The sequence below is a fragment of the Pan troglodytes genome, chromosome 1, assembly GCF_028858775.2.
Source record: "Pan troglodytes isolate AG18354 chromosome 1, NHGRI_mPanTro3-v2.0_pri, whole genome shotgun sequence".
NCBI lineage: Eukaryota > Metazoa > Chordata > Mammalia > Primates > Hominidae > Pan > Pan troglodytes.
Window position 1 is genome coordinate 174,402,357 of NC_072398.2, and position 123,748 is coordinate 174,526,104.

The 123,748-nt window shown below is 43.0% G+C and overlaps 1 protein-coding gene across 1 annotated transcript; it reads left to right on the forward strand.

The window, feature by feature from the left end:
* Positions 1 to 399: 399 nt before the first annotated feature.
* Positions 400 to 85,152, forward strand: PLPP3 (phospholipid phosphatase 3). Its single transcript, XM_016919260.3, has 6 exons — positions 400 to 1,245; positions 42,884 to 43,041; positions 55,425 to 55,702; positions 56,099 to 56,156; positions 67,775 to 67,951; positions 83,233 to 85,152. Exons 1-6 carry the CDS (start codon positions 1,107 to 1,109, stop codon positions 83,356 to 83,358), a joined length of 936 nt encoding a protein of 311 aa, XP_016774749.1. The 5' UTR covers positions 400 to 1,106; the 3' UTR covers positions 83,359 to 85,152.
* Positions 85,153 to 123,748: the final 38,596 nt, after the last annotated feature.

A 123,748-nucleotide genomic window follows, 5' to 3' on the forward strand; every position in this document is an offset into this window, starting at 1 on the left:
AGTCACAGGATTGAAATCCAGGAGATGTGGTTCCACAGTCGTGCAGTCTTTTTCATTTTAGTATTCTCAAAATCTAGCGTAGTACCCGGTGTTGGATGTTAAGATCTTAAACAAACAAACAACTCGTTTTCCTTAAAAATTATATTTTCAGGGTAATACAATTCAAGTCACAATAAAGACCTGAAAGCCTCAGGTTTGTAGGTGAGGAAAAATGCATTTTAGCTGTACAGCCCTAACTTTTACTTGACCCAAGGCCAGCAAGAAAACGTTTCTTTTTATTTATATATATTTTTTCTTTGGTGACAATTTGGTGTTTCTGAACGCTAGGGGCTCCCGGTTTCTCTGGTTTGAGAGTAACTTTTCCTTTTAGGACTTTTTTTTTTTTTTTTTTTGAAGGGGGTGGGGGAAAATGTGGCCTTAATTATCCTACGTCTTAGGCAGCTTAAGGAAGGGGCTGTGCTTTCGGAATCCCATCCGAGCCAAGTAAGGAGGTCCCTCTCTCTCTCTCCCCCCACGTCTTCTCTTTTTAAAGGACCTCGTGAAATAAAAGTGCAGAAAACAAACCCAGGCGATCACAGCAGCAGCCGCCGCGGCAGCAGCACCAACAGCAGGAGGAGCAGGAGGAGCCGGAGGAGGAGGAGGAGGAGGAGGAGGAGGCAAAGTTAGAGTTGGGGCTGGCGCTCCGGAGTTGCTGGGCTCAGCGCAGCTCCCATTCATTAAGGAACCAGCTGCGGAGGAAGGTGGCCGAGCGCCCGCGCTGCCCACTCGCTCGCTCGCGCACTCAGACGCGCGCCAGAACAGCGCGCCCCAAGCTGCGCAGCTCTGCAAAAGTTTCTGCTCGGGATCTGGCTCTCTTCCCCTTGGACTTTCGAACGATTTAGGGTTGAGAGAGGAAAGCAGAGGCGCGCAGGAGGAGCAGAAAACACCACCTTCTGCAGTTGGAGGCAGGCAGCCCCGGCTACACTCTAGCCGCCGCGCCCGGAGCCGGGGCCGACCCGCCACTATCCGCAGCAGCCTCGGCCAGGAGGCGACCCGGGCGCCTGGGTGTGTGGCTGCTGTTGCGGGACGTCTTCGCGGGGCGGGAGGCTCGCGCCGCAGCCAGCGCCATGCAAAACTACAAGTACGACAAAGCGATCGTCCCGGAGAGCAAGAACGGCGGCAGCCCGGCGCTCAACAACAACCCGAGGAGGAGCGGCAGCAAGCGGGTGCTGCTCATCTGCCTCGACCTCTTCTGCCTCTTCATGGGTGAGCCCAGCCCCGCTGTCCCTCGGCCCCTCGGCCCCTCGTCCCTCGGCGCGCGTCCCAGCCCAGTCCGGGGCCGCGCAGCGCCGCGCCGCGCCGTCAGCTCCGGGGGGCCCCCGCAGCCTTCCTGGGGAGCCTTCGCGCCGCCCAGGCCCGAAGCCCCCGCCCTCCCCGATCCCACCGACTTCTTGGCCTGTACTTGAGGGGGTCTGGGCGTGCTTAAGCGTTCGTGGGCAACTGTTAAACCAGCTCAGTAAAAGTCGTCTCCACGTTGGAAGCCCGGGCGGAATCCCGCGGAAGGTGTGGGTTCGTCCTTTTAGCGTAGGGGAAGTTGGTTGAGCCGTGCTCTAGAGCCAGCGTATAGCTAGCTGGTCGCCCTCCATCCGAGTGAAATGGATCGCCCCGAGAGTCGGGCTCCTGCCTGGAGCCAAGCTGCCTTCCCGGCGGCTGTATGTAAACATCCAGCCCTTCCGCCTTTGCTGCCCAGGCTCGCCAGACTGGCTAGCCGGCCTTTTCACTTGCTTCTCTCCTGTAGGTGCTTTCCCCGGGCTTGGTGCTGGGCACGGCTTCAGCAATCACTTGAGTGCCTACTGTGTGCCAGGTGGTAGGCGGCTTCACGGGCATCAGTTTTAGCTCGCCCACTCTCTGACTCGGTGCAGCAGGGGTGATGAGCCCCATTTCCCTGATGGGCACATTGAGGCACTGGGAAAGCCAGCTGCGATCTTGTTTGGGGACCACAAATTTAATTGCGCCCCCAGAAAGTTGAGGCGATGGTCCACTTCTGTTTTCCAAAGTCGTTGGAAGCCACAGCTGGAAGAGCGGTGGGAGTTAAAGGAATTGGAGTGGGAGGGTGAGGAGGATTTATGAACTCGGTAGGGGAGGGAGAAAGCGCTTCACACGAATGAACAGGACTTCCAAGGTTGAAGTCAGCCTAGGATTGTTTTTTTTAAAGCGAATCATGGTGTAATGGAAAACGCACAGTACTTGTCATCAGAACACTGCCACTCTTGCCACTTGCTGGGTGTGCCACTTAACTGCCTCATGGGCCTCAGTTTCCTCAGCAGTTGAATGAGTGGGTTGAAGTAGATGCTCTCCAAGGCCCCTTCCCGCATTAAGAACTCGGATTTGGTCCAGAAGCTGTTCTGCCAACTCTGCTAACTGAAGAAACATCTGTGTTCCCAATTCAGTTCCCTTAAAATACAGCTCCTGCACAGACTTAAGTCCCCTTTGAAATGGATTTGTCCATGCAGATTTTGCAGATCAGAGACTTCTTAGGCTAGAGTTATACCTCCCTGGTATTCATGACTCTTTCTGTAGCACTGTCCTTACTGTGCAGTGTCCTCTTGATGGTCCATAGTAAAGAAAGATAGGATTCTTAGAGTTTAAAAATAAGAACGGCCCCCTTCAGGTAAGAAGAGACAGCTGAAGGTATAATTGTGCTCTGTGGAAGGGTGGAGGGGTGGAAAGGAAGAAAAGTCACTGTAGTTCAGGTGGCACATCCCATTTCCACATCTCTCAACATTAATTCAACATTAAGATGCTATGTAAAGGAATTGTCACTGGGGGGCCTACCTTCCTGAAGGCAGCTGGCTTATTATCATGCACAGTGGGACAGATTACTACTTAAAGTCTTATAATCAAGCTGTTGAATTTTTAAAAGACCCTCCCTGGTCCCAGGGGAGTACAAGGAAGCACTAAACACATGGAAGCTGTTTGCTGTAAACTTGCCTGGAACTCCCTGTGTTTACTCAGTGTGTTTTGTTGGTGGCAGAGTAAGCTCTTTCTTAGAGTGCCTGTGCAGGATACCCTCCTACCTCCTACCTTGTGATTAAGAAAGCAGAGCTGGAACATGCTTGACAGCCTTTGTACAATTTCCTTTGCACCCTTGTGATTTTAGAAGGCAGTCCCAAGAGATGGTGTCTTATGAAAGTGAAAAGGAAAGAGATGTAAAGGAATTTGCAAAAAGACACAACCATCAGCTATAGTTTAGCCAGGGATGTAAAAACCCAAGCTACTCTGTTGTACATTGGAGGTGTAAAAAAGGTGTGTGCACATGCACGTTTCAGTTCTTCATTTGCCCCACTATCCCCCGTCCCCCCAAAGCTAATATTCTAACCTGTTTATTATATTTATTCACTGTTGGTCTTATGTTTGAACAAAATGATTTTGTTTATCTCCAAAAAGCAATAAGGTGTCAGGACCATGTATTTTGTTATAGAGGCACATAGCTACTTGTTTTAAGGGGTGCTTTGCCATTAAAACCATGGCAACATTTTCAAAGTGACTTATTGATCAATGTTTCCCATGAGCACAGGCCAATTACAATATCACTAATTAAATGTCTCTCAAACACCTTTAACAGGAAAAATTCTTTGTAAGAGAAATATTTAGGTGAGATATTTATGCAGGAGAACTCTATTTGGCTTCCAAAAGAAAAATTAATAGCACAACATGTGATTTTAATATTCCGCACACCACAGTCCTAAAAAAAATTGTTTCCACTTTTTGCCTAAGACCGTCAGTATAATTTAATTTTTATATAGTTTATTGATCATATGGTCTGGATTACAGGGCACTAATATATTAAGAAGAGAGACAGTTTTCTGTTTATTCTCTCACAGGAATATGTACGAAACTTCATCTAGTATCTGGAAAAAATAAAAGCTGATGTGCCATGTCAGTGTTATGTAAGTGGAAATATGCAAGTAGTTTAACTTGTTTCACATACCTTTTTAGAACGTTAAATTCTTGGTGAAAAAGCAGAAGTCTACTCTTGTTTGAAAGCCAAGACAATCTGGTGTCAAATAACACCAGTGGGAGTTTACCTTTCATTGGACAGCTATCTTTACCGATTAATTGCTTTTAAATACAGTTATGAATCTTTGCGTGATAGTTTTCCTGAAATTGATTTTGTTTTCCTTTTAATTAAGTAATATTTATCACCTCCTGGTTTTTGTACATTGATTGTGGTGTATGGGGTTACAGAAGAGTGACAGACGATTCCCAGGTAAGAAGGGAGGAACAATTATTGTCTTTTTAAGCTCTGTTAGTCTCTTTTTTATATAAATTCATATATGCACGCTTTAATGCAACCCCTATGAATAAATTATCTCCATTTTATAAACCAGAAACCATGTCTCAGAAAAGGGAAGGATAGACTAACACTGAAGTCGATTTGAATTGATCCCCAATTCTCAGTTTAGCATGAGTGGAGTCCTTTCCCCACCTGAAGAATCTTGAAATTCAGGTTCTTATCAGAAAATTCTGAAGCTCGGTTTGCAGAAAGTTCTGCCTGTCCCGATTTCCCAGTTACCCATTTGCACCAAAGCAGAAAAATAAAGTTGGTCCCAGTCTTCCAGTCAGTGATACAGAATTTGGGTGGTCAGCAACCGTGCTATTTAATTTGGTTGCTCCACCACGTTTTTGGATGTTTTTTGATTTCCAACTAAATGGTTGAGCTAAAATTCTAGAACTGGTTCTATATATGGGATACATAGAGTCATCATTTATTATTATTTACTTTAAATAGTGAGAGAGGGGCAGCATGGTATAGTGAAAAAAAGACACTTAGAGTCAGAAGCTTCAGGTTCCAGGTTGGCCAGTGCCACTATCGAGTTGCATTGTGTGGATGAGTTGGTTTTCTGTGTGTCTCAGTTTTTTTCCACCTGCAAAATGACTGTGTGGGATTATGTCTATTATTGCCATTAAACATGCGGTGACCGATTTCTAGTAGAGGCTTGACATTAGAGACTTGACATATGCTGAATGTCTACCCTATGCATCTACTCTGCTGAGCTCTTCATTATATATTAGCTCTGTGAATCATCACAAACTAGAGATAGTCATTATAGTCTTGTACTGCCACTGTACTGTACAGCTTTGGAAAAATTCATTTAAATTTTCTGAGTCTCAGTTTCTTTACCATTGCGAAAAAGGGAAGGAACTAGACCATCTTTCAGTGTCCTTCTAGCTGTAACAATTTTATAAGTCTAGGCTGGTAGATATTGTGATGTAGAAACCTACCCACTGCCCCTCTTAGACCATTTGTCATTAATTGAATTGTTATATATGTATGACCAAAGAATTAATGTTGAAAATTAGCTTAAGTTGGTGTTAATTCTGGAGGGGAGGTAAGCACTGCTTTTACTAAGGTTAAGGCAATACGTTGAGAAACTGACTAGATTTTTCCTACGCCAGATGTGTCCTTTCACCTGCTTCCTGAAATTTACATATTTTCATTAATCAACCGGTAAATTGCCTAGCCAACCATCCTTCGTAGATTAAAATAAAGAAAAGAGCCTCGTTGGGTGCAGTGGCTTACTCCTGTAATCCCAGCACTTTGGGAGGCAGAGGCAGGAGGATTACTTGAGCTAAGGAGTTCGAGATCAGCTTGGGCAATATAGTGAGACCTTGTCTCTACAAAAAAATCAAAAATTAACCGGGCGCGGTGGTGCAAGCCTGTAGCTGTAGCCCAGCTTCTTGGGAGGCTGAGGCAGGAGGATACCTTGAGACTAGGAGTTGGAGGCTGCAGTGAGCCATGATTGTGTCACTGCACTCCAGCCTAGGATCATTTAGTAGGTAAGCCCTGTTGACTTTTCTAATATGGTTAAAAGCTTTTATTCACTGTCCATAATGGTTAGGGTTTTTTTTTTTTTTTTGAGACAGAGTCTTCTCTGTCACCCAGGCTGGAGTGCAATGGCGTGATCTTGGCTCGCTGCAACCTCTGCCTCCCAGATTCAAGCGATTCTCCTGCCTCAGCCTCCTGAGTAGCTGGGACTACAGGCACGTGCCACCATGCTTAGCTAATTTTTTGTATTTTAGTAGAGACAGGGTTTCACTATGTTAGCCAAGATGGTCTCGATCTCCAGACTTTGTGATCTGCCCGCTTCAGCCTCCCAAAGTGCTGGGATTACAGGTGTGAGCCACCATGCCAGGCCCCTTTTCTGCTTTTAACCCTTTTGATTACCTGTCAATTTTAGATTCTTCCTTTACCCTTTCCTGTGCAGTTGTTTGGGCTAGAAAGCCCAGTTGGTCACAGCGTGATGCTAATGAGACCATAGTCAAGGGCTTCTTCCCTGTGTAGGCAGTTATATTTATGGAGAAACCCTGTCCTGTGTGTCAGTTCAATCCACTACACGTTATGTGAGGAGTAATACTTTGTTTTGGGGTTGCCTATTACACCAGTATTTCATAAACTCACCTAACATGGGGCCTATCTGGTATGAAATACAGATTCTTGGACTCTTCTCCAGGATATTCAGATTCAGCTGGCTTTGAGCCAGGACCTGGGATTCTGTGTTTTATAAACGCTGCCGGTGATTCTTATCAGGCCAATTTTAGAATCACTATGTTGTTTAACAGCTGATATCTTAAGGGCAATTTAATTATGTAGTGGGCTTTTTGTCCCTGCACTGAATGTTCTGGCATTTTCTGCATTGTTAGGTTGTCTGTACTTTTTTTGTTTGTTTGTTTGTGACCAGTGCACCTGTCTTTTTCAGTAAAGATAATCAAGTTTGCAAGAATTCTTCCGAATGGAAAATTACCCCGGATGCAGACCTGAAGGTGTCCTGTGTCTTTCAGTGCAAAGACTTGGTGTTGTTTCTAATGCCAAGAGGCTAAAATCTTTATGTATTTTCTGGTTGTAAACCGAACTCTATGTAATTGAAGTTGCCAGCCATGTGACCCCTTTGGATAAATGAGGTGTTAATTTTAAATATTTTCTTTTGAGATATTGAAGTTTGTGCATGAGTGCAAGGTGAAGCAGGAATAAATTAGATTCCTAAATAGAGCCTTTAGAAGATAAAATAAGCTTGGCAAAGTAGTGTAGAAACAATACAAGCTTTGAATTTCCCCAAATCTGTGTTTGAATCCTGACATAAAGCTAACAGCCACCTTTTGCCAGCATGTAATTTTGGGCAAAAATTATTTAACCTCCTCCAGGCTTCAGTTTCCTCATCTGTAAAATAAGCAAACCTGGTAATACTTGTTTGTTGTGAAACCCAGGTGAGATAATGAAACTGAAAGCATTTTGAAAAGTTCAAAATCACGTTATCATTATCAGGTAGGAATGAAGTTGCTATTGTTCTTCATAGAGTCGAATTTTCATTTTCCTCCCAGTTTTCTTACTCCTCAATGGTTCTATAAAATCCTCTTATTTCTTGGCAGCAAAGTTGCCTCAACTGTATTAAGGAAAAAGATTCTGAGAAGAATCCCAAGAAAACACCAAGCAGAGTGGACACAAATGTTTTCCATTAGCTGAAGAAAAGCAGTGGCAGGTTTCCTGACCCTTTCTGGGAAAGTCAAAGTGCAGGAACCTCAATAGGCTTTGGTGGTTGCATTCTTCCCCTTTGAAAGGGAGAAGGCCATATTATCTTGAGAGAAAGACAGATATGCCTTAGGAAGGGTGGGAGAGAATTTAGACACGTGGTCTGTTTTAGGGTCAACTCTCACTTGGGTCATTCGTGTCATTCAACAGCCCAGAGGAAAACCAAACTAAAAGAACAGCAAGGCCAGGCGTGGTGGCTCACGCCTGTAATCCTAGCACTTTGGGAGGCTGAGGCAGGTGGATCACCTGAGGTCAGAATTTCGAGACTAGCCTGGTCAACATGGTGAAACCCCGTCTCTACTAAAAATACAAAAATTAGCCGGGCATGGTGGTGTGTGCCTGTAATCCCAGCTACTCTGGAGGCTGAGGCAGGAGAATTGCTGGAACCCAGTTGGCAGAGGCTGCAGTGAGCCAAGATCACGCCACTGCACTCCAGGCTGGGTGATAGAGCGAGACGCTGTCTCAAAAAAAAAAAAGAACAGAAATGATTGGAAATGATCGAAATGCTGGTCATCTAGGGGACCCTCTGTATTTGCTGAGGAAGGAAGGTACTGAGCTAGGCTACCATATTTATTATACAGGCCAATCATGTGGTATAGAGACGATCCCTTTTATAGAAGAGGGAACTGTAGCTCAGAGATGTTAAGTAACTTGCACAAGGGTACCCAGCTAGAAAGCAGTCACCAACTTTTCCAGAGCTCTTGTCAGGTTACCTTGCTGCCCCACTTTTTAATTTGCAATTAATTGATTGCAATTAATGCAATCAAAGCAGTCTTTTTCATTTCTTTCCATTTTATTTATTTTGGTCTTAAGGATATTATTGGGCAGTGGAGTAGACAGAGTAATATGTAAATAATTGCAAAACAGCTTAAAGCTTGATGAATAAGCTTCTCTGTAGACATAATAAAGAGAATACCATTGGAGCAATTCCTCATTGCCTAGATTCATGGAATCTTTAGAATTTGGAAGTACCTTGGAGATTTCATTATCAACGATACCAAGGTCATTTTTTAATGTCAGTTAGAAAAATAGGCCTTTTTGAGCTGGGGAAGGGAGAGAGGTGTGAGGGGAATAGCACGGGCTTTGGAGTCAGACTGGAGTTTGCTCACTATTATTGGCCATAGAAGCTTAAGCAAGTTTACTTGATCTCTGTGATGCCTCATAAATCCTCATTTACGAAATGAGATTCTGTGTGCACTGTGACGTGGTGGGGACATGCCTAGTACAGTGCCTGGTGCATAGAGACACTCAAGAGGTAGTTGCTGCAGTCATTATCATCACCACATCCTAGTCAATGCCCTTGGTTCACAAATGGGAACTAGAGGTCTTGGTTGGTTAGTAATTGTCCAGTGATAGTGAAAGAGGAGGACCTAGAACCAAGGTCTTGCCTTTCTACCATTCTGCTTTTCGGATGTGGACTTGTTGGTTTGAAATTTGATATTATTCATGAGGAGAGTTCCCTGGAGAGCTCTCTCTTGCATGCGTCAGTAGAAAAAGGAACAAGACAAACAGGTTTAACTTTTAATCCATATCAGTGGATGTTAGCTGAGTGAAGCCAAAGATACGTGGGACAAATGTGAAGGACTAGGCAGTGTTTTGAAATATTACTTTTCTTCAAACTGGTATTTTTTCAGGAAAGTACTTATTACCAAGATCACTGCTGAATGATTTGAGCTGGAACAGGTGCCACCTTTTTCAAATGATGTATCTCAGGGGAGAAAAAAGAGACTCCATGTTTTCAAAGTTTTTGCTTTTTATTATTTATTTATTTATTTTTGCTTTTTAAAAACCTCTCAACAAACTCTCCTTATTCCCATGTGACTGAGGATGAAACAGTCTCAGATTAAACAGACTTCTCAAGGTCACGCATTGTCAGTGCCAACATTCAAAAGAAGGCTAGGTCAGGTTCTTGAACATCCTTGTGAAACTATTCTTACCTTAAGTCTGGGTTAAATTATAAATTATGATCTGCATTTAAATTCCCAAATTTAAAACAAACCAAACAAAACAACGCACTTCAGACTCTTTTGGAAACCTTTGAAAGGAACTTGATTTCTGTGTGCTTTGAAAGTATATATTGCAATCAAGGTATTGGTGGTAAGTGTGTTTTTGAGGTTTGTCACAAATTAACAAAATTATATGCCTAAAGAGTTTTGCAGAGAAATGCAAATCATTGTAAGCGCCTTGTCATAATAAGTAGTGTGCTTTGGTTCCTGTTTATGTATCCCTAAAACACATAATACACTATTACATTGACACGAAGGAAGCCATTCTCATTGATGGTTTCTTTATATCTGGCCCCCAAATTAGTTTGTGGTATCAATCAGTATAATTTCTAGAGAGCCTATTAAGCCTATGTTTGTACCTGTCTTTCAGGTATAAGCCTTGTCTTCTGCAGATGATTCTTGAGCACCTACTATATGCCAGGCCCCAGGGTTTCCATGGCCTTAAGGAATTCCCAGGCTGGTGAAAGTGGAACAGGCTTTTGCCTAATGATGAACACTATATAAGTGATGACTTTGGAGCCTTGAGGGAGGGCCTACTCTAGCAGCACAGTGAAGAGTGATGAAGCTTGCCTGAGGGTGTGGAGCTGGGTCTTGCAAGATAAATAATAGCTCACAAGCCAGGAAGGGGGAGAAGGTATTGCAGCAGAGTGAAGCACAGGTGCTGAGACTTGGAAGCAGGGACCTATTTGGGAAGAGTGAGTAGCTGGTGGCTGGAATGTCAATATTGTGTGTTTGCACTGTGCGGGGGAGGAAAGGAGGACATTGGAGATGAGGCTGGAGAGATAGGTTAGAGCTAGATTATGAAAGGGGACTGGGTATGGCAGGCAGCTAAGGAATTTGAGTTTTATTTTGGTGAACCAGGAGAGCAAATGAAGTTTTCTTTTTGTTTTTCTTTTTATTTTTATCTTGGAAGATTTCATAGAGAAACCTACTACCTAGGAGTGAAATTGCTGGGTCCTATGGTAACTCCACATTTACCTTTTTGAGGAACTGCCAAACTGTTTTTCATAGTGGCTGCACCATTTTAGAAATATCTAAAGGCGGCTGGGTGCAGTGGCTCACACCTGTAATCCCAGCACTTTGGGAGGACGAGGCGGGCAGATCACGAGGTCAGGAGTTTGAGACCAGCCTGGCCAACATAGTGAAACCCCGTCTCTAACAAAAATACAAAAAATTAGCCAGGTGTGGTGGCAGGCGCCTGTAATCCCAGCTAATCAGGAGGCTGAGGCAGGAGAATCACTTGAACCTGGGAGGCAGAGGTTGCAGTGAGCTGAGAGAGCCATTGCACTCCAGCCCGGGTGACAGTGCGAGACTACATCTCAAAAAAACAAAAATAAAAACAAAAAACTAAAGGCTAGTTACAGTATGTAAGAAAAATACAATAGTTTTATAAAAGACCTTTGGAATGAACATATTCATGAGAAGATTGGAGGAGGGAATTAATTTAATCTTATTTGGGTTTGGGAGAGATGACTGGATTTGAGGGTAGGCAAATGAGAGGCAGAGGAGCTAAAGACCAGTGGGGTGGCAAGTGCAAGCTGAACCGAGGGTATTGTGGTGGGAGCAGAGAGGGCTGGATAAGAAAGACATGACAGGGCCGGGTGCGGTGGCTCACGCCTGTAATCCCAGCACTTTGGGAGGCCGAGTCGGGTGGATCACAAGGTCAGGAGTTCAAGACCAGCCTGGCCAAGATGGTGAAACCCCATCTCTACTAAAAATACAAAAAAATTAGCCAGGCATGGTGGTGGGCACCTGTAGTCCCAGCCACTCGGGAGGCTGAGGCAGAGAATTGCTTGAACCCGGGAGGTGGAGGTTGCAGTAAGCCGAGATCACGCCACTGCACTCCAGCCTGGGCGACAGAGCGAGACTCGTCTCAAAAAGAAAAAAAAAGAAAGACATGACAGGTACTTCCTGAACTCCAGGTTGGGAGCCTCTGAACTATGGTGAGGCCACTCCTTCCAGAAACACTTTAAATGCAGGATTTATAGGAGATTTATGAAATCTATTAGTAAATGCTTTTTTATGTGCATAGCCTTATTATGAAGACGAGGCTGTGAGTTATATTCTTTTGTTGTTGTTCTGGACTTTTTAAGTTTCTCAAATGCCCCTTAAAATAAGTGGGCTATAAATCCTCTTGGCTTAGAGAAAGGGTTTTTCCTGGGTTGCAATGGTATTTTTTTCAAAGAGCTTTATTGAGATATTCACATACTATGCAATTCCTTTCTTTAAAGCACACGATTCATTGGTTTTTAGTATCTTTTCTTTTTTTTTGGTTTTTAGTATCTTCACGGTTAGGTAACTATCGCCACAACCAATTTTAGAACATTTCATCACTGCAAAAAGAAACGATACCCACTACCAGTCACTCCCTATTTTTCCTCCACCTTCCCACATCTTATGGCAACCACGAATCCAATTTCTTTCTCCATAGATTTGCCTGTTCTGAATATTTCATGTAAGTATAATCATATAATATGTAGTCTTTCATGACTGGCTTCTTCCGCTTGGCGTACTGTTTTTAAGGTTCATTCATATTGCAGCCTGTATCCTTCATTTCTTTTTATTGTCAAATAATATTCCATTATGTAGATATAACACATTTCATTTTTACCTTCACCACTTGATGAACATTTGGGTGATTTCCACTTTTTGGCCATTATGAATAGTGCTGCTATGAATATCCATATAAATGCTTTCAGTTCTCTTGGGTCTGTATACCTAGGAGTGGAATTCCTGGATCACATAGTAACTCCATGTTTACCTTTTTGAGGAACTGCCAAACTGTTTTCCGTTGAGGCTGCATCATTTTAGAAATACCTTAAGATTGGGCTGGGTGCTGTGGCTCACGCCTGTAATCCCAGCACTTTGGGAGGCCGAGGCGGGTGGATCACGAGGTCAGGACATTGAGACCATCCTGGCTAACACAGTGAAACCCCGTCTCTACTAAAAATACAAAAAATTAGCCAGGCTTGGTGGCGTGTGCCTGTAGTCCCAGCTACGTGGGAGGCTGAGGCAGGAGAATGGCGTGAACCCGGGAGGCAGAGCTTGCAGTGAGCCGAGATCGCGCCACTGCACTCCAGCCTGGGTGACAGAGCGAGACTCCGTCTCAAAAAAAAAAAAAAAAAAAAAAAGAAATACCTTAAGATTAATGCAAACATGTAAGGGAAACAATGCCAGAATTTTCCTGAAGATTTGGAATTAACATATTCATAAAACCACTAAAGCGTCACTTTGTTTTTAGAGGGATTTTTCACAAAGAAACACGTTTTGAATCAGTTTAGTGGTGCCACTGGGTTTAAGATGAGTGAACAGAGAACAATAAGCTGACTGGGAAATCGATGCTGGGTGGTCAGCTAGACCCGCTCACCCACTGAGTAGCACTTCCACAAAGCAGGCTGTGACTGTGACGTACAGACTCTTGTCTCAGCAGAACAAAGAATGGATCTTCAGAGTACTTTGAAAACAGTTAAACATGCAAATAGTAAAACCTATATATCCCTGGGATCTGCTTTACAATATTTTAAAGGCATGAAATAGAAACCCATCTATTTTCAGTTCCTGATGAGGCTGATTTTTCACCCTTTTCCCCACCTCTGGATATATGGCTGCGTATCTGTAGTTGTCATCTTAGGAACTAAAATTACCATGTATCTTTTAGACTCATGTGCTGGATGCCAAGAAATATTAAAGAATATAAGACACAAATACAAATCCTGAATAATGAGTTGAGCTATAAATGCACTAAAAAATCAAGTTGTAAGTATGTGAAAATTGAACCTCAAATATTACAAAAGGGTGAGGAAAAGGGATCCCCATTTATTGTTAGGTGCTTCACATGATCTCTCACTTAACCTTTTTAATAACAGAATAAGGGAAATGTGTAAAACCTGGTTTTGCAGCTCAGAGAGGGCAAATGATTTGCCCAAGTTCTTACAGCTGATATGTATCGGGGCTGGAATTTGGACTCAAGCTTGACTAAATAATGACGATTGCTGACATTTATTGAGTGCTAGCTAGGTACCTCTCACCAGGTTAAGCAGCGTGTGTACATTCTCTTATTTAATCCTCCCAATGAGCCTATAAAGTACTTGTTACTATTGTCTCCATTTTACAGAACGGAAGTAAGAGAGGTTAAAAATAACTTACCAAAGGTGGTGCAGTGAGTGAGTTTGAGAGGTGGGGTCAGACGTCTGCCTGGTGAGGTCATTCTTAACTACTAGGCCCTACTGCCTATATTCTCCACGTGTTTCTGAATCCCACGCTTTTCTCCACTACTCCATGCTGGCTTTCGCATTGGCAACCCCTGAAGCGTCGTCCAAAATGAGTTGGACTAGTGGTTCTCTGGAACTGTGAAGGTCTGTTAGGTCAATCATGGGGCATCCTCTGCTATTTTCAGTACTTCAGAAATATCTAGGCATACTGAACTTTAACCAGTGATTAACTTGTCAAGCCTAACTCACAGCATCAGCCTCTGCCTAGACTAGTCAAAGTATCAGCATGCTGTGTTTGTGATGTGAATGACTGCTGTCAGTTCACTCTGGTCTTATTTATTTCTGCTAATCATGAGATGAGACACTTTTTGTGCTTGGATTAGCAAAAATAAACGATGTGAAATATAGTTTACTTGGTAAGTACAGATGTCTTCTAGATGTGTCATAGAGGGGCAAGAATTAACTATGAGGGATTTTTGTTGCTGAAAAGGCTGGACACCCTAGAATGGACCATCAGCTCTAAATTTTGAGGTAAGGAAGACCACTGGGTCCTGGATCCTATAGAAGGCTTTCTAAAGAAAGGAGGGGCTTTAGGCCAGGCGCAGTGGCTCACACCTGTAATCCCAGCACTTTGGGAGGCTGAGGCGGGCAGATCACCTGAGGTCAGGAGTTCGAGACCAACCTGGCCAACATGGTGAAACCCTGTCTCTAATAAAAATACAAAAATTAGCCGGGTGCGGTTGCGGGTGCCTGTAATCCCAGCTACTCGGGAGGCTGAGGCAGGAGAATCGCTTGAGCCTGGGAGGCAGAGGTTGCAGTGAGCCGAGACTGTGCCACTGCACTCCAGTCTGGGCAACAGAGGGAGACTCTGTATCATTTAAAAAAAAAAAGAAGGGACTTTAGGCCTTTTATCATTCACATCAGGCAGTGGTAATGGGTCACTCTGTTTGTGACCCTTTTTGTGCCTTAGGCTCGAGCTACTGTCCTTGTGGTTTGGTGTAACCTTTAAGTCACATTGAAAGATTTTGAGCTTCTCTGGTTAGTGGCTGCGGATGCAGCTCCTTCATTAAATGCAGTACATGGAACTTCTACCAGTAGCCTCTTCCCCACAAATGACCCACATTGTTGTAAAGTTAGCAACCACTGACAGGAAGTGGCAGAATGCGTCTCAGCCACACAGCAGATTTCATTAGACACTCTCCCAGAGTAGCTGTTTGGGTCAATTTGGCCTCAGTAGGTTTATAGAGAAGAATGGCCTAATCCATTATTTCTCATTGTTACATTTGTCTTGCTGTCATCTTAGCCTTAATGGATGTTTTGATTAGAAGCACAGTGTCTTCCTTGGAAGCAAGTGCACATATGATCAGAGAGAGGAACTTCCAGCAAGCTGAGATTTTAAAAATATTTCCAAAGTTGAATACCAACTTACTGGAGAATCTTTTGTTTATTGGGTTTGTCATTTAAATCTGTCTGGAGAGTAGTAGCAGCTCCAGTGACACCGCAGGAGGGATTTTGGGCTGCACTCACCTTTGTGACTGATTGCTTTGAAAGGTCAGCTCTATAGATGTTATATGAAAGCAGAATTCCTAGGGACTGGCTGGGAAATTAAAATATACTTCTTGAGTCAAAGCATTCAAAATACAGGGCTTTCAATTCGAGGGGAATAATAAGCTGTCTTGATTTTAGGTTTAATTTTCCTAAGGCTATTAATGGAGTTGAGGGACCTTTACTTATGATTTTGCCATAAATTTGTTGTTGCAGTTGTGCTTGCCCTAGCTGTGAAATCCAAGGATTTATTATTAATTAATAATCCCTTTTACTGAACAATTCTACCAAATGATAACGTTTGCATCTGAGAGTTTGAATTTATATATTCTTTCTTGCCTCAATTAATTTTTCTCATTGTAGATCTCCAGTTACCTAGCCCCTCAAAGCAAACAAAACATCAGTACCACCACATGCAAAATGTCATTGTTCACATGTCAGTTGGAACAAAGCTGGGAAACTAACCTTTTTGAGCATTGACAGTATAGTCAGACACATCCACGAATCTCATCAAATCATACAAGCCTGAAGGGGAGGTATTCCTCTAACTGGTTTTATAGATGAGACAGTCGTTGTGCAGAGAGATTGAGGGGCTTGCTCAGGGTCTTGGGACTAGAAAATGGTGGAGCTTGTAGGCTATGACCCAACCAACACCTATGCTCTTTCCTCCAAGAATTAAGATTGCAATTTGAATTTTCACTATTAGTTTCAATAATGAGCATATGAAGAAAGCAAGCAAGTCAGAAAATTTAAAAATGAAATTATCACACCTTGTAAAGTGTTCAGATTTGACTTGAAGTTTAAAGTCTTTTGTCCATTTCAGTATGTCCTGTTTCTTTGTAAATCCGTAGAGGATAGACGTGAACTCCAAACCTTTACACTGGAAGGGAGAGGCATGAACTTTACTGAATACTTAATATGTGGCAGGCAGTGAGCTAGGGGCTTTTCATACGTTATTAACTCACTTGGATTTCACAACAACACTATGAAGGTGGAGGTTGAAGTTCATTCTGTTTTTCTCAGAACTTGGTCAGCAATGTCTATAGCAATCCTCATTGATGGGTTGGTGACACACTGTTAATAATTCAGCTAATCAGTAGCAGAGGTCATTTACTAACATTTCAGGGAAAATGCTCTGCTAGAATCTGCTTTGAGCTGGTCACTTGGGCCATCTATCCACTTTTACTGAAAATATATCAGAGAGAATCTCAGTTCCAGTTCTGTAGAGCCTTAGAAGAAAAGGTCAGGAGCCATGGTAGGAGAATACTTGGCCAATTTTCTATAGAAATGGAATATCTTTTCTGCAGAGAGACAGCAATATCAGATTGTATTGTTAATTCTTCTTATCAGTCTTCTCCAAAGGTGTTAAAAAGCCAGGGAAATGAAACATTTTGAGTGAAGGGGCCTGCACTTTGGAAAACGCTCCGTGTATTTCCCAGGCTATTGTAGGGCCCCTATTCAGTTGGGATTTGAATGGTGGTGTGATTAGCATGAAAGCAAGTGTATAAAGTAGGTCTTTTCTCCCTTTCCTAAGAGAAGTTTTGTGGCATTTCTTTTTCTGACAGAGTTGGCATGAAGCTTTGACAAACACAGACCCATGGAAAAGTTAAATAGGAATTAGAGTAGGTCCATTTTGTACAGATCCTACACACTTAGAATGCAGAGCAGGAAAGCAGCTGGCAAGAGGCCCCTCAAACCATAGGAATCATAGCAAGGGCTCTTCCTCCACTGTGGACCAAGGATGAATAGGAAACACCCACAAGACCAATGGGAAAGTATATCCTGGGCTGTTGATCATTTTCTGTATTACCAGAAAATGACAGATAAGCACATGCCTGTGAGTCCACTGCCTATCTTATCTCTCTCCCAGTATTTGTGGAGATAAATACAAAGTGCTGAGGGAAAGTCTAAGAAATATAAGAGGTGGAACCTGCCCTAAGGAAGAAGGTGACAAGATGAGAAGATGGACACACAGATGGAAAAACCATGGCCAGGTGTCGTGAGCTGATAATTAAATGAAATTTTAAAAATATAGAGTCTAAGAGATAGCTTGATGCTGATCTTGCCTCCAGTCTCAGCTTTGCTGTATTAGCTGAGTGACCTTGGGCAAATGTTTTCTATTTTGTGAATGATAAAATGGGGATGATGATTTGTTCCCTGCCTACCTCACAGAGCTTTTGAGACCAAATGGTATAGTATCCCACAGGTATAGAAAAATATTTTGCAACTGCAAGCTCTTGTTTGTACAATGAATATTTTTTGTTGTTGTTTCTGAATTTGCTCTCTCTTCTCCATTCTTCCTTTTTCGACTGCATTTTAGGCAAATGCTATCATTTACCCAGATCTGAAAAAATGTCTTTACAGATTTTATTTCTAGGTTGATAGTCTCTCCTCCCCCATGTATTCTTTATGCAGTGAGTCTACAGGGTCATTTGTTACTACTACAATCCCGATCACATAGGCCTGTCTCTTCAGAACAGGACTTTCTGACCCCTTGTTGACTACAGAATCCATTTCTCAGCATATTTGAGACTCTTCAGAATCTAACCCTAACCAAACCTTTCAATTTCTTGCTTCTCATCCCCATTACCCCACTCTCTCCCAACCCCTTCACACCCTTCTCCCAGACATCTCCACTCTGGGGCTTTTCCAGGTCCTTTTCTACCATGCCATTCTTTCTCTTTGCTTGGTATGTGCTACTTACTTCCTTTTTTTTTTTTTTTTTTTTTTTTTTTTGTGAAACGGAGTCTTGCTTTGTCACTTAGGCTGGAGTACAATGGTACGATCTTGGCTCACTGCAACCTCCACCTCCCAGGTTCAAGTGATTCTCCTGCCTCAGCCTTCCGAGTAGCTGGGATTACAGGCATGTGCTACCATGCCCGGCTAATTTTTTTATTTTTAGTAAGGGCAGGGTTTCACCATGTTGCCCAGGCTGGTCTTGAACTCCTGACCTCAGGTGATTCACCCGCCTTGGCCTCCCAGAGTGCTGGGATTGCCGGCGTGAGCCACCGTGCTCAGCCAAAAAAGAAGCTACTTACCTCTTGATAGTCACTTCAAATCCTGCCTGCCTCCTCTCTGAAATCTCTTCTAAATAGATTTTGAACTCCTTGTACATAATAGGTGCTGAAAAATTTTCATTGAAAAAAAGTATATAAAGATATTTTAGAAAATATAAACAAGAAGTAAAAAGAAAAATAAAAATTTTGTTGCCTATAATACCACAATCCTGAGGTAGCCACTGGTACAGTTTATCTTTTCTATAAATAGCTGAATTATTATTAAGTATAATTATAAAGCTAAACACTGGGTGCTTAAGGCCTGCTTCCTGTAAGTCAGTGTGATGAAATGGAAAAATCCTTTACTTGCTAGAGTTTGCAGCGGTCAATAATAAAGTATTAACTAACCTGAGAGAATTGAGAATATGTAACTAACCTAAGAACAGCTAGGTATTTTACATTCAGTTTTGCATTCATGTAGTATTTTGAACTTGTTTAACAAACAAAATTTGTGCTAACCATGATAGCTTCTATTAAAAAAAAAAAATTCTAACCTACCCTAAAAGCTAGGGCTGTATTTAGAAGGCATTACTTTTTTCATCCTCCTCTCTTGCCTTAAAGAGGGCTCTGGGCCGGGTGCAGTGGCTCACGCCTGTAATCCCAGCACTTTGGGAGGCTGAGGCGGGCGGATCACAAGGTCAGGAGATCAAGACCATCCTGACTAACACGGTGAAACCCCATCTCTACTAAAAATACAAAAAAAAAAAAAAAATTACCCGGGCATGGTGGCAGGCGCCTGTAATCCCAGCTACTTGGGAGGCTGAGGCAGGAGAATGGTGTGAACCCTGGAGGTGGAGCTTGCAGTGGGCCGAGATCAGGCCACTGCACTCCAGCCTGGGCGACAGAGGAGGACTCTGTCTCAAAAAAAAAAAAAAAAAAAAAAAAAAAAGGACTCTGAATGGGGAGAGGAAAACCCCCTGAAGGGAAAACATAGGCAAGGTGGGAGACAAGGAATCTGAGTTTACATCTTAACTTTGTTACTAACTGCTATGGTCTGAATGTCTGTGTTCCGCCAAAATTCATATCCTGAAACCTAATCACCAAGGTGATGGAAGGTGGGGGGGCTTTAAGAGGTAATTAGGTCATGAGGGCAGAGTGCTCGTGAATGGGATTAGTGCCCTTATAAAACAGGCCTGAGGGAGCTTTTTAGCCCCTCTGCCCTTCCATCACATGAGAACACAGCTAGAAGGGGCCATCTTTGAAATAGAAAGCAAGTCCTCACCAGACACTGAATCTACCAGCACATACTTTCAGTGATGCTGAGTTTATTCCATGGAGGCAGTTCTAATTGTTCAAAAGGTTATGTTGATATAAAATCAACCTTCCCATAATTTTAACCCAGCATCAGCTATGTTTGGTACAGTTTTGGTAATTAGTAGCATTAATAATAGTATCTATCAATTTTATAATTAAAAGCACCTGAACAATTTTATAATTAAAAGCACCTGAATAAATGATGGTGATGAGTCATTTCCACAAATATGCATTGAGCACCTTTAATGCACCAGGTTCTGTGCTGGGTGTCAAGGTCTAATGATGAATGGGGAGAGGTTTCAGTCCTTGAATCTTCTGGAGTAGATGTTGGGCAGGTGCAGTTGTAGAAATACAATGTATACTCTGTATAGAGGTAGCCGAGTTGAAGGGATTATTAACACTATGTTTGAGGGGCTCTGGGGGAAGGCTTCTGAAAGTGGTTACATCACGGTTGTTTGGACAGGCAAAGTAGCAGAATGCTTTTAGGCACCATTGTCAAGGAAGGGACTGCACTGAAGCATTCCCTTTAGCAGAATGGTTTATTTGCTTCAGCTCTGCCCGGTACCAGTGACCATCCTTTAGAATAATCTTAGAATACAGGAGATGAAGGGGACAAGCATCAAAAGTTCTTCCTTCCTCATCCCCATTTTCCAGATGGGAAAACCAGGCTCAGAGAAATTAACTGTCTTGGAAAATGAGTAAAATATAGAGAAAACAAAACTCTTACCTTGTGCAGGTTCAAGTTCAAATCCAGTAAATACCATAGTTTAAAGCATCCCTTTACACAATGGATTTGGTTATTTTGCAAAACAGATATTAGCCCCATGTGTCAGTAATCTACAGTCATTTGTACCTTAACATAAAATGCCAAAGCACAGTAATATATTCTTAGTGTAAAAAAAAAAAAAAAAATTCAAGGCTGGGGGTGGTGGCTCACACCTGTAATCCCAGCATTTTGGGAGGCCGAGGTGGGAGGATCACTTGAGCTCAGGAGTTCAAGACCAGCCTGGGCAACATAGTGAGACCTAGTCTCTTAAAAAAAAAATTAACCATATGATTATGTTTAAAAGGAATAGCCCCTTGCTTACTGTTCCTCTAAATTCCACTCCCCAGAGGCATCTATTGTTAACAGTTTTTGGTTCTGCTATCCTTATTTTGAATGCACAGGTATTCTCATTGATAACTACCTTTATCCATATTAGTCTCCTTGCTTCCTGGAAGCAACACACAGAAATCTGTATTCCAGCCTTTGTTTATGCTCTTTCCTCTGCTAATGCACCCGCTCCTTCTTCTCTGCCTATACGAAGAGTTTCCATTCTTTAAGCTGGGTTCTGCTCACCCTACCCCCTCACTACTCCAACCTGAGGTAATTTCACCTCCTAATCTCAAGCCATTCCAGCTCTGGCACTAGTTAGTGACCTTAAACAAGTCACTTGAACTCTGTTGGTTTAAATTTTCTTCCCTAAATAATGAGGCAGTTGAATTAAATGGTCTTTCAGAACTGCAGAGGTCATCAAGTATAAAAGACTCTAGGACAGTGCCTGACAGTTGGAGGTCTTGACTGTGTTGAATTAAACCTGTCACAAGGTACAAATAGGAGGAGAGGTGAAGAGATTCACCACCACGAGTTACCACAATTTTAACCCAGAATCAAAGTTTTGAAGTTTAGGAGACATTGGAACACAGTGGAAAGAGGATATGTCTTAGGGCCAGACAGTTCTGGGTTCTGATCCTGGCCCCATCACTTGGTAGCTTATAACCTGGATCAAGTGTTGTAGTAAACTTCAGATTCCTCACCTGTAAAATGGAGACAATGATTTCTACTTTACAGGTGTCCGGAGAGAAAAAAATACCTCACAGACAGTGGGCTCTTTGACATGAATATACCCTGACCCTTAAGTGTTTAGAAACTGTTATCTGTCATAAATAATTGGCAAGCTTTGGAACAAATAAATGCATAAGAGAGTGCTACCTGGGTTTATAAAATGTGTAAGTACAAAGTATGGATTAGACATAGTTTATCTGATCTTTGAAAAGTTACCTTGGAGTCCTGCCAGAGAATCATATGGCAGCTGCACAGATGGAGCTACCTTTCCATTTGTGCTTACTAAAGCGTGTGTTTTCCAGTTGGGAAGGAAGATGCTGGAAATTTGTCTTTAATGCATTCCAGTGTTGGGAGATGAAACCTACCTGAGAGATTGAGCAGAGCTTATTAACCAATATCATTTCAAGTTGATTAAAACTATCATCTTAATTAAATACCAGAGAACAAGAAGTTCTCAGTCTTCTGGTAGCAATGAAAGACCAAAGAGTCAATCTGAAGTTGTTTTTGCAACTCTTAAAATAATACTCCCTCTCCTCCCTCCCGTGAAAAGAGTTTCTTAGCTATAGACATGCCCTCACATTGAGGTTTCTGAAAGCTGTTAAGGACCACAAACCTGCTGGCAAAGCCTTGTGCTGCCAAGGCATCAGAGTTCTCAAAAGCAAGGGGGTTCAAGCTCAGGATACGCTGATTTGGAAAGAGAGCCCAAACAAAGGGCCTTTTGAGGCAAGAAACTGGGCTTTGGCTGCAGCGCAGAGCAATATGGGGTTGGAAAAGCACCCCGGGGACTTGCAGAGAAGAAGGACTATGAGATCGATGGAGGAAGTATAAGGTTTCTCCATACAGTGAGGGTTTAGATTTCAAAACCCTCGAAAGTTGGTTTCAGAAGCTATCTTTCCTCTGTCAGCTTCACCAGCATGTCTATAAAATGTGGACTTGACAACGTTATATGTCTTTGAGCAGAAAAGGGAAATGATCCATGGAGGTACATACACATAACCATTCTAGTAAAGATGTCCGACCTGAAAGCCAGTGGTTTTCTTACAAGACCCAAAGCAACTGCATTCATTAGTGCATTCATTCACCCACTTAATTATACGTGTATCAACTGCCTACTGTATGCCAGGTTGCTATAGCTATGAAGTTAAAAGATACGATTCTATCAATTCTGATTCAGCTCAAAGAACTCAAAATCTAGTTGATCAAAACTGGAGGATTGAAGTAAAGGAGACAATCTTTCTTTCTCTTCCTTTCCTTTCCTTTTTCTTTTTCTTTTGAGAAGGAGTCTCGCTTTGTCACCAGGCTGGAGTGCAGTGGTGCGTCCTTGGCTCACTGCAACCTCTGCCTCCCAGGTTCAAGCGATTCTCCTGCCTCAACCTCCCGAGTAGCTGAGGTTACAGGTGCCTACCACCATGCCCAGCTAATTTTTGTATTTTTAGTAGAGATGGGGTTTCACCATGTTGGCCAGGATTGTCTTGATCTCTTGACCTCATGATCCACCCGCCTCGGCCTCCCAAAGTGTTGGGATCACAGGCATGAGCCACTGCGCCCAGCCTCTTTCTCTCTCTCTCATTTTTTCTTTCTTTCTTTCTCTCTCTCTTTCTTTCTTTCTCTCTGTCTCTCTCTCTCTCTTTCTTTCTCCCTCCCCTCCCCTCCCCTCTTTTTCTTTCTTCTCTCACTATGTTGGCCAGTCTGGCCTCAAACTCTTGACCTCAAGCAATCTATCCACCTCAGCCTCCCAAAGTGCTGGGATTACAAGCGTGAGCTACTGTACCTGCCTGCCCAGGGACAGTCCTTCTTGATAAATACTTCACACTACATTCACCTATACTGTCCCTCCCTGAACCACCCAGACTAGTTTTTAAATTTGGCCTTTCCTTAAGTGAAACTTTTTTTTTTCTTTTGAGACGGGGTCTCAAAAACCCAAGTCATTTTTGACACTAGCATAAAAATGTTGCTTTTTTTCTAAAGGTAAATTAATTTATCATTATTGATGCTTTAAACTATACCACCTAAGATTTGGAAAAGACAGGGAACATCACTCATAATCTACCATAAATACTATTGCCATTTTGGCATATTTCTTTTTACTCATGTTGATTTTCTTTCAGTTATTAGGTATATATACATATGATCTTCTATGTTCTAATAGTCTTCATAATTAAAATTATTTTATCATTACTTGATCAATGACCCTTTAACATCATTCATAATTAAGTATTCCTGTATCTTTGTGTAATCTCACCTCTCTATATATCTCTGTGACCAAATTCCCCCATTTTATAGGGACACCAGTCATATGGGGTTACAGCCTGCCCTAATGCCCTCACTTTAACCTCTATGAAGACCCTATCTCCAAATAACTTCATACTGTAAGGTGCTGGGGGTGACCACTTCAACATGAATTTGGTGGGAGAGGGCACAATTTACCTTTAAACCTCTTCTCTCTACCCCTCAAATTATGTGTGAGGAAATTGAGGCCCAAGCCAAGTAGTTTGATTTGAATTTAGGCCTGACTCTAAAATGGTACATTTTCATCACATCCTGTTTCCTACTCATGAATAGAAAATACTGTGAACCAGGGGGAAAAAAAATGTCTTCCTCGATCTGAATTTGATTAGTGTGAGACTGTTTGATGGTTATTAACTGCTAAATTTAACTAAGTTTGGCCAGTTGAAGCCTGCATCATCATGTTATTTAAAAAGCAGGTTAAGCACACACACTAGACTTACCTAAAACTTTTTATTGAATTTAAAATATGTGGCTCACACCTGTAATCCCCAGCGATGTGGGAGGCTGAAGCAGGAGGATTGCTTGAGCTTAGGAGTTCAAGATCAGCCTTGGCAACATAGCAAGACCTTGTTTCTACAAAAAATTAAGAAATTAGCCAAGCATGATGGCCCCTGTTAAGCATGTTTCACAAATTGTTCCATTCAGGGACACAGTGACCTAGAGGCTAACTGGCATGCCAATAATTCCCTGGTAATTGGACCACATTCCATAGTAAAAGTAGGCAGTGTTGGATACTTATCATCGATTTTTCTCTTGTTTCTTCATCTTGGGTTTTTGGGTGTTTTTGTTTGTTTGTTTGTTTGTTTGTTTTTTAGTGTTTGGCCTTCCTTCTCCTGCATAAGTGATTATGGCAAATTGCACACACACACCCCAACAGGCACTAGGGAAGGCCAGAACCAGTATAACAATAACGAGCTAATGTAACCAGCCAGCCCATGGTCCTTATGGTGTCCATGTGCAGGGGACGGACAAAAGTCCCCGGGGAAGTCACCAAGCAGGAGGGATTGGATGGGGCCGGTTCAGCTGCTTCCATGATGGAGGAGTGGAAATGGCAACAGCATTGGTTTCAGCCCTAACTGAGATTGAAGCCTGTGAGTGGTGGTCCTTGGAGTTGTGCAGGGCATGGCCACCTCTGTCCCTTTCCACTAAGTATCATTTGGCAAATTACAACTCCTTTTCTTAATTTCCTCACATGAATACAAAATAACATTTGAACTGTGATCACCACATATACCCCATTGCTCCTAAGTCTGTGCTCTGTTCATCATAGATGCTTCATAAATATTTATTGGGAAAAAAAAAATGAATGAAGGGAGAGTGAAAAATACTGTGAAACAGAGATAGGGATTGACTATGAGTGTGAAGTGAACTTGGGAAGTTCCAAGACACATTTTATTTAAACCAATGTGGAGTGCTAAGAAAATCCCCAGTTATTTTCCTTTAGCTGGAAATAATGGAACATTGAAAAGACATTGGTATCTTTAAAACTCTACATAGGCTGTTTCCCTTGCCTGCTTTAAAGGGAGGGAAATACTCTCACACAGAGACAAAGAGCTACCCTAGTCATCTTTCTTTATTCTAATGTATTTTGAGAGAAGACCATGAATAATAACAATACTTTCCATGGATTGAGTATACTTTATATATGACACTGTATTTCTTTTTTATTTTTTTTTGAGATGGAGTCTTGCTCTGTCGCCCAGGCTGGAGTGCAGAGGCGTGATCTTGGCTCACTGCAAGCTCCGCCTCCCGGGTTCACGCCATTCTCCTGCCTCAGCCTCCCGAGTAGCTGGGATTACAGGTGCCCGCCACCATGCCCGGCTCATTTTTTGTATTTTTAGTAGAGTCAGGGTTTCACCATGTTAGCCAGGATGGTCTCTATCTCCTAAACTCATAATCCACCCGCCTCGGCCTCCCAAAGCACTGGGATTACAGGCGTCAGCCACCGCACCCGGCCATGGCACTGTATTTCTAAACTTCATAGTAACCCGTCAAGATTGATTCTAGCCTGTTTTACAGATGCCCTACAGAGGTTAGCAGCCTGCTTAATGTCACAGGACTAAAAAAAAAGGTAGATCTAAGCTTTAAGCTTTAAACACAAATCTATTTGACCCCAAAACCTGTGCTTTTTCTGCTATCCATATTCTCAATCACCCACTCAAGTCTCATAAAAAAAAAAAAGCCAAAGGAGGGGGAAAGCCAAAGGCTTGATGACTTTCATAATACGTGGTCAGTATGTGAAATAAATAATGGATCTCTTTATGGGCCAAGACAACACTTGTCTCTTTCCTTCTTACAGAAGGCACATCATTCCATATTCATAAGAGTAACATTTACTGAGCATTTTCTGTGTGCCAGGCATTGTATGAACCTTCTTCGCACACTCGGTTTTATTCCTCCCACATCACTGTGAGAGGTTAGTCGGCTTGTTTTAGGTTAAAATTAGGACCCAAGTGTATCTGACTCCAAAATCCACATACACAGCTGTATACATGCTACTGTTTGCCATTGTACGTCAGTTGCCAGTGGATAGATTGCCCTTCTCTTGCTATTTAGTTCGAATTTAGTCTTAGGTATGGTCCTGAATATATGTGTTAAGATAACCTGAGGGAATCTATGTAGGGAAACTCCAGCAATGAGTTTCAGAGAGGTGTTTGAAGGAAAGAGGCAACCAGCCCCAGATGCTCTTGGAGAGCAGGCAGTGTTTATTTGAGCTGTGCTGTCCAGGACCTGGTGTGGTGTCATGGCTGTAAGAGGCCTTAATGCACCTCATTCAGGGTGGATGGGATGTGTCTCCAAGTGCAGAAGGCTTTTCCTTGGGAAGGTGGTTGGTCACACCTGGGTTAGCAGGAGCCAGCTAACTAAAGCTCCCATACCCCAGTTTATCTTCCACATGTCTGGCTGGCAGGGTGTACTTTCTAAAACACAGCCTTGCCGTGCCACTCCCTTCCCCAGACATAGTCATATTTTGAGTCCCTGCTGGGATATCCAGGACTGTGGAGAGGATAAATATTAAACATTGGCCCTGCAGCTAGGAAATCAGTCTTGTTTGAAAGCCACACACATGAATCATATTTTTAGGACTGATTAGAGGTTATTTAGGCCAGCATTTCTTAGAGAATGCTCTGAGGAAACCAAGTTCTTCTGGGTTGCACATCTCCCAGGTAAAACTTAACAATAAACTCTGATGAAGGCCCTAGGATGAAATGTCCATGTTGAATTTGCTTTGGGACATGACCAGCTAGTCTAGCCTCTTCTCTTTAATACAGGTTCAGCGAAGAAAAGGGACTTTCTTCATTCGCAGAAGAATCCAACCTTGAGCTCCTGAGACCCCCAGCCCAGGACTTTTTCTGCTGCACAGAGGGCCTCTGCATTTTACTCCCCTCTTTCAGTTTTTGTCTTTAGGCAGTCCTGAGGCACATATTTTCTCCTGTATCTTGAAGCCATATGTTTCTCAGGCTTTTCTCCTCTTCTAAGATAGGCTGCTAATGTTTAGCATCTGAAATCATCCTGTTTCTTTCTTAAAGTTGTCCTGGGAAAGATACTGGAAAGCTAAGTTCCCAAGTAGGCTGATGAGAAAGGGAGAGGAGAACTGCAGGTTTGAGTCCTCACAGGGTCCCTGTAGGGGAAAGATCAATTTTTCTGTGAGAACCAGGAGCTCTCTGAGGGCAGAAACCCTGTTTTACTCATCTCAGTATTTCTCACTCCTGGCACACAATAAGGTTCTCAGTAAATATTGTATATTCAGTGTGGTTTAAAATTGTGTTGACCTGGTATATGCATATGTAAATTGCATGCTATGTAAATTATATATCAATTTTTTTAAGCCCTTTTATTTAAAAATGAAATTTTTAAGTTTTAGAGTAGTGATTCTCAAATCACCTTGGGATAAAATCACTTGGAAGTCTTATTAAAAATCAGAATTCTCATGCCCTTCCCCTGAAATTCGGGTCACGTAGATCTGGGCAGGGCCCGGAATCAGTCTATCTATCTATCTCTCCTTCTTTCTTTCTTTTTTTTTTTTTTATAAGTGCCTCTGATGGTGAATGGCTAAATCTGAAAATCACTGTCCAGAGGATAATCCCCAATTTTACATTTAGGAGGCAGACATGAAAATATGCCTTAGCCTTCAGGTCTGAAACCTTAAAACAAACAAACAAAAACCAATGTGCATAGGAATATAGAAAGAACATATCCGGAACAGTCAGCCAGTAATAGCTTGTGTCAGATGCAAGGGGCTATGGAGAGAAATGATTTGCAAGCCTAATTAGACCTGCTCCCCAGTTCTCAAACCTGCAGCTCTAAGCCTTCTGCTAATTGGCAGTCCCTTAATAGATTAGGACTTGGCATCAGGTTTGCATGTTATTATAAACCACACACAGAAAAACCCAGTGGCTGAGGAACTCCTGCCAAACCCCGGCCTGGGTTTTGTGAGGCTTTTGAAGTGCACTGGTCTTTTCAGTATTTTGTATAGTCAGTGCACTGAAAGGCATCAAACCATTTCTTTGGATGGGATTTGCGAAGGGCAAGTTTGTTGAATAATTAATTCGCCAAGACCCATTCTATCATCTTGATGGACAAGTAGGAGCTCACATATGCCGTTTGCTCTCAGAAGTACTTGGGGTATGATAGGAGAGATTGTTTCTCACAGATCCTGTCCCATTCCCAGGCATCTTCTCCTTCCCCTTCATGCTTTGAGTGGGGAGGGGAGGAGGAAACGTGTGTGTGCACCTGTTCGAGGCAGGCTGCTTACCACGCCATCTCTTCTGCCATCCTCATGTCAGCCCTTCTAGACTGCAGGACCTGTCTTGAAGATGAGCAAATGAAGGTCCTGAGAATTCACTAATCAAGTGTCACACTGCCACAACTTGGCAGAGGTGGAAGGGGAGGGACTTGTATCTAGGTCTGCTAATTGCACACCACCACCAAACCAAACCAAACCAAACCAAACCCAGAAAGCCATTTTTGATTTCTCTGGTGTTCGCTTGATTAACATGGGCTGTGAAATGGTTTTCTGCAGTTCACATTGTGCGCAAGGATACCTGTGTACATCTGTGGATAATATGTATATACTGTAAGTGCTTCCCTCCCCCTCACATTATATTGTAGAGTTTCCATTCTGAGGTGAGGCTACCCACAACAGAGTACAACATTGTGCAGTAGGACAGGGAGGGAGGGTGGAGAGTGGGGCTTTGCCAGAGTTCGCAAAGGCCTATGGGTTCCCAAAGCCACAGTCAAGTATTCCTCAGGCCTTTGAACAATTCCGGGGGCCTTGCTCTCCCCTCTTGTCCTTCCAATTAGATTCCAGTTGGGGATTCTTCCACTTCTTTTCAAGGCCACTTCCACAAAGGGGGAGCTGTCGTGGAAGCTGATATTTCCATGAAAACCTTCCATTTCTCAGGCAAACATACCAGGCAGCTCTCATGGCAATACCATGGTGAAGGGGAATAATGTTATTTGGCATTTCGCCCTTTAAAAAAGTGTATGTGTGGGGGTGGGTGGGAGGAGGAGGATGGGCAGAGAGAACAGTGGGGGCTTTGTAATTTACTGCAATAGAGGGGTCAGGTGGGCTGGGTTACAAGGGGAGGAGGGGCATAGAGAAGGCCTGAACCCCCCTTGGGCTTCGCAACCCTCTTCCTCCCCTCTGCCTGATTCACACGTTTTGAGAGGTTGTAAAGGGGAAGCTGGGGAGTTTTTATGTTTTGATTTGGAAGAGGGACTCTAGACATTCTGTCCCTCTGAGAGAAGCTGGCTCCTTGCTGCTTTGCAAGGATTAAGGGCCTGGCTTCCAGAACCATTGAAGAAACATCCCAGGAACTACCCTTTTCTCTCAACAGCTGAAAAATGCATTACCCAGCAGTGGCTTCCTGGAGAGTTCTGGCAAAAGAGCCTCCCTCTGGAACAATAGGGTTCCTATAGCAAACCACCTAGGAGTTGTTTACTGTAGCCAGTTCTCCCAGTGTATCCGAATGCCTTACATTTTGTTATTCCCATTCTGGTGGGGGAAGGGGCAGCGCTGCAGGAGCAACTGAGGATGGTCCCAGAGTACCTGGATTTCTGACTACAGGAAGCAGCTGCCCAGTTTGTGAGTGGCTCCCCTCCTTAGCTCCAGTTAAAAGCACCTAAAGATAGAATATCTGGTGGCTTCACAGTTCCATGGAAAGTCAGCCGGACCCAGCGTCCCTTTCTGGCCTACTTCTCTGTGGCCATATCACTATTCTTCATTTCCAGTCTTTGTAAAATCAGGCTCATACTCCTTACCCAGAAAGGATTATTGGGCAGAATAAGGGAGGTGCAGCAATAAAGTGACCAGGAAAGTGTCTAGCGGTAGCTAATGTTAATTCTCACCTCCCTCCAACCCACCGCCCATTTTTGCTGATGCCTACTACTTCAGCAGAGCCAAGAGCTGCCAAACATTCGTTCAATTTTTATCTGAAGGTCTGCAGATTTTGGGGTGTTTTCTGGAGCTGTTCTTTATAAATGAGCATTTTTGAAGTCCAGAGGTCTCTACTCAGCCAGTCTGCCTTCACAAACCTAAAAGAAAGTTGAGTGCTCCTCAGTTACCCGAGCTGGGACAAAGGTAGGTGGTGAAGCCCCTCTATCATGTAAAGATGCTATGGAAATGAAACCTTGCTTACAAAATACTCTGCAGTCCTTGGATAAAGATGAAAACTCTTAAAATAAGAAAGGTCCACAACACACCTGGGAAAACCAGCCCTTTCATTTTGCACATGGAGAAAATTAACCCCAGAGAGCAGATGAGGAAGTGTGATCCTGTGATCACACTGGTAGTTGGTGGCAGAGCTAAGACTGATGGTAATAATAACATAAAGTTATTACTTAACTCCCAGACTTGCTTGTGCAGTCTTACTGATATCAGACATTTCTTCATTGAACCAATGACTAGTGTTGACTTACTTTCCCTGCCAGGATATTGACGGAGCTGATCCACCTTGGACCACTTGAGGCTTCCATTACCCAGTAGGCAAAAAGAACGGCCACACAGAATAGAACGCCTCCAGTGGATTTCAATTTATTTCATTTTACAATAATCCTAGTGATGACTAAAGTAGAAACCTTTTTTCCCAAGTAAGAAAATTCTTCTGGATTTAACAACATTAACATCTTTCACTGCCAGTTTGCTTCCTTTTTAGCAAGCATCTTTTCAGCATCTATTGTTTTAGGAACTAGACGGGCTCCCTCAAAGTACTTTTCTAATTTTTTTCCTTAGCATTAAAGGTTGGGAGATAATAAGAACTGAACAAAGCAGCAGTTTTGTTAACTTCTTGGGAAGAAAACCTTTTCAGTTCTGGATCTTTTTTTTTTTTTTTTTGGTATAGCCTTAAATTGGCTATACCAATTGGCATTCAAATGACATGGCATTCAAATGACAGCAAGGAGTATTTCAAATTCATTTACTGGATTAGTCAGTAAATAGGTATTGCATGCCAGCTGGCTGCCAGGTCGTGTGCTGAGGGCATCCTCAGTGCTCTCACTTTAGTAATGCCCCTGTGGAAGTTCTTGTCACATTGTTGATGGGTGGTTATTCCCAGAGTATACATTTTTAGGGGGGCAGAGACCACATCTTATTAACTTCTGTAGCTCATAATTCTCCCAGTGAGGAGTTTCCCCTTCAAAGGAGGAATTTTCTCCCTCATTTTCTTGCCACCCATTGCCATTTGGAAAACTCAGTGGGCCGTGGAGAAGCCTTAGATCTCTGGGAAAAGAAGTTTGCGTTGTACTTCAATTGGGTATTTTGTAATGCCATTTACTCCCTGGATACTTCTAAAATGAAAATGTAGCCCGTAAGGACAGCACAGAGAGAGGAAATCAACTACGAATTAAAAAGTGATTAGTGAGTGTTTAGGCAGAAGGTCAAAGGGATTAGTTTGGACTTCAAACTTTTCAGCTTTCAAGGTTTGTATTCAGTTACAAAATTACATCCCTGAATTATTTGTGCAGGTGGCAGCTGTCAGATTTGAAGAAAGTTTCTGTGTTTTACAAAAGGAACATTGACAGGACTGGGAATGGGGAGTGTGCTCCCAGGGTGAGGGTTGTCCTATCCACAGCACCCTGGAACGGCTCCAGTCTTGCTCAATGCAAGTGACAGTCCTTGTCTGAGCTGACACAGCCCTGTCCAGGTTACTCCAACCACCTTAGTGAGGAAATCAGTCAAGCCAGTTGATTGGCATCATGTAAACAGCTTGATAGTAGATTTTCAGGACTGGGAAGGAAGAGAACTAATCTTTGTTAAATACCTGCCTTCTGATATTTCATCCTCACAGCTTTTCAAAGTGGATATTGGCATCCTCTTTTTAGAGTTGAGGCTCAGAGAAATTAGGCAACTTGCTGAAGATCACATAGAGTGTCAGTGGCAAAACTGGTTTTCAAACCCAGGTCTGAGTTGCTTTCTTGAGATCTGTGCTCTTCCTCTTACTTGGAGCTGTCTTTAGGGCAGAAATTCCCAAGAGGATCCCAGCAAATGGGTTAGGGGTGTGCTGAAATGGATCCCTTAGCCCTTGGGCAGCTGGGCAGGGTGGGGCATGGCAGCTGAATCACTGAGCAGCAGTCTCCTCAGCTTGCCTAGGAGTGCCCTATAGAGTATTTTCTAATAGTATCACTATGTGGAAAAGGCTGGAAACTGAAGATAAGTGTCTTATTCTTAGCCATCCGGCCTAACCACCCATCTGAGACTTGAAGCTGGTTAGGATCCCTGTAAACAATTCCTGATGGAATTGTCTACTCTTTATTAGGGTATGGGATGTTGTGCTGTTTTGGGGGATTGCATTAAAAAACAGGATTTGGGATGTGGGAGAGATTAGGTTAAAATTTAGAAAGTGGGGAGAAAACGATCCACAAGTCCTAGAGTGTATTTGGTAGGGGGCCAGGTCTTCCAGATTTTGGTTTGTTTCCTATGCATTTATTCAGTACACATTTGTTGAACTCCCACTATGTGCCAGGAATCCTTCCTTGTATCAGGGACACAGAGATAAATAACATGAACCCTTTTCTGAGGATCTTAGCTAGTGCAGGAGATTTATGGGAAAGGAATAATTACGATGTTAGACAGTGGGGGCCCTCAACCTTCCCATCTATTAAATGAAAACAAATGACGTTAAGATCTCTTACAGTTCTAAACTTTCATCAGGATGTTACTGATATGCACCTAACTCCATTCTGAGTAAGATTTATGATGCCAACAAATATCTGATGGACTTTAATTTTTAACTCCCTTCTCACCTTGCTTTTATTTTTTATTCTTTAGAATTAGTGGGCTTCTATCAGAAGATTGTTTTTGTTTTGATTTTAGATAGCTATTGCTTTTAAAAATAAAACTCTCTGATATTCCCATTTAGTATCACATAGAGAGCTATAAGTTGGGTCCACTGTATCTTCTGAAGCATAACCATGCAATTTATTAAGATAAGCTGTTTACCTGGCCAGTCAGGTAGATGTTCATTTTGACCTAACCACCAGCCTCATGGAGTCAATTTGGTAAGGGCTATTTCAGCAAGGCTTTGTTTCACATCCCTGTTCATTTTACTGTGTGACCTTTGGCAAGTTACTTAGCTTCTAAGCCTCAGTTTCCCCATAACTACAATGCAGAAATGAACTACCTTGCCCTGGTGACTTGACATGATCTTTGGGTTTATAATTGAAAACATAGATAGGAGGCTCAGTCTTGGGTTAAGATTAAGACATACGCATAAATCCATACACACACATAACCATATACACATATATATACATGTCTAATGTGGCCATTACTTACTATGGGAGACATTACGGCATCAAGAGTTATTTCTATTTTCATAGGTTTACCCAAGAGTCATTAACCAAGGACTCTTACTCTCTACAGCAAGGATAAAGTCAAATGTTTACAAAGCCAGGCAATTAACATAAATGACTACAGTGGACCAAGTATAAGAAAATTGACAGTGCAAGCTCAATGAGAATGGCAACCCACAGACAGCCTTCACGTCAGGGAGATAGTGGGGAGTAGGTGGCTCCTGGAGAATGTATATATGCTCCCTGCAGGAAGGCAGCCGCTGTTATTACTGCCTGCATTGCCACACACTTTAGAGCTGGTTTAAGAAGCTGGGAATCTGGATGTTATCTGCCTGTTATTAAATGTTAACAACTAATTTAAAACATTTTAAACCCTGGGTGGGCCAAACGGAACGTCTCTACAGGCCAGATTTGGCCATGGGCTGCCAGCTTGTGACCTTTGACCTAGATCGCGGGCCATGTAGCTCAGTGGCATACCTGGAGTGCCCTTGGATTGCTCACCAGGGTGATTTTGTTCTTGCAGGGCCTCCCATAATGCTCACCTCTTCGCTTTTGGCACTGCATCTGGCTCCAGTCTTGCCTTTTGACTGTCTCGAACTTTGGCTGTCCCTGGTGTCTGATGTCCTGCCAGTCCACGTGTTGTTTATTCTGCCACGTAGACGGGGTGTTTTGTGTACACCTTGGTAGCATGGCTTGGATGGGAGTGCACATGCTGACGAATGAATTTTTAACTGCTGGAAAAATAAAAATAAATGTATTTTTCTCAACCTTATTATAGACTTGCCTCCGATACAGCATCATGTGATCTTTTGAGAATATATGGCAGGGTTCCCACTGTGATGTTTCTTCCCTATGTCAGGGTTCCGGGTCTTGCTAACCACTGTCAAAGCCCCATTTGTCTACCCAATCCCAAGAAGTTCCTGGAATTATAGGACTTTATGAGCATGCTTTTCCCTGCAGATTAGATTGTGTATGGGAAGTGGCTGGTGGGCCCATGGCTACTTGCATGAGCTTTGGACAGAAATCTGGTCACATCTTACCCCCACATAAAAGCTTTTGGTGGCTCCCTGTCACATATAAGAGCAAGAAATAACTTATTTTATCAACTACATCTTAGTCCTCCTAATCAACTCTGTACATTGGGAATTAATGTGCCAACTCTTATTGTACAGTGATAAAAATAAAGTTCAGAGAGTTAAGGTCATACAGCAAGAATGACAGTTGATAGGAGTGGAATATGAAATCTTGTCTGCCTGACTCCAAAGATCATGATTAAATTGGAAAAAATAAAGAAGCAATTAATCCTGTTAGAGTGGGTTACATGGCTAAGTAAATCCTTTGTTGGAGATATTTAAGTCTTGAAGGATATTTAAGTCTTGAAAGATAAATAGGAGTTGTTTTAATTCAGATGTTAAAGACATTACTTCATGGAGTTGTTAGGAAGATCAAATGTGATGATTTATGTAAGAGCTCAGAAATACTTTGCATGGATGGGACTATTGCTGTGTCTTAACTCTGGGCAGCCGTGTTGCAAATGAATGCCTTTGGGTCATAAGGGAGACTTATGAGGCAGAGAGAGAGTGGCTGGATCTGTATGGTTCCATCTTAACATCTAAAGAGGAGCCTTGGTTTCTGCCCTTGTCCATTTTCGAGAGTTTCGTAGCTGACTTTCTAGGTTGCTAATATGTGAATAGACATAGTTCATGTATCCTTAGCAATAAAGGCTAACTGGTCCCATCTCTGAATGAATTCTAGAGTCAGACAGTTCTATTACGTATCTTGTTTATGCCTCTTATCCTCAGAGTGGATACTGAAACAAATTACAACCTCTCTGACCCTTGGTCTTTTGTCTATATCCTAATAATTAATTTAGAAAATTGTTTTGAGAATTAAATCAATTGATGTATCCAAAGCTCCTAGCACATAGTGGGTGCCCAATAAATGTATACTTACTCTCCCTTATTTAAAGAGGATTCAAAAGGAAGGAGGTCTTGGGAAGTGACTCAGCTTTACCTGGGATGGAAGGATTATGAGTCCTGTTGGCTGTGGTAGTTGTGTTTCACTAGAAATAAAACACCTCATTTGTGAAATATATAATGATGACAAAAGAGGTTTGGAGTTCTTTCAATTAAAGATATGAACCATGAGTTGCTGGTCAGTTTGTTTTATTTGCAGATGAATGTGGCAACCCTTTAAAAATCCAACAGAAAGGGCTGAAACAGCTAGAGCTGGGGATTTTAAGGAGGCTGATGTTAATTATTTTAAAAATAAAATGTTTTCACTGTAAGCACTTTCAAATAAGAAAGGACATCCAAAGTTCTTTTTAACGCCCATGGTGAAACTAAAACAGGTTTCTCTTTGTCATGGAAACTGAGACTTTCAGAAGGCAGGGAACTCAAAAGCACTGCAGTATTTTACTCATCTTTGTTTTCCCCAGCACCTAACATGGTACTCAGTACTTAGGAAAGAGCCATACTTGTTTGTTGAGTTGGCCTAAAGACCTTGATTTGGGGTCAGGAAACCCAAGTACTAGGACTAGATCTGCCACTGGTTTCTCCATTTCTACCACGTAGTTGCTTTTGGTTCCAACAGTCTTCTTTTTGTGGAGAAAGGGCCTGAACTTTCCAGTACTGAAGAATGAGCAATTGCCAAGGAAGACCTCTAGACCCAGAATATTGCGTGTTCACACCAGCCAACAGCAAGTGTTTTTCATGGCAGCCTGTTTCAAAGGTAGAAAAATGCCTTCATAGTAAACTTAGTTTTGTCTCATCTGGATTGTGTCCAGTCTAAAAATCTGGACAAATATCGTAAACCAAAGAAAGTTTGCACACTTCTAAGACCAGTAGCAATTAATTACTTTAAATAGAAGCCCTGTCACTTACAAGCAACATAAATATTTGTATTTTGAACCTCTAAGTAATAGTTGTGTTGACCATTCTGGCCTTAAGTGATTTAAAAAAATCAGTGAGTGATATTTTAACAGGGAATATGTTTATAAAGAAAGGGAGGGTCAGGTCATAGAGTAAGAAAATATAAGCCAAAAGACAGACAGATGTGGGTTCAAAACCCAGTGACCAATTTACTCACTTGGGGACCTTGTACCAGTTATAAAACTTCTGGCCTCAGTTTTCTGTTGGGTGTACATGAAAATAATAACCCACAACGTTTCATAGCTATCGTGGAGATTAAATTAATTAATTCCTAAAGTCTAAACTCCTTCAAGGTCCAGGGTCTTCAGTCTATATTTTGAATAGGTGGTCCAAATTGGGACCATTGCTAGCTCTGCATTTTAGGTGAACTGATGAACATTTCTAATCCTCAGTTTTTCCATTTGTAAGATGGGTAGAACAGTACCTACTCATAACTCTGTACTGTAGGTAAGATGTATAAACTTTTTATCACAGAGTTCTTTTTTTTTTTGAAACAAGATCTGGCTCTATCACCCAGACTGGAGTGCAGTGGTGCAATCTTGGCTTACTGCAACCTCCGCCTTCTGGGCTCAAGTTATCCTCTTACCTCCTGAGTAGCTGGGACTACAGGCATGCACCACCACACTCAGCTAATTTTTGTTTTTTTGGTAGAGACGGAGTTTCATCATGTTGCCAAGGCTGGTCTCGGACTTATGAGCTCAAGCAATGCAACTGCCTCAGCCTCCCAAAGGGCTAGGATTACAGAAATGAGCCACCGCAGCTGGCCTTGTCACAGAGTTCTAATAGCTGCCCAATTTGAGTAATTATGCTATACCAGATGCCTATTTTTGTGCAACCAGTATTATTTTGTGGATAGATGTGTAGGCTTTCTGCAGATGTTAGTTTAATTATTATTCTTGCAGATCCTGGACTTCACGTATTTTATAATGACTATGGATTGTTTTGAGTGGAAAATTGAACAACTCTGGAAAAGGACATGAGGGACCTGGTATGTAGAAGACATAAAAGTCCCCTCCTGGTGCTCTGATTTTGGTCAAAAAATGCAAAGATTCCTTCTTCACCCTTCCCATCATTCTCTTCTTAGCCTCACCAAGGGCTTTCTAAAAAGCACTTTGTGAGAAAGAGGCTGTGTTTAATTTTGTGCAAAGGTGAACTGTGGCTGCAGGGAGCAGGGCTTTGGGGCCAGGTCACTTGGGTAACACTTCCCACATGAGTTTATCAATGGGCGGGCCACAAAAACTTAGTCTGTGTTTTTTTACACTCCATCCCCAAACCACCCAACCTGCCCCAGTGTTAGTTTTTCAAAGCCAGAGAAGTTTCAAAGGCCTGAACCCAACACAGGGGCCTTTCTTCATGCTTTGATTTTATGCCCATTAAGTGTTTGTCAGTGAGTTCGTATTTCACCTCCTCTGCAACCTACACATCCCAAGAAATCCCCAGAGGTATAGGAAGTTAATTGATCCTTGATTAAAGGAAGGAGAAATGCTTGGGTCTGGGTCTCGGTCTGCACTCACTAGATTCTTTTTTTTTTTTTTTTTGGTCATGCTTTGCAAAAATTTTGTAATGCACCTTTTATTATGAATACATTTAAACTCCAGGCTATTGCCTTCAAGAGTTTGATGAAATTAGTTACCTAGCACATGTGTGATACACAGTGAAAGTTCAGTGAACTTGAGCCAGTGCCATTCCCTTGATTGTTCTGAACAGTGCCTTTTTCATCAGAGGCCATGAGATTTGCTGAGCTTCAGTTAATTTACTAATACTTATAGGTGCTTCCTTCTCTGAAGAGTGACTCACTTACTTTATAGAAAGCACCCAAAATCAGAGTCAGATCATTTGAAACCTGTTCAGCTCCATAACTTACTTGCAGAGTGACTGGTAAGTCACTTTAATCTCTTTGAACCTTAAGGTGGCTTAATGTATTAGTTTTTATGACTGTTTATCCTATTAGCCTTTGGGCCACTTGAAGGTTGGAACGTAGCCTCTTTCATTTCAGTGGCCCAGTCAATGCCTAGACCGTGGTAGGCAGCCAGGTTTGTCAGTCTACAATAGTTTATATGGGGACCCTCAAGACAGTTTGGGCACATACTAACTTACTAACTGTTTAGTAAATGTTACCTATTATTTATGCTTTGTGCTATTTTCGCCTTTCTTTCCTTCATTCCCTTCATCTCCTCTAGCTCTATAGCAAACTTTAAAATTGTATTCGTTTAATAGCCGTCAGTTTTGTGACTGACAATATTGAAATCCCTAAACTGCACTGATTTTTTTATGGTTGTACTTAGCCCGTGGACTCTAGAAACCCCTCCTACTTATATAAGGGTTAACTGAAGTCTCCCACCCTCTGTTGGACACCTTGAAAGACTCTAGTAGAATAGTCTTTGTGTCCTTGGTGTACTCTATGCATATGTCAGTCATCACACTAGAAATAATTCAGGGTTCTTGCTTTTTTGACTATCTTACAACACTGTGAACTCCTCCGGGGCAGGTACTATGATGTATTCACTTCCAGAATTCCAATGTCTAGCACTGGGAAATTTCTCCAAATGAAGTGATAAGGGACTATAGTAATTGGTAATAAAGATGGTGATGGTATTGGAACTAAAGGTTGTTGGAGAAGAACAGCCTCTTCTCTGTGTCCTGGAAGGGCAAGGCACAGTGTTATATCTCTGCCTAGTTGCCTAGTTGGACTAGCTGCCTAGTTGGGGGGATGTTTATGCTTTTCCCATCAACTGAAGGAAATCTGTGGTTACTCTTCCTGGATCAAAATCAAGATTTGACTGGCATCACCCTCAATAATACCACAAGTTTATAGGGGAGACAAAAAAAAGCCATCGGGTTTTGTAAATGCCATCTGCATGCCTTTCAAGAAAATAAACAGAACATATTCAGCTCCAATTTCTTGTCTGTTTGTGGTCTTCATCCACATAATCAGAACCGGAAACCCTCCCCAAGCCATAGGCAAAGAAAGAGGAAAAAGGATTTGGACTGTTCTCAGTTTAAAAGTGGGCAAAGGACTGACCAGATTTTTTTCCCTTGCCTTCTCTGTGAGGCTTTTTTCCCTTCTCTTTTTAACATTCATTGAGTGTCCACAGTGTGTCCCGGACTCTATGCTGGCATTACTCAGTGCTATTGCCTTGACTTTCTTCTCAACTGATTTTGATGATATGTGTCTTCCCCTGCTGGATTGTAAGCTTCTTGAGGGCAGGGTCTGGGTCATCTTTGTGTTCCTTGTAACTTAATATATATAGTTAAGCCTCAATAAATATTTTTTGAATGAATGCTTTAATTTTTATATAATCCCAACCACCCTAAAGTTAGATTTCATTCTTCCCATTAAACAGATGAGAAAGGGAGTTTTGGAGATGTGAAATAACTTACTCAAGTAGTAGGGAGCAGAGTCAAGATCATTAACCCAGTTCTGTCTAACTCCAAAACTCTTTTATATGTGTTTTATTGTCCATAGAAACATATGTTTTACAGGCCTATCATGTGAGCACTATTAAAAATAGAAGCTGGAGGTCTGAGAGTGGAGTGCAAATGTAAGGAACTTGGGGTCTGTTCCCTTCCTGAGTTTATTAGCAACACTTTGGCTCCTAGGCACCAGAGCAACTGCAGCTCAACTTTTAAATCTCAATATGTGGAACTTTAAAAGCAGACTATTAATAATATCATACTGCTGGCTTCTCAGCTACTTTTCATAGCCAACTTGGTTGCATTTCAAAATGTTTAGGCAGTGGCATGAAGATGGTTCGGGACCATATGATTTCTCTCCCAGGCTCCTAACCCCTAAAGATCATTTCTAAGCCAGAACGTTTATCCACTGCCTTTCCCTGCCCCCCTCTCCTCCATTGCAGAGACAAAGTTTTAAAACCTAATGGTTATTGCCTGTCACGGCCCCTCTGTGTTTACTTTGAGAAGGTCAGGCACAATACTGTGGTGTGTTGCTGTTCTTTCTTTTCAAAGCACCAGTATGAATTTGATAAAGTAAATTGTTGTTCTAGCAGGAAGCAGTTAGGGGTCACAAAATAAATAGCCATAGAATTCAAATAAATCCAAAGAATAAAACCAAATAAATCCATGTGTGTATGCACAGTGATACATAAATACACTTTTTAGAAAGTGAGCATTTTTATCACTGCCGGTCTGGACCAAAGTAATTGAAAAATTGTGGAGTTCATGGTACTTTTTTTTAGAGGTGGTCTGGGACTTCAAGCAACATGACGTGAATTTAATTCTTTTTGAAAAACATGAAAAAATGGGATTTTATCTTTTAAACAACTGTTTATCTTGGGATTTTTCAGCTAATGAAATTCACATTTGAATGAAATCAATTTGCAAAGTTAAATTAGGGATTTAAGCATTTGGAGGTAGACTAAGAGACCCTGAATGAGCTCAGTATTCTCTCTGAGTCTCTGTTCCCTCCACTTGAAGATGGGTGGTAGTGCTTAAATAATACTTCAATGCAAAAATGGATATAAAGAACCCAACACATTGTGAGTGTGCATTCAATAGTGGCTGTATTATCCACTGTGTGTTTTTTTTTTTTTTTTTTTTTTTTGCAGTCCAGAAGTCTTGTATTTATTTTATTATTTTTTTTTTTAACATCTACTATGCCATGAGTTCATACGTTCCAGCAGCAGGCTCCTTCCCCTTGGTTCTCACAAAGTTGCACTTCTCTCGGTAGAGCAGGCTGGCACTTCAGTTGAACTCTTTGGCTTTCTTTTTCTGATCATTTTCCTTCATGTTTTTTAGGAAGTTATCTCAGCTCTTGGAGTGCTTAATGTGCTCAATATGCACATTAATTCTCTTGGCAAGAATCTTCCCCTTAACTTTTTTGTTTACAACAGTACCAACAGCATGCTGGGGAACACTGCAGACTCTTCCAGCTTAGCCATGGTAACACTTGTGGGGCATTCTTTTTAGAGCGGTACCCATTCCCTTAGATGTCTACAGCATCACCTTTCTCATAGATTCTCATATACGTGGCCAAATAAACAACTCCATGTTTTCTAAAAGGCCTAGAGAACATCTATCGGGTGCCTCTTCTCTTTCCCTTTGTGTTCGTCATTTTGGTGAATTACTGGAAGATGGCAGTTCCAGCTGAAAGGCCACTGTGTTTTTGGTGGTCTTCCCTAGTTCCAAGATTTGTAAAAGAGCTGGTCCTTTTACTTTGCGAAGTGTCATTGGAGCTTGGTATTGCAGTTGGGTAGTTGGGGAGGAAGGGGTATTTTGGTCTAAGAGAATAGCATGAATCCACAGTCTCTGTGTACTGGTTTCTTGGAGGCTTACTGAAGAGGAGCAGCAGAGCATGAAGCTGGAGAGATGTCCAGGTCATGGGAACTCCTAAAGTCATACTTAGGGACTTTATTTCACCCTGTGTCGTGGGAAGCCATTGAAGAGGCTTTAGCAAGGCTTTGACATGCTCATGGTCCAAGCCCTTCAGGAAGCAAACTGGTGGCTATCTGTAGAAGGGAATGGGGGCCATGAGCCTGATTAGGAGGCTCTTGTAGCATCCAGACAAGAGTTATCATGGGCCTTTGCTTTTTAAGTCAAGGTTGTGAGGGACTTTTCTTGGCAGGTGATGGAATCCATTTGCCATGACCTTTGAGAGAATAGTATCTGAGCTGGCCACTGATAACCAGCAGCAACTGCAAGAGCCACTTGGTTCTCCTGGGTGCCCTGGGCCCTCTATCCAGGTCTGCAGGCAGCAGGGCCAAGCTCAGCTCTGCTCACTCTTATTGGTAGTTCTTTGAACAGCGAAAGAAAAGCCTGGAAAATGGCATTCATGAAGCAGCTACTATGTGCCAGGCACTGTGCTAGAGGTTGTGTGTGCGTTGATCTCCTTTAGTCATCACCACAACTCATTTTACTGTGGGAAAAAACTGGGACTCAGGGAAATGGAGTGGGAACCAGAGGAAGTGCTGGATCTGGGGTTCACATCCAGATTTTTTTACTCCAAGGCCTTCACTACCCCGGGCAGCACAGCCTTAGTGAACTTCTCAAAGGGGAAATGGTTAAGAGCTAAGAAATGAATGCCCTTGGAAGCATAAATCATGAGATTTGGGGCTATATTAGTAAATGTTGCGATTCGGGCTTTAATTTTTAGCAGGGTATTGTAGAACAGTGGGAAAACCCCTGCTCTGGCTCTTTCACTGCCTACCTCCGAGCTCTTGGGGAAGAGAAGAGGATAATGCCTCTCTCCACATGGGGATGTGGAAAGGAGGAATGGGGTTGTGCATAGCGAAAGCTCTCTCTAGGCAGTAGATCTCTACAAATGGAAGGAATGATTATCACTCTCAGTGATACTTGGGATGGTCTTTTCTTGAAGTTCCTCTTTGGCACTGATGTTTTCCCCTTCCTTTTTTTCTTTTTTTTTTCTGGTATATGCCATGGTTCCACCTGGACCAGCGGGCCTCCCCTTCCTCATCATCGAGACAAGCACCATCAAGCCTTACCACCGAGGGTTTTACTGCAATGATGAGAGCATCAAGTACCCACTGAAAACTGGTGAGACAATAAATGACGCTGTGCTCTGTGCCGTGGGGATCGTCATTGCCATCCTCGCGGTAAGTGTCCAGACTCTGCTATGGTGGATCCTGTCTGACTTCTTCCTGTATTGTCATATTATAGAATGTCTGAGCCAACAGAGACTTATACCAAGTAGAAGCCAACTTTCTCTGGCCTATATTTAGCCAAGAAGGAAGGTAGTTAATCCTGAGAACACTAAATGTGAAGTAAGTGCTATCACCCCCATTATACAGATGGGAGAGTTAAATGACATACTCAAAGACTACAGCTACAAAAAATTCAGGTTCAGCCTGTGCCTGGCTGATTTCAAAGCCCCCTTTCCATCTCGCAGACTTACAGTTCGGGAAGGTTAACCTGTCCAAATGAATTGCTCAAGGGGATAGGCAGTTAGCTTATCTTGCCTACTCTGGATCAAATGTAAGCTGCTGATGTTACATGTACCACATTTCATGTAGTTTTCTTTTGACTTGCCCACTCTGGAGGTTGGTTGTAAACTTTGAGACCCCTCTTTGTTTTTTAATAGCATCGTAAACCAGGCACACAATCAACAGCTTGAATTTGGGGAGGGGGAAGGGAGGCTAGTAGAATTCTTTCCAACCTTTAAAAGAAAAACAGTCCATTTGGCAGTAGTTTCTTAAAGGTGGACTAAGGATCTTTGTGTTTGAAAACTGAAAAATGAAAGGTCTAGTTTTCCTGTGTGCTCCAAATTGACAGTTGTGGGTTTGAGTTTCTAGGAAGAATGGCTTTCCCTGAAAAAGGTGTTTGTCGTGGAAAGCAAATAATTGCACAGTATCATGTATTGAGGTTTGAACAGGTGTTTTTGAAAGTTGGAGGATCAGTTAATTGAACGCTTCAAAGGAGCCCGCTATACCCAAGAGTGTGGTGAGATAAGAAAAGCACAGGGACAGGAATGTCACATGCTCGTCACTCTCTGTGGCATTATTCCCAGCTTGCCTAGTGGGCTGCTCCCAGACACAGGGCAGTGGAAAGAGACACTCTTCAGAGCCTCTCGTAGCTATGTGAATTAGGTGGATCATTGATTTCTTTAACCTTCAGTTTCCTCATCTGTAAAATGAGATTGCTGTTTGGATTCCCTCAAGGGGATCGCTGTAAGAATCAAATGAATGCCATAATGCCTGGAATTGCACTCTGCAGCAGTGGGCTCACTGGAACGTTCAGAGTCTTTTAGTTGGGAATGGTTCTGGTTTTCTGACCTGGCCCCAGGATGGGCAAAGGAAAATGCTAAAGTAGCTTCTTTAGAGTTCATGTGTCTCCTCCCATCCTTCCTTCCCCAAGCAGAGCTTCAGGTCAGCAGCTCTTCGCTTGCTGCTTGCCAAGGCCAATCCCTTTCTCCTTAAGGGATGTCAGCATTTCTTAGAAAAAAATGTGCTATTGAGAGCTTCTTTGTGGCTTGCCCCTTTCCTTGTGCTATGTTGATATTTTAATTACAATGCTTCCTGACCTCCCAGGTTTTCTTGAAGCAGTCATGTGCTGTGGCCTCATTATACAATGAGCAACAGCATTGCTTCCCCAACCCATACAATGGCAGCAAAATGGATTAGATAGTGCTTTCCTATAGTTCCGGAGAAACACAAGCCAAGAAATTACTGCAATAATTGTTATCTCTTGTCCAGTGCTACTGTGTATGGGAGATACACTTGAAAAATGTGGATGCATTTCACCCTTGAAACCCCAAGAGCTAGATATTCTTAGGGTTTTCAGTTTAGCACAGGGTTAAAAGCACATGCCCTGGTTCAGACCTGAACCCCTCTGCTGTGGACCATGTGGCAAATTAACCTTATGGCGCCTCCGGAAATACATCTGTTACATAGAGATACTATGTCTACTTACTAAGGTTTTGAGAATTAAATGAGCTAATGTATATAAAGTAACTCAGTGCTTGGCACATATGGTATGCCCAGTAAATGTTAACTATTTTTATTCTAAATGAGTAAACAGAGTCAAAAAATGGTGAAGTGACAGCCAGATGTTATATCTGGCAAAAATACAGTAAGGAAAGGAACCCCAGCCTTAGCTACACCCCACACTCTTATCTTATAGTTATTTAATTAGAACCCAGGTCTCTTGATTCTCACTCCGCTTTGCAGTAGGACTTTCTTACCTCTTGGTCCAACTGCTGTTGCATTTCAGCTGGAGACAGGTGAATTGGGGGCTCCTACTGAAGCCTCCTAGCCTGCTTACCTGTCATAACTATCAAGGGTACTCACAGAAAAAGGTAAAAGCAAAGACCTCAGAGGTGGAGGGGATAATTCACTTTTGCATTCTCAGTTCTGGAAAAGCTATAGAGTTTAAATTTAACAACAACAACAACGATGACGGCGACACATTTCCCACTTTCCCAGCTGGCCCCATCCAGAACCCGGTTCTGATTAGAGGGCAGGAGTGACAATCGTGGAGGGTGGAGGGGCCCAGAGCTGGAAATTGAACCATCATCCTGCTGCTTGCTGTCCTGAGCCTTCTCCTGCTGAATGTCAGGTTTGTTTAAAACAGCAAGAGAGGCCTTGACTGAGTTGGATGCCCCTGCTCCCATTCGGATGGTCCCCACAACAAAGGAACGGAATGGCAGTGGAGGAGACCAGTGTGGTTTAGAGATGCAAATCATCAGGCGTTATGGAGAAAGCAGACACCTTTCAATGGCAGGAGATATGGAAAAACCTAGTCATGTTGACCTCTTTTTCAGATGTATCTCAGATTCTGGAATTATAGCATAATAGGAATTCCTTCCAAATCCACAAAGCAATGGTTCCTATCCCTGCCTTGCAAAGGCTTAATGACTCTAGCAGCAGTAAGACTAGGAGCAAACAGTAAAATATCATCTCCTATCTCTCAGTTTTGTCTTGCACTGTATTACAAAGAGTATCATGAGCAAAGATTTAAAATGGGAAGACATGCTAAGTATTCATTTTAAATATACATGGGCTCCGTGCTTGCCTCGCTCAGAACCTAAAAGGGGTTTATACAGATTCTTAATATCTAGGAATTGATGCATGGTTGAGTCACGGATGAATCCCCTTCTCTCCCTAGCCATAAAAATGCTACCTAACTTGACTCTGACTTCTGTAATAATATTCCTAAGTAGAGAAAAAGTCAAACTTAGGCATCATCTGACTTAGGTACATGTCCCAACTTGCGTGCTTACTCATTCTGTGACTTGTCCTTCAACCTCAGAAGAGCCATTGGACCCCTTGGAGCTATACTTTGCTTTTCTATAAATTGGTCACAATGGTTCACCAATGCCATAGGCTTGTTTTGGTTGTCAAATCATGTGATATTATGTGTGTGATAAGTGAGAATCATCCTTCATATTTCTGTAGTGTTGTACAGTTTATAGCGTGGCTTTTATGTGCACGCTCTTCTTTGCACCTGGTAGTAATCCTGGGAGGTTGATTCTTAGAGCTAACTCAACCGGAGCTCAAGGATATTAAGTGACTCTCTCATAACTAAGTAGTGGCATGGCCAGACCAGGAGTCCTCTGATTCCTACTGCTGTCTTCTGCAGCCTACCCTCCTTCCACAATTACTTATCAAGTGCCTATGATGTGTCAGGTGTTCACCACACAGTAGTGAACCTCAGCACAACCAGCTGCATGCTGTCTCTTGTCATGAAACTTAGCAGCTACCCCATCTCGAGGAGGCAAATAACACCTTAATACAAACTGTCATAGGCCAAGGCAGGTGGATCACTTGAGGTCAGGAGTCCGAGACCAGCCTGGTCAACATGGTGAAAACCTGTCACTACTAAAAGTATAAAAATAAGCTGGGCTTGGTGGCACGTGCCTGTAATTCCAGCTACTTGGGAGACTGAGGCAGGAGAATCGCTTGAATCCAGGGGGTGGATGTTGCAGTGAGCCAAGATCATGCCACTGCACTCCAGCCTGGGCGACAGGACGAGACAACGTATCAAAAAGAAAAAAAAAAAGCTACATAATAGGTTGCTGGAAGACAGGGGCCAGGTCTTTTTCTCTGGGCACATGGTAGGTACTTAAACACCAGGCGGACATTTCTCCAGGAAGCATTCCGTAGCTGTCTCCTCCCCCACCTTCCAAAGGTCACAGAGAACCCTGGGCCCACCTCTGTGGCTGCAGTCACTGTGCTGATTGTCATGTCTGTTTACTTGTATATTTCTTGGCTACCCTGTTAGCTGCACAGGGGAGAGACAGATCTGATTTGATTTGGTATTGCTAGTGTGAGACATAGACCTTGGTGCTCAATATATGTTTGTGAAAAATCACAGAAGAGGCCATAAACTGGGGGCAGAAAATCAAAAGCATTAGGTCAAAAGATATCAGAGGATTCACAGAGCAGGGGAAAATGTCCTGTTTTCTTCCTTAAAATCTCAACTATGCTCCAGGAGGCACATGGGAACACACTCTGTACCACATGCAAATTTCTTGCTGGAGAGACAAGAAGAAGAGCTTAGTACCTGCAAGACTTGTTTATTCAGTATCATGCTTCACTTTGCCCACATCTGGACTTCATTAGTTCCTCCCCACCCCTCCATCTCCCTTTATCTACAAGAGCCCTGCCAAGAAAACAAGGTTCCCCAACATTGCCTCCTCATTAAAGGCTAGTCGAGTTTTCAACTCTGAAAAATGTGCAGTTGTGCTGGCCCAGTGGTGCATTAGTGGGAGACCCAGTCCCCCAGTTTACAATCCACTACATCTGTGCAATTACCAAGACCACCAACAGAGAGAGGCCACATTAATCCTTCAACTGTGTTGTCCCCTGATCAGATGGCTACAGAGTTCTTCTGAGACCTTCTTATCCCTAGGGGAACAGTGGGAGGGGGCATCTATTTGTGATTTAACAACACAGGCATGGAGATTGCACTAAATTTTCATCTGTTCCCTTTCTCCACCACCCGCACTCACTCTCATGTCCTGGAAGAAGTGAGAACAGCAGCAATTCTTCCTTAGTTAGGTACAGCTCTTAGGGATTCATGACTATTTGAAAAACATATCAATACGGAGGTGATGATATGCTCCATTTGAAGTCATAATGCTTAGGAGGCCAAGAAATACTTTCTGTGAGGGGCAGTGTGTGTTGGGGATGGGGTGGAGAGTCAGATAACATTTATGAGCTATTTAATGGACCAGAAACTCATATCTTATCTTAAATCCTCTTCAACAGCTATGTGAGGTTGCTATTATTTACCACATTTGACAAATGAGGGAGGACACTGAGGCTTATAAGGGTGAAGTGACTAGCCCGAGGTTACTCTGCTTAGTGAATGGGGGAACACGAATTAAAACCTAGGTCTGTTTGGCTTTCAAGCCTAAGTGCTTTAACAGATGCTAATGAAGGCCCACTCTGGTCGGTGCTATGTAGAGTGCTCTTTATTTAGTTAGCTATAAAAGCTTTTAGTTACTGGGCTTGGAGAGTTAAATGTATGGAGGAAGATAAAACATCTAGACCACTGGGCAGATGACTGCCCAAGATTGACAGTGTGCATCAATGGTTTGTAGAGATGGTGATCACCTGCTGTGTGTAGGTAGGTGCAGGGTGATACCTCCCTTATAGCAAGCAGGCTTTGTGGTAGGCACCTTGGCCTATAAGCTGATGTGTAAAATACAAATCTTGCCTTTGGATCTTATGGTTTAAAGGGAATTCAAGACAAGTACAAGTCTGACTATAGGATTAGACCCTCAAGGAAAGGAAATAATTAGTCTGAGAATAAGAGGAGAGTCAGGGCAGTGCATGGTGGTGGCTGCTAGGGAGGGGAGAGCTTCAAGGACGAAACATATCAAATGCTGCAGATTGTCTGAGGTCTAAATAAAGTGCTATGGGAGTTCAGAGGAAGAGCACTTAAGGCTAAGGCTTATGCCAAGGCTTCATCATCATCATCATTCACTGAGCACTCGTCCCATATAATTTTCACCACAACCTTGCTTTCGATACTGTCATCATCTTCATTTTCAGAGATGAGGAAACGGAGACTTAGAGAGCTCAGTTGTACAAGACTCATAAGTCAAAAAGCCAAACTCTAACCCAGAACACTAGTTGGCACTTGAGCTCTACTTTAAGGCATAAGTAGGATTTTCGTCAGAGAACCTGACCTAGGCAGAAGGAGTTGCTTCAGCCATTTTAGAGACTTCAAAACAATGAAGTGTTTTCAGGGAATGTAGAGCAGACCTGTTTGGCTGAATGAATGGAATATAAGGGAGTAGACAAGGTTACAGTAGGAAAAGAAGATTGTGGCAAGATCGTGAAGACCCTTGAATGCTGAGGAATTTTTACTCCAGCTAATTGGCTAGAGGTTGATGAGAGTATTTTAAGTGAGCTTGGTCAATTTTCTAATCAAGGTAAAGATGAGGCCTGAACCACAGTGGTGGCAATGCAAGGGAAATAGAAAAAGATGGATGCAAAAGACCTTGCAAAAGCCGGATGGACAATGGGATGAGGGAGAGGAAGGAGTCTAAGATTGCACATCTTCGTCAGTCATATGCTTGGTGGCATCTTGAGCAGAAATAAAGGGAAGAGAAGTGAAGTTTGGGACAGGAGTGGGAATGGGTGTGACCTTAGACTTGGTTAATTTGAAACGCTAATAACATCTCCAGTTGGGAGAGTTAGCAGAAGATTGGAATTAGGCCAATTAGGGGAAAGGGGTAGGCTGAAGCTAGAGAGAGACAGAGAGATGCCCTTTTGAAGGTCATCTTCACAGAGGTAACAATTGAAGCTATTGAAGCAGCTGAGATCACAGCAGAAAGCCAGGAACACAATCCTAGGGAAGACCCACATTTATTGGGTAGAAGTCAGATGTGGAACCACTAGAAGAAGCAGACATACATTTAGAAATAGTAACAAAAGCATAGTGGTGTGATATTAAGGAAGCCTAGGAAATTCAAGGTAAAAAAAAAAAAAGAGTAAGAGGTTGCAGTAGGCAATGCTGCAGAAAGAACAGCCAGGAGATTCTTGCATGGACTGGCAGAGTTGGGCATTCAGGAGGCCCATGACTCTGAGTCCCTGACTTTTGGGAAAACAATGATGCTTTATGCCTCAGACTCTCTTCTTCATGAGACTTGTGGCCACAGGGCAGCCACTGCTAATTTCAACCATAAATAACTTCTGTAGCCCCTCTCTGGCCTCTTTGCTGTCTTTATTCTAGATATTGGAGTTCTGACTTACCCATAAAGCCCAGAAATTATACTGGTGTCTTTGGACAGATCTGTCTTCATTACCTTTCCCAGACGGTGAGGCACTGATCTCCTGAAAAAGGCTGAAGATGATAACCAAGTGACAGAAGAATCAGAGAATAAATTTCCAATCAACTCTTTCTAGTTACTAAAGATGCTGCACTTTATTGCAGTAGATGGAGCAATCAGTGCCAGAGAAAATACAGCCATACATCTGTCTCCATCCTTAGAAACAGGACCCAGTACATTATATTTTTCCTTTCCCTTGGGACTGAGAACTAAAGTGAGAAATGTGATTCTCCCTTCACGATTCTCCATCATCAACAGTTTGTTGAATTAATCTTTTCTGGGCAAAAGAAGTTCATCAATTCATGTAACCGAGATGTAAAAGAACAACTTGACCCTCTGTGTCTAGCAGGAACTTAGAGGTGCAGGTGCCTTTCAAGATGGCAGGCCCTTACTGGGTGTTCTGTGAACATCTGTCTCTCTGGAGACATACATACTACTGCCTAGTAGGACTTCTAAGAGAAAGCCAGCTCGATGCCATTGGGAACAGCACAGGAATTAGAACGAGGAAGCCCCAGCTTCAGTGATGGTCTTCTTGCTGTCTCATTTTTGTCAGAGTGATTCACTGCCCTCTCTGGCCTTCATCATACTCATTTATATAAGTGTTGGTAATAATTTAGTAATTCATATGGTGTTGTGAGAAGCAAACAGTATAGTGGATGTGAAAGTGCTTTGAAAGCTGTAAAGTACTAAGCCAATATTATTAAAGCAGATCAGAGTATAGGAAAGTTTGTCCTTCAGACTCAGCAGTGGAAGATGAGTTCTCAGTCTCTGAAAGAGAGATTGTTAGGCTGCTGTGCAAAAATATTACTTTTCTTGGGATAATTTACAAATAGAGTGGAATGTTAAAAATAACACAAAACGGTAGAGTAGGGTTGTCCCTTCTGCTTTGGGTTTAGACTTTGCTTCTGTCTTGTTCTGCTGAAAAATACATACTAGATAAAATGATCAAAAGCAATGTCATCCATACATACATTTTCTGGTCCTACCCTGGAGGGGTGGTATTTCCAAACTCTTCATTTAGGTGTAGTATCGTCCAAGGAGCTCTTGGAAGAGATATTCTCTACAAAACATGTTTTTTATTTGTTTGTTTGCTTTCCTCTTCTCCAATGGAGGGAAGAAAAAAGTTAACTTTTGGAGGGCTCTCCTGCTAGGTGCCAGGCGATTGACATATCACCTTATCTAATTCCCTGGCAATCCTGCCACATAAATATTATTAACCTTATTTTATAGATGAGGACATCTAAGCCCAGAGAGGTAAAGTCACATGCCTAAGGTAATAGACAAGATTCAGACAGGTTTTTCTGGCTACAACGTTGTTGCTTCTTTCACCACCTCTTGCTCTATCTTTTCCCAAAAATCTTTCCTAATTTTTCTTCATATTTCCTCTCCATAACAGTTAAATATTTGTAAATATGTGGGCAGTTGAGCTCTTTTTCACCAGAAAAGACAGGAAGAGGAGCTGTCTTGCAGTTGGAGCCAACCTCTCTCCAAACTGCAGCCCTTCTCAGCAAGGAGTGATCCCTTTCTGTCCCCTTGTAGCTTAATTGCAATGCTTTCCCATTTTATTAGTTTCCAGATTCTGTGCCAAGTGCTTTAAAAGGCAGGTAGGGGAGAATTCTCTGCTTGCCTGGCAGCCTGCCATCACCCCCAGAATCTGTTGCTTGCTGTTTCAGAAAGGGATCAACATTGAAGGCATTTTTCTCAGCAGTGAAATTTACATATCAGAACCTTGCTGACTGAGGCAGAAATGAGGGCTCTAGGGGCAGGAGTCTGGAAGTGGGGACAGAGTCTTTGTAGGAGGAGGGGGAGGGAAGAGCTTATTTTCTTACCCAGGAATAAAAACATTGTGAGTAATGAATAAAGTCCGAAAGCAGTAAATCTGGGACTCGAGAGTTAGGTGTGTAACGTGTCGGAGAACAATTTAAGCCTTCGCCTCGTCTGTAGAGGTGAGGTATTCAGGCTGCCTCTCACAACCCAAATTTCATTAAATAGACTTTTAAGGGTTAGGATTACAAGAAGCCAAGTCCGGCTGGTTCATAATGATGATTTATGGCTGTGTTGTCGACTCCCCGACCCTTCTGTACAAGGGGATAGAGAAAATACATAATTTGTTGCTCATTCACTCTAAAATCTGTCAAGGCTGCCCCAGAAGCCATGTGGTCCTGGAGTCATGTGTCTGCTAAATGGCTTCAGCCTGGCCCTCTCCTTAAAAATCTGCAATTGCTCTTCTGCAGTGGAAATTGGTTTTAATAACAATAGAAATGATAAAATTATCTCAATGTAGTCTGCTGTGGGTCTTTGAGCTTAAGAGTCAGAATACCTGGGCTCTACTCTTAACTCTGTCACTTACTGGCCTCAAATCCTTCAGAAAAGTCACTGTCTCCCAGAGCCTTAGTATCTCCATCTGTAGAATGGAATATCTTCTTCACAGAGAAGATTCAATGAAACTACAGTACAAAATAAATGTAAGAGATGGCTGCTGTTAACATTATTATTAGGAATTTGAGGTACTGCAAAATGTTCTTTTCATCTCCTTGTTTTCCCTTGAGTGAGGGAAACATTTTACTTTGCAATTTACTATCTTAAGACTGTGGCACTAAAAATGGAAGTTTTAGAGATGGGACATTAGAGCTGAAAAGAATCCCTGAATTGTAATCAAACCCCGTCTCCCTAAAGTAACTGGAGCAGAAAGGTGACTCATCTGAGATTAATCAGTAAATTCATAAAAGAGATGCTAATTTGCATTGGAAACTCACATGTTCTTTCTCAGCATCAAACAGGAAATCGTGTTGACTGATCCTCAGGCCACACCTGCTTAGAAACAGTTCCTTAATCTGTAGCAGTGGCTGGTTCAGGGAACCAGAGAGCAATCTGAGGTCAGGGATTTTATCTGGGGCCTTGGTTCTGCTCCCTGCTTCTGGTGTCATCTCTGAGCAAGTAACTTTCCTCTGCCATTGCTTATTACCTGTGCTTGGTTGGCAGGCTAGTGGTGGATGGTGGACGTAGCCCAGGAGAGTTGAGAATAAATGTCATTGCAGTTATGAAGTCATAAATCAGAGTGTAGCACCCTCGTTTTGCAAATGCAGAAACCAATTTATCCCAAATTCACTAAACAAGTAGGGACTTGAACCTCGGCTACTTGACTCCTAGTTCAGTGCTCTTCCTCCTGCATAAAAAATCTTGTATGACTTATAGATAAGGAAGAATAAAAAAGATTAAGAGAACATGATTGTGGTAATAAACATCTGGAACTTGTTTGCCTGTGAGGTTACATAGGGTAAATGTATAAACAGGTTCAAAAGGGGAATTAGATCATGAATGGTAGGAAAGAATGCTGGACAGGGAGTCAGTGCACCTGGGTTTAATCTTTAGATGGGAGCTAATTTGGACCTAAGTTTCTTCTAAATATAATGGTCCCTTTCATTAATGACTTGCCATGCTTCCTGGAGTTTAATCTCTGCAACGTGTTATCAAAGCATTCTTGGTAATGTTGAGGGGATACTTCCAATTTTGTAATAAGGCAACTCTGAGGACTACCGTGCTGCTCTCTTTCATTCATTTGTTCCTTCAACTGATAGTCTTTGAGCATCTATGCAGGGTCCCATACTAGTTTTGCTCTCTCAGGAAACGGCTATGCCAAGATGCTGGCTAGAGTGGCCTTTGCCTATGTTCCTCTAATACAGAATTGTACTCAATATGTTCTGGGAAAACAAAATGTAGCTCTTATATATAAAGCACTTATGAACACAGAGTCACTGTGTCAATGTTGGCAGTGATAGTAGCTGTTCTCACTGCTGCACCTGTTTGTCCCTGGGCCCAGCTGGTGTTTCCTTCCTACGTGGTCGTCCTCCCCCAGGCTTTGGAGCCCTTGAGGACCTTGATCAGACCTCATGCCTTGATGCTTTCCTCCACTGTAAAAGAATATTGGGAGCCTTTGCAAAGGAGTGTCCGGATATGCCAGACTATTGCTTCCCTTGTGGCTGTGCACATGCTCTCTTCCCTCTGAAAGGGCAAGTGTAACTCATCATCCTGCCCTGGGAGGAAGTGTGAAGGGACTTTTGTGGTGAGTGATGAGTTGACCATCACTGTCTCTGGGCTGTGGTTACAAGCAGGAAGTGGCCATGGCTGGGCTGTGGAGTTAAGACAAAGGCAGCAGGGTGTGTGGTTGTGCACATCATAGGCATTTACCTTACAGAACATCAGCTGTCCCCCATCCTTAATGTAGATGATGTCACTATATCTATCTTGAGCATCAGGATTTCGTGACATAAAGAATATAAAAGCAATGTCTGGTATATAATAGGTAATCAGTAATTGGTGGATTGTTTTCAGTAGTGATAAATCTCCTCTAAGCATCATATCATAGATACAGTATGAAAATCAAGAAAGATTTGAGAAGGATCTTCAGGCTCAGAGAAGACAGCACAGGCTGACTGGAGGAAATTCACAAACACTGAAGGGCATCGTACTACAAGTTTCTTAGTTGTTAGACTGGTATTCTATTCATCACACTCTGCTTCTAAAAAGTAAAAGCATCACTTTCTGTGATCCAGGTCATTTCCCATTCATGTTATCCTATTTGAACCAACAACTGCAAAGGTGAGCAGCCTCCTTTTATGGAGCGGGAGGCCAAAGCTTGGAGGATGTAGATTATTGCTGAAGGATACCAGATTGGTGGCAGAGTCTGAATTCCCCAGGACTTAACCATGGTGTGTCCAGCTCTTCTTACAGAAACTCTCACCATGGCCAATGTCAGCACAAGGCTGAGGCCCTTACTAGAGTCAGGTCATTGTTGGTGATCCTTTACCCCAAATCTCAGAATCTCGAGATTTGCTCAGACCCTGTGACATCATAGCTACCCTTTACCTTGTCCTTGATTCTTCATTTAGTATTTCTTTTCTATAGTTAAGTTCTTGTCTCTCCCTTAAAAAAAAAGATACACACACCCACACATATATACATATAAATATATTTGATTGTATATTTTTGTTGTTACAAAGGGGCTTAAAACACCCAACTATATTAGCGCTTTGATCTTTTCTTCTGTGCATATTTGTGTCTGTATATTTCATAAATAAAAAATTAGGACACTCCTTTGCAAATACTGAATATTCTCCTGTGTTGTTGAATATCCTTTACGGCATCAGTGTTGATGATGAATCTTGATACTGCCTAATTCCCCTGTTGGATTCCTTTTAGATCATCACGGGGGAATTCTACCGGATCTATTACCTGAAGAAGTCGCGGTCGACGATTCAGAACCCCTACGTGGCAGCACTCTATAAGCAAGTGGGCTGCTTCCTCTTTGGCTGTGCCATCAGCCAGTCTTTCACAGACATTGCCAAAGTGTCCATAGGGCGCCTGCGTCCTCACTTCTTGAGCGTCTGCAACCCTGATTTCAGCCAGATCAACTGCTCTGAAGGCTACATTCAGAACTACAGATGCAGAGGTGATGACAGCAAAGTCCAGGAAGCCAGGTGAGACACCACCTCCCCATGGCCAGAGCCTGGACCCCTTTGATACAGTGCAGTTCAGTGAGCACTTACTAGCTGGGCCCTGGTTTAGATGGGTGAATAAGGCATAGTTCCTATTCTTGAGGAACTCACAGTCAGATGATTGAGACAGATATGTAAATCAATACTTCCAATATAGCATGGGTAAGTACATTCATTCATTCATTCTTTTGTTTATTCATGAATTCATGGGTGCCTGCTATGTTCCAGGCATGGGTCCAAAGCACTACCAAGGATGCAAAAATGAACAGGGCATAGTGCCTGCTCTCAAGGTTACAGTCTAGGGAGGGAAGACAGACAGACAAGTGTGTATCAGGGATGTGAATACGGCCCTTTCATGGCCCTCTCTTGCTCTTGCAGGAAGTCCTTCTTCTCTGGCCATGCCTCCTTCTCCATGTACACTATGCTGTATTTGGTGGTAAGTACCCACCCTTTGATTTGAGCAGTGCTCAGTTCCAGCTTCGATCCCTTCTGATATGATAGCCCTCAAAATAGTTTAGGGGCATGACATCACTGTGAAATCCTTGAAAAAGAGGTTAGCTAGAAAAGTTAGGTTTAATTCTGAGCGCTGCCACTGCCTTAGCAGAAGTTATTTTACTTTCTAGTTTTTTCCTCAATTTTTCAAATAAAAATAGTATTTGCCATAGCTGCTTGATAAGCATTGTGGACACATTTTGGAATTTTAAAGTGATAAAGACACTTGTATTAGGTTGGTGCAAGAGTAATTGAGGTTTTTGCCGTTACAAATACCCCTGGACTGCATTACTTAAATGGCAAAAACCTCTTACTCTTGCACCAACCTAAATATAACATTTTAGGGTACAAGCACTGTTTTCTGAAAATCTATGGTGGGAAAAGATTGCTAAGTAAGGCTCAGAGAATTAAAGTGAACTGCCAAAATGTACATAACAGCAGGACTGTTGCTCAAGCCCAAGCCTTCTGATAAATTTTTTTGCAACGTTCACCATGTCAGTCCTCTATATTCTACGGATGGAAGGGCTTTAAGGATCATCATTACCTAAGTATTTAGAATAATTGAGTTTTGCAAAATACTTCTGCTCCATGAGGACGCATGACTTCATAACAACACTGTGAAGTATAAAATCCATGCCCCATTTCTCAAATCCATAGACCAAGGCCCAGAGAGGATAAGCAGCATGTTTGAGTTCCTTCAACCAGTAGTGGAACCATGATTTGATTCCCATGCTCTTCTCATGGCCGTGTCTGCTCTGATTTCCTGGAGACGGTTGGGTAATGCAGGTGAAGTGCCCTGCTTGCCTCCAGCTGCTGGACAGACAGAGGGCTGGTCTGTTTTTCTTTGTCAGTTACATGTGGGTTTCCCTGCCTTGCCTTTCCCCTTGAATGAGGTCCGTGTGTGCCAAGGCACTTCCTGCTTTCAGCCGCTTTGATAGAATTCAGAGCGAGAAGGTGCTGAGAGGTCAGACATAGCTCAGAGGAGCACAAGCTGTTTGAAAAAAGAACATTTTGATTTCAACTTATTGAAAAAGCACAATTAGGAATTGGGAAAAACAGCAGAAAGTTTGTTTTATTTATTTATTTTTCCCCCCAATCCTTTCTAAGTTTAGAGGCCTCTAAACTAAGCCAACATTGGCTTCCCATTACCGAGGATGCAGAGCTGAAAGATGAGCCCCAACCTATGACAACATTAAACATGGATTTTATGTGTGCATGAATAGCACTTCCCTCCATTCTTCGTCTTTTTTTTTTGTTTTGCTCTTAGAAAGGAAAATTTAGCAAAGATATTTAGGTTCCTGCTCCCTGTGTGTATTTTACCCAGGGCTGGAAACAATTTTAAAAATGTAATTTCGATGTTTTATAAAAGTGCTTAGAGGAACTGGCTATGTGTTCATTTTTTTCATATCCCTTCATTTTATTCCAAATGAAAAATACTGGATTGTTTTGAAGCCAGCACTGTGCACTGTAGCCTTCACAGCTGCGCAGCAGGTGAAGATGCTGACACACTTTGGATGCCTTCTGTGTGCCAGGCACCATATCTACTTACTCTGTGACATTTGCTTCTCAGTGACCTGATGAGGTGCATTTTGATTATCCTATCCAATTTGAATCTAAGAAATTCAGTAACAAAATTCTACCATCAGTCAGAGGCAGAAAAGGTATTTGCAGGCCAGACTCCAGCATTGTTTTATGTTCTTTTCATTGTACTGTGCTACAAAACTCAAAACAAACAAAAACCAGACCTCTTCAGGTTGAACTTAAGGAATATTACCTCTTAACCCTAACTTAAATTTTGCCTGAAGGAGACCTGTCTCCTTTTGCTTTGATGGTTGAGATGTCCCCTCCCTCCCATCCCCAACTCCAATTACCTCCTTACCAGCTAGAGATCTCTGTGGGGATGATGGGTGAGAGGTATATTTTGATTGAAGGTTTATTTGCATCCCTCAGAGGGAGGAAAAAGTTGTAGTGCTTCCATATTGCTGGAAGGAAGGAAGAGAAAGAGGGAAGGAAGAGAAAAGGGAGAGAGGAAAGGAAGAGAGAGGGAGGGAGGAGAGCCTCCTTTGGCTGGATGGTGGCTTATACCTGTAATCTCGGCACTTTAAGAGGCCAAGATAAGAGGATCCCTTGAGGCCAGCAGTTCGAGACAAGTCTGGACAGCGTACGGAGACCCTGTCTCTTTAAAAAAATAAAAGAAGGAAAGCCTCCTTAATCCATCCTCTCCTCAGCATGTTATTATATCCCCCACCTCCCACCCCACTGTGCACATACACTCTTCAGAACTCTTGTGCAAACACACATTCAACACTCACAACTCACATATACAACATATATATATACAGCTCTATTTTTAGCTCTACGGTTATCTTGCCCTAAAACAACCTGTGAAGATAAGGGTCAAAAAGTGAGGACAGCACTCTCTGCCAGGGCATGTGTTTATGTGATATTACAGAGAAATCCCAGCTCTTGTAACATCTGATCTGCAAAACTTTCTTTGTTCTTCTTCTTCTTCTTTTTTTTTTTTTGAAACAAAGTCTCATTCTGTCACCCAGGATGGAGTACAGTGGCACCATCTTGGCTCACTGCAACCTCTGCCTCCTGGACTCAGGTGATCCTTCCACCTCAGCCACCTGAGTAGCTGGGACCACAGGCACATGCCACCACACCCAGCTAATTTTTGTATTTTTTTGTAGAGACGAGGCTTTGCCATGTTGGCCAGGCTGGTTTTGAACTCCTGGGCTCAAGCAATCCAACCACCTTGGCCTCCCAAAGTGCTGGGACTACAGATGTGAGCCTCCGTGCTAGGCCGATTTGCAAAAGTTTCTTTTTTTTTTTTTTTTTTTTTTTTTGAGATGGAGTCTCCCTCTGTTGCACAGGCTGGAGTACAGTGGTGCAATCTCGGCTCACTGCAACCTCTGCCTCCCAGATTCAAGCAATTCTCCTGCCTTAGACTCCCAAGTAGCTGGGATTACAGGTGTGTGGCACCACACCCAGCAAATTTTTGTATTTTTAATAGAGACAGGGTTTCACCATGTTGGCCAGGCTGGTCTTGAACTCCTGACCGCAGGTGATCCACCCACCGCAGCCTCCCAGAGTGTTGGGATTACAGGCATGAGCCACTAGGCTTGGCTGATTTGCAAAACTTTCTAAAGAAAATTGAAAGGACACCATTTCGGCCCACCAGAGGAGGTGGGAAACTCTGCAGTCAGTCTGAGAAGCCCTTAGACCCTCCCCCAGGGCTTTTATGTTGGGCTTCAGGAAATTCTGGAGTTGGGCAAAGAGACTGGACTCCCCGGTGTACCCAGTGCTGTTTTTTTGTTCATGCAGCCTGTGATTCATAGCTTCCCTGGGGTGTTGGGGAGAATCACATTTGGGTCAGCCAGGTTTAGCATTGACAGTTTTGTCTTTAGAATCAAGCAGATGTGGAATCAAATCTGGCTGTATCCATGACCAGCTCTGAAGCCATGAGTGGGTTACATAGCTTTAGAGCCTCAGCATACTCATCTGGAAAGTGGAAGTGATCATGTCTATTTTGCAGAGTTGTTGCCACTTTTCCTCTCTGGACCCCACTTTCCCCATCTGTCAGATGAAAGAGTGGGATGAGATGGCCTGTCTATTTATCTCTCAATCACAATGGCTCTATTTGAAAAAAGTTTGAACTGCCCTAAGTGCTAAAAAGGAAGATGGGGAGCCATCAAGACAAACTTAGGCCTACATTACCATCGAGTTCAGAGAATGGCAGACCGGAAGCACCAGCCAGCTCCACTCCAGGCCTTTCAGCAGCAGCCACTTCTAGAGCCTCCACAACTTTAAGGGCACTTCATGTTAGGTCAATGAATAAATTTTGCCAAATGATGAGCTTGGAAAAACCATGCCCCAAACACCAAATTATCCTGCACACAGAAGCTTATGGGTGAGGTTAAGGCTTGTTAGAGATTAATGCAAGTTCTAATTAAAAAAAAAAAAACAAACCCACAGCATATATAAGCATAAAGTATGCTTTATATCTGTGAGCCCTGGCCTGAACCTCGGAGGACCACGTCTGGATTGACCCGGCACCTCCATGGTCGGAGACTGAGGATGTCATGCTATCTGGATAAAATGTCAACACCAGGGCAGACATCAATTCATGCAGCTGAATGTCTGCTGTGTTGTGCTGAGCCCTGCCCTTAAGGAACTCACCTGTGCATCCAACATTGAGCATTTGGTATATGCTTAGTGAGGGACTATGATGCACCAAGCACCAGGCTAGGAGTGGGAATGGGGAGATGGTTACAGCCCTTGCATAATTTAGTCTAGAGAAACAGTACACAATGATAATAGTCTGATATATTGTCCCTCAGGGGCAAGGGGATATGTAGGTTATATTACGGACTCTCAGAATTATGACCCCTAGGCTCACCTGGAGCAGAGAGTGGCAGTAGAGGTAGTTAGTCACATGAAGATAGAGGAGACTGGAAGAACTACATGTGTGAAGGTGAAAAGGAGGAGGTGATTTGGAGAACTGCAGGTATTCAGTTCAGTACAGCTTGGATGGCTGCTAGGAACCAGGGAATGGAGGGCACGCTTGAGAGTGGAAAATACCTTTGGGATCAGTCCCAGCTCCTCATTTTGCAGGTGCATTAGGCAGCCACTTTGTGTCAAGGCCTTTCCTTAGCTGCTGTTCTCCCCGCACCCCACCCCGAAATCTGCACCTTGCCCCCCCTCACCTTTTTTAGAAGCCTTTCCTGACTACCCTGTTTAAAATGACAACCCCCTCCTCTGACACTGTTCTCCCTATGCCCCTTTGCAGCCTTACGTCTCACCATCTGACATACTACATACTTACTTGCTTTTTTGTTTCTTCCAACTAAATTATAAATTCTGGCTGGGTGCAGTGGTTCATGCCTGTAATCCCAGCACTTTGGGAGGCCAAGGCAGGAGAATTGCTTGAGCCCAGGAGTTCAGGATCAGCCTGGGCAACATAGTGGGACCCTGTCTATATATATATTTTAAAAAAATGATTTAAAAACGCTGTAAATTCCCCGGAGGAGAGATTTTTTGGTCTCTTCATTCACTGCTATATCCTACTTCCCAAAATAATGCCTGATACCTAGTAAGTGTGCAATAAATATTTGATGGATGAATGAATGAATGAATGAATTTCAGGTCTTCTGACACTCGGGCCATCCGCCTTTCCATTCCGATCAGAACTTTTTTTGTCTCCTCATCACGGACTTGATAGATTGCTAAGGGCCTGTGTAATGTAGGGAAAGTCTTTGCTGCCTCTTTGCTGAGCTCTCTGCCTATTGACCCTTTACTGTGCTGTCCCAGGAGAACTGTTTGTGTGTCAGAGGGTTTGTTGGGTGCCAAGGAAATGGAAGTGGCTGTGCTCTGACAGCCCTTTCTCTGGGCTGTGTTTGTTAGCCATTGAGGTTTTGTTCAGCATGTATGGCGCCCTGGAGCCTGGGGTCTGGTATGCCCACGAGGTGTACCCACAGATCCTGGGAGCAGCTGTAGAAACTCCTTTGGGGAGCAAGATTGTTGTTTCCAAGGGGAATCTGTACCAGATGTTTTTCCTCTTTTTTCTCCCTATATCATTCACTCACCCCACCACACATCCATCTAATTCTGAGTACCTCTTCTGTGACAGACCCTATGTGAGTGCCTGGGGACACCAAAAGAGCCCATAATTTTGTGTGGAAAGCCAGAGAAGTAAATAGTGGCCAAACAGCTGGATGCATTCTCTGCTTAGGGGTGGACTGAGGGGATGGAAGTGGCCCTCACCTCTGCTATGAGGTATAATGAGTCAGCTCTTAGGCTCCCTTCAGCTTCAGATCAGGTCAGAGATTATTCCACTGTAACTCTTACAAAAGCTGTACACTTGTGTTTCAAATGTGGAGGTTGATGGAAGTGTGTGCAGGTGAATTAGAGGAGTCTGAAGTTCTAAATGTCCCCTGGAGGTTGTCCTTTGGTGTAGTGCCCTCAAACTGCCTCTTTTCTCCAAAGACAGAGGTCCAGTATAAAAAGACTAAGACTTTATGTGAAGCAGTAATTCCCTAAGGAAGCCAGGCGGTTCTGTGCTTAGAGCACAGACTCAGAAAGAGGCAAATATACTCAATGTACATCATATCTCTTGGTTACCTTGAGCAAGTACTGTGGCCTCTTTTAGCCTTGATTTCTTCATCTGTAGAATGGGCACAGTGGTATCCACCTAACAGGATTGTTGTGACAATTGCAGGTAATGTAATTTAAAGCACCTGGCCCAGGGGCTACACCAATGCTCAGCAAAATGGTGGTTTTCTTTCCTCCCTCTGATAGTGACAGAAGATAAGATAGGATTTTCTTCTAAAGGAAAAGTCAGTCGAAAATTCTTTTGTCCTGAAAGTAGTTAAAGAACATTCCAGAGAGATTCTACAATATGTTTGCAAGCTACCCACCAGGCACATGAACCAGAGCCCAGTGAAAGCCATAGAGGAAATTAGAGAAGGGAGAAAGTTTCTCACTGGGTGTCAGTGGTCTGGACTGGCTTCCAGGAAGAGGGTAGGCAGGGACCTAAGGAAGGACAAAAGCCTTCTTTTCACTCTTAGCGGAGCTGTCCCAAGAGCAATGGAAATGAAGTGAGAAGACAGTACAGACCTGTTCCACCAGTATGCAAATCATGTAATGAAACACAAATGACTTAGCAAGAACGAATGTGACTCACACACTCATCTGACTCTGCTGGTTCAGACCAGAGGAACAGCCTCAAGTTCAGTCGGACCTTTCTAAGGAGGTTTTGTTGGAATTCCACAAGACCCCAGTTCTGAAGGTAGGACAAAGAAGGAGAAGAGAACTGCACTGACAGAGTGAGTTCTACATGCCAGGGCCTTACATACATCATTTTGGGGTATGGGAAACAGACATACATCTTTCTTTTTCTCATATCCACAATCAGCAATTTTTTTTTTTTTTTTTTTAGCAACAGAAAGCGAAATCTTAATACAAGAAAAGGCCTTTAAGATTATATACAAGCTGTACGTAGCAGAGAAAAGGTTCCAATCTAGTTGCTGTGGCTGCAAATCACTTTCTGCAGTGTCATTGTGGGGCTTGGGAAGTAGTTTCAGAGGGCTGATTCTCTAGCCCAGAGGCCTTCATGCAGATGGGGAAGTGAATGCAGATAAGCCAGAATGTCAGCAGTAGACTAGAAGAGGTCAAGATGATTAGACTTTCAGGTTTTGTCCAGCTCTACTTACCCTTTCAGGGCACCTAGGACTTTACTAAAGCCCCTCTGGGTATTCTGATCTGGGAAAGTGTGTTTTGGTCCAGAATAGGGGGATGACATCATCTATCAGCAGGGCTTGACTTCCTTTCTTGAATAAGTTGTACCTGTCTCCTGTGGAGTGGGAATAAATGGAGCCTCCAGAGTTACTTGTCCCCAGGCTCCAGAATGTACTCACTGATCCTAGTGAGGCCCAAACCTGTGGCCTGGAGTGGCTCGTGTGAACTGGGTTCTACACTGGCAAAATCCAATCCATTTGGCAGCAGTGAAATTGGAGTGGGATGGAGAAGGTCATCGTATCCTTTCATCAATCCCAAAGCCTGTTGCTACCGGCTTTTTTCTCATATCAGATGTAGCCACTGGATGGAAAGTCATTGTGCAATCTCATTCTCGACTCTTCTTTAGGTTTCACCAAAACTTACTTGTTTTGGTGAAATTGCCACAGTCATTGAGTAAATGTCATTCACCAGGGCAGAAAGGTAACCTAGATTTCTGAAAAGTATCCTGAGTGCCCGTCCTGTGCCAGACAGTTTCCTTTCCATGTCATCTCCTTTGATCCTGGCAACCCAGAGAAGGAGATAGTACTGTTCTACCTATTTTACAGATAAGGAGACTGAGGCTTATAGAAGTAAACTGACCACCCACTTAGTAAGTGACAGAGCCAGGACTGGAATCAGGGCTATTGTACCCCAAAATGCACTTTACTATTGCACTGCTTTCCCCAAAGTCCCCTGCTGCAGACACCAGGATCAGTGCTGACCTTGAGGCATTCCTCCATAAATGTGTTAGTTACTGATGGATATCAGGGAACAAGCTCTCATCTGCTTACTGTGATGTCTGACTGACTGCTTCCCAAAGGCGTTCTTTTCCCTTGGCTCCCTACTCCTTTCTCATTCATAAGCACTCCCTTCCTTTCTGGAGCTATTCTGATGACTGGTCTCTTCCTCTCTTCTCAAATTCTTCTGGTGTATTTATTTTTTTCTTGTATTAAGCTCCAACCTTAAGTATCTGAATCAGGGGAAGGGGAGATGTGGGCTTTGTCCGGTTGGGAAACACGCCCTTCCTCTGCCCCACCCTTGATTTCCAAGGCTTGTGATCTAAGCCTGCATGCAGGGGCAGGGGGAATGGTTGAAGGACTCGTAACAAGCATTTTCTGAGGACCTACAGATTTTTCAGCAAGGGAAGTTAGAAAATCTTGCCGCTCCAAATTAAGAAATGTGATTAAAGAATAAAATCACCTATTTATTGAGTAGTATTTCATGCTATCCTCTTGATCTACATTATCAACCAACCTGGACCATAGCCTCTAAGAGAGTGGTTGCTACACTTATTTTATATGTGAGAAAATGGAGGCTCAGGGAGGTTTTCCTGATTAAAATCTGTGCTCTGTCTGTTATGCACCCCACCCTTGTCCACTGCCAAGAATAGCTGAGGGAAGGCCAAACATACTGAGTACACTGCAAGTGGATGATTCCTTGTTCTTGAATTTGCCATTGTCCTGAAGGCTTGTGTTGAGTTGGAGCTAGACTAACACCGTCTTCATCCCCATTTCCAAAAGGAGGCATATTTTCATCCACTGGTAGGTCATTAAGGGAGTAGTCTTTGGCCTATAGCTCCAATTCACTGACTTTGGTATTGCCTATAGTGACCCAGTCTTGCCTAGAGCTCTTGAAAAGCACTGAGAGTGTGGTACTCAGTGCTTTGCATGAAATCATTTAATTTTTCACCATTGCTTACAGTAATATTTTCCAATTGTGATTCAAATAGGTAGATGTTCTCTGAAAATAGTGATTAAAGGTCAAATAAGTATTCTTTCCTTCAGGACTTCTCAGAGCCTTTAGTAATCTTATAAGCATGATAATTGACAAAAATAAGGATTTAGTATAGAACATTCACTTATCTTTTTTGAAGAAACCCTTAATATTCAGTGGAATATGGTTTGGGAAAGACCGGCCTCCAAAATAAGGTCTGGGTTGCTTAGTTTGACACTGAAAGCCCTTCGTGAACTAGGCCCTCCTTGTCCCTGCAGCCCTATTTCTCACCACTGCTCACCCCCCTTCCCCAACACCCTCTTCTCCAGCTATACTAAACTATTTGAAGTTTTGGGGAACTTCTGTGGCAGGCCTCTGAGCCACCCCTCTGCCTGGAATATATATCCCCCACTCCTGCCCCCTTAAACCCAGCAAATACTCATTCACCTTTAGGATTCTGGTCAAGCATCCCTTCCAAACAGTAATTGACCCCAGCCTCTAACTTCTTTCATAGCTCCTATAAAACACATTAGTATACTTATTTATTTTCTTGTATCCCTCAACTGTCTGCTCTATATGTCAGGATTTATAAATCCTCATTTTTCTTTGTCTTTAGCACTTTTCATAGTGCCTAGCTTCTTTCTTTTTTTTAAATTTAATTTAACATATTTATTTATTTATTTATTTTGCCTAGTACTACAGATTTGGTCTTTTAGATTATCTTTAGAATAATTTTTTCCCCACATCTTTTTCGGATGTCCATGGCAATCTAATAGTATTTACATATCAACTTCTGAATTTAAAAGTTTAGTGTTCTAAGTAAAATTCTCACTCTCTGTCTCTTCAAATTGTCCTTTACCTCCTTTATTCCATAAAGGCTCTATGCTATCTTCTTTTACATTTTTAACTGGTTATTATTTATATATGAGAAAACCATTGTTTTTATCCCTTGTTTAGCAGGCAACGGCCTCAGTGTGATCTTTTTTTGTCAGTATTCTTATTTTTTCCTCTTAAGTTTTTCCAATAATACATTTATATAATTTCAAAATGATTATAAAGTAGTCTGCTGTCTTCCATGTCTGCTTATTTGAAATAGTGTTCCACGTAGTTGAGGATTCAGTCCTAGACACTTATGGCTAAGAATGATTCTGGGATCTTCCACTCTTCTGTCTCATCAAGACTGGCCACTGGCTTGCTCTTTTCTTGCCACCGAAGGAAGGTGTCCATCTGTCCCAGGAAGGACAAACTCATGTCTTCAGCACTGCCGCAGGTCTATCTTTAGGCCATCAGACTCCTCCCCTCCGCTCTCTTCCCTTCTCCTGCCTCTCCAAATGCTTTGATTTGTAGTCGGAAGTTCCTCTTGTCCACTTGCCTCTTCCCCCTCATTTCCCAAGTTCCCACAGGAACCTGGGAATAGGTTGTGCCCAGAGGTTAGAACGGAAACTGCAGCAAGATAACTCTGAGGGGACAATGCCCAGTTGACGTCATTTCAACTACTTTGCTTCAGCTAGAGGTGGTTTTTTTTTTTAATCTTCCATTTTTCTTCAGGTTACTCTTCTACTCCACCCTGTCTAGTGTCTGTCAACTTCTATTTGAAAATTCCCTGGCATTGTCTCGTTGGTTTATTGTTTCCTTATATTCTCATTCAATATCCATAGTTCCAAGTGGTGACTTAGAAATGTGTCCTTGATAGAGTTGCTTTCTTCTGAAGCAGAAGCATCTCATTGGGGATATAATAACTTCCTCTTATCATTGCATATTTAATTTCCGTGCTGACACCAGGTAGTGTAGGGATTATATAGCCATAATCCCGAGGGAAATACACAAATGTGTTAAGTAAGTTGTCATCAATTGTAAAAAAAGAAACCTTTACAAGCCCTGGTTACTGCTCTTTAATTATTAGTTTCAATCAAGAGGAAGATAAAAGGAAACTATCATTTATTACGTTCCTACTATGTGGCAGTGTGCTAAGGCCATTTACATATATTATATTGCTCAGCTTTCCCTAGTTTATCTCCCTAGATAAACTCTATTTTTCCTATTTTTTAGTGTGAGAACTAAGACTCAGCATTTATTTATTTATTTATTTACTTACTTATTTATTTATTTTTTTGAGGCAGAGTCTCACTCTGTTGCCCAGACCGAACTGCAGTGGTGTGATCTCGGCTCACTGCAACCTCCGCCTCCTGGGTTCAAGTGATTTTCCTGCCTCAGCCTCCTGAGTAGCTGGGACTATAGGCACATGCCATCACACCCAGATAATTTTTGTATTTTTATTACAGATGAGGTTTCACTATGTTGGCCAGACTGGTCTCAAACTCCTGACCTCAGGTGATCTGCCCACCTCAGCTACACAAAGTGCTGGGATTACAGGCGTGAGCCACCGCGCCTAGCCAGGCTCAGCATTTAAATAACTGGCTTGAGGTCATGTTCAAATTGCTGTATCTACAACATGCCACCCAAGGTCCAGATGATCCCTGTTCGTAGAAATGTAGTGTGTGTCACCTGGGGTTATAGTGCATGTGAGTGGGGAGTCACTTAATGTCTGTTCCTTTTGTCTCCTTTCTCCAGCTATACCTGCAGGCCCGCTTCACTTGGCGAGGAGCCCGCCTGCTCCGGCCCCTCCTGCAGTTCACCTTGATCATGATGGCCTTCTACACGGGACTGTCTCGCGTATCAGACCACAAGCACCATCCCAGTGATGTGCTGGCAGGATTTGCTCAAGGAGCCCTGGTGGCCTGCTGCATAGTAAGTAGCATCTTGTCCTCAGTATGCAAGTGGAGCCCTGGACTGTTGCTTGTTAAATGTTTCCAGCTCAGTGACTAAAGCTAGAGAGCCCTCGTTCCTGTCCTCTGCTTGGTGTCTGAAGAGTCACCTGGCCTTAGGCCTTAGGACTCCTTCAGTAAAATGAGAATAATTCCTGCTTCTTCCCAGCCTGTGAGTTTTGATCTGATAGGGTCTGTAAATCTCTGTAAATACAGAGGGTTTGGGCTCGTAGAATGTTGCAATTGGAAGGGAGCTGAGATATTGTCCAACTTGCTCATGTTATAGATGAGGAAATTTAGGGAAGAAACTTACCCAGGGTCATGTGTCAGCAGGTCATGCTTAGTGTCATGCTAAGTCTGTTGACCTAGTAGTAAGATCTAAGTCTCCTGACTCGAGTGCTCACATGCTGTTTTGGTGGACACAGTACGCAATGCGACTTCTCCGCTTCTTGGAAAATGCCTCCTCTTCCCTCTGTGACCTTGGGAGTGACTCACACAGACCCTAATCTCAGTGTTCATTGGAGAAGAGGAGGTTATCTGAAGGCTGAGCCCTCTCTCAGCCTGAGGGCCTCGTACATCGAGTCACAGACTTCCTAGGGATAACTTGGGATGGACCACATACTGATTTGCCCCAAATGAACGGGTTACCTTTTCACATACTTCATCTCTGACTCCCGGTGAAGGTGGGAGAAGGCATTGCACTTCTCTGAGCCTCCATCTGTAGGCACTGCTTTTCCTGCCTGCTAAGAGTTTTGAGGGGCTTATTCAGTGAACATGACTGAGCACCTACTTTGATATTGTGACTTCCTGGGCCCTACTGAGGGGAGCTCACCCCAGCCCAGCAGGAATCCCAGAGTACAATAGTGGCTGGATATTTAAGCACCACACATGTAGGTTGTATTGTTGTTAGTATTATCCTTGCTCATTCACAGTAAGAATTATGAACAATAGAGAGATCTAAACCAGCTTCTTATCCTTTCCTGGTTTCTGAGCCTGGTTGCAGGCTTATGTCTCCCTATGCAGCCTCTCCCCAGCTCCTCTGTAACAGCACTTAACACTCTGGATTGAAATTGTCGATGGGTGTCTTCCTTTAGGCTGTAAGTTCTTGGGGGCAGGGACCATGTGTAATATATATGTTACTCTCCCTGTCTTATCAAGGCCTCTCAGGGATTCTAGCTCAGACTAAGCAAATGTGTGCCTAACAAGCAAAAAGCCAGAATCAATGAGTTGATCTAACCTTTCTTGAGAACACTGTAGGGAGTATTTCTTGAAGGTGTAGGAATGAATAAGGCTCAGCCCTCCCAAGGAAATCCCATTCTTGCTCCTCTCACAGCCAGGCCAAGCACAGGAGCTCAATGCCATGGGGGCTGTCATAGTGACATGTGTAGGGGCCTTCAGCAGGCAGGGAAGCACCTGACTCCATGTGCAGGGGTCAAGAAGAGGGAGAAGGAGTTGCAGCAATCAGAGTGGGCGCCACGAAGAAAGCAGCGTGTGAACTGCCTGCAGCCTTTGACATGGGAATCCCAGCCTACTGGACTGGCTGTTTTAATGGCTTTCTCCCTTGCTTTATTTTTCTTTTTTCTTTTTAAAAGTAAAGGCCAGAAGGGAGAGAAACTGGGGGAGCAAACCGTTAATGAGAGCAGCTGTCACTGACCGGCTTGTTCTCTGGTGCCTGGCCCTTTAATGTGAGGTGACAGTGGGGGATGGGTGTTTGCACTGAAGGGTAACCCTTTGCTGACTGTGCCCTTCTGAGCTTTGCTCTCAGCAGGAGGACAGCCCGCGGGGGCCTGCTGTTGTGGTTCCTTCTTGGCGCCACTGCCCTAATTGGAGTCCCCTGCACCCCCAATTAAAAAAATTAAAAGGTTGGGGGATCCTTACTAGCCTTCCTCTCTTTTATATCCTAAAACATGGGCCATAAGCAATTAGACAGAGTGTTCGGGAGGACTATGGCTTATTTCCAAGAAGTGAAATGAGGGTTCTGACTTGTGTCCTGTTTGGCTCTCACTGACTGTAGCACAGTATAGGAATTTGATCCTAGCATTTACAAAGCACCTACTCTCTGCTGGTACCATTCTGATACTTTACCCATTGTCCTCCATTTTTTTTTTTTGAGAGTCTCGCTCTGTCACCCAGGCTAGAGTGCAATGGCACGATCTCGGCTCACTGCAACCTCTGCCCTCCCAGGTTGAAGATTCTTCCCCCTCAGCCTCCCAAGTAGCTGGGATTACAGGCACCCACCATCATGCCTGGCTAATTTTTGTATTTCTGTAGAGATGGGGTTTCACTGTGTTGGCCAGGCTGGTCTTGAACTCCTGACCTCAGGTGATCCGCCCGCCTCAGCCTCCGAAAGTGCTGGGTTTACAGGTGTGAACCACTGTGCCCAGCTGCCCACTGTCTTCTTTTAGTCACATTAAGCCATTGTACTACAGCCATTTTACAGAAGTAACTAGCTCAGAGAGGTAACTTAAGTCATCCAGGGTCAGAGAGCTAATAGACAGCTGCACCATGAGTCTCATGGACTCAAAGCTATGCCCTCTGCACTCTGCAAGGAGAAGGGGTCCCTGAAGCTGAAGGCCCTGCAGTTAACCCGAAACAGAAGCTCCATAGTTAGCTGCTTAAAGAGTATCATTTAATTGTGTCACGGAGTCCTTCCTAACCCTTTGGGTGGATCCAGTTATTGCTTTGAGTTTGAAAGCCTGATTTACAATGTAAAGATGGTTTGGAAAGGGGTGATAAATCTCTTTCCCTGCCTTTCACTCACTCACCTGTGAACATGCAAGAACAGGGACTCAATCTTACTTATCATTTTTCTCCAAATGCCTGACACCCAGCCTTGTGCTCAGTGGGACCTCATGGTCCAGAATGGCTTGGAATCGCAGCACTGAGAGATTCATTTCACTGAAGCCATCTGAGAGGCCAGGACAGGGAAGTGCCTGGAAGCTGTGGCTACTCAGAATAAAAGTTTGGAAATGTTCAGCTGGGAGGATAGAAGGTAGTGTCTTTTCCAGCCGTAAGCTCCCAGGATTCTGTTGTCCTGGGTTTGATTGTGAGGGAGACAGAAGCAAAGCTCAGGACCCTGGATTGAGCAGAGATGGGTAGATCTGTGAGGAGGTGTGGGGAACCAGAGACCATGTGATGAAGGCACCAGGTGCCCGGGAGAGGGAACTGTGAGTAGGATGACAGGCATCTGCCTCATGGGTTTTGCAGCTTTATCAGGGTTGTGCAATGTAGCTGTCACGTGCCAGGCAGGAGTCTGTGACCTCTGCTCTGCTTGTGCCACATGACAGAACTCTTCCCCACGAATCAGGACCGCTGTCCCAGGGAATCCCAGGAAGGACCAAAGTTCTCTTCTTACTCACAACTATGGCTGTATTGAATGGTTTTTGAAACACAGAGACATCACCTGAGGTTAAGAGGATTGATAAAAAAGTAGCATGTATGGCACAAAGGCCACCACTTGAGGTGCCAAGAAACACAGAATCCATTTTCCAGTCTGCCAGATAACCTCCTGAGCCAAGCCTCTACGGACTCCCTGTTAATTGAGTTGTAATCTTCTCTGACATTTGCTGAGAGCCCAAGCACTCAGAGAGAAGGTAGCAAAGCTGGAGTTGACCCCAGACAGCCTGACACAGAGCTGGCACTCCAAGACCCAGGCTTTGGCAGGTCTCCTCTCATCTCTCCACCCCATCACCTCCCGGCATGTCAAACATTTCAATATTTTCCAACACCTGAATTTCTATATTAGATACCTGTCCCCTTTGATGGAACACAGTTCCAGTGTCACCTCATCTCTGATGAAACCTTCTGTATTAGTTGCCTCTGGCTGCTGTAACAAATTACCACAAATTTAGTGGCTTAAAAGAATGCAAGTTTCTTTTCTTACAGTTCTGGAAGTTGGGAGTTAGAAAAGGGTCTCCCTGAGCTAAAATCAAGGTGGAACACATTCCATCTAGAGGATCTAAGGGGAGATCTGTTTTCTTGCTTTTTCTGGCTTTCTGGAGCTATCTGAGTTCCTTGACTCATGGCCCCATTCTCCACTTTCAAAGCTAGCAGCATAGAATCTTCACTTCTCCCTCTCTCTCTCACACACACATATACTTTCTCTGGCCTTTGCATCTATTGTCACACCTTCTTCTGTGACTTTTGTCCTTTTGCCTCCCTCTTTTACAGATGCTGGGACCACCTTGATAACCCAGGATGATCTCTCCATCTCAAGATCTTAATTTAATCTCATTTTATCATGTAGCATCATTCATTGCTTCTGGGACTTAGGATGCGGGCATCTTTGGGGGACATTGTTCAGCTTTCCACAACTTCCCCAGTCCCTGGAGACAGTATTGTCTCACTTCCTTCCAATCCCCCATGGCCTTTTGCACTTTCTTCCTACCATGGCTTTAGGCCTCATCTACTCATGGCCTGCTCATATGTCTGTCTCTTCAGCTAGATTGTGGGTGCCTTAATAGCAGAATCCATGGCTTAACCTTCTGATTATTTATTCTCGGTATGTAGTACAGCAGCTGACACAATAGGTGTTTCATCAGCATTGGGTAAATGGTGAATGATGAATTAGCTTGTGGCTTCAGGCCAGACACTTCCCTTCTGGGCCTAGTTTCCTCACCTGTGAATTGAAGCTGGAGGCCTTGTAGCTCCATGACCTTTGTGCACAGACATTCTGTGGCACAGCTGACTTTGTAGTAACTGACTGAGGTACAGTGCATTAACCCTAGAATGCTGGTTCCATAACTGCAGAGCCTTAGGCAACAGGCATGACAGCCGAGAACTTTTACCTGGGTCTGTTGAGGGTAGATCCTGTCACAACAGGCAGACTTGTCTAGACAAAAATCACATGTCAAATGGAAGTCTGGTTTCCTCCTCCATTGCTTACTAATTGAATGCTTTCCAGAAAAGGAAGACAATGGAAGCCAGCACAGACAGAAAACCTATACAGTGTCATGAACTCAACACAAAGACACAAGCACTTAGGGTTGGATAGGCCTGCCTGCACACCTTCAGAGATCTGGACAGAGGTACACAGGACAAAGGAGAGGGCCACAGCCCAGATAGACCATGAGGTGCATGGGCCGACCCAATCGTACTCAGAATCACAGACACACATAAACAGACAGACGAATAAAAAAAAAAAAACAGGCTCATATTGACTCTCCCAGCCCCCTCCCGCCTACACACTCACTAAGTTACCCCTACCAAAGATGTGAACTTTACAGTTGGACTCACACAGGGACTAGGACGAAGGAACAGACATTGGTTCATTTCCTGTCTGGTGACAACTTGCATATCTGGTCACCTCCTCCCTGACCCTCTAACAGATGGCAAATTAGGGGCCCCTGGGAGGGGTCGGGGAGGGCCCGGCTGCCATTGCTGTGGGTTCAGTAGAGGAAGCAGCTGCTCATGGATTTCGTAAATACACAGCAGAGTCTTTCCTGGTTTTCCTCTTCCCGGGGGTGTGGCTTCGCTTGCCGTTGCTCTTTTGTGTGCTGCTATCTTCCTCCAGATGTAGGGAAGGGCAAGGGCGTTCTTTGTCTCTGCCCCAGTGAGGTGACCTTGGGAAAAGACACCAGCAAGAATGCCAGTGTGAAGAAGAGTTCAGCGATGACAACCCCTGCAAAAGGAAACTGCAGTGCAGGGAGAGGCCAGGACACGCCCAAGGACACATAGTAGCAGAGTAGGAACCAAATCCCCAGTTTCTTGATTCCATCTAAAGGGCTAAACAGTAAATTCCAAGCATGCTTGGCCATGGATTTGCAAGGCCTCTTCCTTCTCTAACAGGAGAGAGTCCCATCTATTCCCTTCTGATTTACTCCAGGGCTGCCTGGGCACAGGGGAATGGATGAAATGAGCTCCCAAACCTCTTCTGGCCCTGCAAAAGTCTAGCTCTTTGCCCAGTAATGTGACCTTGAGGTAATGTGATCTTGCCACTGCTGGCCCCCACTCTTAGGCAGGCAGAAACATGGATGTGGGAGAGAGAAGGAAGCAAAGAAATAAACTTCGGCCGCTAATAGATAACGACACTATCTTTGTAGTACTCTACAACTGTTCAAAATACAGTTGACCTTGAACAACATGGGGACTAGAGGTTCCGACCTCCAGCACAATAAAAAGTCCAAATAGAACTTTTGACTCCCTCAAAACTTAAAACTACTCACAGCCTACTGTTGACTGGAAGCCTTACTGATAACATAAACAGTCAATTAACATATATTTTGTATGTTTTATGTATTATATACAGTATTCTTACAATAAAGTAAGCTAGAGAAAAGAAAATATTATCAAGAAAATTATAAGAAAGAAGAAATATATTTACTATACATTAGGTGGAAGTGATCATCATAAAAGTCTTCATGCTGGTTGTTTCCATGTTGAGTAGGCTCACGAGGAGGAAGAAGAGGAGGGGTTGGTCTTGCTGTCTCAGGGTTGGCAGAAGCAAAAGAAAATTTGTGTTTAAGTGGACCCATGCAGTTCAAGCTCATGTTATTCAAGGATCAACTGTACTTATAAAACTTCCTTTCTTGTTCCCCTGCTAAGATGGATGAGCTGACGAAGCAGAGGTTCAGAGAGGGAAGTTGTATTCCTGCCACTTGCTAGGTAGGCTGTCAGGGCAAGTAACTTCACCTCTCAGCCACCTTTTCCAATCCCATGAGGTTGGGATGATAATACCTAACATGATTTTTGGATTGAGGATTCAGAGAATTAAAGATACATCATGCTTGGCACATGCAACATATTGATTGTGAATTGTGCGTTAAGTACTATGCTTTGTTTAAAGATTCAGAGCTAAAAGGAGTTGGTCCCTAAAGAGTTTATCTAGTGCAGTAGCTTTCCAAGACTTGACCGCCATCTATAATAAGAAATACACTTTATATCATAACCCAATAGAGGCACCCCCACATAACTAAAACAAATATTTCACAAAATAAGACTTGCCCTTACTGTGTGAGAAATTCTGATATTTTCTATTAACCTTCAAAAATGCTGGTGGTGACCACCTAGTTAGTTGATTTTGTAGCTTGCTAATGGCTTGAGAATGATCTAGTAGGAATAGACATGTAAACAGACAAGTATGATAGAAGGGCACGGCTGCTGGGATGGGATACACTACTGAGGACAGTGGGGTTACAAGAGAAGGGGTGATTAATTCTTCTTGAGGGTGTTGGAAGACTAGAAAGAATTTTTGAGTAGGTAATTCTTTAAAAATGAATGGTCATTTGCTGTAAGATACAAAAGATAAGGAAGGGAATTCCACGCAGAAGGAATACCACGAAGACATGGCGATGGGTGAGAACATGATATGTTTTGTGACCCTAGAAATGCAGAACAACGAAACTTGGGGGATAATGGGGAGAGGTGACCTCAATGAATAGTAGCCTCATTCTCCCTTTCAGCTTCAAAATTGGATGGTTTCTGGGAATGGGGTCCCCTGCCTTTGTTGAACCTTGGTCATCTTTGGGTACTATGTTCCTAAGCTCCAGCTCCTACTGCATTTAGCACCCCATAGACAGAGCTGTCAGTCCCCTGGGTACTCCTTACCAGACACCCTCCCTAATAGCCTATGAATATTTTCCTGGAAGGTTCCTTGGCATAGATTCCTATTCTCCATCAGTATTGCCCACAACTTTCTTTAAAGGGCGGGGGCGGGTCTTCTTATGTTGCCCAGGCTGGCCTTAAACTCTTGGGCTCAAGCCGTCCTCCCACTTCAACTTCCTGACTAGCTGGGACCACAGGCACACAGCAGCATGCTCCACAAAATTGCTCTCAACTTTCTTTGCTCCTCTAAACCCTCTTTGTTCGTTTTGTGGGACTAATTTCCTTCACATTCCTCAATAGCAGTGATGATGTGAATAGTCCTTCATAAGGCTGGGTGCGTAGTGGCTTACACCTGTAATCCCAGCGCTTTAGGAGGCCGAGGTGGGTGGATCACTTGACTTCAGAAGTTCAAGACCAGGCCAGCCAACATCCCGTCTCTACTAAAAAAATACAAAAATTGGCCAGGTGCGGTGGTGCACACCTGTAATCCCAGCTACTCGGAGGCTGAGGCACAAGAATACTTGGACTGGGGAGGTGGAGGCTGCAGTGAGTGGAGATCGTGCACTGCACTCCAGCCTGAGCGACAGAGCAAGACTCTGTCTCAAAATAAATAACTGAATGAATGAATGAGTAGTTCTTCATAGCTACAAAGTGTTTTCACATATATTCCATGTAAGCCTTACAGGAACCACAGGTAGGTGGATTTTTTTTTTTTTGTCTTTTTTTGGAGATGGAGTTTCACTCTTGTTGCCCAGGCTGGAGTGCAGTCTCAGCTCACCACAACCTCCATCTCCCAGGTTCAAGTGATTCTCCTGCCTCACCCTCCCAAGTAGCTGGGATTACAGGCATGTGCAATCATGCCCAGCTAATTTTTGTATTTTTAGTAGAGACAGGGTTTCTCCATGTTGGTCAGGCTGGTCTCGAACTCCCCACCTCAAGTGATCCGCCGACCTCGGCCTCCCAAAGTGCTGGGATTACAGGTTTGAGCCACCGCGGCCAGCCGGTGGATTTTAAAAATAACATTTGCACACAAATACAGGGCAGACCCATCATCTGCAACTATAAAACCTTTTAATCTTGTATAAATTCAAGACAAGTGTAACAGCTTGGATCACACACCAGTAGAAATTTTGGGACTATATTCTGCTGTCTGATTTCCAGTGTCACACTCTTTTCCACCTCATCATTTTCCCTCTCAGATATACTAGGAAGTCACTCAACAGAAATGCTCACAAATTCCCAGTGCCAAAAGCTGCTGAAAGCCCTTTATTGAGGTCAAAAAATAATGATTGCAGTTGGATAATCCCATCTAGTTAAAAAAAAAACGGTTGCCAAAGATGGCTTTTCTTTAGATAGCACTTACTGTACTTAGGGCATGAGGGTGAGCCAGGTCCCAAGGCTTTCTCCTCCAAAGAGGGTTATTCCTTCCTTAATCCATGAGATTGTTCAGTATGGTAGACCAGAAAGCTAAAAGGAAATCCCAGGGCCAAATCACATGGGAATGCATGCAAAAGAAGCAACAGCCATGGTCTTTACGCTCACATGGTAGAGCTCTATTAAGAGCTACAATTTTTGAACTCTGAAAACAGGGATGACTCAACACAATCCATGCCCTTGAGTAGCCAGCTCAGTCTAGAAGGGGAAATATGACACAGCATTTAAAGCGTCACGTATCAAAGCCTATGGCCTAACACTAAGATGGAAGGTTATTAAAAGTTCAATATGGGTACCAAAGAGAGAAGAGAAGGGTGGTTCAAGAAAGGTAATGTTGTGCCCAGTGTAGATTGTCTAAGACACACAGCCATGCAATGGCAGATCTAGGATTTGAGCCCACCTGTTCATCTCCACAGATTGTCCACTAATGGCTCTTTTAACTGTACTCTGGATAACAAATAACTGTAGTGTTTTCTAAAATGCAGATTCCAGATTCTCAGTAGGTCTTAGATGGGCCCAGGCATCTGCTATTTCAGGAAGCTCCCAGGTGATTCTGAAACAGATGGTTTGAGGACAACACTTTAAGAAATACCAGAATAGATTGATGCTCAATTTTCTTGAGGTTCTAAGATTCTAAAATTCTTCTGCTTTTATAGTTATCTACCCTTTGCTAGCATTTTAGCTCAATGTGTTATGTAAGGATGGGATTCCTATTTTCAAGGAGTTCACTTACACTCAGGGACCCTAGGAACATTTAAAGGATAATTTTATTGTCATAATCTGCCCTTAACAAAATTAACAAAATGACCCTCAAAATTTGCTGATTCAGCCATTCCTAGCAATGAAAGGAGGAACCTGGCTACCTACCAGACTTCTTATTTCTGGTGTACTTGGTTCTTGGTGACCTCTAGGCAGGCAGCACCCCAGCAGGGCTGGACTGTGTGTGCTCCCTGGAAGGCTGACATTTCCGGAGTGTGAATGCTGGCAGTAAGACATCGGAAGCATCTTCCTCTTTGAGTGTGGCAACTCTTGGCCAAAGATAGCTCTAGAAATTGTAAGAACTTTGAGAGCAGATTCTGTTTGTCCTATAGAAAACTCCCATCAGCATATTGCCTCTACATCCAGCTAGAATGTGTCAGATTTCACATGTTCATTCATGGTCTCAACCACTCTTTTTTTCCCCCCTCTCTTTTTATCTTTTTCCAGTTTTTTGTTTGTTTGTTTGTTTTATCTCTTCATCACGGTGAATGGGGTTCTTACAGCTTAGAGTTGTCTTGTTTGTGTGTACTCATGCTCTTGAAGGAAGGGGCTACATTGTCCACAGTGCTTGGGTAAATTAGATCATATTCCACCCCGGGATCACAGAACAGTTTACTCCTTTTGACTCAGGAGGAGGTCAGAATCACTTCCCCATAGATAAATCCATAGAAACAGAAAGCAGATTGATGGTTACCAGGGGCTGGGGAGAGAAGGGAATGGGACATGACTGCTTAAAGTTTATGGAGTTTTATTTTGGGGTAATGAAATGTCTTGGAATTAGATAAAAGTGATGGTGGTACAACACTATACAGTACTACATGCCACTGGCATGGGGGGCAATCACTCCCCCAAGACAATGTCACAGGCATAGGAAAGCAGAGTTATATATATTTCTTTCCTAGCATAGTTATTGAAATTTTAAGAGTTTTTATGGGAATAAGTGCAAAGATTTCTAGAGTTGAAAACAGAACTAGAAAGAAAAACATTGCCTCCCTCGCACACATACCCACCCCAAACATATCACCTCTACCAGCTGCAGTCCTGTCCTCAACATTTCAAAATCCATCTCTTCTTCGTCTTTACTGTATAGGTGTTGTTCAGGACTCATCCTCTCCTAGACTCTGTAATCCCTGCCTCCAGGCTCACTGCATGCTTTTTGACTCCATCTCCATTTTAGTTACCAATATGATTTTTTTTTTTTTTTTTTTTTTGTCTGAGACAGAGTCTCGCTGTCTCGCCCAGGCTGGAGTGCAATGGCACCATCTTGGCTCACTGAAACCTCCGCCTCCCAGGTCCAAGTGATTCTTCCGCCTCAGCCTCCCGAGTAGCTGGGATTATAGGCACCCACCATCATGCCCACCTAATTTTTGTACTTTTGTAGAGAGGGGGTTTCACCATGTTGGCCAGGCTGGTCTCTAACTCCTGACCTCAGATGATCCACCTGCCTCGGCCTCCCAAAGTGCTGGGATTTTAGGCGTGAGCCACTGCACCTGACCTCCAACATGATCTTAATGCAGGTCTTTCCAACGTGTTGCTTCCCCGCTTTCACCTTGACAATGATTCCTAGGGCCAAAAGAATGAGATCTGAACTTTTAACATGTCCCAAGACGCTTTTCAATATCTAGTCCTCTCCTCTCCAGCCTCTTTGACTGCTCCGCCTTAGATATACTGAGCTTCCTGCAGCTCCCGGATGTGCTGTACTCCCTTTCTCCTGTGCCTTTGCACACACTATTCCCTTTGCCTATAACATCCTAGCATTCACTGCCTGGTTAACTCCTCCTTATCCTTCAAAGCTAAGATCAAATAGACAACCTTTAGGAGAAGCCTTCTAAGGCCTGCTTCCCACTCCCCTTCAGTCTGGGTTAAATGCCACATTCTCTGTGCTTCCTCAACACCCTTGCTTCCCTCCATCATAATCCTTAATATGCTGTATTGTGGTCATCTGTTTACCTGGCTGTCTAACTCATTGACCTATAAACTCCTTGAGGGTAAAAGACTGTCTTATGTATATTCATCTTCATATTCTTGGAGTTTAACACATAGCAGGAATCCAATAAGTATTTACTGATTGCATTCATTCATTTTCCAAAAAAAGAGTAATTTATAAAATTCAAAGAATTGGAGAAACGGAATTGAAAACAAATGTTCTGCGCATTGTAACTTAGATCTCTTCTCTGTGCTTAGGGTATAGTTTTTCTTGTTTGTTGGAACTGTATTTATTGTCCAATGTGTCCTTTCGCACAGCAGAGATCTGTGGAGTAGGATTGTGGGCTGGGAGTGGGTTTATCCCACAGACCTAAGACAGCTACTTAATTTGTATAGACCCTTCCCAGCCTGGGCCTCTGGGTTTTCCTTCCGGGTGGAGATCATCTTCTGTAGGAAATGGAACTGCTTCAAGCCAAGAAGCTTTTACTTTTACTAGGTCTTTTTGTGTCCTGCTGTTCAAATATTAGGAAGACTGAACCCTGTTTCGGTCTTGACAGTATTACGTTTCGTGATCCCAAAAAAAAGTGTTTGTGTAACCTCAAGTCATGCTGAAAGTGAAATACAGCTTAAAGTGGGATTCTGCTGGACCTGACTCAACTTTTCACCTCACCGCTTGGCTCCGTGCAGGCAGTATTTGAGTATGTGGTTCCCCCTCAAGTCTGTAGGAGTTGTAATGTCAATAAAGTCCAAGGCCAGAGTGCTTGCTTTCTAGTAAGTAGAGAGAATTTTTGAAATTCAACGACAAACATTTATTAAGCCCTTATTGTGTACAGGGCTCAAAGCTAAGTGCTTTGGGTGATTCAGGGTGATTAGGGGTAGGATTCCATCTTCAAGAAGCCTCCCATCTAGGAAGAAGGGTCGATAAGCATAGTTTTGGACACATGGGAGAGCATGGCTTTCTCTGGGCCCAGTAATTACTTTGGTATCCAGATCATTAGAGAACGGAATGCCTTCTATTGAACTATGTAACAGTCACAGGTTTAGATCTTCTCAAGTTATTATTGCCTTTAATCTTCATATGATTCCTATCCTGCAGTTAGGAAATGGAAACCCTAGGATATAGTGACTATGAGCTCAGAAAATTAGGTTGGGAGATAAGCCAGTAGATTGAGGTGGTAGATTCTTCAAGATCTTGAAGGGGGGAAGGTGGGGGGGGGACGGGGGAGCTGTCCCCAGCTATATTTGCCCTTGGCAGATGGGATGGATTCTGGGAGAAAGCTCTAAGAAATCAGGCCTGTACGACTTATTTTCATGAATCTAGCTGCTAAGCTGGAATAAGTGAAGTTAAAAGTAGTGATGGGCCAGGCACGGTGGCTCACACCTGTAATCCCAGTTCTTTGGAAGGCTGAGGCAGGCGGATCATGAGGTCAGGAGTTCCAGACCAGCCTGGTCAGCATGGTGAAACCCCGTCTCTACTAAAAATATAAAAATTAGCCAGGCATAGTGGCACGTGCCTGTAATCCCAGCTACTCAGGAGGCTGAGGCAGGAGAATCCCTTGAACCTGGGTGGCAGAGGTTGCAGTGAGCTGAGATCATGCCACTGCACTCCAGCCTGGGTGACAGAGTGAGACTCTGTCTTAAAAAAAAAAAGAAAGTAGTGATGGGGAGGGATTGATCAAAACCTCTTCGTCTGAGACAAAGTGAAGGATAAAGGGGAGGATAATTTTGAGCTACAGATGAGGACATTGTTGTCTGCACCTCTCAGATGATAACATCATTTTAGTACAAAAAGAAGTAAGGCCACTGGGGCAGATAAGGGAAAATGTGGAGCTGGGGCTGGGGCTGGGGCTGGGGCAGAGAAGAGTTGAAAAGTTTAATTATCTTCTCATTGAACTTTAATCGAGTCTGTTTCCTTATACTGGGGACACTTGAAAACAGTTTCCCAAACCAACTACAAAGAATTTTCTGGCAGGGGAGCCTAGAGCCTACTGGCAGGTTGTGCACAGATCTTTTCTTTCCTCATCCTCAAGTTTGACTCTGACTAGGAGACGAATCTTTTGGTACCATGGTTTTCACTGTTCAAACCTCCTGACAAAAGAAAGGGAGAAAAGACTTAATTTTTTCCTTTGCAAAGTGGTACATCAATAGCACTCAAACTGTGAATGTGTTAAGATGTTACACTTCTTGGCTAATATTTCATTTTCTTGTAGTAGCATAGAAATAGCCTAGCTTTTTTTTTTTTAACAACAAAATAATACTTACTATATGTTTTGGTAGGTAATATATGCAATGGGTACAAAATTCAAAAGGTACAACAGGTTTTACAGTGACCAGTAAATGTCTGTTTCACCTTTGCCTTCTAGCCACCCAGTTCCCTTCTCTTGAGGTAACCAGCATCACCAATTTCTTGCTGTGATTTTTATAGCACTTTCTTGATTGCCATGTTGCTACAGAAGGGACATTGTGAAAATGAGTTTAACAAATAATTCAAGTGCCAGGCCCTGGATCGCTAGAGCCTTAGTTTTGGTAAAATCTTATTAAGAACTTCATTTTCTTGCCTATAATGTGGCCAGAGTGAAACCACAGTGCTGTCATTAGTAGTGAGCACATTACCATCTGCAGGACAAAGACTCATCAATTCAGAAAGCTGTTGGGTGTAGAAACTTTGATAGTGTTTTAGTCGCTATTTTGAAATCCAGCCAAGTGTTTCCTATTAAATTACATGACTGATAGCTGCCACTTATGGTTACTTAGTAAAAACTCCTGTTGCTAAATGGCTCAAATGGATGTCTGTGTGTTTTTTTTTGCCATCTAATACAAAGCATAAATTTTTCTTACTCCAGTAGCTCATCAAGCCCTTGAATCTTTCATCATAAGCTCACTGAGGCAGGAACTATGCCTGTGCCATCCTCACACCTTTGCAAGTGGCATTCAATAAATGTTTCTCAAGTATTGTTCAGACTCAGTGAGGTCACATCCCCAGGAGGAAAAAGGACGCTGGGAATAAGTGATAGGAGATTTGTCATTAACTGTTCCTCCACGTTAGTTGCCAACTTTCTCAGCAACGAGAACCTGGTTTCTTGACCCCCATCAAATGGTTGATATCACTAAGTTTTCAGGAAAAAGTAGTCACCACTGCCTGACTTCAGCTCTTGCTGATAGGAGTTCATGTTGGCTGATCTTTTTCGGTTACACCCTGGATTCCTTTGTGAGGAAAGGGAAAGTAGTGTGAATTAATGACTATAACTAATTATGACCTGCTTCCTTTGTTTAGGAACTTATCTTTCATTGCTATTCGTTTGCCTTGAGAAATAAGGAAGTATGGATTGCAGATATGGGCAATGGACTGAGAGTCCTTAGAAGTGGATTCTACTGAACCAGTGTTGTGCAACCTGAGACATGTCACTGCCTTTTCCCGGGTCTCAGTTTCCCTATCTGTACAATAAACCTTGATGATATGATCTCTGTTGTCCTTCCCTATTCAAAGAGTTATGATTTGGGGCCCCTTTTCCTGAAGTCTGCGCTCCTCTGACCTTCCTTTTCCCTCTGTACCCAGACCCCCGATGTCAGTTACTGACTTCGATCTCTGATTTGTGCTTCTAGGTTTTCTTCGTGTCTGACCTCTTCAAGACTAAGACGACGCTCTCCCTGCCTGCCCCTGCTATCCGGAAGGAAATCCTTTCACCTGTGGACATTATTGACAGGAACAATCACCACAACATGGTGTAGGTGCCACCCACCTCCTGAGCTGTTTTTGTAAAATGACTGCTGACAGCAAGTTCTTGCTGCTCTCCAATCTCATCAGACAGTAGAATGTAGGGAAAAACTTTTGCCCGACTGATTTTTAAAAAAGAAAAAAAAAAATGTTTTACTATGTGGCCTTCCAAAATAGGTAGTGTTCGCCTATGTGGAAACAACAGCAAACTAACACCAAGTGCCAGAGTCCTGGATGTGCAATTGGTTTAAGTGTTCATGTTCTAGTGAACACAGCTTGTTCAGGAACAAACACTAAAATGATTTGAGTAGAGGCTGCTGGTCACCTTTTGTGACCTGAGGAATCCCAGGCCTGGGAGAAAAGCAAAAATTCACATTGCAGCACATGATGCCAGAAATAGCACTGAATCAAGAAAATAGCCATTGCGGAGCTGCCCTCTTGAGTCTTTCTGTCCATCCCATTCTATTCTGTACTGTGACTTTAGTTCAGAAGTTTTGTTTTGTGTTTTAAATAAAAGGAAAGAGCAAGTTTGCTCAGTCAAGTGATCAGATCCCGAATCTAGATTCCCAGTTCTAAGGCCTTATCACCTCCCCTGCCCATAGGCCAACAACCATAGTTCCTCACATTAGTGATTAGCAGACTCTTTGTGGACGAGTGAATTTCACAAACAGCACAATTTCAGAAGAAATCGAGGGCACAGGCCCTCACTTTTCTTCTTTTGACGCATCATCCTGTGATGTTGAAATGTCAATTGCAGGATGCTGATGTTGTGCACGTCAATCACCGGGCATTTGCACACTCTTAGAAACAGTTCGACTTTGGTTACTGCCTTCTCCCTTGAAATCCTTGCTGCGTGCCCACCAGGATTTCCTGTGAGGGCCCGGGAATGAGCAAGGCATGGTCTGCCACCAGCTGACGGAAAGCAGCCTTCTGTACAACAGATGGGAGGGTGAAGGGGGCAGAATGAAAATCGAACCAACCTTTTAGCTGTTGCAAATCAGAAGGAGCCAGAGAAGCAGGCAGTCTCATGCATGAGAGGTTACCCTTCAGGATGACAGAGCTGAGGGTCTTTGTAGGAGTTGCTCTTGCTGTGTAAAGCACTATTGTCTTGGGGTTGAGCCCTAGGGCAGTTCTTGGTAGGTTCTGCTGGGCAGAACATATGGGTTAAATCTCGGTAGAGAGTTTTCCTCATCCTCTATCCGTAAGTGTCCTTCCATGCAAGGTCCCACTCTAGGTGATAGACAGGGACCCCTTCTACTGAACCTTTGAGGAAAGGAGGAAGGAAGAAATGCGTTTAGATCTTGGATGCAGACCTTTCAAAGGGTTAAATGTAACCATATGGATCAACCACATGCACATCCTTACTACAGAATCCGTCCTTTCATTTCAACTTATAGCAAGCTATGATTTTTATATATAAATATTATATAAATAATGTATAAAACATTAAAAGTTAACTATGTAAGATATTATTTCTGAAACAATTTAGCTATATCCACTATGATTATAAACTGTGTCTCGACCTGTGTTATTTACATTAGCTGCTTAAAAAAGCATTGAGTTAATTTTTTTAAATATCAACTAAAATATCATAGTTCTGTGGTAGACATTGTTTTATAATGAAAGAAATAACTGCAACTAGAGAAAACTGTATAAAAACATTAAATTGTCAGTATTTTTGTAAGGTTCCATTTTGTAAAGAGAATAATATTCAAAGACTTTTGTAGCATACAAAGTGAAAACTTGTATCTGCGAAACTATACTTGTATTAAATGTGCTTTTTAAATAAAAGCTCGTAACACAACTAATTAAGGACTTGCAAGCCTGGAGTGTTTGAGAGATGTTTGTCTCAGGTGTGTGGGTAGGAGAAGGAAGCATCGCGGGCTGGCCTCTTTGAGTGGGCTTGCCTCATCTCAGTGCACCAATTCCTGATTTTTTTCAGTGGGAAATGTGGTGGTCATAGGGTAGATACCGATGTCTGCCCTGCTCTTTCATCTCTGAAAGCCTGTTTGCAGAATGAGGCCCTGGCTCTACCCTCATCTCAGGCTCTTCTAAAGAGCTTTTGTATTCTAAAGAGGATTTTTCCATCAGAGAGGTAGGAGCTGTAGGAACCCCGAGGGCAGATAAGCAGCCCTCACTCTAGATAAGGTATGCTGGGGGAGCTTACTGAGGGAATCCTGTACACAGCCCACATCAAAGGAAGGCTGAGAATGGCCTGTGGCTCCTGCTTCCCTTCCTTGTGTTTCTCCAACCTGGAAGAAAAGGGGAAGCTAGAAATTCACATTTATTGAGCACCTGTGTGCCAGGGATTTCTGCCTATTTGTTCTGTCTGATCTTCACAGCAGTTATTTTGAGAAAGAAGGAATACTAAAGAATGCAAAGATGAAATGATTAGTCTAAGATCCTAGAGCATTAAATTGTAGGATAGGTCTTATATTAATTTGCTATAGCGGCTGTAACAAATTACCACAAACGTAAAACAACATAGATGTATTGTCTTACAATCTTGGAGGCTCTAGGCAAGAAGCTGTTTCCTTGCCTTTTCCATTTTTAGAGGCCACCCACTTTCCCTGGCTTGTGGCCCTCTTCATGTTCACATGGAGGAAGCAACATTGGGTAGAGTCCTCACCCTGCCGTCTCTTTGGTTCTCCTCTTCTGCCACCGCTTTCACATGTAAGGGCCCTCCTTGGTGATTACACAGACCTGCTCATAATCTAGGATAATCACCTATATTAAAGTCAGTTCACTGGCAAACTTAATTCAATCTGCTGCCTTAATTCCTCTTTGCCATGGAACATATATTCACAGATGCCAGGGATCTAAGACATGGCCATATTTCGGGAACCATTATTCAGAGTACCAGAGTTCACCCTCTGGCCCTCAAAAGATTCACATCCATCCCAAATGCAAAACAGATCACCCTATCCCCACATCCCCTAAAGACCTAGGATATGGCAGTATCAAGTCAAAATCCTAAATCTTAACAACTTAAACACCCCAAATCTCATCATCTAAACTAACCCATTCAAATTAGGTAAAAAGGAGGCTCCATGTTTAATCCACCCTGGAATACATTGCTCTCTATGAACCTGTGAAACTTAAGAAACAAGTTATCTGCTCCCTAAATTCACTGGTGGAACAGGCATAGAATGACAGTTATAGACATTCCTATTTAAAAAGGGAGAGAAGCCAGGCGTGGTGTTTCACTCCTGTAATCCCAGCACTTTGGGAGGCCAAGGCAGGCAGACCACGAGTTCAGGAGATTGAGATCATCCTGGCTAACATGGTGAAACCCCATCTCTACTAAAAATACAAAAAAATTAGCCGGGCGTGGTGGTGGGCACCTGTAGTCCCAGCTACTTGGGAGGCTGAGGCAGGAGAATGGCGTGAACCCGGGAGGGGGAGCTTGCAGTTAGCCGAGATCCCGCCACTGCACTCCAGCCTGGGCGACAGAGTGAGACTGTCTCAAAAAAAAAAAAAGGAGAGAGAGAGAGAAATAGACGGAAAAAAGAAGTCATCAGTCCCCAGCAACTTCAAAATCCAGCAGGGACCAGGCATGATGGCTCACTCATGCCTGTAATCCCAGCACTTTGGGAGGCCGAGGCAGGCAGATCACTTGAGGTCAGGAGTTCAAGACCAGCCTGGCCAACGTGGTGAAATCTCATCTACTAAAAATACAAAAGATTAGCTGGGTGTGGTGGCACACTCCTGTAATCCCAGCTACTCTGGAGGTTGAGGCAGGAGAATCACTTGAACCCAGGAGGCAGAGGTTGCCCTGAGCCGAGATTGCACCACTGCACTCCAGCCTGGGCAGTGGAGTGAGACTCTGTCTAAAAAAAAAAAAGGAAAGAAAAATCCAGCCAGGGATGCTCCATTTGGCTTCAAGGCCTGGAAATAGACCCAAGTGGCTCATGTCTGGTTTCTTGCCACCAAGGTCAGCCTGCTCTTTGCTGCTGGACAATGCAGTCCCCTCCAGCCCCTGGAATAGCTCAGCAATTTCACAGCATTTTTATATAAGTGGTGATGTCCGTTTGAGCCCCAAAATGTAGCTAGTAAGATCCTTAAGGCCAGAGGCCAAATTTTCACTTCAAATCTGAAGAACCAGTGTCCAGAGGGGCAGAACAACTCTTGTTGGTGGGGGTAGGAGAGGGAAGGCACCCAGGGAGTGGAGGGACTGGTGAGACCAGAGCCCAAGCCTCCTGATCCGAGTACCCCAGTCTTTCCATTTTATCTTCCAACAGTACTTGACAAACCAAACTTGAGAAGTAGCCCCGTTTCGTGCGGACTTAAGGAAACAATGGAGCTGCGTGGTATTGTGAGGAGCAGCATGATGTGGAGAAGGAAACAAGGACCTGGGGACTCAGACCCAGGTTGCAGTCTTGGCTCTGACACTTCCTGGCTATGTGATGTGACTTTGGACACGTTTCTTAACCTCTCTGAGCCTTGGGTTATTGCTCGTTAAAGATGAGATTTACAAGATCTGTTTTTATACCTCGTTGCTCATGGCAGTCTGTGAGCCTTGACTTGCTTCTTTAAATGGGGTTCACGGACTAACAACATTTGTATCCCTGGGGAGCTTGGTAGAAATATAGACCTAGGAGACCCCTGCCCCACCCCAACCTACAGAATCAGAATCTTCCTTTGGGTAGGATCCCCAGGTGATCTACATGCACAATAAAGTTTGAGAAATACCCCCACTCTTTGCTCATTAAACCTGCAGACTCTGTTCAGGTGTGCTTCCCCCAAGCCACACTCTTCCGGGGCTTGGCTCGGAGCATGCTGGGTGCAGACATCAGTAACCTCTTAGCTTAATGTACCAAAATTGCATGCATAAAGATCTGTATCAAGACTGTCAGATTCTCAGGGGCAGAAGCAAGTCTTATCCTCTGCAAATCCTGCATGTCTGCCTGGCACTGAATAGTTCCCGGCAATTTTGAACCAATTAATCATCACCCGGGTCAAAAAGTCACACGATTCTTGGTAACCATCCAATTAAACAGGCTGCAGGGACATAGAGAATTGCAAAACATTGACCGTCCTTAGGAATTAATGAGGACTTAAATTTCCTCTGAGGTAGAGATGGAAAAAAACAAAAACTTTAACAGCTACAAATCTGCATAAGATTCCTGCCAGTTAGAATAAATTCGTACATTCATTCGTTGATTCCAAAGTATTTCCAAAGAACTGTTTATGTGCAAAATCCTGACGCAGGTACTTTCATGCAGTCTGCTTCATTTAAATCTTCAAAAACCACTGTTAAAGTAGATAGGATTGGGGGGAAATGAAGAGAAGTTGGTTGATAGGTAAAAAAATACAATTGATAGAAGGAGTAAGTTCTAATATTGGATAGTATATTAGAGAAATTGTAGTTAACAATAATTTATTGTGTATTTCAAAATAACTAGAAGAGAAGAATTGCAATGTTCCCAACATAAAGAAAAGATAAATGTTTTAGGTGATGGATATCCCCATTACCCTGATTTGATCATTGTATATCACACACGTATCAAAGTATCACATGTACTCCAAATGTTTGTACAACTATGATATATCAATAAAAAAAATACAAAATAAAAAATGTAGCTATTAATAGTCTCATTTTACTGAGTGAGAAACTGAAGCTGTTAAGAATCTTGTTTCAGTTCACACATCTAATATAGGATAGATCTGGGATTCTGATCTAAATGACTTCAATTATCCATTGACTAATATTTATTAATCACTTCCTGTGTACCAGGCACTGGTAAACACCAGAAGTAAAACAGTAGATAAAATGGGATGCCAGCTTCAAGGAGCTTATAGTCTAAAGGGGAATACAAACAGTCAAATTACAAATATGTAATTAAGAACTGGGATGAATGTTCTGAAGAAAGAATGCAGGAGGAGCTATGAGAGCTCTCAGCAGGAGGACCTGCTATTGAGGAGGGCTTCCCTGAGACCCATCTAGGGCTAAAGTCTGGTTAAGGCACTGACCCAACAAAATGAATGAAAAGAGCCCGGCCTTTCAGGAGCCGAGAGCCTAGAATGTAGGTCTAGTAAATAATGAGTAAATAATCCCAGTAGTGTGATGGGGAGGAGGGGCCTTTATGAAGTGCTGTGACATGGAAGGAATCAGAAAGACCTGGATCTGGCCGGGCGCAATGGCTCATGCCTGTAATCCCAGCACTTTGGGAGGCCCAGGCGGGCGGATCACGAGGTCAGGAGATCGAGACCATCCTGGCTAACACGGTGAAACCTCGTCTCTACTAAAAATACAAAAAATTAGCCGGGCATGATGGCGGGCGCCTGTAGTCCCAGCTACTCGGGAGGCTGAGGTAGGAGAATGGCGTGAACCTGGGAGGCGGAGCTTGCAGTGAGCCGAAATCGCACCACTGCACTCCAGCCTGGACAACAGAGCAAGATACTGTCTCAAAAAAAAAAAAAAAAAGAAAAGAAAAGAAAGACCTGGATCTGCTCCCTATCCTGTGACCCTGTGTAAGCATCCCTTCTAGAACATCTGACTCTGACAAGAAATGTCAGGTTTGTTTGTTTGTTTGTTTTTGCATAAACCCCTCTGATACGGTTTGGCTGTGTCCCCACCCAGATCTCATCTTGAATTCCCACGTGTTGTGGGAGGAAGCCGGTGGGAAGTGATTGAATTATAGGGGCGGGTCTTTCCTGCACTGTTCTCGTTATGGTGAATACGTCTCACGAGATCAGATGGTTTTAAAAAGGGGAGTTTCCCTGCACAATCCCTGTTCTCTTGTCTGCTGCCATATGAGATGTTCTTTTCACCTTTCGCCATGATTGTGAGGCCTCCCCAGACATGTGGAACTGTAAGTCCCATAAACCTCTTTCTTTTATAAATTGTCCCGTCTCAGGTAGGTCTTTATCAGCAGCATGAAAATGGGCTAATACAGTAAATTGGCACCAGTAGAGTGGGGTGCTGCTGATCCAGGCCTCCTGCTTTTTTATTTTTTTGAGACAGATTCTTGCTCTGTCACCCAGGCTGGAGTACAGTGGGGCAATCTCATCTCACTGCCACTTCCACCTCCCAGGTTCAAGCAATTCTCCTGCCTCAGCCTCCCTAGTAGCTGGGATTACAGGCACGCGCCACCACGCCCAGCTAATTTTTTGTATTTTAATAGAGACAGGATTTCACCATGTTGGCCAGGCTGGTCTCGAACTCCTGACCTCAGGTGATCCACCCACCTCAGCCTCTCCAAGTCTTCTAAAAGAAAACAACAAATGAGTGAATTGTCAGATATAAATATTAGTATCAGGGAGGCTTTGGTGGTATTCTTTTGATTCCCAAACTGTGTAAATAATAAGAACAAGAGAGACAACCTATTTTTAAAACTTCATAACAGGATATACAAGTGGGAGATAAACATATAAAAGCATGCTCAACTTTTTAGTCATGGGAAAATGCAAATTAAAATTACAATGAAATATCATTGCATATCTATGATATTCTTGTCGAAAGTCAAAAAACAGAAAACAAAAAACAGCGAGTGGTACCAAGTGTTGGTGTGGATGTGAAACAACTGGAACTCTCATTCACTGCTGCTGGGCTTGTACAGTTGTACTATCACTTCGGAAAACCTTTCCAGTATTTACTAAAGCCAATAATACACATACGCTATTCTCCAGAAATTTCACTCCTAAAATACATATCCAACAGAAGGAAATATGTGTGCACAACAAGACATGTACATGAGTGCTCATGACAATACTGTCCCAAACTGGAAGAAACCCAAGTCCCCATTCGCAACTGAGCACCAATTAAATAATGGAATTAAATATTCACTTGAAGAAATACTATTTAGCAATAAAAACCAACAAACTCTTAGACATACAACAATATGAGTGAATTGCACAAAAAGAATATTGAATGAATGAAACCAGGCACAAAACAATACATACTATATGGGCTCATTTTTATAAAGTTTAAAACAGGCAAAACTAATCTATGGTGATAGAACTCTGATTTGTGGTTACTTTTGGGGCTATACATTGACTGGGAGAAGACTTGATCTGGGTGGTGGTCACTGTGTGAAAATGTGTTAAGCTGCATACTTATGATTTATGCACTTGTCTATTTGTAGGTCATACTTCATTGAAAAGGAGAAATGAGGGAAACTTGTATAAACAAAATTTTTAAACACCAAAAGAAAAAGGAGACTGGTAGTATATTGGCAATATTACCGCTTAAATAGCTTTCAAATCCATCCCTGACCACTAACCTGTGCCAGACCTCATTAACTCTTTCTTAGCCTATTGCAAACAGCCTTCTTACGGGGTCTTCCTGCCTCCATTTACCGACTGCTAAGACCTCTTCCACTCAGAGGTTGGGGGAGCTTTCCAAAGCACAAATCTAAACTATGTCACTCACTTGCTTAGGGAATAAAATGCTTAGCATGGAATTTATTCTTATTTTTAAATTTTGTTTTATTTTGAAAATATACTATAATACAGAGAATAACATGAGACCCCTATGCCTAGCACTCAGCTATAACAAATTAGCATTGGGCCCTATTTTTCTGGATCAAATGTTGTTGTTAGGAAATAAAACATGGAGATAACATTTAAGCCCATTTACTCCATTCCACACAGTCCCTCCCCAAGGTAACCATTATCCTGAATTTTGGTATGTGTCTTTTAAATTCAGGTTTTCTTACTTGATCCAAAATATGTATGCATCCACGTGCCATATAAAGAACCAGTTGTGAGTTCTAAATGCATATACATGTAAATATTATTAAAGTAGTATGTATTTTGACTATATATTCTGATCATTCCATGTTGTATTTTGCACTGTATACGTGATGGCACACAGACCTGGTGTGGTTCATTTTAGCCACTCTGTGGTGTCATTATATATGAATAAACCATAACTTATTCATTATAATATTGATGGACATTTAAGTTGTTTCCAGTTTTTCACTGTTACAAACAATGAAGTAACAGAAACCTTATGTTTTCTCCTTATCCAAGTAAGAGAGAGTTTTAGTCTCAATGGATTTAGCAATGAAATCACTGCATGGTAAAGTATATACATCTCGACTTTAATAAATATTGCCAAAGTGCTCTTCAAAACAGTTGTATCAAATTTATACTTTTAGCAGCAGCATCTGAGATTGACAATTGACTTCCATTCTCAACTGTTTGAAAGTATGACAAAGTTATTGTTATACTTTTAAATATTACCAGTCTGATAAAGATGAATAAGAAAAATCTTTTTGGGTTTTAATTTTCATTTTCGACACTAAATAGGATGCACTTGTATGGTTTATAATTTTTTATTGTGAGCTTATCTATAGCAGGGCTTGTGTTTTCTCTGCAGGTCTCATATGGCCTGATCTCTAGAAAGCAGTTTTGTGTTTGCTTCTTTCAGGAAGGAGACACAGGGGTTTCTTTGGCCCTGGGCTAGGCAAATCTAATCACGCCATTCTCTTTCAAAACTCTTTACAGAAAACTTACAAAAAATAGTGCATACTGCTTAGATAGATACATAACACTGAATGATTTGGCCTCTACTTCTCTAACTTCAACTTCAGCCTGAAGGTATTACTTAGGTTTTTGTTGCTGTTTTTGTTTTGAGAAAGAGTCTTGCTCTGTAGCCCAGGCTGGAGTGCAGTGGTGTGACCTGGGCTCACTGCAACCTCCGCCTACCAGGTTCATGGATTCTCATGCCTCAGCCTCCTGAGTAGCTGGGATTACAGGCACATTCCACCATGCCTGGCTAATTTTTGTATTTTTAGCAGAGACGGGGTTTTACCATGTTGGCCAGGCTGGTCTGGAACTCTTAGCCTCAAGTGATCAGCCCCCAAGGCATGAATCACTGCACTCGGCCTTACTTTGGTTTTATACTCCTCTTTTCTTTCTGATTTATGAAGCTTCTTTGGATCTGGTCATATATTAATGGGAAGAGAAAGTTGTTTTTTTATGTATTTTTTTTTCTTTTTGGAGAAGGTAGTTCTGGATTAGCTAAGTCTGCCATGTTATTAGGTTTGGAATTTCAGGCCAGGCGCTGTGGCTCATGCCTATGATCCCAACACTTTGGGAGGCAGAGGCGGAAGGATCACCTGAGGTTAGGAGTTCAAGACCAGCCTGGCCAACATGGAGAAACCCCGTTTGTACTAAAAGTACAAAAATTAGCCATGTGTGGCACATGCCTGTAATCCCAGCTACTCAGGAGGCTGAGGCAGGAGAATCACTTGAACCCCGGAGGTGGTGGTTGCAGTGAGTGGAGATTGTGCCATGGTACTCCATCCTGGACAACATAGCAAGACTGTCTCAAAAAAAAAAGATTTGGAATTTCAGCATGAGATTCCTTTCATGATTTAGAACTTGCCTATCTCTCTACCACTATTTCTTTCAACACATCCTCCTTTCCTTTTGTCCCCTAAAATCCAGCCATTCTGAACTACTTGCAGTTTTCCCAAACTCATACCACTTTGCTTTGGCATATGTATTTACTTCTTCCTAGTCCTCTTCAAGGATCAGATCCACCTCCACCTTCACCAGGAAAACTGAGCCCTGAGGTCAGATTGAATGGCTTTGCTGGCCTTCTACTTCTTTCTTGCTCTGTAATTGACTATCTATCTATCTATCTATCTATCTATCTATCTATCTATCTCAACTATTGACTGTGAACTCTTTGAGGGCAATGACGAAGTCTTTTTTTTCCCCTGACTTTTACTTATTTATTTATTTTGAGACGGAGTTTTGGAGTCTTGCTCCGTTGCCCAGGTTGGAGTGCAGCGGCGCGATCTCGGCTCACTACAACCTCTGCCTCCCGGGTTTAAGCAATTCTCCTGCCTCAGCCTCCTGAGTAGCTGGGATTACAGGCGCGTGCCACCATGCCCAGCTAATTTTTGTATTTTTAGTAGAGACGGGGGTTTCACCATGTTGGCCAGGCTGGTCTCGAACTCCTGACCTCGTGATCCGCCCACCTCAGCCTCCCAAAGTTCTGTGATTACAGGAATGAGCCATCATGCCTGGCCTCCTAACTTTTATTTTAAATTCAGGGGGGACCTGTGAAGGTTTGCTACCTGGGTATATTGCATGATGCTAAGGTTTGGGGTACAAATTATCCCATTGCTCAGGTATGAGCAGAGTACCCAATAGTTTGTTTTTCAAATCTTGCCCTCTTCTGTCCCTGCCTGCTCTGGTTGTCCTCAATGTCTATTGTTGCCATCCTTATGCTCATGAGTACTCAATGTTTAGCTCCCACATTTAAGTGAGAAGATCTGGTATTTAGTTTTCTGTTCCTGCATTAGTAACTTAGGGTAATGACCTCCAGCTGCAGACACGTTGCTGCAAAGAACATGATTCCATTTTTTTTAATGGCTGCATACTATTCCATGGTGTATATGTATCACATTTTCTTTATCCAGTTCACCATTGATGGGCACCTGGGTTCATTCCATGTCTTTGCTATTGTGAATAGTGCTGCAATGAACATGTGAACACATGTGTCTTTTTGGTAGAAAGATTTGTTTTCTTTTGGATATATACTCAGTATTGGGATTGCTGGGTTGAATAGTAGTTCTGTTTTAAGTTCTTTGAAAAACCTCCAGACTGCTTTCCACAGTGGCTGAACTAATTTACATTCCTACCCACAGTGTATAAAAGTGCTCCCTTTTCTCCACAGCATTGCCAACATCTGTTTTTTTTTTTTTTTTTTTTTTTTTTTACTTTTTAATAATAGCCATTCTCACTGGTATGAGATGGTTATCTCACTGTGGTTTTGACTTACATTTCTCTGATGATTAGTGATGTTGAACATTTTCTCATATGTTTGTTGGTCACTTGTGTGTCTTCTTTTGAGAAGTGTCTGTTTATGTCTTTTGTCCATTTTTTAATGGGGTTTTTTGTTTGTTTGTTTGTTGAGTTGTTTAAGTTCCTTATAGATTCTGGATATTAGGCCTTTGTCAGATGCATAATTGGTGAATATTTTCTCCTGTTCTGTGGATTGTCTGTTTACTATGTTGATCATTTCTTTTGTTGTGCAGCAATTCTATAGTTTAATTAGGTACCACTTGTCAATTTTTGTTTTTGTTACAATTGCTTTTGAAGACTTAGTCATCAATTCTTTCCCAAGGCCAATGTCCAGAAGGTGCTTCCTAGATTTTCTCCCACAATTCTTATAGTTTGGGTTCTTACATTTAAATCTTTAATGCATCTTGAGTATGGTGAAAGGTAGGGGTCCAGTTTCAATCTTCTAGATATGGCTAACCAGCTATCCCAGCACCATTTATTGAATAAGGAGTCCTTTCTCCATTGCTTATTTTTGTCAACTTTGTTGATCAGATGGCTGTAAGTGTGAGGCTTTATTTCTGGTCAATGACAGTGTCTTATCCTTCATTTTTTCCTTAGGCTAGAACATAGTAGCTGGCACAGAGTAGGTTCTTGTTAAATACTTTTTGATTGAATAGATGACTGAAGAGTCTCCCCTTTCGTTTATATGCAGAAGTGTATGTGTGTGTTATGTTATTATATGTGCAAATATGTATACGTACTTGTAAATATATTATGATTGGATATCCACACAACTTTGTGTGTCTGTGTGTGTGTGTCTAAGTATACATGTGTATGCATATGCTCACTCTCCTTCTCCTGAGTGGGTGACACAAACTATTAGGTGGCATTTGTGGAGATGCTGCATGCAATGTTTGTGGTGAAAGTGGAGAAGGGAAATAAAGGATAATTGCCACTTTAGTGGCCAAACCATGGAATATGTGGTCCAAGCAGCTTTCATTCAGAAACTCTTGCTATGGAAGGTGACTGCTATGGAGGTGGGGGGTCCAGAATTATTTCTATCTGTGTGAACACCACACTGCTCTTGGGTTCAGGGTGTTGGGAGGACAGGGTGGAATGAGTTTTGACACAAATGGACAGCCTTGGTGGACAATGGTTCCCATAGACCTGATCTCTTCAAATCCAATTAAAATTTGTGTGCCCAGTTTTCACTTTTCATTTTCTCTTTAATCCTTTGAGGCCAGTTCCTGCTGCACACAGGGGTCTCTTTCTAACCCGTTAAGTCTCTGCCTTCTATTTCTGTGGGGTTTTTCCTCTCATTCTCTGGCACGTGTGGGCAAACAGAAACTTAACTGCTGGCACTCTCTCTTTCAGCTTGATTCATGGGATGCTGTCTGGGGTCCACCTTTATTGGCAGAGGAGTTTCATGACCATGATGTTATGTCTGCTCAGTTGGAAGACCCCAACATGAATCAAGACATCAGAGGAAATGAGTGCTGATCCTCCAAGAAGACAAGCTCATGAAGTCATCATCAGTGACGGCAAAGGAAATTAAGGAAAACCAAGGTCAGAGTTCTAAGAGTACAATCAGTGTTTGTTTATTCATTCATCATTCATTCAATAAATGTTCACTGGGTCCTACACTGAGAATTAGCCATAGTTCCTTCCCTTAAGAAATTTGCAGTCTAACCAGCAAGATTGACCTATGGACAAAAAGAAAGACAAAAGTAAGCCTAGGATGCTATGAAAAACCCAGATAAGATGAATCTAAAATACAGGAAGATCAGAGAGGAAGCAAATTGCACTGATAAAGTGCATGGGCTTACAGTGAGATAAACTTGATTTTAAATCTCCTCTCTACCACTTAACTACATAAGCCACTCACTAATCGAGCATCCATTTGTTCAGTTGGACATTGGACATAATACCTATGCAGAATGGTGGTGATGATTAAATACAGTGAACTTTTTAGCATAGAAATTAACTCACTGCAAGTATTAAAATGGAAGATATTTTATTATATATTTTATACAGATGGTGCTTAATGTTAAATTTTGAAGCAACAAGTAGAAATTGGCTAGATGAAGGAAATGAAGCATGGTGTTCTAGACAAAGAACACAACATCGTCCAAAGGTCATGTTATGAAGTTTGATGTGGTTGAGGTAAAGGGCTCATGTGCACAAGTGGTAGAAGCTGAAGTCAGAGTAAATAGAGGACAAATCATGCAGGATATCTACCTAAGAAGTCTGAATTATTTTCTGAAATCTATATTTAGATATTTTAAAAAGAGAATAACATGTTTAGATTTGCATTTTTTAAAAGTTACTTTGAGGCAACTTGGCAAACTTACCAAGAACCTTTGATCTAATAATTTTACGTCTAGGAATTTATAAGGAAATAATCAGAGATTAAGAAAAAAATTATGTACAAGAATTGAAACATTTTATAATAATGAAATTGTAAACAATCTAAATGTTAAATAATTGGGAAATGATCAAATGAATTATGACATAGTCAATTGATGTACTATTTTAAAGATTTCAAATGTATTCAACAACATTTAAGGGTATAGAAAAGCATTCATAATAAAATGTCAACAAAAATTTCAAAGCTCAATACAATGACCCAGTTTGAGTTTAAAAGAGAGAAAGAAAGAAAAAGAAATATCTATATGTACAGCCAAACTATTACCAGTAGCAGTACAAAAAAATTTTTAAACCTGTAGTTACTTCTGTATAGTGAGATTACTGGTGATTTCTATTTTTTTTTCAAAATTTTCTGCATAGTTGAAAAATGGTTTACATAGGAGAGACGGAAAGAAATGAACAATTAGATGACTATCATAATAATTCAGGGGAGAAGTGATGAGATTTTTAGCCAAGCCATACCCAGAAGGTAGGGAGAACCAGATATGGATTCTAGAAATATAAAGAGTTAGAATTGAGAAGACTATTGGATACAGGTGGAAAAAGAACAAATCAAACATGTTGCTCATGTTTCTGTCTTGTTTCTCTCCTAGACTTGGTGGAGTTTGTACTGATCTCAGAGACAGAGGGAAAACAGGGAAAGGGTAATTTGGAGGAGAAAGTGGTAGAGATCATTACTGTTTTGGATATGTTGAACTTGAGGTGTTTGTGGGATCTTAAGGTGGACAAATCTGGTAAAGAGTTGGATAAATAGGTCTGAAGTTCATTATTCATGTATTCATTCAAATATATTTATCGAGCAACTACTATGTGCCAGACAAATACAAATTCAGAGTTGCGTTTGGACACACAGCAATGTACAAAAGAGAATAATGCTTGCATTCCAGTTTGGAGCTGGAACTTCCAGCTCACAATAGACATCTGGGATTGGAGATAGGCTTTTAGGAGTCAACAACTCAGAGACGGTAGGCGGAGATAAGCCTTGAGAGGTGGATGAAACAGATGGCCCAGTGTGGGGGGCTGTAAAATGAGAAGAGTGGGTTTAGTTTGGATCAAGTTCAGACAGGCTATTTCTTTTCTATAGCTCAGAGGATTGAACTGCTTTGTTAAATATCTGCTAACCCCTTAACTATGATAACTACTTTCTGATTTTACTCAATTCCCTTCTGTGAGAGGTGAACAAATCACTGTCTGTCTCCTAGACTTGGTTGTCACACCTCTAAACTAAGAAAACGATAAATTTTACCTGCTTCAATATGATCTTCCTTCCGCAGGGCCTCTGCACACTCTGTGTCTTCTGCCTAGCGTGCTCTTCCCTGTGACCTTCCCCTCCTTCATTCCTTCTTGTCATTCATATCTCTGCTCAACGAACACTTCTGCGGAGAAGACTTTCCTGATCTTCCCTGTATAAAGCAGGATGAACCCAAGCCCCTATGACTCTAGCACCCTATTCTAATCATTTCTCTTTCTGATATTTCTCTTATTATTTTTACTTATTATTGCTCTTCTAACCCCCAACTAGAATGTGTGATAAGAGTATGGATCAAGCTTGTTTTGTTCTTTGTTTTAGTTCTGACTCCTGGAACAGGGCCTGACACATAGTAGCAAGAAATAATTTTGGGATAATTTTAAATTTGAATTTTGAATTATTTGAAGAATTTTAAACAAATAAGACCAGCTTTAGGAGTAAACATTAAAAAACAATTATTGAGCATTTCTAGGTGCCAAGCACCTTGTTAAAGACTGATGATATAGAACAAAGTCACAGTTGTTTCTTATTTGCAAAGAGCTTTACATCTCATGAGAGATACAGACACATATGCAGCCCTTATAAGGGAGCCCTTCTGGGGGAGTGAGTTGGTACAGGGAGGGATCTCAAGATGTGTTTGTATTCATGAAGTCTGGAACTAGATAGTCTCGGGTTCTAAATTGGAACACTGGGATTTGGGATTAAGGTGCAAACTTGATATTCTGACCCACAGGCTCGAGTGATGAATCAAAAGATGGGACAGGAGAGTGAGTCTCCTTTGAAATCTTTGCTAGATTTTGAGCTTTTTATCTTTCTGGTTCACATTGTCCGTCCAGAGCTGTATATACACAAACATAGTAGGTACTCAGTAAATATTTGTTGAATAAACAAAAACCTCATTTCAGAGTGAAATAAAATTCAGACTTGGTGTATACATGTAATGGAGTATCATTCAGCCACAAAAAGGATATACATTTTGACACATGTCACTCCACGGATGACCTTTGACGACATTATGTTTAGTAAAGTAAGCCAGTCACCAAAAAGACAAATACTATATGATTTTCCTTATATGAGATATCCAGAACAGTCAAACTCGTATAAACAGAAAGTAGAATGGTTGCTGCCAAGGGCTGGGGAAAAGAGGGACTGGAAAGTTGTCATTTAATGGGATTAGGGTTTGAATTTTGCAAGATAAAAAATCCCAGAGACTGGTTGCACAACAATGCGACTATGACTTAGCTTAACACTACCCGACTGTACACTTTAAAATGGTTAAGATGGTAAATTTTTACGTCGTGGGTATGTTACTAAGCTTAATAATAATAATAATAATAATAATAATAAAATTCAGAGTGTGTGGCTGATTATTTAGCTGCACCTGGATCTTATATGTAAATTTATACTGAGCAGTTTTAGATACAACTTACAAATGTGTGTTAGAGTATACAATATTTCTTTTTTCTTTTTCCCCTGCAAAGCAGAGTCTTGCTCTGTCACCCAGGAAGGAATGCAGTGGCGCAATCTCGGCTCACTGCAACCTTCGCCTCCCGGGTTCAAGCTATTCTCCTGCCTCAGCCTCCCGAGTAGCTGAGATTACAGGTGCCTGCCACCACGCCCAGATGATTTTTGTATTTTTAGTAGAGATGGGGTTTCACCATGTTGGCCAGGCTAGCCTCGAACTCCTGACCTCATGATCCGCCCTTCTTGGCCTCCCACAGTGCTGGGATTACAGGTGTGAGTCACCGCGCCCGGCCAGAGTACACAATTTTTCAAAATTCTCTTCTGCAGGCAGGTGAACCATACAAGTTTGAAGCCCCTTAACATAGACAATTCTTGAAGAGCTGACCTGTAAATGGAAGCTGAGAAATGGGTTAAGTAGCTGGAGGAAGATAGGGAGCCAAAAGAGACTCTTGTTTTTGGTTTGCTTTTGTTTTTAAGATGGTAGAAATGTTAGTGTCTGTGAGCTGAGGAGAATGATCCAGACAGAGGAAAAGTGATGGTGCAGAAGAGAAGAGCTCTGGGAGGGGTTTCAGAGCTGTGAAGGGCTTGGGCGTCGAATACAGGTGGAGGCTCGTCCTATGGCAGGGCAAGACAGCTTTCATGCGAAATCACAGGTCGGAGGGCAGAACAGGATGGCCACCAGGCAAGCCACGCTACAAATCAGGTGGGTGCCTGGGGAAAGCTTGCAGAAGTTCTGGCCTGATTGCGTCTATTTCCTCAATAAAATAGCAACAAAGTTAGCAGCAGTGAGGAAGGATGGGGGAGCAGAGGGGCGAGCTGAGAAAAGAGAAAATGTAAAATATTTGTTTAGAAGAGTGGAAGAGAATCCACTGGGAAAATGTAGTAGGGATGTAAGTCAGCATTAACCACCCATTTGGGGTTAGTGTCAAGAATTTATTGGGAATAGTCAGCAAGGTGGTGTGCCTTGCCCGGCAGACGCAGGTGAGGGTGGACGAGAGTTGAATTTAACCTGCTTGGGGTTTGGCAGGTGCGTACACCTATGGGTTCGAGTGGCAAGGGAGTTTAGACCGAATAATTAAAATGACAGAGCATGGACTTTATGCTGAGGAAGCAGAGAAACCGATGGCATAGGGATGGGTGGGGGGCAGTGAAAAGGCGGGTAGGATCAACGGATTGTTGTGTCCCTATGGGCTGTCGAATGCTGCGGCTGGAGTGTTGACTTTTATTTTGTAGATTTCAGCATATATACATATACGCTGAAATTATATATTACATGCTATATATGTTATTATATGTTATATATTATCTGCATATATGCACACACATATTCCCAGAGGAAGTTAAACTTAACCTGGTCTCATATATACTACACATATAAAATATGTATATACACATATGTATGTATACACACATAGACATGTATACACACATATATACATATGTATATATAAAAATATAAACAGATATTTTAAATTTCATATATATTTCCCGTCCCCTCCAAGAGCCCTTTCTGACCCCTGACCCCCTTCTTTAGCAGCCTCCAAATGGTTTCCGTGGGTGGAACATCTCCCTGCGTTTCTGAGGACATCAGCGCACGTGGTTTCTTTCCCGGCCGCCGCAGCCCACTTGGTCGGTTTCCTCCTAGTTTTGGCCTGGGGCCCTCCCCCCGGGGCTCTGCCGGGTCTGCGGGTCGGGACCGTCCGTCCTTTCACCCTGGAGGAGAGAAAGCAGAGATGGGAAGCTTGCGCGCTCGGGCGGGGCCAGTCCACCGAGCCCGACGAGGCTCGGACGGCCCCGGAGGTGGGCGCGCCTCGGCCGTTCCTCCGCGGCGGGGGCTGCTCCGGACGCCCCACGTCTCGGGCCTGGGATTCAGCCTGCGAGGTGGGGGCGGCCGGGGCGGCGGCTGCCGGGAGGGGCTCATTGTTCTGCCGGCCGCTTTGACTTCATTTTCTGCTTTTCATCCCAGGCCGGGAAGGTTTAGAATGCAAATGCGGGCTGCTTTTGTAGCTGTGCGTTTGTCTGGGAGCCGTGCGTTTGTCTGGGGTGAGATCACAGCAAAAGGGTTTTGTTTGGCTTTTTAAATTCTTCTGGGGAGAGCAAAAGAAGCTGGAGGAGTGCTGGGCGCAGAAGACCTCCCGGGCGGGGAGGCGGGGCAGGCATGGGCCCAATGGGAGCAGCCGTCGGCTTCTGCAGGCCTGGTTTGGAAAGGAACCGGGTCAGAAGGGTGCTGAACATTAACTCCTTGTGGGCCTGGCGTTTGGGGAGTTGGGGGTTTCCAAGCTGCTCACCCCAGAACATGCAGTCCACTAATACTGTATTTCTTGCTTCCTTTGTGCCACACCCTGGGGACATTTCCAAAGAGAAAGGTGACGTCCAGCCCTTTCACGTGACTGCATCTAAGTGTCCTCTGCCAGAAGTGGATATTCGGGCACTTCATCCTCACGACCCTGTGTTGTAGGTATTACTGTCTCCATTTGATAGATGAGGCAGTTGAGAGTTAGAACATCATCCAGATAGTATGGGACAGAGCTTTCTTGAGGCTGGGATGTGCCTTCAAAGCCCAGGCACTTTGTCACTCCAGGCCCACCAGGCCCTCGAGGTGTACCCAGCTTGGGAAGCAGGGAGAGAACGAGGGAAACTAAGAATGGTAAGTCAGATTCAGAAGAGTGGTATCCAGGTAAATGCTCGAAGCATAGGAAGAAGCCAATGGAGTGTGTTTGTTTGTTTTTGAGAAGGAGTCTTGCTCAGGCTGGAGTGCAGTGACCCGATCTTGGCTCACTGCAACATTTGCCTCCCGGGTTCAAATGATTCTCCTGCCTCAACCTCCTGAGTAGCTAGGGTTACAGGCATGCGCCACCATGCCTGGCTAATTTTTATATTTTTAGTAGAGACGGGGTTTCACCATGTTGTCCGGGCTGGTCTTGAACTCCTGACCTCAGGCGATCCACCTGCCTGGGCCTCCCAAAGTGCTAGGATTACAGGTGTGAGCCACTTGTGCCAAGCCTGTTTGTTTGTTTTGAGATGAAGTCTTGCTCTGTCTTCCAGGCTGGAGTGCAGTGGCGAGATCTCGGCTCACTGCAACCTCCACCTTCCAGGTTCAAGTGATTCTCCTACCTCAGCCTCCCAAGTAGCTGGGATTACAGGCGTGTGCCACCACAGCCAGCTAATTTTTGTATTTTTAGTATAGACGGGGTTTCACAATTTTGGCAAGCTGGTCTTGAACTCCTGACCTCAGGTGATCCGCCCCTCTCGGCCTCCCAAAGTGCTGGGATTACAGGCGTGAGCCACCGCGCCCGGCCTGTTTGTTTGTTTTTGAGTGACTCAGGGAAATATTCCCATAGGAGGTTAAACTTAACCTGGCCAGAGGATGAGAAGGGAGTAGGTTTTCCACAAGCACTGCTAGACATATCAGGTCCAGGGAGCAGCAGGTTCAAAGATGGATTCTGTACCAGAATCTCTGTACACAATTCTTGTACACAGAATGCAAGAACTAGAAGGCCCTTAGGAAGCTCCCACCCTTTCATTTTACTGAAGACGTAAAAGGAGACCCAGAGAGGGTAAGTAATTATTTAAGATCACAAAGCAAGCGAGTGACAAAACTGGAACTGGAACCCAGATGCTCTACCCTTTCATCTGTGGTATTTCTTAACTCAGTAGTCACACATACAATGTAAGCGAGTTCACACTTGTGTAGCACTTAACAGTGGGCCAAGTACTTGATATACTTTCCTCTCTTTTAGTCCTTGTAACAAATTCATGAGGTAACCACTGTTTTACAAAGGAGAAAACTGAGACACAGAGAAGAAACTGACTCAAGATCACACTGCAAATCACGCCCTGGGACCCATGCCCTTTCCTACTCTGCCACAGCGCTGATAAGTAGGTAAGGAAAGAAGGGAGGCCCAGAGAAGGCAGTTAACAATTTTAAGATCATAAAACAGGCAAGTGAAGAAAAACCATTTCAATGTAGAAATTTTGACCCCTGTATTCAGATGAGGAAACGGAGACTCAGAGATGTCCAGTGACTTGCCCAAGAACACAGTGAGAAAGTGGTGGGCCTAGCCCTGGAGACTATACCTGAGTTCTTTCTACTCTGTCTAGCTCAGCCCCCACCTTGGATGGAGAAGCAATCAAAGCTCCCCTTCTCTTGGTATCTTTCAGATCTTTTACAGATAGTCCTAGTCCTGGTCCAGGTGCATGTTCAAATCTCCTTCGCCTCCTGGATGAAAAATTACCTGCGTAAATGACTCACTGTGTGAATAGCTGGGCAGGGATCAGAACCCCGGTCTCCCTGCTGCCAATGTAGTGATTTTCTATACTCATCACTTTCCCTTGTTCAGCATGGCATAAGGGAATCTGGATCACATTATCCCCCAGAGACCAAAATGTGAGTCGCTTTTGGCTCTTGGGGTCTTTTAGAGAAGCCACTTGGTGTAGCAGCTTTTTAGGTTTGCAGGATAAGAACTGAAGGGGCAAAGCTGGGTCGGGACAGCCTGCATTGGAGGCATGGGACCTGCTTGAACTTAGTTAGCATGTCTTTTTTGTTGTTGTGGTTGTGTGTTTTTTTTTTTTTTTTTTTTTTTGAGACGTAGTCTTGCATTGTCACCCAGGCTGGAGTGCAATGGCCCGATCTTGGCACACTGCAACCTCGGTCTCCTGGGTTCAAACAATTCTCCTGCCTCAGCCTCCCGAGTAGCTGGGATTACAGGTGCCCGCTACCATGCCCAGCTAATTTTTGTATTTTTAGTAGAGACAGGGTTTCACCATGTTGGCCATGCTGGTCTCGAACTCCTGACCTTATGATCCACCCTCCTTGGCCTCCCAAAGTGCTGGGATTACAGGTGTGAGCCACCGCTCCCGGCCCAGCGTGTCTTAATTCTGGGTGAAGAGTGACGAGCAGACAGAAATAAGAATTGAGGTAGAAAAATGAGTCTCCCTAAATATTTCTGAATGCCCTCACTGACCTGGCGAATACGATGCATGAGAGTGTTCAAAATTAATTAAGTTCGTCTGACTTGTCTTCACCACTAGTTAAGGTGTCTCTGAGGACTTGACTTCCAGAAGGAATATTTGGAAGGAAGATTTCCACTATGGAAGAAAGCTCTAGACTAGATTTCAGGAGGTTTAGGGGACTCAAGCCAGCTGTGCCGCTTACTGGCCGTTTGACTCTGGAAAAGTCAGTTCACGTCTCTAGGCCTCACTCATCATTCATTCATTTACTCTGTCATTCAATAAACATTTCTTGAACCCCTCCTGTGGGCCTGGCATGGTACTGATGCCTGAGAACTTCTAACCAGACAGCCCCTGCCGTGGAAGAACTCACCGCCTTGAGAGGGAAACAGACAAGTCCAGAGATTGTGAGTGGACTCCAAACTATTTTGGGGTGTGAACAAAAACCCCCAGAGGAACTTGTCAACAGGACCACAGTTAGCTCTGTTGGAGCCTTTGTGAAAATTTGAAAAAGGCACCCCTTTTTGTGGGTGACTGTAGCTCCATGGCAGGATGCCCAGCTTGGCAAGCGGAGCACAAGTGGAGATTTTTCACCCTTAGTTGTCCCCTAGGCTGGTTGCTCTTGCCTGGTGAGGCATCTGTAGCCCAGAATGTCAAGATTGAGACATAAAGGTCCAACAGAGGCTAAGTTGGAGGAGCCCACTTCAGGCTGAGGAAAAAAACTCATGCAGAAACTGCAGGCTTGGGGAGGAGTTTCTCACACTTGGGCACCTGGATGCGGTTCAGTGTGATCACAGTCAGTGGCATATGGGAAAAGTGAAGAGAGATGAGATTAGGAAGATTGGCAAGGGCTGTTTATTACTCATTCGTTAAATAAATAGATATTGAACATCATTCCAAGTTGAGTGTTGTAAACACTAGGGAAATAGCAGTGAACAAAATAGACAAAATCTCCTGCCCTTGAAAGTCTCACATTCTGGTGAGATCCTGATGGGCCTCCACCTATAGAAGGGCATATTAATTTCTGCCCAGTATTCCTTGTAACATTGTGTGAGTCCCCAAATGAGATAATGCGTGTAAAAGCCCTCTGACAACTGGGAACATCTGGATTATTCTTATGAATAATCACTTTTGACTTTAATCTGTGTGACCAACACTAATGCCTAAGAATTTGGAAGCCTGTTCTTGACACCAGGCACCTACCTGACCCTTCCTTCTGGGAAGAAGACACTTTTGGTCATGATGCTGCAGGAACTGTCTGGGTCAGCTGAGATGGCTGGCTGGCCCCTGACTTCCCTGGCCTGTTTAGGAATCTACTAGCACATCCTCAGGGTATGGTACCTGTAGTGGTTAAAGGCTCTTTCTCTTCTGAGTGAAATACAGATGGAGACAAGACAGTCACTGAAAAATTATGAGCAAAAGAGAAGCTCTCTCTATGGGGTAAAAGTGGGTTGAGGGACTTCAAGAAGCCTTGTCGGGTTGTTTCCAGGTTAGGCACTGGGTCTGGCTTGATCGGTAGGTCTGATTCAGGTGAAAGGCTGGTTTCTAGGCATGGGGAACTTGGCCTCCCCCTTACTGTGAAACTTCAGGCAAACCACTTCCCCTTTCTGGATTCTAGCTCCTTCCTCTGTTAACCAGGAGGTTGGATATATGTGAACTTTAACAACAGAGATTTTTGAACTCTCCTATAAAACCCTAGTTTATAAACTAGATTAAAGCAGTGGTGCTGTGGTTGAGGCAAGGATGGGGACCCAAGGTTCTCCTTCTTCTGCCTCCACCTTGTCCTGCCTCCTGCTCTCAGGACTTCTGTCTCCACCAGATATTGCCCTGGAGTCACTGAGAAATTTCTTATAAAACAAATGGATTAGATCGTTTTTTTTTCTCTCTCTAATTGAGTTCCTTGGGCCTCCAGGCTCAGGGTAGGGGTGAGGGCAATTTAAAAGTTCTGCGGTAATTTGTATAAATTTGTGTTTACATTGAAATAATTATCCAAACCTCTTCTCATTCAATATAAAACAATCGGAATTATTTAAGGACCCTTCCCCTCGATTTCCATTTATAGACATGAGGTTTCAGCAGTCCTGTTTGAATTTGTATTTATGGCTCTAGCAGCACCACGAAAACATCTGGAGTATTAGCATTTAACTTTCCATGTGGTGTGTTTCCCAAATTGGGAAATTAGAGAGTTTTTTTTTTTCTTTAAAAGGAATGAATTTGTTAGGAGACAATGGCATAAACAAGATAGGAATTTATTTCTCTCTCAAATAAAAAGTCGAGGTAGGTGATCCAGAGCTAGAACGATGGCTCCACAATCATCAAGACCCCTGCTCTTTCCCTCATGTTGCTCTGTAGTGCTCAACACTTGACTTCCACCTTGTGATCCAAGACTGCAGCTCCAGCTCCTGCCATCAAGTCTGCATTCCATCCAGCAGGAAGGAGGAGAGGGGGAGAGCCTACTGTTTTCTTTCAGGGACAGAAGTTGCCCAAATCACTTCTTTTCACATCCTATAATTTGGTCATATGGCTACACCTAGCTGCAAGAAATCTCTTTAGCTGCAAAGTTTTGCGACCAACTAAAAATTCTATCACTATGTAAAAGAAGAGAACAGATAAAGGGGGCAAATAAAAATCTCTCCTCCAAGGTCTGTCTACTTCTCAAGCTTGAGAAACACTTATTCCTATAGTCCTTTCCAGGTATGAGATTCTGTGATGTGAGTAGAATCAAGGGCTTAAAGCTGAAGGGGATCTCAAGAGGTTAGCGAATGCAGTCTCCTTCATCAAATGGTGACAATATTACACACCCATTTTGCAGATAACTGGGTGTCCAGAGAGGTGCAGTGACTTGCCTAGGGTTAACTCAGTCAATAAATAGCAAAGGGAGAGGTGAATCTTGCGTAGCTAATCACAGGAGTGGTGGAATTCTCTGGGCACCTGCAAGGGCTCTTATTTCTGTTTCTTTTATTCCCATTCTTATGAGGTCCTGGCTACTGCTTTTTGGACTATACTTTACAATTATACCATCATTTGGGGGATACACTGGACTCTGCCCTGGTGATTAGGATATTCTGAAAGGAGCACAAGCTTTGAAATCAGACATAGCTGGCTTTGAATCCTGGTTCTGCTTCTTATTATCTGTGTGGCCTGTGCGAGGCATTTCATCTGTTGACTTTAGTTTTCTCACGTTTAAAAGGAAGGTAATATCCATCTTGCAGGTTTCTTCCATTTCTTTTTCTACCTTCTCTTCGCTTCCCTTCTTCCCTTCCTTCACTCCTCTTGTCCCTCCTTCTTCCCTCCTCTGCATCCTCCCTGTCCCTACCCCACACCTCTCTTCCCCTTCTTTCCTCTCTCCTTCTTATCTTTCATTCATGGAATAATATCAGTGAAGGGGCCTGGTATGGAACTGAGTACATAGAAGTGTAAACCAAAGTTACTTTCCTTCCTTCCTTTCTTCCTCTTCCTTTTCTTCCATCTCTTCCCTTTCTTTCTTTCTTTCTTTCTTTCTTTCTTTCTTTCTTTCTTTCTTTCTTTCTCTTTCTCTCTTTCCAGTATCGTATGGTTTTGTATTTTTTTTTCCTACGAAGCTTAACCATAGAACCTAGAAGACTGAATACATTTAGTAGTTGGTATGCCTTAGATTTCCTTCAGAATATTTGGTGCCTGTAAATAATTTGCCCTGAGTGGTGAACTTTTACTTCCTTTTAACACTTGTATGTACTTTTTAATCAGACAAGAGCTACAGTACTTTGTGTGTTTCCCCCTCTGATTGTCTCATCAGTAGACTCTGACGTGGCTATTTTCCCCTTTCTCTACTTGACATCTGAACTCTTTAAAATAGTTATATAAATTGCATGCCTACTGTAGGTTCTTCCCCCTTGTCTTCAGCTACAATTTTTCTGTGAGCTTGTGGAGGACAGGGAGTGTAAATCTATCTATCCGTGTAGCTTAGCTCAGGATCTGGCTGAAAAGAGGTGCTTGGTAATCTGTGCTGACTACGTATGTACACGTGTTACTGCAGAGAAATTGGTGAGGGGAGGACATATCTGGAGAAGTTATCCATTCCCACCTTCACATTTTATAGATGAGGAAACTGAAGCCACCTGGAGATTAACTTCCTTTGAGCAAGGATCCTCTGTTAAGCTTCTTTGTATTCATTACAGTACTTGTTAAGAACAGAGGAAGAAAGAAAGCATGGAAGCAAGGGAAAAGAAAAGAAGGAATAGAAAGAGAGAGGAAGGAAGAAAGGAAAAAGGTGGGAAACTAACAATTATTAAGCACTGAAAGTAACAGTTTTAATTAAATGCTTTTTCATTTCCTCTTGATAACACACGTGTGAAATAAATGTTATTATCGCATCTTTTGAAGGATGAAATTGAGGTTCAGGAGGTGAAGTCACTCGTCCAAGTTCACACAGTGCATAGGAAGCAGAATGAGAAACTGGAACAAGTTCTGGGAAGTGGAAGCAAGCTCTTCTTGAATCATGAGTCAGTCACTGGCACGGTCAAGTGTGATGATTAATGAACTGAATAGAAAGCTAAATAATCCTTTTTTTTTAAAAAAAAGTTTTATTTTATAGATTCAGGGGTACATGTGCAGGTTTGTTATATGGATATATTGTGTAGTGGTAGGGTTTGGACTTTTAGGGTACCTGTCACCCAAACAGTGAACATTGTACCCAACAGGTAATTTTTCAACCCTCTCTTCCTCTGACGCTTCCCCCTTTTGGAGCCCTTAGTTCTGTTATTACTCTCTAGATGTTCATGTGTACTGATTCTTTAGCTCCCACTTGTAAGTGAGAACATGCAGTATTTGGTTTTCTGTTTCTGAGTTATTTCTTTTAAGATAATTGCCTCTAGCTCCATCCATGTTGCTGCAAAAGATATGATTTCATTCTTTTTAATTGGTGGTGTAGTATTCCATGGCGTATATGTACCATATACATCTATTTTTGAGACAGAGCCTTGCTCTGTCACCCAGGGTAGAGTGCAGTGGTGTGAACTCAGCTAGCTCACTGCAGCCCTCCACCACCTGAGTTCAAGTGATTCTCCTGCCTCAGCCTCCCGAGTAGCTGGGATTACAGGTGCGCACTACCAGGCCTGGTTAATTTTTGTATTTTTAGTAGAGATGGGATTTCGCCATGTTGGCTAGGCTGGTCTCAAACTCCTGGCCTCAAGTGATCCACCCACATCAGCCTCTCAAAGTGCTGGGATTATAGGTGTGAGCCACCGCACCCAGCCTTGTTTTCTGTATCAGTTCAGCTGCTGATGGACACTTAGGTTGATTCCATGACTTTGCTGTTGAGAATAGTGCTGCAATAGACATACAAGTACAGGTACAAGTACTGGGTAGATACCCAGTAGTGGGGTTGTTGGGTCAAATGATAATTTTATTTTTAGTTCTTTGAGAAATCTCCATACTGTTTTTCCTAGATGTTGTACTAGTTTACTAATTTCTTCCCCACCAACAGTGTATAAACATTCCCTTTTTTCCACATCCACACCAACATCTGTTGTTTTTTGACTTTTTAATCATAACCATTCTGACTGGTGTAAGGAATACTTTTTCACAACAATAATCGCCAAGCTATATGACCTCAAGAAAGGTAGTCGCTGTCTCTGAGCCTCAGTTTCCTCTTCTGTAGTGAAAAATGGACTCTGAGTGTCGAGGTCCCTCTCAGCTCTCGGGTGCTGGGATTCAGTCTAAGTCTCCCTGAATTCCTCAGCCATCATGTGAGCCATTTAAAAATGATAGATTCTTCCAGGAGGAGCGATGTCTCTTTAACTAGAATCGTCAAGGTCAGGCCAAGCAAACTTATTTGGGGTTTTTGATGGGATCGCTCTTAATTGATTGGGGTGAAGAGTTCAGAGCTAAGTTGGAGGATTGGCTTTTCAGCTCGGTGCTGGCAGAGACTGGGGCTTGACATGATTTGAGGTTGTCTAATGACAGCAATGCTCTTAAACAGCTGACGGGAGAGGATTTCGTCCAGAACTCAGCAACACTTTCCACTCCTTGGAGAATAAGAAGGGAGCTGCTGAACAATGAATAAACATGCTGTCTTGGTCACCAGTGAAGCCATGTCAGATTTCTGGGGCTTTCCTATCTTTTACTCAACTTACTGCCTGAAGGATTTTCGGTGTTCCTTGTGTGGATACATGTGTATTGTTCCTTTGTTTGCTTTTCTCTTTCTTTCTTTCTTTCTTTCTTTTTTTTTTTTTTTTGAGATGGAGTCTCGCTCTGTCGCCCAGGCTGGAGTGCAGTGGCGCGATCTCAGCTCACTGCAAGCTCCACCCCCTGGGTTCATGCCATTCTCCTGCCTCAGCCTCCTGAGTAGCTGGGACTACAGGCGCCCGCCACCACGCCCGGCTAATTTTTTGTATTTTTAGTAGAGACGGGGTTTCACCATGTTAGCCAAGGTGGCCTCGATCTCCTGACCTCATGATCTGCCTGCCTCAGCCTCCGATCTTTTTTCTTTTAAAGATTTTTAAAAAAAATTCTAGGTCTGAAAACATTTAGGATCATATGAAATTTGATTTACTTTGCTCTCCAGAGTCTATGAGTGGTTTTTGTCTCTTCTGATATTTGTATTTTCTTTCTCCTTATTATTCATTTAACTAAAATTTATTAATAATAGTAAGAGTTAAAATTGGGAGAACTTAACCTATCAATGGATACCAGGCACCATTGTTTCAGATATGAGGAGGTACTGTATTGTTTCAATCAATAAACATTCATTGAACACCCAACAATTTCTAGACATTATTCTAGACAAGAGGCATTCAGCAATGACTAAGGCAAAGTCTCTTTCTTCATGGGGTTTAGACTGTGGTGGGGAACACAGACAATAAGCAAGTAAACAAATATTTGGTATATTTTCAGGTTACCTAAATATATCTTCAATGCAAAACAACCTTAACACGGCAGGTATTATAAATTCATTTTTACATATGCAGAAATACCAACGTGCAGATAATGAACTCACCTGCCCAAAGGGAGATGAGAGATTGGATTTAAATCCAGTCTTTCTAGTACATATTGAGGCTGTTGAAGCTTTTTATTGTGATACATCTTTACTGAGCCCAGAGACAGATAAAGTATGAAGCTCCGAGGCTTGAACTCCAGGGCGCTTCACTTGCATGGGACCTTTCTAAATTCACCTTATACCTAATTTTTAATCTTTTTCCCAATGAGGGCCTACCGCATTTTGTAAGCCTGGGGTAGGGAGGATGGGTCTCACAAAATCTAGATGGACCCTCACTGAGCTACAGATTCAAAGGCGTTCCAGGTTCCCTCAGAAGCCAGTGGAAGAGACAGATGTGAAAACAAATAATCTTTTTTCTTTCTTTTTTTTTTTTTGTGAGATGGAGTCTTGCTTTGTCACCCAGGCTGGAGTGCAATGGCACGATCTCGGCTCACTGCAGCCTCCACTTCCCAGGTTCAAGTGATTCTTGTGCCTCAGCTTCCCAAGCAGCTGGGATTACAGGTGCCCACCACTGTGCCTGGCTAATTTTTGTATTTTTAGTAGAGACGTGGTTTCGTCATGCTGGCCAGGCTGGTCTCCAACTCCTGATCTCAGGCGATCCGCCTGCCTCGGCCTCCCAAAGTGCTGGGATTACAAGCGTGAGCCACTGAGCCCAGCTGAAAACAAATAAACTTAATACATAAAAATAAACGCTATAATAGAAGTGTTACAGGCTTAATTATTCCCTTGCCCCACTTCATATGTTGAAACCCTAACTCTTAATGTGACTGCATTTGGAGATAAGGCTGTTAGAGAGATAGTTAAGGTTAAATGAGGTCACATTTAACTTTAATTATAACCCTAATTTAATAGCGCTCTTAAAATAAAAGGAAGAGACACCAAAGACACTTGCACAAAGAAGGAAGTCCCTGTGAGGACATAGGGAGGAGGTGGCTGTCTGCAAGCCAGGAAGAGAGCCCTTAGCAGGAATTGAATTTGCTGACACCATGATCATGAACTTCTAGCCTCCAGAACTGTGAAGGAATCAATTTCTGTTGTTTAAGCTACCCAGTTTGTGTATTTTGTTCTGGCAACCCAAGCAGAGTGATACAAATCGGATGGATTTGAGGATGGGGGAAGCAATTCTGGCAGGGAAAATAGCCCCAGCAAAGGTAGGGAGACTTGAGAGAACATAATATATTTGTGGAACCATAAATAATAGTGTATTTTTGTGGAGGATGAAGGCAGAGCAGGAATGGCTGAAAGATGAATGATGACAAGCGGGCAGGGAAAAGTCACAAAAGGCATGGCATGCCAGGCTGAAGAATTTGGGCTTTATCTGATAGGTATGGGGTGCACCTGATTTGCCTTTAAGCAGAGGGAGAGTCAGAATCCTCATGGTGGCAGAAGGGGTCTGGGTGAGAAGAGGGAGATTAATTAGGTGACTAATGTAAGAGCTCAGGTAAGAAAGCGTGTGGCCCTGAAGTAGGTCATGGGGATAGAGATAGGGATATGTTTTGGAACCGGAATGAGAGCAAGGGAAAGAGAAGGGGAAGAGCTAGAACAACACATGGGTTCCTCGTTTGGGTACCTGGGGTGGATAGTGCTTGGAATATTCTGACCTATGTCTAAAATGATTTAAATATATTCATGGAATTCATTTACTTATGTTAGGACAAGAGCTTGGATTTCTCATGTTTCAAAGAACTATCAAGTGGAGGTGTGCTATTCTCCTAGATCTGCAGGTCAACAGCATGCTGTGCTGTTTGGGAGCCAGCAAAGTAGAAACAGGATGGCCAGGAGGTGTGGGAGAAGATCTACTGGCAGGCTTTCCTAGCAACATTACACTTCTTAATAGGATGCTGGTTTTGCCTCGTACTTTGTGTTTTTTTTTTTTTTTCAATAAACCCAAAACTTGGGTGAAGGAGGTTACAATATCTTGGAGAGAGTTGAGGTCAAACTTGGGAACTACTTGGCTTGGGGCAAAGAACACTTCTGTCTTGACCTGAGTCTTGACCCAACTTGCTGAATCATTTACTGTCTCTGGCCTCAGTCTCATCTTCTCAAAAATGAACCACTTGGGTTAAATGATCTTTAGTTTCCCTTTTAGTGTTAATATTCCATGTGCCAATGTTTAACTAACTTTTATAAAAAATGCACAGAGATTAAGAGTCAGGGGAAGATTAAGGTCTCATTTCCAAAGACAATGCCTAATTCATTCCTGAAATGACAAGCTTTAACTCCAAGTCCCATTTTATCTCAGTCTGGATGCGTAGACTCATAGAAGACACTAGAGAGGAGAGGATATTTGGAAACCATCCAGTCCAACCTCTTTATTCCACACTTAAAGAGACTGTCATTGCACTCCAGCATGGGAAAGAAGAGTGAAACTCCGTCTCAAAAAAAAGAGACTGAGAAATGTGAAAAACATCATCCAAGGTCATACAGCTAGTTAATATCAGAGCCAGGAATCAAACCCAGGTCTCCTGACTAGGGCCACTTGGGGCACACGGCCACCAGGTTATGCCCTGCATGACTCCATACACTCCCATGTGACTGGTGCTCCCCTGGAGTTATGTAAGGTGGAGGCCCTGCTCTTGACCCTCATTTTAGCACTCCTCTCACTCTACGTGTCTAATTGTGTAAAGTGCCTCCTCCACCCACTGAGTACCTGGGCATCCTCCTTCCTCCTTTGTACCTTCCTGGTGAAATTCTATTGATCCTTCAAAACTCAGTACAAATATTACCTCCATGACAGCTCTTTCTTCCTTTGGTACATACCTCTATGGCTGTAAATACTTAAATATCACAAAGGAATTGGTTTTTTATCTCTCCAAAGTTGACCCAATAAAGGTGTTAACCATGTCTTATCTATCTTTTTATTTCCAGCATCCTGCCCAGGTGCTTAATTAATGGCCTCGGAATTAATGGACACAACAGATAAGTGATGGAATGAATATAAAGTGAGGTCCTGGAAAATATAGAATCAAACAGAAAAGGCCTAGGAAGCCACATCCCATGAGGTGTAAATAAGACCAGGGTTTCCCTCTCATCTGGTTATTTCTTGGACCTATAGGTCATCACCCTCATTAAGGACAGCTCCCCTAAGCTGTAAGCAGGAAATGCCTTGGTATCAGGCCCAATGGCCCATATTGAACACATAATCCGTTGGCCAGTGACTCACCAATGGATTCCAGAAGGCACGGTGTGGGTGGCCTTCCTCTATCAATCAATAGTTGAGTGTCCTGGCCTGTGATTGGAGCTCCTTCTTGCCACCCAAGCTTATAGGTCTCTCAGATGCAGGCTGTATGGAGACCTCTGGCCATCAGTCCTGCTCAATTTCTAACCACCCACCAGGAGACGCAGGGAAGCATCCATAAAAACTAGCTTTTATGACCACTGACACCCCCTTGAGCATGGTCATTATGATTATTTAACATTTATGAGACACCCTTGCTGCAGTGGGGGCAAGAGAAAGGCAGTTTGGCAGCTTCAACACAAGCGGATGTTTCTATATAACCCCCGAAGGTGCTCCCTCCCACCCAGATGAGTTCATTTGTAACTACATTCAGGAGCTCATAGAGGCCAGGGCAAAAGCCACTTAATGCATCTTGTATAATATTAACCCAGGCATTTCCAAGGAACCTCAGTCAACCAAAAACCAACAGAGGAGATGGGCAATTAATCGGATTTTGAGTTGTGCACTTCTATTGATTTGTTCTCTGAGTGAGGTTGATACGCAAAGTCTTTTATTCTTTCTTTCTCTCTCAGTAAAATATATAGACTTCTGACTTTATGGCAGACCCTGTGTCTGGTCTTGGCATTGTCTAGACAAATAAGGCAAGCTGTGCCCCCAGAGAACTCAAATTTGTGGAGAAAATAGGCATGAAAACAAAACTATTATTACAGCTGATGCATAAGAGCCAAGTTCATAGAAAAGTGGAGGTCTAGAGGAGGGGGTGGTCAACTCACCACTGGGCAGGGGCAGGTTAGGAAGGATTTGCGAGAGGAAAAGCTCAAATGGTGTTTGATGGATGATGACAGTTTGGGGGTGTGTGGTTGTGGAACTTGCTGGCAGAGGGAATGACTAAGCAAAGGTATGGGAGGGTGAATGGTGTGGCCTGTTCAGGGAACCCTAAACCAGGCAGACAGGCTGGAACCCACAGTGTGAGGGGATGAAGTCTTGCCCATCATTGAAGAAGGGTGGCCATGCCTGCTGCATTTGGAAACACTGGTCACTTCTTGGAATGCACTCCTCCCCTGGTTTGGAGTGCACTCCCCTCAATGGAGCAGCTCCTACCTCTCTGGATGCTTCCCCTCTGTTGTTTGTACGAGATTGTCTTTCTCTGCCCACTCTTTAATACCAGTGTTCCTCAGGGTTCCCTCCACGGTTTTTCTCACTCTAGACTCCTCTCTAGGAATTTTTCCACAGCAGCGATACCCCAAATGACATATCTCATCCAGATGAGCTCTATCCTGAACTCCAGATGTGTACATGGATCCAGCTAGTGGACATCTCTACCTGATAGGAGTGGCCATCTGCTCCCTAAACTTTCATGCATTCTCTACTTCCCATGCTTATGGAAAGCATTCATGGCCAGGCGCGGTGACTCATGCCTGTAATCCCAGCATGTTGGGAGGCCGAGGTGGGTGGATCACCTGAGGTCAGGAGTTTGAGACCACCCTGGCCAACATGGTGAAACCTCATCTCTACTAAAAATACAAAAAAATTAGCTGGGTATGGTGGCAGGTGCCTGCAATCCCAGCTACTCAGGAGGCTGAGGCAGGAGAATCACTGGAACCTGGGAGGCGGAGGTTGCAGAGAGATGAGATCATGCCATTGCACTCCAGCCTGGGCAATAAAGCGGGACTCCATCTCAAAAAAAAAAAAAAAAAAAAAAAAAGAAGTAGAAGAAAGAAAGAAGAGCATTCATATATTCATATCCAGCTATTCACTGTATCCTCAAACATCAAGTTATCCTAGACTCTACACTTTCCCTCATAGGTTACACCAAGTCTATCAACCATTCATTCACTCACTTATTCAATATTTATTTAATTCTTCCTTTTGCCAGGGCTTTGGCTAACAGCAGGTGATATAGAGATGAGTGAAACAGAGTCCTGGCCCTTGAGGAGCTCACAGTCAAATGGGAACAAATGCACATGAACAGGTGGCTGTCACTCTTGGTGCACAGTGCAGCAACAGAGGACCATGGGAAAAGACACCTACACCAACGATGGTGGGTGGGGTGGGGTGACAGAGGTCGAGCAAAGCTTCCTCAAGGAGGTGATGCCTGTGCTGATCCTCAAAGGATGAGTAGGAGTTTGGCAGGGCAACAGGGGGTGTGAGATGATGAGGAAAGGGAGGCATTCCAGGGAAAGGGAATAACATTAGGCAATGAATGGGGGTGATACATGGTTTCTCTCCTGCAGCTCTGACTTGCATTTAATTACAAGCAAGTCAGAGCTGCAGGAGAGAAAAATGAAATGCAGAAGTGGCTGGGGATGAGGAGAGGAGATTGAATGATGTAGGGCCTTGTGTTCTCTGATAAAGAGTTTGGATTTATCCCATTGGAAATAGTGATCCAACAATTTGAGCAGGGACTGATTTGACCAGGTTAATTGTTGCAGGAAGATCATGATAACAGGTAAAGAAGGTTGGCAAGGGAAGCAGGGCTGGCTGCAATTAGAAGGCCCAGAGAGCGAGGAACAGGCCTAAACTAGGGCAGGTGCTCCAGGGAGATTACAGGAAGTGATATTGGCGAGTGATACTGGGAAGACATTTCTCAAGTAGAGTCGGCTGCTTTTGCTCATCATTTGAATGTAGGAATGACACGGAGGTAGAATAAAGATAGTGAGGTTTTTTTTCTAGCTGAATGACAAGTGAAAATCAGTGTGGTTTACTGAAAACACAGGTGTGGAAACAAGCTGAGCATGATGAGTGAGTACCTTTAATTTTAAACCAGTTTTGAGATATTATACCCCAGAATGCTTTGTAAGCTTGAAAGATGTTTTTCACACAGGGAATGGGGCTGACTGCAGCTCCTGGATCTGACCTTGTCCTCTGGGGGTTGAATCCATACCCTTGAAGTGGGGACAAAAGCGCAGGGCAGACCGTAGACTATTAAGCAACGTGGACAGCCAGGATCGAAGTCACAGGGACTGTCAGACTGAGAGGAGCCTTTGGTAACTTTGCAGGCTGGCTGTGCTGGGCCTCCTGCGCTCTGCCTCTTCCCGCTAGGAATGCTGGGATGTTTGGGTTACACAACAAATCCCCCTCTACACCAGAAGGGGGAGGAACCTTTTGAACTCTGCCCATCCGTGCCTTCATTCCCCTCCACTTCCACGTGCTTCTCATTAAACGACTGATAGAAGGGGCTGGCGTTGTTGGTAGATTTATCATCACTCTGTCCTCCTCCAACTCAATCCAACCGAAGAGCTTATGGTCTTAAAGGAAAAGGGGCTTTGAAGAATAAAGTGCAGCTATCAGGGAAAAATGGATTTTAGGGCTATGTCTAGATATTGGTTTCCTTTTCTTTCTCTTTTTGCCTCTTTATTTTGTTTTAAAGGGCAGGTGTTTTCTGGTGTTTTGGGGCAGAACAGCATCTCTGGTATTTCTTTGGAGCTAGTGAAATCCTGAGACACCTCTTCCTGGTCTGGTGGAGGTTGGACTAGATGTAGTTGAAGGTCCTCTCGGTCCTGAGCATCTAAGATACGGTTCTAGGCGTCAGTTAGTTGAGGAGGCACCACCATGAATGGAAAAAGCAGTAGGTCAGGAGTTCTTGCTCTATGTGACTGCTTTGAGACCCTGGGAAATTCATTTTACCTCTCTAAATCTAGATTTTCTGATTTTTCAAATGAGGACAATTATCCTGTGTGTATACATTGTAGGCTGTTGTGAGAATCAAATGGAAATGTTAAAGTTTAGTCTGTAAAAGGCTATGTGCTTCCAAGGAACTTGCACCTAACTGGTGACTTTACCCAGACATCTGCTTCACCAGTTTATGCCAGTTGAACTGTGCCTGGAGGCCTAGAACTTGGGCAGTGTGTAAATAACCAGGACCCATCTTCATGGGGACCCAGATCTCCTCATCTGTACCATAAGTCTAATAGTAACTATCTTATAAGGCTGTGGTGAGTAATAAATAACATAATTCCACCCGCCTCTTCTTCCATCCATCTGTCCATCTGTCAATCTATCTATCTATCTATCTATCTATCTATCTATCTATCTATCCATCCACCCATAGATTTGTGTTGAACCTTGTTCTTTACCCTTGTTTCTATGCTGAGTTCTGGGGATACAAAAATAAGACATGATCCTGTCCTCTAGGAAAGCACAATCCAGGCACGGAGATACGAAACCAACCAAAAAGTTATAAAAGAACATGAGAATTCAGGGAAACACCTCCATTGGAGGTATGGGAGATCCCAAGGGAGAGTAGCATTTAGATTAGCCTGGGGGCCTGGGGGGTGTCGTCGAAGGCTCCTTACAGGAGATGGCACCTGAGCTGAGACTTTTTAATTGTAATTTAAAATTTATGTGGGTATGTAGGAGGTGTATATATTTATGGGGTATACTAGATGTTCTGATACAGACATGCAATGTGAAATAAGAACACCATGGAGAATGGGGTGTCCATCCCCTCAAGCATTTATCCTTTGAGTTACAAACAATCCACTTACACTCTTAAGTTATTTAAAAGTATATAATTAAGTTATTGTTGACTATAGTCACCCTATTGTGCTATCAAATAGTAAGTCTTATTCATTCTTTCTAATTTTTTTTTTTTTTTTTTTTGGTACCCACTGAACTGAGACCTGAAGGATGAGTCGGCCAGGTGTGGGGCTTGGCAGGGCATCGGAAAAGTGAACCACTGTTCAGGAAAAAGGGCTGGCATAGAATGTTCTTCCTCCATAACTTCACATGGCTTGCCTCTGACTTCTTCCAGGCCTTTGCTCAAAATGTCGTCTCATTATAGGCATTTTCTCTATGCACCCTGGTCACACACTCCATCCTTTTACTTTGCTTTAGTGTCCTTTTTATCACTGAAATCATACTATATACACTTTGTGTACTTATAGTCTGTCTTCCCTATTGAAACGTAAGCTCTATGTGGACAGGGACCTTATCTGTCTTGTTTAGTGCGATATCCCTGTCACTTAGGATCTGACAGTGTATTGGTTTGTTAGGGCTGACGTAATAAGGTGCTATAGACTGTGTGGCTCAAACAGCAGAAATTTATTGTTTCATAGTTCTTGTATTAGTCAGGGTTCTCTAGTGGGGCAGAACTAATAGGATAGATGTATATGTGAAAGGGAGTTCATTAAGGAGAATTGACTCACAAGATCACAAGGTGAAGTCCCACAGTAGGCCATCTGCAAGCTGAGGAGCAAAGAAGCCAGTCCGAGTCCCAAAACTTCAAAGTAGGGAAGCTGACTGTGCAGTCTTCAGTCTGTGGCCGAAGGTCCAAGAGCTCCTGGCAAACCACTGGTGTAGGTCCAAGAGTCTAAAAGCTGAAGAACTTGGAGTCTGATGTTCAAGGGCAGAAAGCATTCAGCATGGGAGAAAGATGAAGCCTGGGAGACTCAGCAAGTCTGCCTCTTCCACATTCTTCTGCCTGCTTTATTCTAGCCTTGCTGGTAGCTGATTAGATGGTGCCCACCCAGATCAATGGTGAGTCTGCCTCTCCCGTTCCACTGACTCAAATGTTATTCTCCTTCAGCATCACCCTAACAGACACACCCAGGAACAATACTTTGCATCCTTCAGTTCAATCAAGTTGACACTCAATATTAACTGTCACGGTTCTGGAAGCTAGAAGTCCAAGATCAAGGTGTGGGCAGGGCTGGTTTCTTCTAGGGGCCATGAGGGAGACTCTGTTCCTTGCCTCCCTCCTAGCTCCTAGTGGTTCCTTCAGTGTTCCTTGGCTTATAGTCACATTACTCCACTCTCTGCCTTCATCTTCACATTGACATTTCACCTGTGAGTGTGTGTCTATGTTCAAATTTTCCCTTCTTATAAAGTCACAATTCATATGGAATTAGGGGCCCAGCATATTTCATTTTATTACACCTGCAATGACTGTATTTCCAAATAAGATCATGCTCTGAGATATCAGGTGTTAAGACTCCAGCATATGAATGCTGGAGGGACACAATTCAACCCATAAGCGACACAGAGTAAATATGTCTGTTGAATGGAGGAATGAATGGACAAAGGCACGGAGGCAAGAACTAGCATGGAGCCTGTAGAGGGCTCTGGGTTGTTTGGGATTCTTGGCTCAAAAAGAGCAAGGCAGGGAGTGGTGAGGGCTGACACCTGGAGGTGTATGTAGCGCCTCCTTGGCACATGGGGAGCACTCAGATGGTAGCTGCTACAATTTTCATTTTTACTTGTCATTAGGTGAATGCATGACTCTCTCTGGGGCAATGCATTCCTGCTCCTAGAAGACTCAGTTCACAGCAAGCGGGGCTGACCTGTCAGCAATTTGGGCTGGCATCATCCTGTTTTCCAAAAGCCACGTGTTCACCAGCTTACTCAGCAGGTCCTTGAGGCACACATCTTGTACGGAGGCCTTCTAACCTGGTCACTGTTCCTTTATACTCCAACAATAGGTTGTATTCTGCCCGCTGATAAATAGTCTATTATTCATGAGCTGAGATCAGGGAAGGGTTGGTGGGAGTTCCGGAATGTTTCCTTTAGGGTCATAACCACTGACACACAATTTCTGACTAATAACCCTTGTGATACAGCATGGGCAAGGTAACAACATAAATAGCAAAGGAAACCGAGATTAATGTGGAAATGTCCCTGGATATCAGGATAGGAAGTTGCGAAGGAGCCAAGGGGGCTCCTTGGAGAATAAGCTGGAAGTCGGGAGAGATAACCTAATGGTGGAGTGAAAAAGGGGCTCTGGTGTTGACACAGCCTGACATGAATCCAGCCTCTTCCTCCTATTAGCTGTGGGATCTGAGGCGAGTCACCTTCCCACTGTGAATCAGTTTCCCCTGCTCAAAGGTGGGAATAATATAACCCATTGTGAAAATGGGAGAATGCATGAGAATTTAACATAGGGCCTGGCATTTGAAGGAGCTCAATGCATGGTAACAGTCATAATAACAGCTCACACCAATGGAGGGATTATAATGGGCAAGGCATTATTCCGATTGCTCACCCATGAGGTCGGCGCATCATAAAACTCTTCTTGCAGTTGACAAAACAAGTTTGGAGGGTTTAAGTAAAAGCCTAAAATCACATGGTTACTAAGTGGTGGAGCTGAGATTCCAACTCAGGCAGTCTATGCTAAGAGCTTGTGCATTTAACTGTTATGCTAGGTAGTTGTAGCCATAATTATAATTGATGTGAATGTTCACTAGCTACAAGGTAAACATTTGGGGCTTTTTCAGTCAAGAAAACCGGAAACAAACTAAATAATAAAAGTGATTAAAAGTTATTAAACAATTCTCAGGTTCCAGGTTATAAAAATACTTAGATTATCTCAATAATGCTCATGTTTGGCCTGGAAAAGATGTATTCTCACCTGCATTTTAGAAACAAGGAAACTAAGACTCAGAAGTATGGCACAGCTAAGATTCAAATCCAAATCTGTTTGAGTCCAAAGCCCAGCCTCTCTCCATCATACCTGCTGCCTCCAGGAAATTAGCTAGAGGTCACCTTCTAGGGGCTGCATGACATCCCAGAGCAGGGATGACTAATACCTGGGAGGCTTTTCCTGACTTGCGTCAGAGCTGACAGGGACGGAGAACCATGAACAAGTTCCCAGTATAGTGGGTCCAAAATGAGTAACAAATCAGACACCCAAAGGAAGTTTAAAAGGCAATAGGAAAAATACTACTGGGATCTGATGGACCATGGAGTGCAGAGGAAACATAGCAGAGCAAGGAAGATGGATAGGAGAGCCTATATTTAAAACTGGCTCGACGTAAGGAAGGAAGCGATCGACCTAATTTTAGAAAGACTCAGACTCTGAGGCTCCTAAGGTATGAGATGTGGAAACTCGGGTGAGGATTATTTATCATTTATCAGCCTTGGCTTCCAGAGGAGGGGTTGGGGCTGATTCAGCTGAAAAGCATCCCCCATGGGCTTTGAAGTCAGATAGATCTAGGATCAAGCTGAACTTGGCTGAGTGACTAATTTCACCAGTCTGAGCCTTGGTTTCCTCATCTATAATATGGGGCAATAGTATCTACCCAATAGCATTTTTTTCCCCAGAGTTAAATGAGAAAATATAGAAAGGGTCTAATAAATTACGTGGCCCAGATGGATACTCAATTAATGTCATTGAATGAATCTTCATGGAGAGAGCACATGTTTATAAAAAAAAGTCTTCAGTGAATCATGATAAGAGTATTGCCAATGGTCTCTAATTTCTTTAGATTAGAAAAGAGGTTTTCATGTTGGTTGCATTTGGTCTTTTCCTTATTTAATGTCTGCCATACTCTGAAGACTTTAAGAATGTTTAATAATTGAATGATTCTGTATTTATATACTCAAACCCTGGCATAAAATATTCTTGCTAATTACATAATGCACTCTGGTTTACATTGTAGGACTTCTGGGTTGTTTTTTTTTTAACACCATAATCTCTTT

Excerpts from the sequence above, each read along its gene's own strand:
- PLPP3 (XM_016919260.3), top strand. The coding sequence starts at position 1,107 with ATGCAAAACTACAAGTACGACAAAGCGATCGTCCCGGAGAGCAAGAAC. Across the intron at positions 43,042-55,424 it reads TCGTCATTGCCATCCTCGCG|ATCATCACGGGGGAATTCTA; the intron begins GTAAGTGTCCAG and ends GATTCCTTTTAG. Across the intron at positions 56,157-67,774 it reads ACACTATGCTGTATTTGGTG|CTATACCTGCAGGCCCGCTT; the intron begins GTAAGTACCCAC and ends TCCTTTCTCCAG.